Source organism: Gordionus sp. m RMFG-2023, chromosome 1 (assembly GCF_954871325.1).
Source record: "Gordionus sp. m RMFG-2023 chromosome 1, tfGorSpeb1-WG-v2, whole genome shotgun sequence".
Taxonomy (NCBI): Eukaryota; Metazoa; Nematomorpha; class Gordioida; order Chordodea; family Parachordodidae; genus Gordionus; species Gordionus sp. m RMFG-2023.
Window position 1 is genome coordinate 29,526,213 of NC_088775.1, and position 144,179 is coordinate 29,670,391.

Below are 144,179 nucleotides of genomic sequence, written 5' to 3' on the forward strand. Positions count from 1 at the left end.
ACCACGTCCACGACAATGATCAGGGTTTTAAGGAAATGGTTCGCACGGTTTGGAACACCTAGACAAATCGTATCAGATAATGGACCTCAATTTATTTCTGGAGAATTTCGAAAATTTTGTTTCGAGAAAAATATTAAATTGATACATACAACACCGTACCATCCAAAAACAAACGGTTTAGCGGAAAGAACGATACGAACCCTCAAGAGTCGATATTTTGCAACTAGGAAAGACATCAGGGAGCCCGAGGAAGCCATGGGAGAAGTTTTGCTAGCATATAGAATGGGTGAGCATCAATCAACTGGACGTTCACCGGCTAAGTTATTATTGGGGCGAAATTTAAAAACGGGATTGAATTGGTTACGTCCTAATGTTAGTTATGAAATGGAACGATCGAATATAAGTTAAAAGTAGCGCATGATGAACATAGTCATATGAGAGAATTTGAGATTGCACAACCGGTATGGGTGCATAATGAAATAAATTCAGGTTTGAGAGAAGGAATTATAAAATCCAGAACTGGCAGATATTCTTATTTGGCAGAAAGCAAGGATAGAATGGTACGAAAGCATGCGGATCAACTTCGAAAAAGGGAGGTAGCTAAAGAAATGGAGAAGTCTGGGCCAGGGAAAGATAATGGAGAAAATATGGAGTCAGAGAGAGAAGAGGAAAATATAAAAAATAAAGAGTCGGATATAGTTGAGATTTTAGAAAATGTGGAAGATAACGGAAAACTAGAAACGCGGAAATCACAAAGAGCCAGGAAACCTACAAATCGGCTTATTGAGGAATTGTAAGATCATATGTGTGGGGATATGTTATAAATGAGATTTATATTATATATTATCAATGTTATAAATGTCATATATATATATTATCAATGATATAAATGTCATAGATACAAATCAATCATATTAATATATTTCATGAAGTGATTGCCAGTCAAATAAACTTAATTAGTATATTAGCCATCATCGTTGTTCCTGCCACAACCTAAATTTAGTTGCGACAGTGGATGCTGAAGAAGCATTATTAAATGAGGATTTTAAAAGAGTATCAAGATCTACATTTTCTAAATGCCAAGCTCTTTGGAATAAGCAAAATAAGTCATCAAAGACGTCTGATATTTTCAAAAAAAATTAGGACGTTATTTATTGACACCAAACACTACAAGATGGAATAGTGTTTACAAATGCTATGAAACTTTTAGCATTGTTTCTAGATGAGAAAAAAATGGAAAATACAGTATTTTAATGTGGAGGAGCATACTTTTATTAAAGAATATACTGAAGTATTTTTAATTAACCTCTAGATGCTTTTTTTAAATCTAAAAATACTAATTTAAATATTTTTGATGATTTTTTTCATATAAAAAGTTTGTTTATTAAATTTAATACTGCGTTGCCCTCAAGTGCTAGTGCTGAACGATTATTTAGTATGGCAAAGCTTATGCTTTCTAATCGTCGCTCTAGACTTGGGGATGACAGTACCGAAATGTTATTATTATTAAAGTGCAATAATAAATAAATTATATATATATGTAATTAGTCATGTTTTTATATCAATATTTTATTTGTGGAAATAAAGTTACGTGAAAAAAATATTTTAAAAAAAAATCAAAGTAGCGTAAAAAGTAGCTTTAGCTACTTTTTAAAATAGCGCGCTACTCATTTGAAAACGATACCGGTAGCGATAGCGCGCTACTTTTATAAGTAGCGTTTAACAACACTGTACATAACCATACAAATAATAGATGCTTGTTAATTTGCAGTCATAGCCATGACACTCGTTATATTAACTCATATCAGAATTTATTATGATAGATAAAATGATAAAGCAAAAAAACTAAAAATCTTTAGAAGAAATTATATAAATGTATTGAATCCTTAAGTTATTTACAAGGCAGGGATGCCATATTAGAAATGAAATATTTTGTAACTATAAAATAGGAACCAGAGTAATATGATATGACAAAAGAAATGAATTAAGATTTTATATATTATTGTCGCACCACCTCTAGTTGGTAGATTATATCTTAAAATAATAATAGTTTGTAATATCAAAAATATACCAGTATTAAAAATTTAACTAAACTGTTTTTCAAATAAGAAAAAAAGAGCTTTCCAAAAAACACGTGAAAGAGAGAAGAAAGGTTATCTAATTTATTACAACCATTTTAAGATAAATAATAGGATGTTAAATATTTAAATAATATTTCTAAATAATAAATGGCGTTAAATATCTGAAAGAATTTTATTACTTATATTTATTATTAATAGCATTTGTTAGTAAAATTTATTAAAATATTAACTGTAATATATTATATAACTATCAAATACGTCTGTAAAAGTGGTATTTAACCTAATATTTTATAACTAATTATATCTAATAGAGGATTATAAACTATATGTTTACTTACTTTTTATAAATAAATCTCTTGTACTTATTTGGATTTTGACCTTGAAAATAATTTTAGAAAAAGGGATGGTATTTAAATTTAAATATCAGTAATGTAGTTGATTAGATTTTGAACTCGGATAATTACAATATTAAATTTAATTTTCAATTAATATTTATTTAATTAGAGTTATATAATAATTTAAATAATAAAAGTCAATAAATCCTGTTAATGCTAAATTAATATGTAGGGAGTGATATTAATATTCTTTTTTTAACACAGAATTTGATTGCAAGCTGACATAGTGAAAATATAATTTATATGTATTAATCTTATCTAATGATTAAAATAGTATTCATTTAAGAATAATTTAGAGAGACTTATTTATTTTTAAATTATAAAATTAAATCTATATATTACTCAATAGAATTATGTGAGCAACAATGATATATATTTATTATTTTAAGGTATAAATTACTTACCTAAAATTAAAAGTACCAGCAACTACAATAAATATCGGTGCATCATTTTTATTTATTAATAAGATATGAATCATAAAATATTATTATATTTAATAATAAGGATTCCATAAATGAACAATAAGTGGATAGTAAGATTTTTTTTGAAACATCAAGTGAATTTGATAAGCTATAAAAACTAATTTTATTAGAAAAATTAACAAATATATATAAAAAAATAAATGATTTTGATATTTGCAATTAATATGTATAAAATAAATTAGACTTTCTAATAAATGATTGGGGGTTAAATGGTTGAGGAATGTTTAAAAATAAATTTATTTTTATAATAATATTAATCAAGTAGATAAATTAACTTAAAACTATGATTGAAAGAAGTATTTTCTTGATTGAGTCAAAGGAATCTGTGTGATAAGTTTTTTTGGCAATTATATATAGGCAGTGGACCTTATTTGGTTGAATATTTGAGGGTGTATTAGATATAAGTATGGAATATTTTGTATGGGTATAATTTTGGTGATTTTTGCTTCAGTGATATTGTAGCAATCTATGTTTCTGAATAATTTCTGGGTGAAAGTAATTTAATGATATTATGTACTATTATTGTATTAAATGTTGAGTTTTTTTATTTTAGAGAATACCAATGTAATTTAATTAAAGATCAGTTGAGGTTAGGATTCATTTAATTATTTTACATTATTAACAAATTATTAGATATAAAATTGTTAAATTTTTAAATTTTTAAAATTTATTATTATTATTGAGGCATTTGATCAACGTACAAGCTACAAAATGGCGCTACAGCTGATTTCAATAGGTGGACGTTTTTTTATGCATGATCGTCAATCTATAGTTATATATATCATTGGTGAGCAATCAAAAAAATTTATTTTAGTTCAAGGGGATATTAAGGAGCCATATAAAAAAAATTTTTTGCTTCAGGGGGCTATTCAAATTTTCAGGGGGCTCGAGCCCCTATGCCCCCACCCTAGTGACGCCACTGATTCTATTTGAATTTGGCATCATGATAGTATTAATTCTTATATTTAGACATTGTCCATCAACGTCACGTTAATGTATGTAATGCAATTTTCTAACAAATAGGCTCGTCTATAATGAGTCAAGATCCATGGGAATTTTGGAAGTACAAACTTAAATCGCCAAAATATGTATCTGCCCCAATGGTCGATATGAGTGAATTGCCATTTAGGTTACTCATATTACGATAAGTTGTTATTAATTTATAAAATTAATTAATAATATTCAATTAAGTAAATATATAATTATCAAATTATATATTTTGTATTCAAGGGTATGTAATGATAAATTAATATAGTAATTTTTACTTTTAGAATAGTATTCTTGATTTTTATTATCTTAATATAGGCTTTGCACACTTTTGACCAAACAAATGTGCTCATTTGACTAAAAAAATATTTTAACAATCAAATACTTAAAAATCTTATTTGTGAAATAATATATTGATATAATTATCAGTTTTAAGTATTTATGGGCAACATGTTTAGATTTACCCATTCATTTAATACATTCTAATTCTAACCTCTGAAGGAAATTTAGAGGCAAATTGCTCTTACCCATCCAATTCATAATAACATTAATTAAAAAAATCATTTTTAAACTTAAATATTTTATGGGAAATCCTGTAAATTTTCCTATGTTAAGAAATTTTCTAAGACATTAATATCAATTTTTTAAATATGGTACATATAAAATTTTACTTGACATTGACATAAATTTATATAAAATTCAAAATAACATGATTAAAATGTATAAACAAATAAATATCTACTAATTAAATTAATAGTTAAAGTATGGTTGAGAAATTAAGAATATGAAATCAAAATTTTTCTATACAAACTAAGGTGATATATATTAGAGTTTTGCAAGACATAACCTAGTTTAAGGTGGGTTATCATAAATACTTTAATGGTTTATATTTTTTTGCTATTTTAAATTTAATCAATGATATCTATAAATCATGATTTGATTAGTTATGTTAAATTTTTAAAATATTATTTGGCATCTCTCTTTTCTAATGGCATTAAAAAATAATTTTTAATTTCATTAATTTTTACAAAAATCAAACTTTTAATTTAAAAATAGGATGTAAAATTAGTACCACCTTTTTTATAATACATTTTTTAAATTTAAAAAACTGGATCAATTTGTACTCGATTTGTAGCTTTTTAAACTCGATTTTCACCATTACCGTTTTCCAGATATTGCCCGATAAAAATATGATGTCAAAAATAAAAAAATCTAATTTTTTTTATTAGTAAGTGACCTTCTTTCCTACATAATTTTAAATTTATTTTTAATGTCAAAATTTAAATGGCAAATATCTGGAAAATGGTGATGTATAAATCAAACTGAAAAAGATACAAATCTGTCTAATTGATAAACTAGTATAGTTAAATGTCACAATTTGAAACAGATTTAAAAAACGAATGACTCAATTCAGGTCGGAAAAATGTTGCCTAAGCCTCGAGATTTTGTTTATTGATTTCCAAACCTTTCTCCTATCTATGAGCAAAATCATCATGCCTGTGTAATATTTTTCTGGAAAAAATATTGAGTAGCCGTTTTTATTGAGCCATTTAGCAGCACTAAGATAAACCATCAAAAATCTAAAATGGCTGTGCCAACTTCACAGGCAGGGTTGCCATGTCTCCCCCCATCAGTGGGAGTCTCCCACAATTTTTTAGTTTACCCACATACATCTCACTCCCACAAAACTCCCACAATTAGAAATCTCCCACAATTTTTTAATTTCTCCCACAATTTTTTTTTTAGCATTTTAATGTTTTTAAATATTTAACGACTCCAAAATAAGTGCTAACTTTACTTATGGTAGGACAAAAATGAGCAAGGCTATCACAAATGTGTTAGGACCTGAATCCAAGAGGTCAATTCTAGACGATTTGAAAGAAGGACATCCATATGTTATTTTAACAGATGCATCAAATAAGGGAAATATTAAAACATTTCCCGATCCTTCGCTATTTCAACAAGAATAAGGGCATTTCTATAAAACTATTGAAATTTTTTTCATCCGATAGTGAAAAATCCAACGATATAGCTAACCACATTATGGTAAATATAGCTGATTCAGGGTTATCAATGAGTTGCATGTCAGCTTTCTGCGCTGATAATGCCTCTGTTAATTTTGGCAAAAATCAAAGTGTATTTACCGAATTGAGGCAGCACAATAATGAATTAATACCAATTGGCTGTATATGCCATATACTGCATAATTCTTGCAAGAAGGCAATGAATGTACTATCTGTAGATGTCGAAGTAATTGTGATGAAATGTTTTAACGAATTTAGTTCATCAACTAAAAGAGTCACTGAATTAAAAGAATTGGTGGAGTGGTCTGATTTGGAATGGTGAGAGTTGTTGCGATATGTACCTATCAGGTGGTTATCATTAATACCTGCCATCGAGAGGATTTTAAAATTTTACGAACCCTTAAAGAAATACTTCTTAAATAAAGATTTTAAAAGCTGTCCTAGAAAAATTTTTTCGAGGATGAAATGTCAGAAGCATATTTGGGATTAGTTTCACATGTAGGAAATCTACTTCATGTAGTTAATATTCAGTTGCAATCAGAAGATTCTTTATTGATAAAGATTCACAAAATCATGCTACAGCTCTGTTCATTTAAAAATAGATAATAAATTTTATGGCGCTATTGCTAAAAATATCATATTAAAATGTTCAAATATTACTATAATTAACGTATTTTTAAATGAAGCAAATATTTTTATTAAGACAATTTTAGAATATTTACAATCAAGATTTGATTTTAATAACTCTATTTACAAGTGTATAAATATTATGACCTTGGAACAGAAACCATCAATGGTTTTTGTAATTTAATAAATATATTAAAATTACCGATAGACATTGAAGCCTTGTTTGAAGAGATTGTAATTTTTTCCATTTTTTATGATTCGCCAGAATACTTAAAGTTAGATGGTCTAAAAGCAGAGGAGAAATGGGTGGAATTTTTTCGTAATAACGATAAATCCCCATGCTTGGAAAAAATTTGCGAGTATGTTTTCTCATTACCTCATTCTAATGCCTCATCGGAGCGCATTTTTAGCCTGATGAGGACTGCCTGGAGAAAGGAGAGAAATCGAATAGCTTTAACAACATTAGAGGCCGAGTTAATGGTTAAACAAAATTATAAAATGTCATGCCAGGAATTTTATAAATATCTTAATAACGACGGTAAACGTTTAGTTCCATTATTTAAATCTCAAATAAAATATAATTAACTATAAATATTTGACTTTCTATATTTTATAAAATCTTATTTATACATTTGCATAAAATCAAATTTTATTTTTTACATTGTAAAATTAATATTTTGAATATTTTGGCAAATCATAAAAATAAAGAAGCATTACAATCTCCTCAAACATGACATCATATTAAATCTTATTAATAATTATCCGATAATAGTAATAATATTCTTACTTTGGTATTTCTGCAGCATAATTTAGTGAACCTTTATTAAATTATATTCTTCTGATTGCAACTGCATATTAACAGCATATAGTAGATTTCCTAGATGTAAAATTCCTAAATATACTTTTGCCATTTATTTTTGAAAATTTTTTTCAAAATATTAGGACTGCTTTTATAATCTATTTATTTTTTAAAGGTTTGTAAAATTTTAAAATTCTACGATGGCGCGTATTAGAAGGAACCTGCCAACCAACATTATGCTGACTCAATTCTGTAAATACACTCTGGATTTTGCCAAATTCACTGAGGAATTATCAGATCAGAAAGCTGCCATGCAATTCATTGGCAATGCCAAATCTGCCATATTTACCATTATATATGGTTAGCTATGTCTTTGGATATTTCATATCATGAGAAATTTTTTAAAATAGTTTTATTGAAATGACATTAATTTTGTTGAAATAGGGGAGGATCAAGGGAAATGTTTTGATATCTCCTTATTAGATGCATCTGTTAGAATTGCATATGTTTGCACATCTTTCAAATCGTCAAGAATTGACCTTCTGGATTTATATCCTAAAACATTGATGATAGCCTTGCTCATTTGTGTTCTACAAAGTATACTTTTCATTTATATTAGTCGTTAAATATTATGGGGAAAGATTCTACCAACATTGTGATGTTAAGTAGCTCTCTGAATGTTGTACTGCATGATAGGTATTTACCATTTCCGCAACTGTAGTTGCATCTGTATTATTTCTTATTTTTGAAGAATATTTTTGTTTTGCAATAGATGTTGATAGACTGCCCTGTACTGATTTATGCTTTGAAGATTTTTGATGCCTCAAAATATCATATTCCCTTCCCCCATTGGATTAACGAAATACTGTAGAACAACTTTCCCGCACTGATTATAATTATTTTTTACATTGTAAATTTAAAATTGTTTGTTTTTTTATAAAATTTTATCTTGTTTACATTCTTTTGTATTTAAAAAAGATCGTTGGTTATTATTTTTAAACAAAATTAATTTATTATTTTTAAACAAAATTAATTTATTATTTTTAACAAAATTAATTTATTATTTTTAACAAAATTAATTTATTATTTTTAAACAAAATTAATATATTATAATAAATCAATATGTTATTTTAATAATAAAGATAGTATTTAAGAAATTTTGTGTCGTACTATAATTACCTATTTTGAAAAATAGTTGCGTATTTTATTTTGGAAAATTGTTACCTATTTTATTTTGAAAAAGAGTTGGATATTTTATTTTGATCAAATTTTTTTTTTTTAGCAATTTTCATATTTCTCCCACAATTTATATATTACTCCCACAAAATACCGAATTTCTCCCACAATTTGAAAATTTTGACCTGGCAACCCTGTTCACAGGCCCATGTTGCTCCACCATTTTTTAATCACATTTTTTAAATTTAAAAAATGGGATCAATTTTTACCCGATTTCTATTGTTTTAAAATTGATTTGTATTGTTACCATTTTCCAGATATTGATCTTTAATTTTCAAAGCCAAAATTAAAAAAATTTTGAAATAGGTTTTTTAATAGAAAGAGCTAGATAACCTTTTTTAAGGTACAAATCCACACAATAGATAAACCAGCAAAAATCTACTCCTTCCTAATGATGATGTAAAATCATTTATATATTAATTTAAAAATAAGAATGTAGTACCATTTGCTTATTGGGTTAACTCATATCTTGTATGATATTCAGAAATCATATATTTTCATCAATATTTTGTTACTTTTGCCTTCACTTGTTTTCTTGCCAATTTAACCATAAAAATAAATCTTTGTAATTTTTTGACAATTATTTTTCTCATATTTCTTTTTTATCAAATATACTTGCACGTCCTAAAATATTCATATTCTAAATTTTTTTAAACATCACATACCTTTAAGACTTTTTTAAACCAAGTAATACTTTAAATTAGAGATATGCAAAAGTAGGACCAAGCCAGGTTTGGGCCTATTTTTTTAAAAAGAAATCGGGCTGGGCTGGGCTTAATATTTTTTTAAAAAATGTGGGTCGGGTCAGGCTTTGGAAATGTTTTTTAATGTATTTAAATTTATCAATTTTATGTTGAATTTTTAATGTAAAATAAAAATATTAGATTTTATTTATAGAAACTAGATGACAATAATTTATTTTGAGTAATTATAAAAATTAATTTCTATATTTAAATAAATTCGAGCTGGGCCGGTAAATTTTTTTAAAAATTTTTTGGGCCAGGCTTGAAAAATTAGGCCCGATGCAGATCACTACTTTATATATTGATTTTTTCCAACCAATCCTTTTAACAGAACTCTTCAGACTTTATAAAAAACAACCAAATAATATTTAAAATATTTATCTCCACTCACATTATATTTATTATTATAAAGATCATTTCAGCAAACTTTTATTGCTATAATTTCTCAATAATTTTTTATAAACATTTATTAATATTTTTCGTTTCCAATCACATTAAATATACCTTCTTGCTAGATTCTCAAGATATTGAATATTTTTTTCCCATATTCGATATTTAATCATTTATTCCTCATCCTCTTCGCGATCATATACTGGTAATTCCATGACAAATCGACCAACGATTCGGCCGACCATCTCAAAAATGAATGAAACTTGGTATGTTAGTTATTTATGTTGTAAATGTTAATAAAACCCAAATTTTAGAGTGCTAGCTCAACCAAGTCCAAAGATATACGCCTTCAAAGTCGAAAATCGCGAAGTGCGTGATTTCATTAAATCTTGTTATTTTAAATAATATTTAAGATAGAGTTACAAATTATATATCATTTTATAGCCCTTAAAATTTTACGTTGGAAAATATAAAGAAAAAATTAAAAAATTTAAAGTGTTTTCTTATATTCGGTAAAAATAAAAAAATTAACATTAGGAAGGGATTTTTTTGGGTGTTAATTCACTAAAAATGTTTATTACCTTTATATTAAACGGTTTATAAAAAAATCTCGATAGCCATTTTTGTTTTTTTAATTTTATTTGATTTTTATAAATAAAAAAAGGCAATATAGATGGCGTTATATTAATTTTTTTTTATAATATGTAATTTTTAATAAAAATATTAATAGTGTTGTGATTAAAATTAAAAAATCAATTCAGTATAACCAATAATGATGTCCTGGGGCGATATGTAAGCAGTCAGCCGATATAGATATGATTTTATTAGGACGCTATATTGTAAAATAAACATATTTTAAAATTTTATACACAAACAATATAAAAATAAATACCTCTTGTTTTAATCTAATCCCATTTTGTGCTTATTAATAGAATTTCTTGAGACGATAATTTGTAGGTTCGTCCTATCACTGTAATAGAATCTACTACTGTTATTATTTGATTAATGGGTAACCATATATTTTCCGCAATTGTGGAGTAAAAGAAGGATGGTGATGTTCCATGGGGATGTAAAAAGGAAATATATATATCCTCTCTTTTTTAGTATTGTGGCTAACCACCAAAAATCGTCATAAACACATGTTACGAATCCTTTAATATCGGCAAAAGACAAATTATCGGCATTTGAGATATTGTTAATTTGAAAGTTCTCTGCATATGAATATATTTTTGATTTAAGTTTACATAAACTCAAAGGAAATACAGCATGTATTTCCCGAGTTCCTGGAATGGGACGAGATAAATTGAATCTTTCTCATAGTTTAATCTCTTGTAAATTGTATTGTTCGTTGGTTATATATGTAATATTTACTGATGGCATGTTTTGTTTTGCAAATTGATATAAATCAACTGGCGTTAAAATGTGTCCAGAACTGATGTGCTGAAGGCTTGAACACGCTGCTAATCTTTTCATGTTCCGTCAAGGCCGTCACATGGACCTTTTCCATGGGATGTAGCTGAAAAATGTCATTCAGCTGCTACACCAAAATCTGATTCATGATAACACAGATTTATAAAAAAAATTCTGTTTTTATATTGCGCAGCTGATCTGTCAGAGCAGTAATATATTTTGTTTGGCTTTTTGCTGAATTGTTGGTCAAAAATTTTATCATTTTAGTCTGGTATAAATGTACTGCAATAACATTATGTTGAAGTGACTCTGATATTACCATATAATTAAGGTTTTCTATATTGCCCTTATTATTATAATATGCTATCATAGGATGGATAGTGGCTTGATTATTATTTAGTAGGAATCCTTTAACCTATCTTGGATTATAAATGCATAATTTTCAGAGAAATCACAAATTATCATAAATTCATTTGGTTGTAAAAAATGTTTAAGTTTTGAAATATGATGATTGATTGGTAGCGATGATAGGAATAAAAAAATAAAATAAGCTGATAAAATCGCTATTTTCAAATAATAACGATAGTAGATCCATACAATGAAAGGATATATCTACAAATTATGGCCTTAGGAATTTCTATTAATAAGCACAAAATTATAATAGTTTGAATATAAAATTTTAAAATATGTTTATTTTACAATATAGCGACAATAAAATAATATCTGTATGGGCTGCCTGCTTAAATATCGCCCCAGGACATCATTCTTGGTTATACTCAATTGAGTTTTTAATTTTAATCACAATACTATTGATATTTTTATTAAAAATTATATATTATAAAATAATTATTATAACGCCATCTATATTACATTTGTTTATTTATAAAAATAATAAAAATTCAAATAAAATTAAAAAAACAAAAATGGCTATCGAGATTTTTTATTAAATCGTTTAATATAAAGGTAATAAACATTTTTAGTGAATATTAACACCCCAAAAAAATCCCTTCCTAACAATGTTAATTCTTTATTTTTATTTTACCGGAAATAAGAAAACACTTGAAATTTTTTAATATTTTCCAACGTAAAATTTTAAGGGCTATAAAATGATATATAATTTGTAACTCTATCTTAAATATTTTTTAAAATAACAATATTTAATGAAATCACGCACTTCGCGATTTTCGACTTTGAAAGCGTATATCTTTGGATCTGGTTGAGCTAGCACTCTAAAATTTTGATTTTATTAATATTTACAACATAAATAACTAACATGCCAAGTTTCATTCATTTTTGATGGTCGGCCGAAAATCTCGTTTTTTTGGTCGATTTGACGTGGAATCACCCATACTTCAGCAACATCATTCTACCCTTGATAATCTTTGTTTATTTTATATAAACATTTATGTGTTAGCCTTAATTTTATTTTGTTTCTTAAATTTATAAAGTATTCTAAGTTCCACTATTTAGTAAACTGACTATTTGTCTAAAAGCGATATCTACTTCTTTTTCATTAATCTATTTTTAAATAAAAACAGGTCTTTAAAAATTATTTTCATAAATATTCCCAATCAAATTTAATCGACCTTCTTTTTTTAAAAAAATATTACTACATTTTATTAATTACCTTTATGTTCCTAATTAACATCTTTACTAGCCTAAAAAAAATATAAATAATATCCTACTCAATTTTAAAAATAATTTTTAAGAATTTTACACTGAATTTAACTGATTTTTATCAGTCTTGATTTGTCATCAATGTTGAGAAAATAGCACGGAAAGGAGACTAGTTAATACCTTTTTATCACATCAAAAACTAATTTAATTAATATTATATACTAATAAAAGGAAAATTGTAAGGTAAAGAAATCGATATAAAACATTTTCACGAAAAAATTATTACACTCATATTATATGAACTATATTACTATTACAATTTTAATCTCAAATTAATAGAATATATAATCCGCGTATGAATATTATAATAGATAATAAGTAAAAAATTGAGTATATATATCAGAGACTTGCAGAGGTACCATTTGCACGGTCTAGCCCGGATTTTTTTTTAGATTTTTTTTCAGCTTTATAGCTAATAATGAGAATTAAAACATTTGGTTTCAAAATATATGGCCCGGCTCGGGTATTTTTTAAAAAAAGATTTATGCTCGGCCCGGGTATTTTTAAAAAAGATCATTTTAGGCCTGGTCCGGCGGGTATATTTAAAAACATTATAATACGGGCCAGCCTTAGGACCCGGTCTGGAGGTCTCTGATATATATTATGTATGTCAAATTCAACAATAAAATAAATTGAAAATAAATAATAAAAATAAAAATGAATGGATAACAAATAGATATATATATATATAAGTGATCGAATTTTCTTTTGTATATTATAATTTTTTTTAACTTTTAAATTATTAAAAACTTCGATTTCGATAATTTCTATAAAAACTATGTCATAATTCTTGATTATATTTGTAAATAAGTCCTGTGTGGAAGCTCTATCGATCCCAATATAGATTGGTATTATTTTAGCGGTGGAAGTTGACTCCACCTATAATATCTCAAAACTGATGGTAGAAATCGAACTGAAACGGTACAAATCCGTCCAACGGATAAACCATCAAAAATCTAAAATGACGGGGCCAATTTATAATTTTGCATATTTTGATCCCTAATGTCTCCTAAAATATAAGATCCATGATGCTAAAATTTGATCAATGCTTTAGTTCCCTTGTACCTTAATTTTTATATAAAATTTTACCTAAATCTCAAGGAATGAATCCCATAAACGTAATTTTGTAATTACATTAACCTGGTGATAGAATATTTATTCCTCTTAATATTACACAACACATCTTTTATAAACATATTTGATGAAATTTCGTCAAATTAAATGGTGCATAAATAATTTTTACTTAACAATTGTTTAAGATAGTTTCTCCTCTATTAAGATAGATAAAAATATTTTGAAAACCTTTAGGCTTTTGACACGTAAGTACGATTCGGATTTATGTTACAGTCCCATGCTTCATTCATCTAAGTTTAGCAAAGAACCTAGGTATCGGAAAGACATGTTCTCAACTTGCGTAGAAGATAGCCCTTTAATCGTTCAGGTTACATTGATTTACTCATCTCGTTTCTATTTTTCCTCTTATCACCTCTTAATTGTAACATTTTATAAATCAAATTTTGCTATTAAGTTTTGCTCTAATGATGCCGCAGATTTTTTGGCAGCCAGCTTATTGGTTCAATATCAATGCACTGCTGTAGATCTAAACTTGGGTTGCCCGCAAAAGATAGCTAAGAGAGGTTTTTTAAAAATGATTTTTTACATACATTCTGGTAAAATATTCCCAAAATGTTCTTAATGAATTTGTCTCTGGGCAAAATAGTTATTTATTAGATCATTTTATAACAATTATGTTTTAATCATGTTTGAGCACGGTCCGGTATTTGATAGGATTTAACCACTGCCTTTGAATAAAAGACCGGTCCAGACCGTAGTCCCAAATAAAAAGACCTGTTCTTTTTGTGTTATTTTAGAAATATTTTCGTTTTTATTTATCTTATTTTATCATAAAATTAAAAAGAATCACAAATACTAAAGTAACTCCTCAAGAAAAGTAATATAAAATAAAAGCTACAGAAAAATTTATTAAACCCAACAATCGATTCCTTCTCAATCTAAGACCGATAGGACCGGACCGTTGACCTTCACTACCTAATAGTTACTTCTAATATATGATATGATATCTTACAAATAAATGTATGGATAATGGCTTTTTAGAGACTGTTCTATTTTGCTAATATCCAGTTGATAAACCGATGTTAGCTATCCGATTTTTAATAATATTATTATGGTGAATATCAATATGGAATAGAATGAACCGTATTACATAATTAAAAAATATGGTATATTTTAATAGAAGAAAAATTATATTGTTTTAAAAAAATTTCTATTATTAATTGTATCATAAATAGTGTTGTTAAAACGCCGCGACCCCGACCCAAAGTTCTGGTCGTTTTTTTCGACCTCGACCCGAGTTCAAGCCGAAAAAACGACCTCGACCCAAAATATGGGTCGTTTTTTTCGACCTCGGACTTGAAGTTTAGGTCGTTTTTTACGACTGAGACTTGAAGTTTGGTCGTTTTTTTCGACTAAGACTTGAAGTTTATTTTTTAAGGCAAATATGTTAAAATATATTTTGCAATCATGTTAAATTAAAATTTAATTGAAGATGTACCATAGGAAAGTGACAATTGTCATAATCGTCTTTTTTGAATTTTTTTAAGGCAAATGGGTAAAAATATATTTTGTAAACATGTTAAATAAAAATTTCATTGAAGATATACCTTAGGAAAGTGACAATTGTCATAATTGTCTTTTTTGAATTTTTTTTAGACAAATGGGTAAAAATATATTTTTTTAACATGTTAAATTTAAATTTCAGTGAAGATGTACCATAGGAAAATGACAATTGTCATAATCGTCATTTTTGAATTTTTTTTTCAATTTTTTTAAGGCAAATGGGTAAAAATATATTTTGTAAACATGTAAAATTTAAATTTCAGTGAAGATGTACCATAGAAAAATGACAATTGTCATAATCGTCATTTTTGAACTTTTTTCAATTTTTTTAAGGCAAATGGGTAAAAATATATTTTGTAAACATGTTAAATTAAAATTTCAGTGAAGATGTACCATAGGAAAGTGACAATTGTCATAATCGTCATTTTTGAACTTTTTTCAATTTAATTGAAGCAGATATTTAAGATGTTTACAGTATATATTTTTATCTATCTGCTTCAATTAAATTGAAAAAAGTTCAAAAATGACGATTATGACAATTGTCACTTTCTTATGGTACATCTTCACTGAAATTTAAACCTAACATGTTTACAAAATATATTTTTACCCATTTGTCTAAAAATAATTCAAAAATGACGATTATGGCAATTGTCACTTTCCTAAGGTACATCTTCAATGAAATTTTAATTTAACATGTTTATAAAATATATTTTTACCCATTTGTCTAAAAAAAATTCAAAAAAGTTCAAAAATGGCGATTATGACAATTGTCACTTTCCTAAGGTACATCTTCAATGAAATTTTAATTTAACATGTTTATAAAATATATTTTTACCCATTTGCCTTAAAAAAATTGAAAAAAGTTCAAAAATGACGATTATGACAATTGTCACTTTCCTATGGTACATCTTCACTGAAATTTAAATTTAACATGTTTACAAAATATATTTTTACCCATTTGCCTTAAAAAAATTGGAAAAAGTTCAAAAATGACGATTAGACAATTGTCACTTTCCTAAGGTACATCTTCAATGAAATTTTAATTTAACATGTTTACAACAAAATATATTTTTACCCATTTGCCTTAAAAAAATTCAAAAATGACGATTATGACAATTGTCACTTTCCTATGGTACATCTTCAATGAAATTTTATTTTAACATGTTTATAAAATATATTTTTACCCATTTGTCTAAAAAAAATTGAAAAATGTTCAAAAATGACGATTAAGACAATTGTCACTTTCCTATGTTACATCTTCACTGAAATTTTAATTTAACATGTTTGCAAAATAAATTTTTACACATTGCCTTTAAAAAAATAAACTTCAAGTCTGAGTCGAAAAAAACAACCAAGCTTCAAGTCTGAGTCGAAAAAACGACCTAAACTTTAAGTATGAGTCGAAAAATACGACCCATATTTTGGGTCGAGGTTGTTTTATTCGGCTTGGACTCGGGTCGAGGTCGAAAAAAACGACCCATATTTTGGGTCGAGGTCGTTTTTTTCAGCTTGGACTCGGATCGAGGTCGAAAAAAACCACCCATATTTTGGGTCGAGGTCGTTTTATTCGGCTTGGACTCGGGTCGAGGTCGAAAAAAACGACCCATATTTTGGGTCGAGGTCGTTTTTTTCGGCTTGAACTCGGGTCGAGGTCGAAAAAACGATTCAAAATTTGGGTTAGCTCTATTCGAGCCGACTCGGCTAAGCCGATTAACAACACTAATCATAAATAATTTTTATAGGATTTCAATTTTACGTGATCAACCGATAACCTATATTTAAAATATAAATGATCAGGCAGATAAAATTTCACTTAATATTTAATTTAATATAAATAAAACACTTATATTTTTTAACACAATATATTAGGCATGAGGTCACTTCAGATCAAATCAATCACTTTACAGTTTGACCATCTCAGATTTTGTTAAAATTTGGTATATAAATTAATGAAGTGTTGTAATTGACGAATCCAAAATATTAGCCATTTAACTTTACTAGAACCGGGGATATAGGCTCTCAATGCTCCGCTTGGTCATTTTTCGAAAAAAATTATTTTTAAAAATTGGGATGACTTTAATATTAGATGCACTATATATATCTATCATGGCTCATTTTATAGCCCTATGTAAACTTTTCCACATATTTTAAATAAAATTAATATTAATTTATAAATTTTTTTTAAAATTGCAGTCAAAAATTTGTAATTTTTAAAATGTTAGTATAAATTTTTTTTCCATTCAGATTTTGTAAAGAGTATCAAGAACTAGTGCTGTAAACATTTCTAAAAAATCGAACGCGTTCAACGTTTATTGACAAAAATCGAACGCGTTTACGTTCAAGTTCACTTTTTAAAAAAAGGAACGCGTTCACATTCATGAACCGTTCAAAATTTTATGATAAATTTTTTTAATTTAATATAAATAAACCTATATTTTTTAATACAATATATTAGCCATGTTAAAATATAATATAGTTTTATTTTGATAATATAATTATAAATATAATATAATATAGCGAATAAAAAGATATTTTTATTTATAAAAAATTTTTCTTATTAAATTTTAATAAGAATTGTTTTCAAAATATTTATCTGATAGATAGGAACACTTGGCAGTTAATACGGCATTATACTAAAAACGCGCTCTACAGGGGCAGATGAGGGGATTGCGGTATTATACTTAATAACAGCTCTTTTAACGCGGAGAATTAATTAAAAACATTTATTGTTTTGTTATTTGCTTCAAAAAATTGAGATAAGTTATCCTCCTCCAATCCATTCTCTACTTCCTCGACAAAAAAAGGATATCACGAAATTAACAGTTCTCTAGGGTTTTCAAAGCATTCTTTTCAATAACGCTATTAGTTTATTTTTAATAGCTCCGTTCTGTGGAAGTTTTATCCATGGCCATTGAAGTTTGAATGCTGGATGTATAATTGCAGAAAGAACATATTGATCTTTATATATTTTAAAATAACTATTTATTGTTGGGGTCAAATATCCCAAATGCATTATTTCTTCAAATTTAATGATTTTACTAAGTTATATTATATAAATAAAATATATTACAATCAAATGTCGTTTTAAATTAGAACCTGAATTTGACAATATTATACTTTTTGGCCACATTTTACACTTAGTGAGCATTGAATTAGTTCCTTCAATATAGGATGTTACTGTAAAACATTTATCATATTTGGTCATGGTAATGATAATTCATCTTATTTTGGATTCAGAATCAGATGATGAGGATTAAATAATAATATCCATGCTTATGCTAATTTATTAAATTAAAATATAAACAATAATATTCAAATTAATAAACTGTGTTAAAAAAATTGAAATGTGAAAAGGAAATACATAGCCGATTAAAAAATATAAATAATAATTTTTTTTAAAAAAAATCGGAAATATTAAATTTTTCAAATAAATAAAAATAAAAAGTATTTTTAAAATTGAACGAACGTTAAATTCGAACGCGTTCGTCATAAAAAAGGAACGCGTTCACGTTCAAAGTTCATCAAAAATAAAAGGAACGCCGTTCATCATTTTTTATAAAAAAACGAACGCGTTCAACAACACTACCAAGAACTGTTCATATAAAAATTTTCAGAGTAGTAAAAAGTTAAGTAGATAAAATGCTTAAAATGAAAATACCTCTAGATGGCGTTAATAGTTTTAAATAACTTAAAACTTTATTTCTGAAAATATAAGTCAATCTACCTTTTTAATATTCCATAATATAATGTTTGTAAATCGCATTTTGGCACAAAAATAAAACCGCTAGATGCCTCAAATTTAAAAAAATATCTAATTATGATTTAAATTTCATTGTTTGGTAATATGTGATTTTTCTGAAAATTATTTTCATACTTTAAGAGGAAGTACAATTGGGCCACTTACCAGGTCACCCTACATCCCTTTGTAATATATTATAAGGTTAATAATTAATAATCATATAAGTATGTTGCCATATCCGAGTCGCTTGAACATAATACCTTCTTATTTTATTTATTTCAAAAAAAATTAATAAACTTTTAAAAAATTACTTTTTATCAGAGCCTAAATACATTTATTATTATTCCGATGGGTCCGCGGCTCAATATAAAAGCGAAATATTTCATAAATTTGCTTTATCATCAGTTAGGCCTCGCTATCTCAACAGAATGGCATTTCTTTGCTACTGCGCATGGGAAAAGTGCTTGCGATGGAATAGGGGGAACTGTGAAACGCTAGGCTGTACGGGCCAGTTTATAACGACCTTATAAAAATCAAATAAAATCTCCTTGCGATTTCTTTAAATTCGCTTATACATCCCATGAAGAATACCTAGAGAAGAAGAATTTTTAAAGGATCGGTTTTGAAAAGCTCGTTCCTTTTCTGGAACTCAAAAAATTCATGCAGTTTATCCTGTTAGCTTATCACAAATAATTACGAAAAAATATTTCAGTGCTGTTCAAACCACACCATAAATATTCAGAATAGGCGAGATATCAACCAATGATATAAAAGGGTATGTAACATGTTTTTATGATAATGAATGGTGGGTGGCCTATATTATAGCAATTATTAGCGCTGATGTGGTAAAGGTAATATTTTTACACACTAATGGACCTTTTAATTCCTTTTATTATCCTTCAATGCCTGATATTCTTATTCTTACGAAAAATGATATTCTAAATGTCTTCAACCTTTTGACCACTAACAGGAAGAACTTATAATTTAAGTCGTAAAGAATCCGAAATGACCATATACATATTAAATTTAAGGAAATCAATATAACTAAGCTTCTATACTATAAGTAATTTTACTATGAATTCATTCAATAAATATTATCGAACAAATAAAAACATCTATTGACATATTTTACAAAAATGAGGTTCTTATCTAATTTAAATTACTTGCGTTATCTAGCGGAAATTTTATTTTTGTGCCAAGATGCGATTTTATTCAACAAATATTATATTATGGAATATTAAAAAAAGGTAGATTTACTTATATTTTCAAAAATAAAGTTTTAAGCTATTTAAAATTATTAACGCCATCTAGCGGTTTATTTATTTTAAGCATTTTCCTACTTAATTTTTATTTTACCACTCAAATTTTTATATGAACAGTTCTTGGTACCCTTTACAAAATATCTGAAATTTGGAGAAAAAAAATTAATGCTAACATTTAAAAAAATTAATTACAAATTTCTGACCGCAATTTTAAAAAATTTAAAAATTAATTTTATTTAAAATATTTGGAAGAGTTTACTTAGAGTTATAAGATGAGCCATGATAGATAGCTATAGTACATCTAATATTAAAGTTATCCCAATTTTAAAAAATCTATTTTTTCGAGAAATGACCAAGCAGAGCGACTTTGAGACCCTATATCTCCGGTTCTAGTAGAGTTAAGGGGCTAATATGTTTGATTTCCATTACAACACTTCATTAACTTATATACCAAATTTTAGCAAAATCTTAGATGGTCGGGTTGTAAACTGATTGATTTGATATGGAAGTACCACATGTTTAAAGCTTTATTTTGATTTGTGTTCAATAGTTAAAATATGAAATCCTTGACAAAAACTTAAAGATGATAGTATTAAATTATAATTTCAATCTCACTAAAAATAAATTTTAAAGATATTATTTATATCTATGTAAATGTGAACATTTAACGATTTTTACTTTATGTATAATTATAATAATCATAATTTAATAAGCCTATCTAGGATAAATTATTGACGCGCTACTTATAGTTATATTATTTGAAATAATATATATTACAATCAAGTGTCTCTTCAAATTAGAACTTGAAGATTTTGAAACTAATATTATACTTTTTAGCACATTTTAAATTTGGTTAGGAGAAATTGGTTCCTTGAATATAGAATTTTAATATGAAGTATTTATTATATATGGGCCTATGATGACGAAATAATAACATCGATGCTTATGCTAAACTATAAAATATAAATAATAATATTTAAATTTAAACTATACTATAAGACAAAAATCGTGGCGGGTCAAAATAAATTCAAATGGGATAAGGGAAACAGCTGATTAAAAAATAACTTTTTTTTCTTAAACACGCTGTTTTTAAAAATCGGACCGTTTAACAACACTTCACCTTAAAGAGGGTTTTGTTACGTTTATACTAGTTATTATCCTCTTAAGACTTTCCCTTCTTTTTTTGAATGTGCAATTATCACTTTCTTGTGAATTATATTTTATTTAATCTTTATAAATATTAATTTTTTTCTTTTGAGTTAATTTGTGACACTTGAACAATGTTTCTTAATTATTATTTCTTTATATTATATTTTTGTATTATTTGACATTTTTTATAACTCTTATTGTATCATCGTAATTTTTATAAAATCTTAAAATTTTTAAAAAAATCTTTCAATATATCAGGAAAAGCTTTAATTAAATATAATTTTTCTAATAATGGTGTTTCTCCGTTACCATGGCTTCTAGTACGTTTAATCTTGTCTTATTGTGTTTATTATCCCAACTTAATTAGTTAATTTTATATTTAGCTTTTTTATGCCTAGCGATTTGATCATTTATCACGAAATTAATGTGTATTTGCTACTTATGTCTATCGGCACTTCTATAGGAACTTTGTTTATCGTTATAAGCACCTTCTATGTAATTTGTCTGGGTCTATATATATTCTTTTTGTGTTGTATTTGAGATATCATCTTGTGCTATTCTTTAATTATCTTCCTATATATCATCTATATTGTTCAATATAAACTTACCTAATTTATTCATAATTGTTATATTTATTATCATATAATTTTGTAATGATTTATTATAATTATTAGTTATCATATTCCATGCTAATTGTTTTCACAACGCCTATTATGTTATTAGGCTGTTGGGGATATCTGTTGTAGTACATTGAAAATGTTGATTGTTGTTATCATATATGTTGTTATCATATATGTTGTTATAATAAGAAAATTCGAAATTCCCTTATATAATTATTATTTTGTTGATATTGTTGTATAATGTAATGATACGTTTTTGTTAGCTTTGTCATCGATATTTTGGTTAGTGATGTTGTTGATAATCATATTCTAGTCGGTATTGATATCTATACTCGTGATAAATATTGGTCATTGTAATTATCGCGAATTTAAAAAATGGCATTATTTTTTTTGTCTATTGGAAGTTTTAGCTTGTATGGTTTCTTCTTTTCTTCCAATTTTCATGACTTTTTCTAAAGTGAGGTCCTTTTCTCTTGCCAAGGCTCTCCCTATCTCCATAAAATAGGCGGAAGTGATGACTTTTTATATGACCCTTTGACAATCCTTGAATTTACATCTAGTTTAGTCAATTGTGTAAACGTTTTCTCTTTCGATTAAGAGGCATGTTAGAATATTTTAATATTGTTATAAATCTCTTCCTCTGGAAAAAGTAATTTTAATTTTGTCTTCAACCATTCATAAGTCTCTTCAAAAATTTTGTTGTTTGACATATCGTTAGCCTGGATAATGTTCTGTTGGGTAATGAATAATAATAAAATTTTGTATTTTTCATTTCCCAAATTAGGACTTTGTTTATTGTTAGTGCCATTATTAGTTATTAATATTTATGTTATATTTTTAATTTAAAATACGCTATATATTTTCACTAATGTAATAATCAGAATGTAAAATAATATGTAAGTTGTTTTAGTTTTGGAATATATTTTTAATTACCTTTTATAATTTTACTTTAATTTATTTTATACTCTTTGATTTCATTCAAATATTAATCAGATGAAATCGTTTGGTTTTCCCACATGTGAACAAAATTATTTATAAATGATTAAGAAAAATTGGATATTAATAAATTTTTACTCTCTTTAATAAACATACTGCACCATTATATTTTTTGGTATTGGTCGATATAATGTTTGTATCAGCTAAAATAATTGAAATATTAATGACAATTTTTTTTTTATGGGCGTTAAACTGCGATAATTTTAAACTGTACCTTCTTTTCATTAAGGTCACTATGGTGCCTATATCATGGACGAATGGGAACTAATTAGCGATATAATCAAAACAGCCACCAGAAATCTTGAAACTCCCGTCACTTGTAAAATCCGAATTTATCAAGACGATTGTCGCAAATCTATTCACTATGCCCAGATGCTAGAAAAAGCTGGCTGCAAGGTAAATATGTAATAACTAACTTGATTGACTTTATTGAAAAAATAACTTTTTGGGATTATCACCCAATATAGAATCCTGTTCTCTCAAGGATGGTCAAATTATTACACAAATTGATGCCTAATTTTTAACGTTTATTTAACTTCTCATTTTCTTCGCTCACTCACAGTAACTGATTATTTTGGAGGTTCTTGTCTAAATTTGATTATGCATCATCAAATAAAAAATTAAGCTCCGACAAAGTCGGCATATGTAAATATATTGCGAAAATTGTATCTAACGTTAAAAGCTTTTAGGTGTTCATGGGCGAAGTCTGCATCAAAAGGGGTCTTTGACTGGCCCCGCTGATTGGCCCCAAATTCGGCTCGTCAAATCTCACCTGTCCATCCCTGTGATAGCAAACGGAAATATTTTGGAATACTCTGATTTGGATGAATGCATTAAAAAGACTTCCGCTGACGCCGTTATGAGTGCAGGTTTAATTGAAATTTTGCACCTTATTTTAAATTATATTTATTCATTATATTATAATGTATATTAATTAATTTAGTATTTTTGTAAATGGGTAAAAAAAAGGCACCATGTGACTAATATCATTCTTTTCACAAGTAATATGGCCGCACGTATATTAATAATTTTAGCATCTCATAAGCTAAGCACATAAATTATAGGCAGTGTTCCTTTATTTTACCCAATTACTTTTATAATTTATAAAAATTTAATCAGTTATCCTGTTTTTTGTGATGATTATGTGTTTAGTTAGGAGCATGATATTATAAAAATATTTCACATTTATTTAAAATAATATTAAAAATTACATATAATAATACCCTTTAAATAATTAATATTCATTTCACATAGAAACCATCCTCCATAACCCCGCTCTTTTTTCAGACTCGCATCCTTTCGTATGGGACATAGCCCAAGAATTTCTGGAGCTTTGTTCACGCTATCCCATCAATTTCAACCATATTCGGGCCCATTTTTTCAAGATCTTTCATTTGTGGTTATATTATATTAATTTGTCCGCCAGCCATATAATAATGAATAGTGAGCTTATATGCGAAAAAATAGTGTAATGCAATTTGCACGATTGATTCATGGCTATTATTTTAGAATATTGAGATGTTGAGTTCGTTTAGCCGAAAACCATAACCTCAGTTTATGGGGTTTTGTTTTTGAAAATATACTCGAATTTGAAGAAAGCAAACACGTGTCACAATGCCTAGCGGATTTTCCTTGGCAGGCGCCTGTAGATTAAGTCAATTTAGCCATTGCCAAACTTATATCAAAAAGTAATCGATCATACCATGTTTTTTTTAGTTAGAATCGTCCTTTTAAAAATTTATTCATACTTTTTTTAGTGGTATTAAAAAAAATTCAAAATTTTTCAGGGGGCTCGAGCCCCTGCTTCCTCCTTTATTGAATCTACTGACTAAATCCATAGGCATATAATATTTATGAAAATAAATTTACAGCTTATACAAATTTTAGTACAAATTGAAAACTGGTCATAAATGTTAATTAAATCAAAATTTATTATTTTCTGGTTCTTATCTTATCAATGTTGCTTATTAAATACTGAACGCAGTGTATAAAATATATATAAAATGTTATAATTTTATTAGGTTGATTCCAATAAATTAATTCCAAAGAAAAGAAAAAACATATTAAAATTAAATAATAATGAAATTTTGAAATGAAACTAAACTTCGGAGGTGAGAAGTTGCAAATCGTCAAAAATTATATACCAGTGTGATATGGTAAATTTTATAAAAGGATACAAACAAGATTTCTTCCCACTACTGGATAAGGGGATCCACTCGATCCACCTTTATTTTGCTTATCTAACAACATCATCCAAAATATATAAACCGATTGTAATCTCGATCTCAATTTTTGCTATTTGGATGATGCCACATTATCAGGTCATATCAGTGAAATAAATAAAGCTCTAAATCTCATTATTTTAAATTTTCAACAACAAAATTTGACCTATTATAAAAAAATGTAATCGAATTTAATGCCATAATATTAATATTTCATTTTATATTATGTTTCAAAATAAACAACATTATAAACGCCTTAATGTTAATGTATTTTCTCCGACACGCTCCTATTGATTGAGCTGACATTTAGCTATCGCAACTATACTATTTATATCGTTTACATATTCTGCGAAAATAAAATAATCCTATATACGCATTTTTAGATTATTTAATTCATCGATGATAATATTTAAACAAACCCACCCAAATTATTATTTTTAAATAAAGCCTTCCATTGCTTCCCCGCCTACGTGATAAATTGTGCTCTGCTCAAACTGACTTAGACTTACATTCTTTCATAGAATCTGTCCGTTCCGCCTTGTTTTTCCCACATGATAATGACTTGCGGGCGCGTGTACTACTCCAACAAATCAAATTGGGAAACGGAACATCTCCTTACACCTTAGATGCTGACGCTATCACAGGCCTGAATTTACTCAAACAAGGTTTGGTATTGCATTTTAGATGTTTGGTCTTTGAAGTTTTTAATTAAATCTTGAGTGTGGTAAGGTGGAAAAGATAACGTGAGTGGGCATAGCTTACTTTCATTTTAAAACTGTTATATCACTCGAATTTTTATATTAAGCTAGAGGTCTGCGATAGACGGGAACCAAAACGCCCGCCCACCTATGTTTTTTTTAATTCATCCGCCTACCCATTTATCTAAAAATTTTGTTTAACCCAGTCGCTCAATGTTTAGAAATTATTTTATTAGTTGATTTGGCTTTTTATTTTAATGTATTTTTATTTAAACTTGTAAAATATGCAATATTATGAAATGAAAAAATGGTTTTTAGTAAGTAGAAGATGTTCTTTTTATTTTATAAATTCACTCTTCCAACCCCCTCCACCCACCCACTATTTTAAAAATATTTTTAATCCGCCCGATGTTTAAAAGCCCTTCAGCCAAACCCTTAGAATTGGCGGGTTAAAAACCATGCCATTGCAGACCTCTATATTAAGCTTTGATATATTTAACCTTTATTTAGTTATGTTATATATATATAAATTTTGAAGAAATAACATTTCATAAAAAATTTATGAGAATTTTTGTAATATTTGTCTAAAATAAAGTTAAATCGCCTTCATATTTTTAATAAAAAATTCTTTTTAAAATATGTCACAACATTCATTAAAATGCATTAAAAAGTGCTATACAGGTAAATCCACCATAGAAAGGCATTTAGACGAAATATTGAATATACTTAGAATATTTAGACGAAATGCCTATCAATGAAAAATATAAGATTCTCCATTATTTCCTCCAAACAATACATATGTTCAAATAAAATGCATGAAATTTTGCAGAAATAAAAGTATAAGTAGTTGATAGGAGTAGCATTGCCGATAATCTCGATTTAGGCGCTATAAAAAAGTGGCTAAATAAAAATTTTAGCCAATATCTAGCCTCGAGATTTGGTCATAGGAGGCCAAACCTTTCAGTTATTTTAGGCATAATTGATGTATTAATTAATTTAAAGACATTCTCCAAATATTATCATTTGAAATATATGCAATAGTGTTAAATATAAATTACAATGTTAAAAAAACAAAATTATCTATTATGCTAATTATATATTAATTTTAAAACAAAACAATAAAAGTTATTTTAAATTTAATTTGAAATTTGTTTTAATACTAAATAAAAGCTAATTATATATATACCTTTGACCATCATATATTAATTTCTAAAAAAACGACCGACTTTTATTAAATCATGCACTCGCTTTCGATCTGCTATTCATCATGACCATTATCATGGAAATACCTAGTTAGCTTCAGGAAAAATCGGTCCTTCTTGGATTCGAATTTAGATCGAAGTTTAAAGTGATTTCCATAATCTACGTCTATAGCGACTGAGCCACAGACGCTACTCGAAAACAACAATTTTCTGTAATTATGAATAATTTACTACGTTATATAATATTTTAATAAAACACAGGATATCAATCATGTTCGACTCTATACAATAATTACCCATAATAAATATTGTAATGTGAAAAAACGAAATTTTATATGCCCTTGTTATGACATTATAAAATTTAGCCAAGTACATTGGCCTTTATGGCTTTTGTACTTGTATAGACTTTATTATTGTGCCAAAAATTTTGAACGTGAATAATAATATGGTGAATATATGATACATATAAACAGAAAAGGAAACAGCAATAAAGAGTATGTTGTTATAATCGCGATATTTATTTATATTTTTATAATTATGTAATAAATTTATTTTTTCGCATTCATTTTCGAAACTGTTCTGGAAACATTATCCCCGGCCTAGTTTTAAAATTTCATATTCCGTTCCTTGTCTCTGTGAAAATTTATGTTTGAACTCGAATGTGTTTTATCATACCATTTTCATAATTAATACGTACTAGATGAGGATCAATCAAGTTCAATTCTACCTCCTTGGGTGTGCCAACCTTTTATACGTCCGAATTACTTTAGTTAACGGTTAATTTATTTTTTGGAATTATTAATTACCACTGATCATTTCTATTGTTTAAATGGATATTATTATATATAATTTATAAGAATTAATAAAAAATTTATCAATTTCCATCTTTTTTTTAGTGTCTCCCATCTATTTTTTTCATATAATATGGAAATTCATCAATTGATATATTTTTAAGATATTTCGATAACTTTTATTTTGTTATCTATGTCAATTAATTTATTACAAACTTTTTCGAAATATAATTGATGAATTTTCATATAATAAATGATGAATAAGTATAGCTTAACCAATATAAATAATTTAATTAAAAGTATATAACATATAAGCTTTTATTCACAAATAACATGAGTTTACATTAAACCTTTTTTATATTTCTCAGTTTGGCCTCTTAATTTTTAAAAGGTAAATTGTAATTAAAAAATTTTTGTTAAATCAATTTTTCGGATTTTGGATTATGCCAGAATTTATTATCGTTAAATTGAATGCTTTATTGTATCAACCGGTCAGTTATATTATTTTACTGTTTTACCTATCTTCATTTGTTTTTTTATATTCTTTTGGAATCGCATATAAATATATTACCTTACCCCAAGTTAATAAAATAAAATATTGCATTTTTTCATCTGAATTGGATATTCTTCTGCCGTTTTACCTTCAACAGAAGCATCGGGAATATTCATTCCTCCTTCTATCTATTCTTAGTATATTTTCATCAGGAACCTGAACCGTTATTTATAACGGTTCAGTATGTAAACAATTGTAATGGTTACGTTTTGGTTACGTTTCTTAAGAAAAAATTTACAAAGGTTCGGTTCGGTTCAGCTAATTATAAAGGTTCATAATGGTTCATTACGGTTAGAAAATTTTTTTTATTAAAGCAACACCATCATCTAATTTATTTTTATTATAAGCATCTATGAATTATATAAAATAATATGTAAGATTCAAAATAACTCATTTTTAAATATATTATAATATTTTCTAATATAAATGGATTCATATTTTTTGTTTGTTGTGACGATAACACAAATTTTAGCCCGAAATGGTCCTTTCTACAGAAACTTGTATTTCGGGACTATAAGAGCAAGTTTATAAATATTCAAATTTTTTATTCCTAAAATATAAAACTGAATTGGTTTAAACCGGTTTGACCTTTTTTATAAAGGTTCATTTTACTCATTCAAAAAATTATTATATCGGTTCGATTACGGTTACGGTTCTGATATTTATAATGGTTTAACGGTTCGTTACGGTTCACTCCGGGTCCCTGATTTTCATACCTTACCTTATCTGCCTGTTTTAAAGTGGTTCCTCATCTCATTTTTAGGTAATCCCATAGCTAGCGCCGAATATTCATTTTAAAGTTCTTGTACACATTTTCTTTTATCAACAAAAACATTACATTTTTCGATTTAAAATTGAAACTCCTTGCTATTTTTTATTATCCGAAATCATAATTTCTAAAATCAAAACGAATGAATATTTAAATATTATATTTTATGTCTATCTCCCTATTATTACATGTTAGAAATTCTCAAACCAATATTTTTTAGCAAAATAATAAACATTTTTTGAGTAGTCAGAATATTTTAAAATACAACTGATACAAAATATTTTTTTATGAAAACATAATTATGTATTTGTACATTTTTCAACAATACGATCCATCTAAGTTAGATTTTTAACAATTTTAGATAAGTTTTAAATTATAAAAATATTATAAGCACATAAACCTCTATAATATTGTGATTGTAATATTATAAACTTTAAGCAGATTATTTCAAGGTGTCAATTATTATTATTAAATGTGAATTTATATAATATCATTTTAAACCATATACACGCAACATTTAAAACGTTGAAATGGCACCTTATAAGTTAAAAGATTGTAATATTATGACACAGGTTCTTTTTAAAATAAAACTAAAAAATTTTTTTTATAAAAAAATCTTCATTTATATACACCAAAGATGTAAAATTTTATAATATACAGGTAAAAAAAATAATGCTACAATTTGACATTGAGCTCAATGCATATATAAAAAATATATATTTATTTATTATGAAATGTTTTAAAACAATTTTTATCCTGGTTAAATCATAAAATAAATTTCACATTTTTCACAAGTCCTTGAATATGCGCTAACACATAGTTCACACCTTTTTCGAGTGTTGGAAGCTTCTGGCCAATGCTCTATATCATCGTATCTAACGTCTGATATTATCGAGGTAACCCAGATCCTTTTTGTTTTTTAGGAGTTTCATTTGATAGTATCCCTATTTTTCTTTTACTAATTTTACCTGCCATTAATAAATCAGTAACTATTTGAGATTTAAATGTTATAAGTTTTATAAAAGATTTTTCATTCTTTTGTAGTATATTTCTTCGATACAATAACCATGCATTCACAAAACAGGTATCTATCAAATGAAATATCATTCGAAGATAAAACCTTCTATCTTTGATATCTACTCTGTAGCATTCCATTGGCATATCGTGTAAATCTACCTCTCCCATTCCTTCATTATATTTTTTTAAATACAAGGCCTAGGGATCTGAATAAATTTTTTTCGTCAAGAACTATCTCCTCACATCTTCTATTGGGTCGATACCATTGAAGGATGATATAACATGAACAGATTTGTTTTCAAACCATTTGACAATTATTATATTAGTGTCAGTTTTGTAGTCGAAACTACCTCTCCACTTTTTCTTGAGATCGCGATCGCTTTTCAAATTGCAACCCTTTAGGCGATTAGATCGTATGGTACCAATCATATATATACCTTTCTTTAAGTCTTATCGATAAAAGAGTAGGAGAGAAGATATCTGTGTAAATTTTATGGTTCTCAAAATTAGGCACGTTTTGAACTAGGAGAAGAACAATATCTCCACTTATTCCTAATTGTGTTCGTGTCTTTATAGTATTTCCTATATTCTTCAAATTCATAAATAATTCCTAAGACTCCTGCAAGAGCAAATATTTTTATACCCCATGTGACGTTTCGATTTTATATATTTTTTTAATGTATTTTTACCCTTGAATGGTAAAAAAAATTCGTCAACACAAATATATCTAGTTTCAAAATGGTATTAACTATAAAATGTTTAAAGCAATTTTTATCTTGTAAGATATATATTTTTTTTTATTTATAAATAATCAATTTTTTCGATTAAAATTTAGAGCTAACTCCAAAGACAAAGGCTTCATAACGCATATTTCTTTTTAAATGGAAATTTCAACAATTTTTTAAGATCAAAAACTAATCTTCCAGCATTTTCTAGCCCATACCTAATTTGGATGTAGGCCAAGATAGGAAAACATTTTTTTATTTAGAAGCTGTCCACTATAAAGAAATTTGGATTTTTCCTGTATTATCAATCCTGCTAATAAAATTCTATTATATCAGCTCAAAATTCGAGACATTATTAAATAAGGAATGCGAAAACATTATTTTATTAATGTTTCGGATTTGTTATGTTATTTGATAAAGACAGGTGGGGAAACTCAACCATAATGACAAGCGGGGAAGGTCTTGTCCTGATAATTGTTAAACGGGGAAATTAGCTTGTAGAATGAGTATTAGTTGTAGGGATCAATTCAAATATAAGGATTTAAATAAGAGTTAAACGGGGAAATTAGCATGTAGAATGAGTATTAGTTGTAGGGATTTATATCAATTTAAATATAAGGATTTAAATAAGAATTAAACATGCAAAAATGGAATATTTATTTAATAAAACAAGTATAGAACCAAAATCGATTAAATTTAAATTTTCTCATGAGCTTAATATATAATCAACACGCCTTCCGCTCTGCCCCACTTTTCTTATACCCGGAAATTCTCACCCAAATTGAATCAACAATCAAAGACTCTTTAGAAGGCATCCTTAATATAAAATTCAGCCCTAATTCTTGGATGCAGGCCTCCTTACCCTCGAAATTTGGGGGTCTTGGCTTAAGATCACCCGTGTCATTCAGCCTTGCTGCTTTTTTAGCCTCAGAATCAAGCTCCCGCTTAATTATGCTATCACTTAACAATAATCGCACAGACCCCTACTTTCTCCACGCCCTAGCAATCTGGAAAGAGAATTCCTTCTCCGCTCCAATCCCCACATCACGAAAGCAACATGACTGGGATCTTCCCTTAATACGCCACTCCGTTGAATATTTAATATCGAGTGCTGCTTCTAAGGGATCCCCATCAATCCTTTCACATTTATTATCTCCCATTACAGTTGATGAATCCTTAACAGTTGATCATCTCTCTCTCCCACAACTGCAAGTTCCACAACTTTTGCCTTCCTTATCGGGCTATGAATGGTTAGAAGCTTTGCCCAGCTCAAACTTAGGACTTCTCTTAACAAACGAAGAATTACGCATAGCAATAGGTCTCCGTCTTGGTTGTAATATACTGGCCAACTCCACATGTACATTATGTTCCCAACCCGTTAATTGTTTTGGACACCATCCTCTTCATTGTCGATTCTCTAAAGGTAGACATTCTCGACACAGTGCAGTTAATGGCACCATTCTCCGTGCTCTACGCTCAGCTCAAATTCCAGCAACCCTCGAACCCTGTGGCCTCTCAACCGAGAATAATATACGTCCAGATGGGCTGAAATTAATACCATGGAGTAATGGAATTCCATAAGCATGGGACTATACCTGCATCGACCGATTTGCTCCCTCCTTTAATAAGAACTCATTCATACGAGCTGAAAACTCGAAAATTAATAAATACACTTCCCTAACAAATTGCAATCTCATACCAATCGTATCCGACACAACCGGGTCTTTTGGCAATCATGCCCTAACCTTCTTCAAAACCCTCGGTAAAAAAATCCGCGCCATCACTGGTGATCCTCAGGAAGGCTTCTATTTCAGACAGCGCATATCTATTGATATATGCAGATCTAACTGCATTGCCATCCATGGCTCTCTTCCTTGACTTCCTCCCACCCAACATACAATTCACTATTTTTTTTTTTATTATACAGTTTTTTATATAGATTTTATAGTTTACGTGACATTTTTAATATATATATTTTTTTAAATTACGTATATATGTTTTACTTTTAACGTTCAATGTATTAAATATTTTTATTAATAAAGTATATATCAAAGTAAAAATAAATTTTTTTTATAAAATGTAAATCATTTATACGGTTATAAAACATAGCTGCAAACTCATATTAACAATTTAAAAATAATATAAATTGATTCTTTAAATACAAGTAATTATAAAAAGAAAAGTTAATATAATAATATAATACACAATTTGTTACTAATATGTAACATTTAATATTAATACGAGGCGTGATAATTTTTTTTTTGCAATAACCCTCCAAGGATTTTATGTTTGATTAATAAATATTTTTAAAGAATCTTTTGAAGCTGTATTTATAACTTTTGTTAAGGCTCTGCCCTAAATTAAAAAAAAACTACTCAATAGTTTTACGAATTGCACAATTTTCGTGAGTTTTGAGAGATACGAAACATGTCTGGAATCTTCCATAAAATTTTCAAAATGTTTGATATGATTTATTATTTTAAATTTTATCTTATGAACGTGTAAAAAGGCAGATTTTTGGAAGGCCTGTACGTATGATAATTAGAATATTATACATATTCATTCTAGAACAAGGACTTTTTGTAAGTCTTCAACCCAAGCATCTTTGTTTACCAACAGTTTAACAGATGCTTGAAATATCAGCAGAATACTTCAGGAAATCAGGTTTTCCTCATATAATAGGTGCTATTAATGGAAATGTAAGAATAAAACAACCCCTAGAACCAACGGAGAAGCGGAGCGATTAGTACAAACTTTTAAAAAATTTTTAAAAAACATAATGATTATAATAAAATACAAGATTTTTTGTTTAATTATCAAAATACGCCACAAATAACCACAAAACAATCACCAAGTTCAATTATGCTTAAATTTCAACCCATAGGACCTTTACAATTAATAAAACCAATTTATCCTCATCCATATATACCTCAGTTACCAGGTTTTTTTAATATAAATGAAAAAATATATGCAAAAGATTTTAAAAAAGATAATTGGATACCAGGTATCATCGTTAAAAGAACAGGGCCATTGACGTTTTTAGTTGAAACTAAATTAGGGGTATGGAGAAGACATATTAATCAGTTAAAACATAGGTTCGACAACTCCGATTTAAAAAATAGAGAGGAGGGAAGAGAAGAAAAAACGATGCAAACTACACCACAAATGAATGAAAATGATCATATACAAAATTCGATAGCAAAAGACATAGATCCTATACACGAATTGGTGACCAAAGACATGGACCCAATACAAGACTCAATAAACAAAGACACCATCATAAATGATAAGATGAAAATCGACAGTAATGAGCAAACGGTGGTAGAGAACGAAAGTACAAGCAGCCGTTATCCAAAACGGATAAGAAAACAATTTATACCGTTTCAAATCGAGAGCGGAGAGAATAGAGTGGATCCTGTAATTATATAAAATATAATTCCAGTGTTATTCAAGCTGTTTCAGATGACAGAGCAAGGTTATATATCTCTTTCTTTTCTAGATTCATGTTAATTGAGGTTGACTTTCTATCTCAGATAGACGCATCTTCACAAAGCGCCTATTTTATGAAGGAATGATCAATAAAATCATCAAGATACCCATACCTTCAACAGTCACATTATCTCCATTTTAGTTCATGATCTTCCATATAAGTTTCCCAAATTACAAGGGGATATAAAATTAGATCTTTATGCACAGATATTGATTTTTTGGATTTTAATTGTATTATTAAAAAGTTAAGGTACTTAGTACCAAACCAAAATATTAATGATTCTATCAAAAAAAATTTTAGCGCTACTCAGGGAATTAACGAGTCGTTTTTAAACTGGTATCTAAGGTTGTCTTAACTTAATAAACTATGTGGCTCTCCTAATTATGACCGTATAGAAGAAAAACTTAGGGTATCTAGCTTAAACGACAATATTAAACGTAAATTAAACAAAGATGTTAATTTAACTTTAGACAAAATGCTATAATTCGGTAATAGTAATATTAAACCAGCTAATGATATTATAAATATGTTGACAATGATAAAAAGTTTAATAATAATTCAAATACTAATAACACTGTTGATAATAAACATAAGAATTCAGATAGGTTTTCACGTATCCAAAATACTTTTAGCAACACTTTTCCTAGATATAATGTAGGAATGAGAATAATTATTATAATAGACCTAATCGATTTGACTCTATTGATAATTTTAGATAAAATTATTATAACAGATATAATAATTATTGTTGATGTGTCGTGGTCGTGTTTTTTTAATAACAACAAAAAAATAAATAATAATAAAAAAGAGAATCTATATTGTTTCTTTCATTATTGAAATATACATTAACTTTATGGTTTGATATATTTAATTAACACTTCGAGCGACGAACATTGAATTAATATAATCGAGATAATATATAAAGCGTGATAAAAAATAAGAGAAGACAGAAAATGTAATTCATATATTTTAATTCATACTGAATATTAAAGAATTATAAAATGTAATTCATATATTTATTAAATAAAAATACTTAATTCAAATATGCATATTTATATCGAGACGCACTATATGATTATTATATCAATAACCAAAGTATAAATTTAATAAAAGATTTATAAATAATCCTGATTATTTCAAAAATTTCGAAATATTATATACGAAATATAACAGTACAATGTCCGGGTCGTCAGTGTACGATTTCAATAACCTTGATAATGCCATGCCTTATTCTGTGCGTATACATAATAAACTAAGAAGGTAAATATGATTACATAGTTATATATTTGTCTTTATTATTTAGGGCAGATCATGTAGCAGATAAAATAAATATATATTTAAAAGAGGAAGTAGTTAGCTCGACAACCAATGTACTCGAATGGTGGCTTAAAATCAGCACAATATATCCAAATTTATTTTTAATGGCCAGAGACTTTTTGGCCCAGCAAACTACGAGTGTTGCAAGAGAAAGAATTTTTAGCAAGACTGTGGATAAAGAACGAAACCGTCTTTCATTCCTCATCTTGAAGCAATGTTTATCTATTGATTGCTGGGACATCGAAATTTTAAAATGATATTATGTTAACATTTTTTAAATCTATATATTTTTTTCTTTCTATATTTTTTATGGTAAACGCGCATTTTTAATAAAATATATTTCTATTTATGTTTATTATTAACTAATAAATTGAATTAATTTAAATGTGTTTTCCTCCGATTTTTTAAATATATTTATAGTTAATGTTATAATAGATATTCAATCATGAAGGAATGTGAAATGAAATTTTAAATAATTTTTATAGGCTTATCTGGCCCTAGCCCATATAAAAAAATTTAAACCACTCTCGCCCTTATTTAAAATTAAGATGCCCATTCTTTAAATTTTTAAGCATCTAATAAAAAAAAATGATTCAATTTCCAATGCTACTACACCCCTAGAAAAAGTTTCACAGTTTAATAAGCATAAAAAAATATTCGATTTACATTATGATGAAAATATTGATAATATAAAATTATTATTTATTGATATTATTTGTAATTATGCAAAAATAATGAATCCACATTTTCTGGGTTCAAACACTTTCCTATTTGTTTTTATACCTTCCTGTAAAGAATTGCCCATATTTTTCTAACTAATTTTGTTAGCATTGGCAAATCATATTATTTTTGTTTCCACAAAAGTAAGATATCGGTGAAGTATATTCTCTTCCTCAAATGAGATAATTATATAAATAAGTGTAACCAATAATATTAAATTTTTAAAAAGTAATGCAAAATTTAAATAAATATTTCATAAATTTTAAGATAAACTAAATAGTCTAAAATACAGGGATGTGAACCTGGACTCTCATCGGACCCTTTTTAAAAGTGGAGGGTCCAAGGGTTCTAGGTGTCATAAAAAATTTTAAAAATAAAAATATTTTTAAAAAAATTATATAAATTTTATTAACTTTTTTTGTTGAATCATTTATTTTATCTTAGCGTTTTTCTTTCAATTTTCTTCCTGGACTTCCATTTTATTTAGAGATTGATATCATAAATTATTTTCCAGTGTAATAATATTTTATTATGTAAATTTATTAATATGCTATGTTATAGAAATACGTTGATTATTTTGAATGAATTATTTAGTACAAGTAATATTTTGATTTAAATGATAAGGCACAACACGTTGGTCTTCAATTTGTATGAAGCTAGAAGAACGATTATTAAGTTTGAAAGATTTCTGTAATGATTTTATTATAGGAGCATGTAAGGTCATTTTGAGATGATTGGTGCCAAATAAAGGACCTTACTAGTGTATTAGTTCCTTTAAAAATAACAATATTAAGATTAAAATCAGAACAATTATGTTTATTTGATTTTAAGGCATATGGATTAGATGCCTATTAAATTTAGAAAAATTTACAGTCCTTTTTATACGAAATATTATAAAACATGAATTCGCAACAATATTTGCAAAATAGTGTTCTATATATTTAAACCTTCGATATCAAGTTTTATTGATTATTGAAAGGATTTATTGCATAAGCAAAACTCCATTATTTACAATATATTGGAGGCTACGACAATACCTATTGGTTGTAGTGATAATAATGAGATCTTGAAAACTTTTAGATCGAGAAAAAATAATCAAATTATCAGATAGAAAGGAGGATCAAAAAATGCCTATTGCGTCTTTAATAGTAAAGTTCTCAGAAGTTAAGAGAATAAATAAGGATATAAATATTTTAAAATTCTTCAATATATCCAGAATTATATATCTTATCTAGAATCTTCATGGCTGTACCGGCGACACAAGTACAATAATTTTATAAAGATAACTATCTATTATAGGTAAGGGTAGAACGTGAATTTTCATCTTTGAGATATATATTGTCTACTTTACGTGGAAATCTCAAGGATTATATTTTAGAAGATATTATGAAGAATAAAACATTTAAAATATAAATTATTTCATTTGTAAATTATAAATATGTATATATTGAAGTATAATTATAAATGAATAAAAAAAATATCTTATTTTGAGTCATTATTTTTATGTTCCCTGAACCCGGGTCTTTTCAAATTTTAATCCTGTACCCGGACTTGGACCCATTTTTTTTTTGTCGAAGGGTTCACATCCCGGCTAAAATTTTTCTAAATTACACAAATCAATCTCCTTACTTTAAGATGTAAATGTTTTGTTATGACATTAAATACAGTGTTCTCTCTCTAACAACCTCATCCACCCATCTGTTGTGATTTAGTTTTGACGTGGATGCCACCTATTTCAAACATTGCCTTTAAAATTTAATAATTGAATTTTCTTTGCTTTTGGGAAAACGGGTAAAATCATATTTTTATCCACGTCGATGTTATATTCTTCCATGCAAATATAATCCAACAAGTAATTTTTATCTCATTCATTTTTCCCGACGATAACATCCCCAACAGTTATCGATACTTTGGCATTAAAATTTTTTTTATGGAGCATATATTTTTTAATGTTTACTTAATAGATCTTAAATAACAAATAAAAGTTAAAAATATTTTAGCCCACCCATTGTTTAAATTTGTTAACCGGTCCGTTCGCACTTTTTAAAATTATTAAGCTAGCTCGCCCAATTAGATGGACGGACAGGGCAAAAACCAGCTCGTTTCAGAAAAAATTTCGAAAAAGCTGAAAAATAACGATTATGACAATTGTCATTTTTCTATGGTATATCCTCATTTAAATGTTAATTTAACATGTTTACAACTAATTATTTTACCCTGTTGCTTTAAAAAAATTGAAAAAAGAATAAAAATAACGATTATTACCATTGTCACTTTTCTATCCTACATCCTCATTTAAATTTTAATTTAACATGTTTACAATTTATAATTTTACCCTGTTGCTTCAAAAAAATTCAATAAAGATTAAAAATAACCATTATGAATATTGTCATTTTTCTATGTTATATCCTCATTTAATTTAACATGTTTATAATTTTACCATGTTGCTTCAAAAAAATTCAAAATAACGATTACTTTTCTACTGTACATCTCCTCATTTAAATTTTAATTTAAAATGTATATTTTTGCCCATTTGCTTCAAAAAAATTAGGAAAAACAAAAAGTGTAAAAATAAAGAATATGAGATTCGTGATTTTCTATGGTTCATCTTCTTTGATATCTCAAGTAGTCGGAAAAACTGGACTAATTAACAACACTAACCCCGACTACACAGTGATGCAGGTTGGGATCGGCTCAAATATTTGATTTAGTCGATTGGTCGAATAAGTTGACTAAATGGGTTAACTAAGCTAACTAAATGGGTCGACTAAACCAACTAAATGGATCGAAAATAAGCCGACTAAGATCAACTTAGTCGTCTAAATTAGTCACTTTAGTCGACTAATTTAGTCGCTAAAGTTTTTAGTTGATTTCCTCGACTATTTAACAACACTACCTATAACAATAATGCTGGTAGATAAAGTATCTAGAATTAATGAGAATTAGAGCTTGTTTGAAAGGAAATATGGAATGGAGAAGTGAAGACAAAGCATTTAAAAACGAAAGAGTGAATAAAGTATAGAAGACAATTGTTTTATGATAGGATATCGCTTAGTGATACCGGATATATTAAGAAAGGATATTTTAGCAAAGGTGCATTCCAGACTTTAAGGCATATAGAGTATGAAGAATAAAGCACGAGAGTATATATTATCGCCCAAAATGAATAGTGATTTAGAAGAAATAGCTAAGAGTTGTGATCAGGGTTTCGAACCGTTAAGTATTGCGGTTCGTTTCGGTTTTTTGTTTAAAATTTTATAAAGGTTTTTTTCCATTTCGGTTTTTTTTGAAAAAAATCATATCGGTTCGTTTCGGTTTATAATTTATAACGGTTCTTTTTGGTTTGTTCCGGTTTTTATAAATTTGATTTTAAAAAAAAATAAATCATAAACCATATATATTAATCTTAGAGAAAAATCTTTTTAATATATATTTTTATAATTTCTTATTTAATTTAACCATGATAATCTAATAGATATTTTTATTTAACTTAGTAAATATAAATTAAACAAATTAATTTTATTTATTAAATAAGATAAAAACAAATATGCGCAAATATAACGACGAATAAAATAACGTATAAATATAATGGAATTTATACTATTTAAGTTTAAAAAGAGAATTAGAACGGATAACTAAAATATTTTCTAATATTTCACGATTTAATTTAGTTCTCTGCCAAGAGAGTATAAACTTAAGGCTAGAAAATGCTCTTTCTACGGATACCTATGTAACTGGAACTCCTAAGTCCTAACGCAATTATAGCTAACTTATAAAGTTCTGGCATACTAGACTTTACATTTTCCCAATAATTTAAAAGATTAGTATCTTTTTCTAATCTCTATATTATCGTATATATTCTATTTCTATACATTTATTATAATTTTCTCCCTGATAATTATTCTTGTTAAAACTTTCAAGCGACTTTAATAAATTTTCAAAATCATGATTTTAATTATCTTTCGAATGTGAACACGTCAGCATAGTATCTAGAATTCCAATATTTATTTAAATTTTGTATCAAGTTCGTAGACCACTCTCAAAATTTATAGACTTTCATTATAACTGAAACTTATCAATCCCTTTGATAATTTTAGGGGTAGGAAGAATTATTATATTTAATCTTATTAACATCTTCTCTTCTTCTTGAGAAATATTTATATGAAATCCAATATCCAACTATTTTGTCATTTTTGCTCCTATGATTTCAGGATTTCTATCTGCAATATTTGTCCCCTCGACAAATATTGCAGATAGAAATCCTGAAATCCCTATTTCCCAACCTCATAGGATTTTCCATCCTATGTTTATCATTCTTTTCGTGGCCTAATGGGTAAGATGTAGGCTTGGAAACACGAGCATGAACAAGGACGCGGGTTCAATCCTGGTAAGAACCATAAAAACTTTCAAGTTTTTCTTCGATGACTGATGTGTAAAGACATATGGTATGATGAATTTCGGAGCTTAGAGATGACACCCCGGTCACCGACAGGCCTGGACAGCCGGGTGCTAAGGATACCTGTCCAATAAACAAAATGAAGGACACAAATGAAAATATGAATATGAAAGCTAGGGCGTTCCCTCCATGCGACGCGCAGGGTGTAGACCTCCATCCTGTGAAAAATAAAGTAAAGGTCAAAGCAAAGAAGACAAGACTGGCAAGTTTGAATATTGGGACGCTTAAGGGTAAGACGAGAGAATTGGCATCAATGTTGAACAGGAGAAAAGTTGATATAGCGTGTATACAAGAGACGAAATGGAAAGGACAGAAAACTTTGATGATTGGAGATGGGTATAAATTGTACTATAATGGACTTGTTAGCAATAGGAACGGTGTCGGCATCATCCTCAGCCAAGACCTAACCTCTTCAGTAGTAGAAGTCAACAGGATCTCTGATAGACTAATGAAGATAAAACTCTGCATTGGTCAATCAATACTACACATCCTATCAGTATATGCTCCTCAAACGGGTTGCAAGGAAGAAGAGAAAGATGACTTTAGAGCTATCCTTGATGAAGCTGTAATGGAAATCCCTAAGGATGACCTAGTCATAATTGGTGGTGACTTAAATGCGCATGTGGGGAAAGCAAGAGATAGCTACAAAAGGCATCATGGTGGTTTTGGATACGGAGAAAGAAATGATGAAGGAGAGCACGTACTGAAATTTGCGCAAGCCTTCGACCTTGCCTTAACCAACACCTACTATAGGAAAAAAGACAGTCATTTAATAACATATGAAAGTGGTACTAGGAAAACACAGATAGATTACATACTAATCTCTTGCAGAAGATTAAAAGATGTAATAGACTGCAAAGTCATCCCAGGAGAAGATATCGCCGCGCAACACAAGCTACTAATCATGGATTTACAAATCTCAAATAAATCCACTCAAAATAAGATAAAACTGGAACCATGCATCAAATGGGGCAAATTAAAAACAATGACAGATGCCTTTGCAATCAATGCAAACATTGAAACAATAAATTGCTGACAAGTCAGTGAAAAAATATGGACAGACCTTTCATCCAGATTAATAGACACTGCAAAATCGACGCTAGGCTTGACAAGAGGAGGCAACAAATCACACAAAGAACTATGGTGGTGCAATCAAGAGGTACAAACCACTATACAGGAGAAAAAAGCCCTTTATAAAATATGGTACAAATCCAAAAATGCAGATGACAAGTCAAGATACAAAGAATCCAAGAGATTAGCTACAAAGGCGGTGGCTAGGGCCAAATCTATGGCATACGATGACATGTACGAAGATCTACATACCAAAGAAGGGCAAAATAAAATATACAGATTAGCCAAACAGCGAGAAAAGAACTCTAGGGATATAAACGGAGCTCCGAAAGTAATCAAAAATAAAGATGGGAAATTGATAATAAAGGAAAAAGAAATAATGAATAGATGGAAAGAATATTTTCAGGAGCTTCTCAACTTTAATTCCCACATATTGCATCTCAACGAACACTCCCCTTGTCAAAACCTTGTACAACCTATAACAGAACAAGAAATAATCACATGCCTCAAGCATATGAAAAACAACAAAGCTAGGGGTCCAGACGATATTCCAATAGAAAGCCTTAAAGCACTAGGAGATGATGGAATACATCTCCTCACAAATCTGTTCAATAAAATACTTGGAAATGAAGAGGTCCCCCAAAAATGGAGGCAGAGCTATCTAGTTCCTATCTTCAAAAATAAAGGGGATCCACACAATTGTCAAAATTACAGGGGCATAAAACTAATGTCACACTGTCTAAAACTATACGAAAAAATAATAGAAAAAAGATTAAGAGATATAATCGAAATAGGAGAGACACAGTTTGGCTTTATGCCTGGAAGATCAACAACCGATGCTATCCATGCAATTAGGCAAATGAGTGAAAAATACAGGGAAAAGAACAAAAAGCTACACATGGTCTTTCTCGATCTAGAAAAGGCCTTCGATAGAATCCCAAGAAAACTTATCTGGTGGGCGCTACGCCACAAAAAAGTTCCCGAAAAATATATAAGAATAATAGAGGATATGTATATGGGACATACAACAATGGTCCGTAGCACAACAGGTACTTCAGCAGGCTTCACAATAGCCGAAGGAGTTCATCAAGGGTCGGCTCTCAGCCCACTTCTCTTCATTACAGTAATAGATGTATTAGCACAGTCTATACCCCAAACAGTCCCGTGGAATATGATATTTGCAGATGATATTGTGATACTTGCCGAATCCAAGGATGAAATGAAAGAAAGGTTAGTGAATTGGATAAATATCCTAGAAACGCACGGATTAAAAGTAAATAGAGAAAAGACGGAGTATATGGTGATAGGAGGAGATGAAACGGAGAGTATTGATGTAAATGATTGGCAGATATCCGCAATTGAAAGCTGCAAATATTTGGGCTCCACTATACAAACAAACGGCACAATAGAAAAAGAGATAAAGAATAAGATTAATCAAGGGTGGTTAAAGTGGAGATCTTTATCTGGAGTGCTATTTGACAAAAGAATCCCACACAAATTAAAGGGAAAAATTTACAGTTCCATAGTACAACCAACTATTCTATATAGTTCGGAAACATGGCCAACCAAAGAATCAGACGAGAGAAGTCTACAAACTATGGAGATGAGAATGCTGAGGATGATTGCTGGGGTAACAATAAAGGATAAGGTGCGCAGTACAAGAATACTAAATAGTTTAAAGGTAGTGCCCATTAAGACTAAGTTAATGGTAAACAGACTTAGGTGGTATGGGCACACAATGAGAAGGCCTATGAACTACATAGGAAATAAAGTTGAAAGATTGGAAGTGATGGGCAAACGTAAAAGAGGAAGGCCAAAACTTCAATGGGGCCATAAAGTTAGAGCCAATATAAAGAAGTATAAAATAGATAAAAGAGATTGTACGAATAACATAAAGTGGAGAGAGATGTTGAAGGAGCTTACCACCAGAAAAGGTGAAAGCTAAAGAGAAAAAAAAAAAAAATCAAGTTCCAAGTTTTAAAAAGAAGTTTTTAGCCATTGCTTTTCTTCAAATGTTAAAAATCGGTACTTGATTTTTATTAGATGTTAGTTATTAATGGTAGAATTATATGATTTTTCCTATATTATAAAAACTAATTAATAACTAATATATCATATAAGAATAAACTTGTTGATTAAAAGCTAATTAATAACTAATATATCATATAAGAATGTTGATTTAGCCTCTTATCTAATTAACTGGTAATTTGCCTAGTCTCTATTAAATTGAGTATAAGTAAAAAACAATAAACTTGGCATTGATTGATATGTAGATAATATAAAAAAAATTTAATTTTAAAAGAAATCATGAATTTAAAAATTGCTCCCAAGGAAAATTAAAATTTCAAATATAGGTTAACAGTTTAAAATTAATTATTTTCTAAAGCCGTTTTAACCGGTTTAAAATATTTATAAAGGTTCGGTTCGCTCTTTTTATATTTTCTTTATAAAGGTTCGGTTTCGGTTCAGAAAATTATAACGGTTCATTCGTTTGGCGGTTCGGTTTGAAACCATGGTTGTGACATATAACATGTGATTTAAAGTACCAACAAGAAACAAGGAAAATAAATGACTAGAGACGAAAATTCCATGTGAAAGAATACATTAGATTTTTGTAAAATATGAGAAAAAAATATTTTATGATGGTAGATGTTGGTTCAAAATGGATAGATTGTCAACAGGTTTATCAACAAAAGTAGCTATGGATAAGATAAAAGATTTTGTAGGTAAACATGTATTAATGAGAAAACGTTAGTATTATCGGATGGAGGTCCAGCTTTTAAAGGTAGATCATTTGGTAAATTTTGTGATAGATAGAAGATTGAGCATTTATTTTCGCCATCACATTGCCCAAGAAGTAATGGGCAGTCAGAACGAATGGTAGTTATAATTAAAGGTTGGTTAAAAAAAAAGAAAAATATGGAGAAAGTAGATGGTGGTTATCGTTGTCAGCATACAATTAAGACGTCTAAAGAATTCTCCATCAGATATATTTTTAGGTAGGAAGACAAGAACTGAATTGGATTTCTTGAAAGAAAAGGTAAAGCAGAAAGAGACTATAGGTTGTGAAAAATTTTAAATTGGAAGTCTAGTTTGGATACTACTGTTTGTGGAAAAATCTAGGAAGAAAAAAGTCGAAGTATAATTTTGAAGGACAGTCAGGAACCTGGTCTAGAAATATTAAACAGTTAAGACCAAGATTGGTAGAGAAAGAATAACAAGGTGTTATAAAATTGATGATAAACAAATTGATTGTTTAATAAGTTGTGCTAGAATTATGAGAATCATAATTTTGTTGAGTGTTTAAATTAATGATAAACATAATTGATTTTTTTTTAACAAGTTGTGAGAAAATTATGAGAATCATAATTTTGTTAAATCTGATAATAAACATAATTGATTTATTATTTTTAACAAGTTATGCTAGAATTATAATTTTGTTAAAATTGATGATTGATATAATTAATTTGTTGTATAACAAGTTGTGCGAGAATTATGAGTCATAATTTTGTTGTTTTTGTAAAAGTGTAACAGAGATATGGTGAGATGATCCAAGATGCTCCAATAAGGCGTCATGCAAACAGAGAAATAGGGCAAGATTGGTACAAACGGAGAAAGATAGCTTGCTGGGCCTGTGGAGGGAAACATGTAATGAAGGTTTGTCCTCAGCAATATTGACGACGAACAATAATTCATTGTTAGCAGTACATGATGGAAGAAGGACAAGCCAAGGTGAATACTAGGTTAAATAACCCGGTAAGGAGAAAAGTTCAACTTAAACAAGGGGGTGTCGTGATTAACGATTGTTAGGTATTTTTATCTAATATGATATTTGTTAAGTTATAAAAAAAGAAACGTTTTGATGACTATGCAAAATTTTTATAAAATATTATAATATTTAATATTCTTTTTCCTCTCTTCATCATCATTATACATTTTTTATATATATCAATAAAGTTTTGTTTTATGGTTTTAAAGTAATTGTTTTATAACTTAATTAATTCTTCAAATTAGTTTTATTAATTGGATTACCTGTCTCAACTAATACAAATGTGACTTAATTTATTGTTTTTTATAAATGTTTTATTATTTATGTTAAATTTGTCGAAATTATTGCTTTGTGGAAAAAACTTACATTTTATTATAGTTTCCTAAATTTTTTATTTTCATTTTCATATATTTTACATTATTTATTATTAAATATTAAATAAAAAGTGTTCTTTTGTTTATAGATTAATTTGTATTAAATTTAAGGAAGAAGACTGCTAAAATGATTTAATTCACGCTATTCTTATAAATTCTATATAATACAATGACCATATATTAGCTTATATTTGTAAAATAAAAAATAGTATCTTTGATTTCTCTTATAATGGATGATTATTTATTGAAATCAAAGTAGATGATGAGTAAAATGTTTTTAGTACTTTTCATATTTGTTAAAATATTTTTTTCAAATATTATGTATAAAAAGATTAAGATTTCCTCTGAAATTAAGAAAATTAACTTGGAAAATTTAATATGTTAAAAAACCCAAAATAGATATTTATGTATAGTAATTAAATTAATAATATTGTTTATCATAAGAAGATACAAAATATATGAAAATAAGTAAAAAATATATTTATTGTGCTAAAATTTCAGCAATTTTGAATTCAAAAATTTATTTGTTTGTCCTCCTATTAAATTGATCCATGTTTGATGTGTACCATTATCATGAGATATATCAGTTTTAATTTTAGATACTAAATCTATTTTAAAAATAAATAATCATTTGATATAATAGATATATAGAATAAATACTCAATCTTGTCTAATTCATAATCTTTAGATTTAATTTGTTCATAATTAATATTATACATCTTCCTTTCTTTATTTTTTCCCACTTGATTTTGCTTGCTGTCATATCTCTAAACTTTTAATCACTATATACCATATAAAACTATATTTTCTAATGTTTTCCATAAAATCATATTCATTTGCCATTTTTCTCGTAAAAATTACAAAATTTTAAAGATAGAATGATTAAAGTCTTACAAATCTTGAAATTTTTAAGAATCACGAACAGGTTGCCATGTCTCCCCCCATCAGTGGGAGTCTCCCACAATTTTTTAGTTTGCCCACATACATCTCACTCCCACAAAACTCCCACAATTAGAAATCTCCCACAATTTTTTAATTTCTCCCACAATTTTTTTTTAGCATTTTAATGTTTTTTATATATAAACAATAATTTTGAGAGACAGTATTTGATTATTTTTATATTTTTAAAATAAATTTTAAATATTTATTCGAAAAATATGTCTAGTTCTTTTATTTTATTTTTCCGCTCTAAAATATATTTTTTATAAAATTCTCCAATTCTCCACTCGACATGTTCAAAATTTTTGTGTTAGAAAGAATAGAAGTTAGAACAGTATGTATAATTATTATAAATATATTTTAAATTACTTAATATATTTTATAACGTTATCTAGAATTGCAGTGCTCCACTCGACATTTTTCTATAAAACTATTGAAATTTTTTTCATCCGATAGTGAAAAATCTAACGACATAGCTAGCTGATTTAGGGTTATCAATAAGTTGCATGTCAGCTTTCTGCGCTGATAATGCCTCTGTTAATTTTGGCAAAAATCAAAGTGTATTTACCGAATTGAGGAAGCACAATAATGAATTAATACCAATTGGCTGTATATGCCATATACTGCATAATTCTTGCAAGAAGGCAATGAATGTACTATCTGTAGATGTCGAAGTAATTGTGATGAAATGTTTTAACGAATTTAGTTGATCAACTAAAAGAGTCACTGAATTAAAAGAATTGGTGGAGTGGTCTGATTTGGAATGGTGTGAGTTGTTGCGATATGTACCTATCAGGTGGTTATCATTAATACCTGCCATCGAGAAAATTTTAAAATTTTACCAACCCTTAAAGAAATACTTCTTAAATAAAGATTTTAAAAGCGGTCCTAAAATTTTGAAAAATTTTTTCGAGGATGAAATGTCAGAAGCATATTTAGGATTAGTTTCACATGTAGGAAATCTACTTCATGTAGTTAATATTCTGCTGCAATCAAAAGATTCTTTATTGATAAAGATTCACAAAATCATGCTACAGCTCTATTCATCTCTACGGTTAAAAATAGATAATAAATTTTATGGCGCTATTGCTAAAAATATTATATTAAAATGTTCAAATAATACTCTAATTAATACATTTTTAAATGAAGCAGATATTTTTATTGACAATTTTAGAATATTTACAATCAAAATTTGATTTTAATAACTCTATTTACAAATGTTTAAATATTATGACCTTGGAACAAAAACCATCATTTGATGGTTTATGTAATTTAATAAATATATTAAAATTACCGATAGACATTGAAGCCTTGTTTGAAGAGATTGTAATTTTTTCCATTTTTTATGATTCGCCAGAATACTTAAAGTTAGATGGTCTAAAAGCAGAGGAGAAATGGGTGGAATTTTTTCGTAATAACAATAAATCCCCATGCTTGGAAAAAATTTGCGAGTATGTTTTCTCCTTACCTCATTCTAATGTCTCATCGGAGCGCATTTTTAGCCTGATGAGGACTGCCTGGAGAAAGGAGAGAAATCAAATTGCTTTAACAACATTAGAGGCCGAGTTAATGGAAACAAAATTATAAAATGTCATGCCAGGAAAATAACGACGGTAAACGTTTAGTTCCATTATTTAAATCTCAAATAAAATATAATTAACTATAACTATTTGACTTTCTATATTTTATAAAATCTTATTTATACATTTGCATAAAATCAAATAAATTTATTTTTTACATTGTAAAATTAATATTTTGGCAAATCATAAAAATAAAGTAGCATTACAATCTCCTCAAACATGACATCATATTAAATCTTATTAATAATTATCCGATAATAGTAATAATATTCTTACTTTGGTATTTCTGCAGCATAATTTAGTGAACCTTTTAAATTATATTCTTCTGATTGCAACTGCATATTAACAGCATATAGTAGATTTCCTATATGTAAAATTCCTAAATATACTTCTGCCATTTATTTTTGAAAATTATTTTCAAAATATTAGGACTGCTTTTATAATCTATTTATTTTTTAAAGGTTTGTAAAATTTTAAAATTCTACGATGGCGCGTATTAGGAGGAACCTGTCAACCAACATTAAGCTGACTCAATTCTGTAAATACACTATGGTTTTTGCCAAATTCACTGAGGAATTATCAGATCAGAAAGCTGCCATGCTATTCATTGGTAATGCCAAATCTGCCATATTTACCATTATATATAGTTAGCTATGTCTTTGGATATTTCATATCTGGAGAAAATTTTTTTAATAGTTTTATTGAAATGATATTCATTTTTTGAAATAGGGGAGGATCAAGGGAAATGTTATGATATCTCCTTATTAGATGCATCTGTTAGAATTGCATATGTTTTCACATCTTTCAAATCGTCAAGAATTGACCTTCTGGATTTATATCCTAAAACAATGATGATAGCCTTGCTCATTTGTGTTCTACAAAGTATACTTTTCATTTATATTATTCGTTAAATATTATGGGGAAATATTCTACCAACATTGTGATGTTAGCTCTCTGAATGTTGTACCGAATGATAGGTATTTACCAGTTCCGCAACTGTAGTTGCATCTGTATTATTTCTTATTTTTGAAGAATATTTTTGTTTTGCAATAGATGTTGATAGACTGCCCTGTACTGATTTATGCTTTGAAGATTTTTGATGCCTCAAAATATCATATTCCATTCCCCCATTGTATTAACTAAATACTGTAGAACAACTTCCCCGCACTGATTATAATTATTTTTTACATTGTAAATTTAAAATTGTTTGTTTTTTTATAAAATCTTATTTATACATTAGCATAAAATATATTTTTTACATTGTAAAATTACAATTTTTTATAAAATTTTATCTTGTTTACATTCTTTTGTATTTAAAAAAGATCGTTGGTTATTATTTTTAAACAAAATTAATATATTATAATAAATCAATGTTATTTTAATAATAACGATAGTATTTAAGAAATTTTGTGTCATACTATAATTACCTATTTTGAAAAATAGTTGCGTATTTTATTTTGGAAAATAGTTACCTATTTTATTTTGAAAAAGAGTTGGATATTTTATTTTGAAAAATAGTTGGCTATTTTATATTGAAAAATAGTTGGCTATTTTATTTTGAAAAATTGTTGGCTATTTTATTTTGAAAAATAGTTGGCTATTTTATTTTGAAAAATAGTTGGCTATTTTATTTTGAAAAATAATTACCTATTTTATTTTGAAAAATAATTACCTATTTTATTTTGGAAAATAGATTCGATTTTATATTTATAAAAAATAATAAGCGGATAACTAAGTCAATTCTAAATCCCGGCCGGCCCGCAAAAATTTTTTTTTATCAATTTTCATATTTCTCCCACAATTTTTATATTACTCCCACAAAATACCGGATTTCTCCCACAATTTGAAAATTTTGACCTGGCAACCCTGATCACGAAACCTATTATAAAAAATAATTTAGACCAATATTTTAATTCTACATTAAAAATAGCTTACATTTTTTTCCCGCTAAATTCGCGCTAATTGCGCAATTCATTTTTTTATATTGAGAACATAGCTAAAATTATTTTGTAAATATTTCGGGATTTTCTTCACAAATTTAACATAGTATTGGTCATTAGCTTAATTATGATTGGATAATATCTGTTAATGTATCTCTCTACCCTCACTAGGATTTTTAGAACGCAAAATGATTATTTCTATGATATTTAATATTTATTCATTTACACTTTAATATATCTTCAAGGTTAAATAATATATAAATATTCCAAAATTTATAATATATTTTTTTAAAGATTTTTAATATAAAAATGTATATAATTTAGAAAAATATATATAATATATAATTTAGCAATCAATAGTAAAGGGGGAAAAATAATAATAATATATAAAAAAAGAATGCCATGTGTGTTGAACTAAAAGGGAAAAGTCATTTTTTCGTGTTAGTCGCCAAGGTTATAGTAAATAGGATCCGGTCTAAGGCCAGTTCTCTCCTATTTCCCTAACAATTAACTTTTGGAGTTAGAGGTGGGTGCTAAGTGACCTCATATGTATCGCGTATTTTTATAAACACTGATGTGAATATGGTTTTCTGCAAGTTTGACTTCAGAAATGCCTTCAACAGCATTCATAAGAGCTCATTTTTATCTTCTTAAAACATTTCCCCAAATATTGGAATTTCCTTAATTCCTTCTATGGATTTTCTTCTTTACTCAAATTAGGGGAATTTTCAATATCCTCTGAAGAAGGGATTCAGCAAGGTGATCCACTAGGTCCCTTGCTCTTTACTATAAGTATTCAGATTTGATCAAAAATTTAAAGCTTGATTTCAAATTAGACCTTAATCTGTGGTATCGCGTTGATGGCTCTTTTGACGGATCTTTATCCAATGTTACGTCAGCCATCGATTACGTTGAAATAGAAGCTTCGAAAATTGGTTTTTCCTTAAATATAAAAAAAATGTGAAATATCTTCCCTCAACAACAAGGATTTTATCCCTCCCCCAGATTTTAAAATCATTCCGCACGAGGAACTTTGTCTTTTAGGTTCTCCAATCGGCTTTTCAACTTCCTTTTGTCAAAGTTTTTTTGACAATTTGATTCAATCTCTTTTTAATTCGCTAAAGAATCTTCCTCATCTTTCCAAGCATCAGTTTTTTTTTTCATCAAAAAATGTTTTTTCTTACTTAAATTCTTGCATATCTTTAAATCTTTCCCGGCTTTCCAATATAATTCCCTCCTTAAGTCCTTCGAATTAAAATTTAACATTTTATCAAATCCCTTTTAGTCCTAAAATTTTCTGACTTAATTGGTTATTTGCCTTTTTGCCTGCTTACCAGGGAGGACTTGGATTTTCACCCCCCCCCCCCCAATTTAGTGGCAATTGCTTGTTTTCTTTCTTCACGGATATCGTTTAACGACTATATTTCCTCGCTTGTCGAGTGGAACGATCCACTTTTCTTCGACCAAACAATCTTGCCTTACTCTAGTTCTCCAAGGATCCGAGCACCCCATTTCCAGCCATTTAAGAAGCTTTCTAGTTCCCATGCTTCAATGTGCAATGTAAAAACTTTGTTTGTGTCCCGATCTAACTAACCTTCAACTACTCAGAAAAGCAAAAAAAAAATCCTAACGGCCATGAATGGCCCAAATTGCCATTGGCCTTAGGCTAAATTGTCTTATTGCAGGCAGCACAGATGTCAACAGACGGGATAAGACAATTTAGCCTAAGGCCAATGGCAATTTGGGCCATTCATGACCGTTAGGATTTTTTTTTTGCTTTTCTGAGTAGTTGAAGGTTAGTTAAATCGGGACACAAACAAAGTTTTTACAATGCACATTGTAGCATGGGAACTAGAAATAGGGTTAGGGTTATTAAATGGCTGGATTGGGGGGCTCGGATCTTTGGAGAACTAGAGTAAGGCAAGATTGTTTGGCCGAAGAAAAGTGGATCGTTCCACTCGATAGGAAATAAAGTCGTTAAACGATATCCGTGAAGAAAGAAAACAAACAATTGCCACTAAATTGGGGGGTGAAAATTATTTAGTGTTTTGGGAAATCTTGGTCCCCAATCCCTAAAATTTTTAAATCAATTGGGTAAAAAAATTCAATATGGACGGGAGTTAGAAACGAGTCTCTTTCCCTCAAACAAAAAATTCAATTTGAAATCCTAAAAGAGAATTACGAGGGTTTCTTCGAAACACTCTCTTTTCTCACTTAGTTTAACACACATGAGATTCTTTTTTTATATATTATTTTTCCTCTTTACTACTGATTGATAAATTATATATTATTTTTTTTCCCCTTTATTATTGATTGCTAAATTATATATTATATTTATTTATTTTTAAATTTTACACTTTTATCTTTAAATCATTACGAGTATATTAAATATATGAAAAACACAGCTATGAGTTTAACTCTTTCCAAATTAACCCAAAATAAAATTATTTATAATAATAAAATTTAGAACATGCAAAATATAGTTAAATGTAGTATAATATAAAACAAATTATTTGAACAAAAATGCTATTTATAATTTAAAATAAGAAAATTAATTTGAATCGTGATTTTTATTAAAAAAATATCATTAATTGTGATTTAAAACTCAATTTTAATTAATTCAATTTATTCATTCTAACTCTATTTTCTAACATCACTCGAAAATTATGCAAATAAGTGTTCAATGAATTTGTAACTCACAAAAGTAGTTTTTTAAGAAAATTTATATTTATATTCTTTTATTAAAAATATCGGCAAAATTTCATTTATATATCATAATAAAGCTTATTAAAGCCATCAACAATTATTTTTGAATAACAATAAAGCTTAATATGAAGAATCTAAAATTATAAAAAAAATATATAGGTAGGAATAATATTTACAAAATTTTAGAATATTGCAAACAGAATAAAATCAACTCGGGTTATATTATTTTAATTATATTTACTGGGGGAGCTACCTTTAAGAAATTAATTTTCAGCAGACGATTTTTATTAACAACTTCTGTTGTGTAAATAAATCCATACTTTTGTTGGATTTAATAAATTTATATTTAACGATATAATACTTTGGAATTATTTTTGTTAAAAAATACTGAATCGAATAATAAATATATTAAAATAACAGGTAACAAAATTTTTATAAAATAATTATGATAAAAAAATTATAATCGATAAAATTTACGATTTCCTATTTATAAATTATAAAAAAAAATTATGTATATTGAGACTGATCAAATGTAAAACAAATAAAATTCATTGTTTTTAAAATTACTGTCAATTATTCTTTTAACCCTTTTCCAAACAATTAATATCTAAATTTATAAAAGTAATCACTGGTATAAAACTTATTATTTGACCCGGGGGAAATTTTTTATAAAAAAAATAAACTAATTCGAATAGTTAGTTATATGATATATCTTTCAGGTGCATTTAATTTCTACTATGTCCTGAGGCACCTTAACGAATTGGTAAACTAATCGTTGACCATCCACTTTGGATAAAATACCGCGTTGGTAGTAGTATCTAAATATAACATATAAATAATATTTTTTAAACAAATTTAATCGATTTTTGAATACTAAATTGAAAAGTATTATCAATAGGAAATTATGACAAAATTTATAATTATTGCATCTTGTGTGTATCTATATACAGAAAATTTTTTAGATGTTCTTTGACAGAGGAAAGTCTAATCAAAAACCAAAACTCAGATGAAATAAATGTATTTTATTGATGATGTTTACCTTAGCGCCCTACCCATCGTTTCGTAATTCATATCTGGTTTGTTCTTGTGTCCACCCCATAATTTCGAAACCGCTTTAGAATCGACCAACTTAAAGATTCCCTTCCCTCTATCAGTCCATTTGATAAACCTAGGGCATGAATTTTCGTCTTGAAGCAATTTTAACAAAAATTCCCAGAGATATGTCGTTGTTCCTAAAAAAAAATGATATAATATAAATAAAATTTTCTCTCAGACTATCATTTCAATAAAATAAGAATAATTAAATTTTAATAGAACCTTTACGTTTAGATATAGCGTGTTCGGGTGATTTGTGCTGACAAAAATTTTTAGGTTTGCGGCCTTATATAAAAAATTAGAAATAATATTAAACATTAATAAAAATAAGAATTGATATGGTTAAAGAAGGTTATAAATTTAAAAGGATGATCCAAATATTTTGAGTATATTCAAAAAATATTAGAATTTTGCGATATTATTTTTTAACAATTAAATCCTCGAAATAATAATACCTCTTTTTTTGATGAACGCAAAATTTGGATCGCTACTTTTAAAATCGTAATCGAGCGCGTAGTTTTGGGATTCGCAGTAACCATTGCCGCTGCCGCTGCTAGAACCATTATAACGGGGATAGTGATGATTGTAACGATATCGGTCCCGAATAGTTGTTTCATAAACAGAACGGATACCGGTTTCATAAACTGACTCTACCCTTTGGTAAAACGCGCTAGTATTTTCCAGGTGATGATGGGGAAATGACGTATTATTATTAATCTGTGATTGCGAGGGTTCAAGCCGGCTCCTTAGCCCATCCATCATTTCCTCTACCCCCAGTTCATTTCTGCCACTACCCTGAGCTGTTAAATCGAGATGATGAGTAATATGAGGAATGGGATCAGCGAAGGGGTTGGTCGAAACAGTGGGAACTCTGAAAAATGACTCATTCGCGACTTTAGATATAGGGATAGAAATGAAATAAATATTATTTGATGAGTTAAATTGTAGATATTTGAAAAAAAGGAAAGATGGTGATGCAAATTATAACAATGAGTATAAAAAAAAGAGGAAATTGTTTAGTTCAATTAAAGGGATTGTTTACGTTTAATTTAATTTTACCACATAAATAACTTACATGATATTTTACTCATTTCAATTGTAGTGATCCCCCCCCCCATCCAACCTTTCTGTTATCTAAATTATGCTAACCAATCTTCCCTGCGATTTGTAATATTTTTCCCCATATGGCCATTAGTTATGATATAATTGTTTCTCTAAATTCTCACTACATTTTTTTTGTCCCCAAAGAGCACTTATAAGAGACCGTACATGATCTCAGGAGAATTTTAGATAGCGGCCTTTAATATTTATAAGGCAAGAGATTTTACTAAAATATATGATATATCAAAATAGCATCACATAATTATATTACATAAAAAATGAAATTTTTTTAAAATAAAATGATCCTCTACACTATGCCCAAAGCATTTGTATAGCAATAATACAATAAGATTTTTAAAAAAGACAACTTACTTGTCCATTTAAGCATTAAATATGATAGTTTAAAGAAAAATCAACAATTAATAGTTTGATATTCAGCGAAAACTGCTGTTATATAGCATGTGAAATGAAGAGAAAATTTTATTTTGTCAAATGTACACTTATGTCCATTTTAAAAATTGAAATAAGATAGAAAAAAAACCTTGAATTCCTATTTTTTTATTTGTGTTGATAAAGTAACTAGTTAAACTTAATATTACTTTTTATCTGTTAAATATTTATATATATATCGCATTCATTTTTTTTATATAATGTGGAAATCTTCTACATATTAAAAAGTATCTGACAAGTCACAGATCTACCAATCAAGGAAACGTGAAGTTAATATAATTAAAAGTATTGATAAAGATTCGCTATGGCGAATATTATAGTTTATTTTCACCTTTTATGATCTATACCGATTTATGTATTTTGTTATAATACTAGCTGATAGCCCGTCAAGAATGACGGGGAATCAGAATTTATTTATTTATTTAATGATGGATGAATAATAAATTTTCCTTTTTTTACACAAAACTCATCTAGCAAGAATATATTTTTTATATTATAAATTACAAATACAAATGAATAAAAATTTAGTTTAAAAGATTTTTATTGTGCACATAAATAAAAATACTAACCTTATACTTCATAAACATAATTTATAAAAAATAATGGAAACTTTTAGAATAACTCCTCATCTAAATAAATATAAATTTCTGAATCACATCTCATAAGATAGGAAAATTTCTGATTCATTCATCATCAAATAAAGGTAAAATTTATTATTCATTTATCATTGAATAAGGAAGAAAATCTGATTCCCTGTCATTCTTGACAGGTTATCAGCTATTAACTTATATTTTTGATAGCGGGTTCTAAAAAAATCCCTAAAATATATGTAAAAGGAAAGGTCACCACACGCATTATGTTATTTATGCTAAAATAAAAATGGATTAATATTTCCTCCATATATACATTTCACAATGGCTTTCTTTATTTCCTTGTGTACACAATTTCTTGAATCCAGCAATTATCAGAAATTTTTTGCAAATGATTTAATAAGGCATATCTGTGGTTTGATTATTCCTTTAAGTTCAAATAAAGTAAGATGGAAAATGAAATAATTTAGTTATTGAAATTAGAGACCTTCACGGGCCTTGATTTTCATCAGCCTCCAGCCCAGGTCAGCAGTAAAAATAATTTATAGGCCAAGTCCATATTTAACAAAATATTCAAACCCCTCATCATAAGTTTCAAAAATTTTGCCCAAGGCTATATCCAAAAATATAATTTATTGTTTTAAATGAATAAATAAACAATATTTAAGTGCGTTTAGGCAATCACTTTGTTTGCAATACTGACATTTATTATTATTAGAAGAAAAAAATGCAATATATTTTTGTTAATAGGTTGGGCACGTTAGTAGATATATTATACCTGGCATCCCTCATTAAAATATTTTGTCACCTGAGTTAGAGATTATTTTATCCCCATTTTTGCCAAAATAATTTTTTTTGATTGATTGATTATTTAAGAATATATTAATCTATTTACATAAAAATATCTAAGAATTTTAACTTATAAATAAATTATAGCTAGTATTAGATTATTCTACATCCCTATTTTTTCTTACTGATAAAAAAATATTTTTCTGATTTTTTAAAACATTTTCAAGTATTGAATTAAGAGTTTTTTAACTGATGTATGGTTTCATATAATGATCCTGATATTACTGGTTCAAAATACAAAAAATTAAAAAGAATATATTTTGATATTATTTAAAGAAATATAATATTAACATAATTTTTATTCATTCCATTAAAATATATTTAAATTTTTAAAATAAATAGTAATTAATATTTTATACAATTTTTAGATTAAAGAGGAGTTGTTTGGAGAATAGAATAATATTTCTTAAAATAAAAAATAAAATTTGGTATTCTATCTCCAGTTTTAAAATAATAATAAAGATGATTTTTTAAGAAATATATCATGGTATTTTATATAATTAAGTGATGAGGAACTATTAAATATACTCATGAATTTCATATAAAAAATTATCCTATCTCAAAAAATCATTTAAATGCTTTTAAGACCTTCATAAATACTCTTTTAAACAAAGACCTCCTAACATAGATTTGAATCAAATATGGGGTCAACTTGATTGTGTCACAAAAACTATATGATGGTATTCATCCCATGCAATTGGCTATTTAGAAGATTATTAACAAAAAAAATTGTTATGGGTCAAAATCCAGAGTCTTAATTTATTAAGTATACTTAGCAATTAGGATTGAGTGTTAAAGGAGAAGTCAAAATAACATGCCATTCGTATTATATTCAGAATCCTCTTCCTAACATGGATATTATCAAAATATACTTTAAAAATGTTTTACAAATTTCGAGAACATTTTATTAATTGTTTTACTCCTAAATTCCTAGAGACATACATGGTAAAATGTGTTAGAACTGGTAGATTATCTTGTCCTTCATTGTGGAAACACACAATTAAGTGGCTTCCACCACACAAAAGGGGACATATCCAGTGCAGTGAATTTGCATCCACTGTTTGGCAGTAAAATTTACCTACTCTCAGGGCCCATTTAATTAAAGAAATATGATGGTACCTGATCCACTAATTGACAGTAATTTACCCTACTGTCAGGGTTCGACAGTAATTTACATAGGTAAGAATAGAAAAATAAGAATATATATAATTAATAGTGTGCTTATTTTTTTAGAGTATTTGTCTCAATAGATTAGTGAATTTTTGTATTTAATCTTTCTCTATTCTTATCAATAATCTATGTAAATCTCTGTCGGGCCCTGACAGTAGGATAAATTACTGTCAATTAGTGGATCAGGTACCATCATCCTTCTTTAATTAAATGGGCCCTGACAGTAGGGTAAATATTACTGCCAAACAGTTGATGCAAATTCATTGCACTGGATATGCTCCCTTTTGGGTGGTGGAAGCCACTTAATTGTATTTTTAATATGATAAACTATTAATGATTAGATGCGATGATATACCTAATTAAATTTTTATATAATCATTCATTAATGTTATTTCTAGATTTACCATCAAATATTTTGTTACAATTATGGATTCATATAATCATTCAAAAATTCACTAATCTATATTAAAACAAATACTCTAAAAAGATAAGCACACTATTTATTAATTATAAATTTTCTTATTTTTCTATTCTTACCAATGTAAATTACTGTCGAGCCCTGACAGTAGGGTAAATTACTGTCAAAGTGGATCAGGTACCATCATCCTTCTTTAATTAAATGGGCCCTGACAGTAGGGTAAATATTACTGCCAAACAGTTGATGCAAATTCATTGCACTGGATATGCTCCCTTTTGGGTGGTGGAAGCCACTTAATTGTGTGTTTTTAATATGATAAACTAATAATGATTAGATGCGATGATATACCACATTAATTTCAACAGAATAATGTCATAATTGGGAGACTTTGATTTGTTAAATTTGATTTTTGGTAAAGTCAGTATGTATTGCGTTTGATGAGTCATTTTTATTTTTATAATTTTATGTTTTAGTTAAATTGGTGAGTCATTGTTATTTTTATAATTTTATGTTTTAGTTTAATCGTGTTAACATTTTATTTTTAGATTTATAAAAGTTAATTATTGTAAAGTCATTATGATGATGGGATAATTTATAATTTCTAAAAATGTATTTCTATCTTATAATTTTAATTTGAGGCATGATTAGGTACTTTATAATTGTAAAAGAAGAAATTTTTAGATTGTTAAATTTTAATTATTTATTTGTGATGATTATTGCTTCCCTATAAAAGGGTAAGCGAAAATTGTAAATTATCAATTCATTTTTTTTTAATTAATTTTTTTTTTAATTAATTTTTTTTTTTTAACAATTAATTTTTTTTCGTTTTAAAAATTATAATATTTTTTATTGGTTAAATAAAATAAAATTATCAAGGAGAATTTGTAGTAAATTAGTCAAATTTTATTTAGGAGGAGATCCGTAAAATAAATAAGAGTAAATTAGGTAAGCAGCGGTCATAACGGCAATAGTTGGTGCCGTGACCAAACAACAAAGGTAAAAACAATTGTTTTTTATAAATTATTTTTGGGGAAATATTTTTGTGGAGCGCTGTGGTTGATAAGACCGTCAATTTGTGAAAACAAGAACCGTCAAGAGCAAGTACCGTCAAAAAAACAAAGAACCATCAAGAGCAAGTACCGTCAAGAACAAATACCGTCAAAAACAAGTACCGTCAAGGATAAGTACCGTGTGTAATAAAGGACCGTTTGAGGCAAGAGACCGTCAAGAACATGTACCGTCAAGACCGTCAAGTGAAAATTTTCAAAAGACGTCAATACACGGAAGTGCTGTCCATTTTTTTCCAGAAAACGTAGATACACGGAAGTGCTGCCGATTTTTTTTTCAAAAGACGTCAATACATGGAAGTGCTGCCGATTTTTTTTAAAAGACGTCAATACATGGAAGTGCTGCCGATTTTTTTTAAAAGACGTCAATACAAGGAAGTGCTGCCGATTTTTTTGCAAAAAACGTGGATACACGGAAGAGTTTAAAAATTCGCGGAAAGTATTGATTTTTTTTTTGAAATTGATAAATGTATATGTGTATTATTGGAGTTTTTACCTTATTGATTTTTTGTCTGACGTTACAAGTTTAAGATATTTTTGGTGAAATTAATTATTAATTTTTTGTGAGTATTTTATAAAATATAATGTTGCTAGATTGAGTTACTTGGGAAATAGTTTAGGAAAAATTATAATACGTAAATATTTTAATGAAGAGTTTTAAAATTACGAAGTATGTAGAGTTGCAATATAATGTACTGGGAGCGGTAGTAGTTTTGATGATATGGTTGTGTAGTTTATATTTTGGAAGGAGAATGCGAAGAGAGAGGAGTATTAGGATTCGTGGGCAATCGTTGTTGGTAGAAGGGCATAATGGAGAGGATGATAGATTGGGGAGAGTGACGTGGTTACCGGTTCAAGAAATAATGAAGGGTTGGGTCAATAATGAAGAAATTGACCGGTTAAAGAACGAGAGGATAGATGACAGACATTTGGACGTATACCGTGGACGTCAGGACATGCCGAGGCCGTTCAGCAGTGGGGGACAGAGAGGTCGGAATGGTAGACGTTATAAATGTGGGGAGATGGGTCATATTGCGGTGAATTGTAGAGATGTCAAAAGTTTTGCGTGTGGGGAGATGGGACATATTTCGACATATTGTCCGGGCAGAGCAGAGAGAATACGTTGTGAGGGTTGTGGAAGTATTGGACATGTGTTAAAGGATTGCCGAGTGGGAAAGGTAGAAACAGGGGCAGGTTTTCCACAGAGAGGAGAGACTTCGGGAGCCGTGAATATGAGGAGTATGAAGGAGATAGCTGGAAAAGGAGGAAAGGATATTGAAGAGGAGATGACGTGTTTCAAGTGACGAGAAAGGGGACATTGGGCCAGAGATTGTGATAGAGATTGACTATATGATGGGAAGGAGAGTAAAATGATGACCATGGCGTTAGGAGGAGGCAAGAAAGAGTTGAGAGTTAAAATGTTGCAGCAGGAGGTTTAAAAGAAGTTAACGTATCTGCCGAATCCGAGGGTATGGTTCGATATCAACGGGAAGATGGTATCTATGTTATTTGATACCGGAGCCGCTATTTCGGTGATAGGATATGAGGATTTTAGAAGACTTTGGCCGGGTAGTAAAATAATTAGAGACGTTATGGAAGTGAGGCAGTTTGATGGATTGGAGATGGAGATGATGGGAAGAGTGCATATTGGGGATGTAGGGAGAGAAGGATGTAAAATGTTGGACTTATGGATAATTAACCGGGACGTTGAGCCGGTGATGGGATTAAATATGGTCCGAGAGGATGAGGAGGAGAGAATGTCCGGAGGAAATTTGGAATGGATGGAGGGCTGAGATAATATTGAAGTAGACGAGGGATGATCCGTGTTTTGGGGGGAAAGCGAAGGAAATGCGAGGGAAGATATGTTGGGGAGAGGTCAGATTTATGTAGATGGAGAAATAGGAAATATCCGACACAGTAGATATGGAGCCGTTGGTTAGTGAGAGGAGTGAGAATTTTGTAGAACAGGGAGTTGTGGAAAATTTGTGGGAGTGTGGAGAGGGAATAAAGGATGTCTAAAAGGAGGTGAAGTTAGTGGAGAGGTATGGAGAAATATTTGGGGAAGAGTTGGGTTGTCTAAAGGGTTATGAAGTGGAGATTCGGATGAAGGATGGATGCGTACCAAAATTTTGTGCTGTTCGTAGAGTACCTTTTGAATGTAGGCAGGAGGTAGAGAAGGAGTTGGATCGTTGGGTAAAGGAGGGTATCGTGAGTCCGGTTGAATACAGCGAATGGGCGACGCCTTTGGTACCCGTAAAGAAGGCCAATGTGAGTTTGAGGTTGTATGCGGATTTCCGGGTAACGTTGAATCCATGTGTGGTGGAGGTGAAGTATCCGTTACCCAGGATAGAGGAGATATTGGCCAGTTTAAAGGGGAGCAGATATTTTTCGAAAGTGGATTTTTCGAACGCGTATTTGCAATTATGGGTAAAAAAGGAGAGGCAGAGGTTGTTGACTATAACAACGCCGAAGGGCTTATTTGCTTTTAGAAGGTTGCCGTTTGGGTTGAGCGTATCGGCACCTATGTTTCAACGGACAATGGCGGTAGTTTTTCAGGGATTGGAGGGAGTGTTTTATTATACCATGATGTAAAAATAACAGGAGTTACTCTAGAGCAGAACAATCAAAGGTTAGAGGTGGATGAGTATTTGCAGCGTATTGGAGTGGTGGAGTCTTTTCAGCGTGTATGCAAAAGTGGGAGTCCGAAATTTTTTTTTTAGTGATGAAATAAATTAAAAGGATTTTAGGTTGTAGTTACTCTTAGAAGAAGACGATGGAGGAATAATAATTATGGAAATATGTTCGAATAATCGATGGTCAAAGGTGTCCACTTACGACAATAACACAAGAATTCCTAGGGGTGATCAAAGGTATTGGGGTCTCAAGGATTGGTTAAAGGGGGGAGGTGTCATAATTGGGAGACTTTGATTTGTAAAATTTGATTTTTGGTAAAGTCAGTATGTATCGCGTTTGATGAGTCATTTTTATTTTTATAATTTTATGTTTTAGTTAAATTGGTGAGTCATTGTTATTTTTATAATTTTATGCTTTAGTTTAATCGCGTTAACATTTTATTTTTAGATTTATAAAAGTTAATTATTGTAAAGTCATTATGATAATGGGATAATTTATAATTTAAAAATGTATTTTTATCTTATAATTTTAATTTGAGGCATGATTAGGTACTTTATAATTGTAAAAGAAGATATTTTTAAATTGTTAAATTTTAATTATTTATTTGTGATGATTATTGCTTCCCTATAAAAAGGAAGCGAAAATTGTAAATTATCAATTCGTTTTTTTTGAATTCATTTTTTTTTTGAATTAATTTTTTTTTTTTAACAATTAATTTTTTTTCGTTTTAAAAATTATAATATTTTTTATTGGTTAAATAAAGAAAAATTATCAAGGAGAATTTGTAGTAAATTAGTCAAATTTTGTTTCGGGAGGAGATCCGTAAAATAAAAGTAAATTAGGTAAGCTGCGGTCATAACGGCAATAAATAACTAATTAAATTTTTTATAATCATTCATTAATGTTATTTATAGATTTACCATCAAATATTTTGTTACAATTATGAATTCATATAATCATTCAAAAATTCACTAATCTATTGAAACAAATACTCTAAAAAGATAAGCACACAGCACACTATTTATTAATTATATATTTTCTTATTTTTCTATTCTTACCAATGTAATTACTGTCGGGCCCTAACAGTAAGGTAAATTACTGTCAATTAGTGGATCAGGTATGATCATTTTAATTAAATGGGCCCTGACAGTAGAGTAAATTTTACTGCCAAACAGTGGATGCAAATTCATTACTCTGGATACGCCCCCTTTTGGGTGGTGGAAGCCACTTAATTGTGTGTTTTTAATATGATAAACTATTAATGATTAGATGCAATGATATACCTAATTAAATTTTTATATAATCATTCATTAATGTTATTTCTAGATTTACCATCAAATATTTTGTTACAATTATGGATTCATATAATCATTCAAAAATTCACTAATCTATATTAAAACAAATACTCTAAAAAGATAAGCACATTATTTATTAATTATAAATTTTCTTATTTTTCTATTCTTACCAATGTAAATTACTGTCGAGCCCTGACAGTAGGGTAAATTACTGTCAAAGTGGATCAGGTACCATATCTTTCTTTAAGTAAATGGGCCCAGACAGTAGGGTAAATTTTACTGCCAAACAGTGGATGCAAATTCACTGCACTGGAAATGCCCTGTTTTGGGTGATGGAAGCTACTTAATATGATAAACTATTAATGATTAATGCAATTATATACCCTAAATTTTTATATTAAATATTAACAGTTGAGTTTTTAAATCTTCCATCAAGTTTATTCTGAAATCTAGATATTTGCGTACCATCTTTAAATCTTCCATCAAGTTTATTCTGAAATCTGGATATATATTTGCGTATCATAATAATATTTTCATAGAGTTTTCCATATGATTTATAAATAGAACTGGTAGCTAAACTGACTGAATGTTTAGTTTGTTAGGTTATTACTATGGACCGATTACGCTACAATTTTTATTGGACAAATATATTTTAAAAGAATACTATTGGCTAATTGATTGACGTTTTGAGGATTATTACAATATAGAATATTATTTTTATATAATTATGAAATGCCTTCTAAAAAATGAAAAAATTAACTCATTTTTTATGCAGTATATTTCAATTTTTATATAACTTTTTAAATAGCTAACAAATATTTCCACTATTTTTTGTTTTACTTTGCCCCCTACTATTTTTTTCAGAGTAATGATGTGTCACCTCCGCAAACTTTAGGACTTCAGCACTGTTTATACATCTCCCCATTTTTACTTTTATTGTTCAGCCAACAATTTCTTGATAACAGCCAGGTGTGGATGATATCAATTTTTTGTGAACCAAGAGATTATCTACTAGAGATCTGCAAAAGTAGGCCCGGCTTCCGGGCCTAATATTTTTTTAAAAAATCCGGGTCGGGCCAGGCTTTGGAAATGTTTTTTAATATATCTAAATTTATCAATTTTATGAATTTTTTATGTAAAATAAAAATATTTGATTTTATTTATAGAATAGATGCCATATAACATATGTCTTTTATTTGAGTAATTATAAAAATTATTTTCTATATTTAAATAAATTCGGGCCGGTAATTTTTTAAAAAAATTTTGAGCTCGAGCCGGGTCGGCAAAACTTTTTTTAAAAAAATTTCGGGCAGGGTTTGAAAAATTAAGCCCGATGCAGATTACTATTACATCTCCTCCTCAAGTATAGCTGATGGCATACGGAATATGCAAACCTTTTCATAAAAAGTACCTTATATATAAGATACTCTTATTAGCAAAAGAAACCGATATCTTATATATCTTTAATAAGATGCTTATATCTGTTATTTTTTTATAGAGAATCTGTACCTAGATTATTTTTTTAAAGACCCTGCATAATTTTGATTTGAAACTATAATAAAATGAGCTTTTACATAAATTTAAATATTATATGAATATAAAATAATGGCTACCTAACATTTTATTTACATTTCTTGCAAATAATGGAGAATTTTCCCCATATTTAAAAATAGGATTCTATTTTATGTTTATTTCAGTTTTTTATATTATCAGTAATTTCGGAGTTATGGAGTCAACTGTGTTCCATTGCTATTTGAAATTTATTTAACATTTTCAACTCCATTATCAAGACTATCGTGGTATCTCGTTTATAGTTTTTATATGTGTGTGCTTGCCCTGTCTACATGACAATCATGTCATTCCGTATCTTTAACTAGTAGTTGATCTTGAGAGTGTGTCGGAATTCTAATGAGAAAAACTTTTATCCCTTTCGATGCACACTTAGGATTCTATTGCCACATGTTAGGAAAATAACTAATATAGTAAATAAATTAATGAAAATAGAAAGGGTAGGATTACAAATTTTATTTTGGAATATAGGTTAAGTCAGAACCTCTATGAAAGATTGTTTATAAATTAACTTGTCTACATACTTGTCTCCTTTTTTGGGATCCCCAGCGAATTATTATTTGGATGGTAGGGATGTTTGTTGAAGTAAAACTGTTTGTGAAAATTGTTATAGTAAGCATTTTTGGGGATGTTTTTGTAATCTTCAAAGGCGGGAAAGCTAGAATGACTACCGTTTTCAACGTCGGAAACACCGCTGTCAGCCGGGCTTGGTGGTAGGGACGCTTTATATTATTTTTTAAAGGGGTTAAAAACAATTAAATAATAATTTTACACTGAAGCCCATTAAATGGATCATCTAAGTTTGAATCAATTTTGAAAGCAATAAGGATTGCCAATTATATATCATTTTTAAAATTTCTTAATGAATATCGAAGGTTATTTTTAATCCAAACTGATAGTTTTAGAAAAATCTCAATAACCCCTGGTGAGTCTATGAGCACATCAAGGAATTCAAAAATGTGATTACTTAATTTTTTTAGATATTTTCGTTGTATGCTCTACAATAGCATCATTTTTGGTAAAATTCATGTGGAAAATTATTTTTAATTTTAATCAGTAGTTTGTGAGTTATTATAACTAGTCCTGTAAACGTTACTTCAAAAAATAAAGAACCTCGTTACGTTTGGAAAAAGGAATGATAATGTTACTTTGAGAAAAAATTAGCGCATTACTCTCTAATAAAGTAACGAGTGACTTTAAAAATACTAAATTTTATATTAAAAAAATTCAAAATTGTATCTTTATTTTTATTTGTATAAGAATTTTCACAGCATTAAAAAATATACATATATAAAAGTACAAATTATAAACTTAAGAAAAATATATATTATATGAAAAAAATCATTTTGGGAAAAAATATAATACTTAAAAATTATCTAATGCACCCATGTATTGCGGTTATATTTGACCGGCATATTTCTAATCCAATTTTTTGTCGGATATAGGCTTTCCGCATCTATCCCAGTATAGTGGGAAATTTTCCTGCCAAATAATTTTAAAAATTTTAGGAATGTGTCCTCAATTTAACAAGAGTGATACTAATTAACGGGATAAAATTATGGTTTGATAAAAAATTTTATTATTTTATTAGATTTCGCTGTCTCTGTAGGATGATTGTTCTTATTAGATATAGCGAGTCATGAATAGTCTCAAGGAGGGGCCGAGCAAGTTGCCAAGGAATGAGGGATATTCTATTTATTTTTTTCCCCCATAGATAATAAAAATAAAATTGTACAAAGCTTATATAATATAGGATTTTTTTAAATAAATAATATATATATATATTATAAAATTATATAAACCACGATATTAAAAACGGGTGAGGGGTGGGGGTGGATAAAAAAAATATATTTTAAAATTGTCTGGAGGACTTGTGAATAATTTTTATTAATTTTCAAAATTTTGACCAGATAAAGAAGAGCGCTAATGTTCAACACAAGTATAACTGGTACAGAGGATGGGAGGGCATTTATTAAGAATATTTAAAGAAAATTCATTTTCAAAAAAACTTATTATATCTTCACAAGAATCTTCATTTAGATCCTCGTCAATTTTTAAAAATCTTTTTCAGAGTTTAATCTGAATTCATATTTTTGATGTTTTTTAGATTTGAGCTGCTCTGATGGACATTCAAGTTGAAATATTTGAATTAGCAGAGTTGGAAAAATTTTGAAAAATGTGTATATGATAATAAATACAAATACTTTTTGAATAAATATATTTAAATATAAATATTAAATATCTAAAAAAAATTCGAAAAAAGTATTAAAATACAAATGCTTTAGCCAGTATACTTTTTGCAAGTCGACTTCTATAGTATCATTTATTATTAACCATTTTATAAAATTCTAATAATTATGTAAATTATATAATCGTCAGGCTAATCAGAACTAAGAATAGAAATTAAGACAAGTATTGACACAGCCTACTTTTGTTTTATTTTTATACTCTAATTAGCTTTATAAATCATCAAAATATTTAGTTATATGGAAAATGTTCAGAGGTCAGCAATTCAAAATCAAATTTCATCAAAAAAACTTACAGGTAAAATGGAATATTTATTATATTTACACAATATATTTTCTTTTATTAGTTTATTATATATAAAATTCACATTGAGAGATATATGTATTTACTAAAATAATTATGCATTAAAAATTTATATATCCATGTTCATATCTACTACCTCCATGAGAATAAGTTGTTTAATGATATATATATATGTATGTCGTAATTTTTAAAGGAATCAGAACTATCCGGAATCATCACCGATTTTAATGGGATCCCTTTAAGAATTCAATTTTTTAAAGGATAAAGAACTATACTGTATTATCCGTTTGAACCATGATATAGAAGAATCTTAATTTATAACGCGTTTTACACTCGTTTTGCTTTTTAAAATAAATTATTTATTTATTTTCAATGTTGTTTTTTTTGGCCTTATGAAATAAGATATGTCTAATATTGGGTATCAATCGATAGCTAATCAAAAAATCTATCTGGAGGTCAATCTCTCCCCCTTAATGGGCAAGTCTAGGTCTGGGGTTCAGGAATATTTTTATCAATATAAAATATCGATATGGGTATCAAATAATAGCTAATTTTTATATCCTTTAGTCTTCATTCTTGGTCTTGATGTGTATGACTTAGTCTGGGGGGGGGGGGTGGAGGGGAGGGGTGTAAAAAATATTTTTTTAATATGGGTATAATCGCCTAATCAGGGGAAGAGATTGTACTCCAGTTGTATAGATCTTTTGATTAGCTATCGATTGATACCTTATATTAGACATATATTATTTCATAAGACCAAAAAAAACAACATTGAAAATTAATAAATAACAATAAAATTAATAAGAAATAATACGAAACGAAACGCGCATAAAACGCTTTTTAAAATAAGATTCCTTTTTATCACGATTAAAACGATAATACTGTATTATCATTCCTTAACTTAAAACCCTAATTTTTTTAGTCATCCCTTTAAAACCCGTGATGATTCCGGATAGTTCTGATCCCTTTAAAAATTACGACATATATATTTAAAAATCGATTTCATTTATATTTATTTATTATGCCAGTCTTCTTTATATATAACTTCAACTTGATTAATAAAATAAATGGGCAAGTAATTAGAAGGATTTAGGAAATATATAATAATTATTTTAATACTTTGCGAACTAAATATTTTATCCAGAAATGTATAAAGCAAGCCTGAAAATTTTGCTCATATTCTACAAGTTTTTAATGATTAGAAAATTAAAATTCATTTTATATATAGAAAATAGAACAATATTTGTATCTGTATTCCTATGAAATTAAAAAGTTATAAATGCTAAATATTATTTTATTTTAAAGTATTTAAAAAATATATATATTTTCTAAAATATTCAAATATATAAATACAAAACAGTACTTGTATGTAGTGTTTTAAATTCAACTATTTGCGGTACTGCCCCTGTTCTTAACTTCTTTTATAAGTCATTTTATTGTTAAAAATCATTATGAATGTTTGAAGTTTGGACCTTACACAAACATTCTATATAAAATTTTCAATTTCATTTATTGTATTTTTTTAAAAATATCATAATATGCCATATTAATATCATTTGTCAATTTTACGATATTGAACATTTTTGAAAAAACTGTCATAAAATTTTAAAATAAAATAAGTCACCAATAGTTTATTAGGTAGAGAATTGAACGAAATAAGTGGCTATCGTAATGAAATTGCCAGGCCATTCAACAAAGCAATGCATTGCTATTCATGGTTCCATATAGCAATGTATGTAAAACCATTTCACTTAATTAATCGTCCAATTTAATTGTTATTTAATTTTCTTTTAATATTTTTTCCCGTGCAAATTTCTTTCAAGTAAGTAATCTTTTTTGGAAAAGTTGTATTGTTAAATAAAATATATTAACATAAGGGTTCGGGTTCACATCCCTGGTTTAAACTTAGTAATACTTACAAATACAATCACAAAAATAGTTTATCTAATATTTGACTTTAGAATATAAGTTATAAATTAGAGACCTGCAGGCCCGGCCCGAGCCGTATTTTAACTATTTCAAATATACCCGAGCCGGGCCTAAGAAAATTTTATTGTTAGCTATAAAAATTAAAAATACCATTTATTTAAAATAAATCCAGCCCGAGCGGTAAAATTTTTTTTTAAAAAAAACCTGACCAGGCAAATGGTTCCTCTGCCATTAATAGATTTAACTCTGAAATATAGCATACTTCATTTGAAGGTTACATTATGAACCCCACCTTGTCTCCCATTTTATTTTTCCACATGGAATATGATAAGAGTTAAATTTCTATTCATTACAAGATCAAATTTTGTAAATTTTACATTGTTACAAAATGGTCACGAACTGCAATTTGGGAGATATTTTAAATATTATGATGGCACACAGATAATGACGTAATATTTTATTATGCCCTTCTCTCTCCACTAAAATAAAATAATAAACACAATTGATAGATAATAAATATCTCCAGAAAGAATGTATTTAACAATATCTAATCTATCCTTTTATTTAACACATTTTCGCCTTTTTCAGGAAAAACCACGAAAATAAATACTGAAAATTTTATTTATTAGTGTCTAAATAAAAATATATTATTAAGAGTTCAAAAATATAATATAACATGATGATTTATTAATGTATTTTTTCTTCGCTTTGGGAAAACGAATAATTTTAAAGAATTATATAAAAAATCTCATATATATTTTATTTGTTTTATTTTTAAGAAAATTTAATAATTTTAAAAATAAATTATTTCAAGTTCGTTCAAAAAGAATTTACAAATAATAAAAATTAAAAACACCTAAATTAAATTTCTGTTTAAAGCGGTGATTCTTTTTGAAAATAAAAATGTAATAAAAAATTAGTTTAATGGGCAGCTGGTCAATCGATGACCTCTGAATTTGTTTTAAAAATTCCAAATTTATATAGTAAGGATGATTTATATATGCAGAGTAGATAGTATTATATTATATTGAAGATAAATGCTAATCAGAGTCCGAATTTATTTTATTAAAACAAATATATTGCCCTTTGTCTGGCTCCCATACCGAAAGGTAAAATGGAGGGGCCAATCCTTTCATGCTCAATTTTTGAGATGAAGGAATGCAATTTAAATTGTAATTAAAGAATAAATATTACACAATAGATTAGTCATTTGCTAAAATTTATTTGTCTATCTTTCCTACGCTTGCATATTCTTTAATTTTTAAATTCAAATCCTAAAATTTGATATATATTTATTACCAATGCATGTATGGAATTAATTTTAAATTAAAAGTAGATTAAATATAGTCCGGTCCCTATTTTTACTCGGGCCGATTTTAAATATCCATGCTGGGCCTGCTAATATTTTTATAAAATACTCTTACCGAGCCGAATATTTTAAATCACCATTATTATCTATAAAAATTACAAATAAATAAAATATATTCAGAAATTGTGCATCATAGAGCAATATAAAAGAATACATTCATTCCCTTATCATATTTTCTTCTATTTTTTCGATCCTTAGAATTTCTAGTAAAATATTTACCTAATCATTATTTTAGGTGATATTCAATCAAATTAAAAGCAACAAAGTTACACTCAATATTTAATTTATAATTAGTAACATAGAAGAAATTTTGAAATTGCCCCTATAGTTTCCAATTTTTATTTTAAGTTTTTTGATCAAATAATCATAATTTTTATCATATTTTAGAAAAATATTTTCTTCTTGGTTCATATATCATAATTATGTTTTGTTTTTGAATGTAGGTTCATTATGGATAATATAATAATAGCTCTCTCTAGTAATGTTCAACGGAAGGAAATTTTTTTATTGACTTAAATTTAATTTAATAATAGCTGAAAGGATAAGGAGTAGGATTAATGGTTATAGAGATATAGGATAGGGTAGGCCAACTTCCTCTTCTAATTTAAAAAACATTTTAAAATGCTCTCAAAATATTTACTCAGTAAAAATTGTTAAACAGTGAATATGAAAGGATTAAAAATATACTTATTAATGATGGGTAGACAAATATAAGAATAGAATATATTATAATATTTATTATAACAACCCCAAGTCCTATTTTCTATAAATTAATTTGAAACAGGAACCAATATACATACGGGAAGATATATATATCTAGTGAATTTATTAAAGTGAAGATATAGGAAACACAAAAATTAACATCATAATAAAGGATAATGCAAGTAATAAAGAAAGCCTGGACACTTATGAGAAATAAATATCCAATTATCGAATGCATTGGGTCGTATCTCTTGGACCTAATTTGCTTTTAAAGAATCTAGCAAATATTGTCAATTTAAATTTTAGTAGCAAAAGCTCAAAGTATTATAAAATAAGTAAAATTACATTCTTTTACACATTTAAAGATAAAAATAGGATTGTTTCCTTAAATTTGCCTAGCCCAACATTGGAAAGTATAGTTTTGATAATTAAGGGTCTGTTAAAAAATAAAAATATTTTAAGGATACTCCATTTGAGATAAGAGAATTAATCCTCTTGATAATGAAGTTTTTAAATGATCTTACACAGCTATACAATTTTATAAAGTCATTTCTACACAAACAGAGGTAATGGATTTAATTTCAAAGATAATGAATTAGATTTTATTAAACCGATTAATTGCTCTATTTTAGAGATCTGGAATCGTTTTTATCTTCAAACGAAGATAACAAATTAAATGATTGAGATTATATCTTACTTGTATAAATAATATATTAATAGTCTATATATTTTTAATAAAATATGAAGAAAAAAAATCAATATTGACCTATAAAATAATTTTTTAATGTAAATTTCCTGTTATTTCCCCCAAATTTCCAGATAAATTTCCTTTCAAGGTAAAAATTTAATTTAAATAAGGATCATTTTATATCTTCTTTTCTATGGAGTCGAATTGAAAGTGTGGTGTTTCAAACTCACTCTGAAGATAAGATAATTTGAAAAATTATTATATATGGATTACATATTCGTTGAAAACGATTCGTAAAATACCGAATAGTTTATATTTCAATATTTTATTAAAACCAAGGCCGTAAAAATTTACACAGCCTGACCGAATTTTTTTTTTCAAGAAATTCGTGCAGGGTTGTGCAAATGGTATCCTGCATGATATTTATTAAAAATTAAAAAAAGTTATATTTTATTATTTGAAAGAAAATTTTTAACATTTTTTATATTTCAAAGATGAAAATTCACGTTCTACCTTTACCTAAAATAGATAGTTATCTTTATAAAATTATTGTACTTGTGTCGCCGGTACAGCCATGAAGATTCTAGATAAGATATCTAATTCTGAATATATTGAAGAATTTTCTTTCCAGAATTTTAAAATATTTATATCCTTATTTATTCTCTTAACTTCTAAGAACTTTACTATTAAAGATGAAATAGGCATTTTTTGATCCTCCTTTCTATCTGATGATAATTTGATTGTTTTTTTCTCGATCTAAAAGTAAAATTGCCTCCAATATATTGTAAATAATGGAGTTTTGCTTATGCAATAAATCATTAAGATGGTCTTTAGCCATTTGTTTTTGCTCAATACTCAATAAAACTTGATATCGAGGGTCTAAATATATAGAAGCGTATACAACACTATTTTGAAAATATTGTTGCTCTCGAATTTTCATGTTTTCTAATATTTCGTATAAAAAAACTATAAATTTTTCTAAATCTAATCGGCATCTAATTTATAAGCCTTAAAATCAAATAAACATAATTGTTCTGATTGTAATCTTAATATTGTTATTTTTAAAGGAACTACCAATCATCTTCCACTTGTACTACAAAATAATTCACTTTTAAAATAATCAACGTATTTCTATAACATAGCATATTAATAAATTTACATAATAAAATATTATTACACTGGAAAATAATTTATGATAATCTCTAAATAAAATGGTAGTCCAGGAAGACAATTGGAAAAAAATAACGGCACTAACTTTTACGATTGACTTCTTAGAAAATAAATGATTCCACAAAAAAGTTAATAAAATTTATATTATTTTTTAAAAAAATATTTTTATTTTAAAAAATTTTATGACACCTAGAACCCTTGGACCCTCCACTTTTAAAAAGGGTCCAGGTTCGGGTTCAGCCAAAATACGAGGGTTCAGGAACCGGGTTCACATTCCTGGGCATTATACATTTTCTTTATAACAAATTATTATGATGACAATTTTTACTTAAGAAAGAATTGCACTTATAACAAAAAATAATAATATAAATTGTTTGAAATATGATAACAATTATGTTGCCTTGCGTCAGAGTTGTTAAAGGAACCTGCCTTACGTAGCGCGCTACTTTTTTTAAATAGAAGTAGCTATTAGCTCGCTACTATAAGATAACGATAGCTATAATGCGCCCCTTTTTAGAAGTATAAAAAATACTAAAATTTATTAATTTTCATATTTATAATCTTAAATTTAATTTAGAAGTTTATATTTCAAAATATGATTTATAAATTATAAATCTAATTTATCAAGTAATTTAAAATAAATTCAGCCAATAGAGATAGACATGAAAAATAAATTGAGATAGATGATAAAACCACGTAATTTCATTAAAAAATGATATACCTTTTCCCTCAAATTTATATGCATGAAATAGCGATGGACAATATTGTTCAATAAATGAAGAGCTTAAACTAAAAAATAAGTATCTAAATATATTTTTCATAACTTTAATAAAAATTATTTTTACTTTAGGATGTTTCGGAAATTTCTCGATAATTTTGGTGTAATAAAAGAAGCTATGCCAAAATAAATCAAATTTAAATTTGATTAATCCTACATCAGAACCAGATATTTCTCAAAAATAATTCATAAAGTGATAATCAATTTTATAATTTCGATAATCCTTATTCAACAATCTGAATACATTATCTACTTGGTACCAAGATATCCTGCTGGCAGAAGTGATGACAAGAATTTTGGATAATATTAAAGAATGAAACAGACTTTTTATTAGATATATAAGATGTCTCATACATCTGCACAACAACAGATAGTTGGGGCTCATGAAGGTAAAATAAAGTATTTATGTTCTGATCTTATACCAATTGAATTAGATCCAAAGTAAATCTAAATAGGCTATAGGTAAACGTTGACTAATTTATACCCAACAAAGATACATTCGCTAATAATCCATTTGACGCGTTTTTAACTAAAAATACTCACTCAAATGATTTTTGACAATTTTTCTTAATAGTTTAGAAAATTAAATACCGCATTGCCTTCAAGTTCTACTATTGAACGGTTATTCAGTAAGGTAAGATTAATACTTTCTTATCCTCACTCTGGAATAATATAGAAATTATTTTATTATTAAAATGCATTAAAATTTTAATGCATATATTTTACATTTTTAATCATAAATTTTTTTATTAATATTTTCATATGTTTGAATTTGAAATGTTATAGATTAAATATCTAAAAAAATATATTGAAATTTTTTGTTAAAAAAGTAATGTAAAAAAAAGCGAAAGCTATTTATTTTAAAAGGTAGCTAATAGCACGCAACATTTTTCCCAAATATCATTAGCGGCAGCACACTTAAAAGTAGCGTTTAACATCACTGGCTTTGATTATATGCCACGTTCATTCATGAATAAAAAAAATATTAAAAATAGACATCATTTTAACGAATTTTAATTATTACAAGTACCAATTAGTCTTGTCTAATTGTATTTACCTTCAAAATATACTTGACTTCGAACCATTATCCATTTATTTATGATAAACTTTGATTTAATACTATATTTAATATAAAATAATGTTGTTCTCTATAGTGCTCGAAAAATTATTGCGCCTATTAATCGTCAAAAAAAATTACCTAAGAAAGCGAGTGTAGAATAATCTGAAACCGATGGGAAAAGCCTCTGAGCTCCAGCGAGAAAAGAATCCCCTCCACTTCCATTTACGCCCGGCCCTCCAGCGTTGTTACTCAAGCCGCTTTTATCCGTCCTTAATAAGGATACAAGGTAAGAATGGGCATCGCGTGAATCGTCCGAAGAGATGCGTGGAGCTGGGGCGGAAGAGTTGTGATGGAAAATAGAATTGATGGGTTCGAGGATAGGTAATTTATGGCTGGGATCTTCTTCTTCTTGTTCCACTAAAAATTTTTAAAATAAATATATGATTATATATTTTATTTATTTGATCGAGATGCAAGCTAAGGTCGATGTCCAATTTTTTAAAGATATCTCTAGAAAGAGGTAGGCCTATTCAAAAACGAATTCGAATCGAATAGTGCAACGAATCGAATAATTTACTATTCGTATTCATACGAATAATAAAATATACTTGTATTTGATTCGAATAATTGAGATTAATTACTTAATAAAATATATCATACTCAAATATATTGAGAAATTTTTTTATTGCAAATTTGATTTTAAACAGAAAAATTATTATAATAATTAATAAAAATATGTAATCAATAATCTGATAATAAAAAAATATGTAATCAAGTTATAAACAAAATTTAAATGTATATTATGAATTTAATTCATAATTCTAAGCCAATTTTTAAGGCAGAGTTTTTCTTATATTTTCTTCCTTAGATGACATGCGATTTTTTGACAACAAATTAGTTCCAAAAGTCGTTCACAAGTTGATGTTCCTTATATAGATAGGTATTCCCTAGGTGTGAATGAAACCTATTATAATGATTAATAAGAGGGGGTGTTGTTTTGCCTTTACATTTTATAAAGCTCTTGAAATGATTGAAGCAGCTTTTTCACCGTCATTATTGATTTGATATTGATTCCATATAATCGCTCTTTTTGTGGGGAAATTTTGTCAACTTAGCATAACTATTTCATCAAGCATTCTTTTCTAACATAATTAGGCTACTAGCAATAATTTATTATATATTTTTATATATCTTTGGTTTGTGTAATTTTTTAATATAATTTATTATGAGATTCAAAAAATAAACTTTTTGTGAGATTAGAAAAATACAGCAAATAAAAATTTAAATATTGCTTTAATTTTCACTTCAAAGATTTTAAATTTGTGCTAGTCTTTTTATAAACACATTACCTGTCAGATTGGAAGGTCATCAAATAGAAATGACAAATGTTAGACTTATTAAAAGCAATTTATTAAATATTCCGAATAATTCGTTTTATTCGAACCGATTCGAATATTCGAATTTTTTTGAACAGGCCTAGAAAGAGGTTATAATTTTTTAAGAGAAGGGGGGAACACAAATTTTATACCATTAAATTTTGTTGTATAAAAATAATTCATTGTTATAAAGTAACGTCGACTAAAATAACATCATCTTTGGAGTAATTTTAATGGGATCTAAAATTGTTATAAGATATCGATTATAAATATAATTATAAACAACATTTCCCAAATCATAGTTATGGTAATTATGAAATTTTTTTATTTAAATTAAAAAATAAATTAACATTTTAAATAGTATATTTTATATTATTGGATGGGAAGGTAGAAATAGAAAATGGCATAATTTGTTATTTCAAAAAAATTTGAATTATATTTATAGAATATAACATGCAATGGTAATGAAGTCTAAGGCCACTTCCTAATCATAGTATCTTGGGCAACAAGACTGGATGAAAATATCCATGGATAAAAAGACATAAGACAAAATACCATAATTTAACCTCAAATGGAAACAATATTAAAATTACCTCATTTTTAAGCATTTAATCAAATCTAAAATTATGGTCTTTTTGTTCTGGTTTCCTTTAGTCCGATATCATTCCAGGGCAGTTCTATCTTGGATTTCTCCCAAAGAGGAAGAGGGCATTTTTTTAAAACAATCAAAAATAAATGCAGCTTGAGGTATATGCTTCCAACCAAGCATCAATATTATTACTTTATGGTGACTTGTTGCAGGCTATTTTATTAAGGTGTAGGTCAATTACAAGCAAATGATTTTTAGAGGTGAACGATTTAGTTCAATATTATTATGGAAATTACCTCGTGATATATTTATCGTGTTGTATTCAAAAATGGAATCCAGAATTATGAAAATATGAACTAGCGGGGGTGATTAAACATTTATAGATTGTCACTTTCAAAAGTATCCTTGGAGTCAATAACTGCACCAGGAAATTTGTAAAAATGTGTTCAGCAGAACACCTAAAATTTATTATTGATTTTTTTATAGTATACTTAAATGAGAGATATGAGAGACTTGCCCGGTTCAGAACTATAGTTAAATTTACTATAACGGACCTAAAAATGGCATAAATTTTTTAAAGGGTCGGACAAATAACGGCTACAAATGATTGCCTCGAGCAGATATTAGCCCCCAGAACATATCTAGAAACCAAAACCTACAGGAATCGGACGAAGAACCCTTCTTAAAATTTTTAGGAATAAAAACCAAGCCCATTTTTGGTCTAAGTTTTAAACTTTGATGGGTAGATCCGTCCCGCTCAATTCTTTCAAAGATTAATAATGTTTCACCCCGTTACTTTCACATTCAAAGCGTTTCGATAAAGCTAGAATGTTCCATGAGAATCTGGAAAATTCTGGAAATCTCCGGAACGAATTTCAACTATTTTTTTTAAAACAAATTTTATCCCTATCTATCCCATTCCCTTATTTTCTCAAAAAAAAACGTTTTGCCAAAATTGATTCATTTTTTTTTGCGCGTATAATAATTTATCAAACGTTAATTTATTTATGAAATGATATTGAAATTCAAATTCATCTCATTGTTTTTTTTGTAGACGACTTTGTTGGAAAATTGTGTTCTTTTTAAAAAAAAAAATTCCACATTTTGAAATTATGATAATGTAATGAATGTTTAATTTTTTGTTTAAATTTTTTTAAAAAAGTCCCTTCCCCTTCTATTGTCTTAAAAGGTGTAAAATTTCCGTGCAATTGGTCTGTTTTTTATAGTTATATTTTTGAAAAATCTTTAATAATAACTCAATTAAAATCGTCAAACTATTTTAGCTATCGTGTTTTTTTTAAGGTTTTCATTAAACAAATAATCAAAAAAACATACATGTTTAGTTTTCTTCCTTTTCATTTACTTTGATAATGGGAATATATTATACATTATGAGGAAGTTTCCTATCGCAATTAGATTAGACATAACAGGAGCATACAGACTTGTTTTTTTTAATAATAAGAGAGGTTAGAACTTTAGGCTAATATGCTTTTTACTAGGAATCTATTTTAGGAGTTACTTTGCAATTGCATCATTAACTTGGTATGTACTCGCTTCACCTTATATTTGATTCATCGTAGGAGGGGGGAATCAACTTCATTGGCTTAGTGAATGAGAGAGGGGTGGGGGTCTAGACTGGATGGGTACGCATAAAAATTAATTCTTTTATTGTAGTTTCAATAGTTACAACAAAAAAACATACAATTTAATAAAACGAAAAATCAATTACCAATTTTGGGTTTTGTTTTAAAAAATAGATTACCATTTTCAAAAAAATTCTGAATTTTAAAAAATTTAGGCACTAATTTTGTAAATGATTTAGGAAAGTGAAAAGAGAAGCAAATGAATGTTTAAATGATCCATCATGATCATTTTCAATTGGTTTGTTGAATGATAATTTAAAAAATAAATATACATCAGCTCGACCCGGTTCGGGTTTGTAATTTATTTATTTTTAGGCCGGGATCGATCTGGTACTTTTTAAAATATACCGTTTATGGCTTATCCCAGGTTCACTATAAATAATATTAAATAACATAGAATTGACCCATGTACCATATAGCATTATAATATGGTTAAATAAAGAGTTTGAAAAATATGATACTACCTATCATAGTTGAATAATGGCTAAATTTCAGCTAATTCCGCTCAATGTATGTTATAGAAAATCCGTTAACATTAAGGCGTTTTAATTTATATTGATTTCTTTCAAATGTAAGCTGTTATATTTTAAAAAAAACTCTGAGCCAAGGTGATAGTTTTCGGCTAAATACTCTGTTTAGCCGGGTAAAAACTCGGTAAAAATATAGTAATTACCCAACAATAGATGCGATCAATTTTTTATATTATAGATATTGAAATTCTGGCAATCAAGTTGTAAATAATCTAACCCATCAAATTTTAAAATATTTTTAAAAAAATTCGTTTCTAAAATTCTAAATCTACTATTAAATTATATAATTTCTTTTTACGAAATAATAAATACAAATTTATAATTAGGCTAATACTTACTTGAAATGTATGCTCAAAATTTTTTTAAATTGTTTACCCGACTAGACTACGAATTGATAATTTAATAGTCATTTAAAAAGTCCTACTCCTACCTATAGTTTGGGTAATTACTATATATTTAGCCGTTTACCCCTTTAGTCGGCTAAAAAAATCGGCTAACCCGGGTTTTTACCCGCTGAAAACTATCGCCTTTGTTTTCGGTTTTTTTTTAAAAATATAGCAGCCTAAATTTTAAAGAAACTAATATAAATTAAAAGGCCTTATAATATTAATGGATTAGCTCCGGCACACGCCTATAGATTGAGACGAATTAGAAGACTAAGCCATTGCCCAACTATACTTTTACCATGCCATGCATGATATATTTTAAGTCTTTAAAGGGTTGTGAAAAGGAGGGGATGGGTGTATGATGCAAAATTTTTATTAAAATTTAAGGAGATATTTCAATTTTATATGAATTTTTGATTCAATAGCTGTTTATAATAACGGGATTACATCTCCCCTCCCCCTCCCCTCTCTAAAATTTATTTTTAAAAATGTCATATTTTTATTTCCCTTCATTCTTCGTTATATCCCTAGAGTTTATATAAATTTTCATTGATCCTTTTTTATCCAGCTGTTAAATCATAAAAGGAGATTAAATATTCAAAAACTAACCATTTTTTTAAAGGAAACCCACGTGGCTGGATTGAATAAATTGGCTCAAAGATAAAAAGTACTAAAAACAGCGCAAGTAATGAAAGGTAAAAATATAATTGGCCAGAAGAAAAATTGCAAAACCTGATCGTAGACAATATTAAACATTGATCCAGGAGGATCTTCACTAATCTCAACCCCAACTAAGTTGGCTATAAGATTACAGGAAACAGAAAATAATAAGCGAGTTTTGAGCCAGAGAAACCATAAAGGGCTAGAAAGGATAAGATAAAAAAATAGAATTGGAAACAGAACTTAAATTTTAAAAATTATATTCTAAATTCATTTGCAAATAATTAATCAAATTTAAAAATCATTCATTCATAATTGAAATATTTAATAATCTCTCGTCATTTATTATATATGTTTGGGCCTGAATTCTTAAATAAAAATCTGAGAGACAAACAAATATTTTAGTTCCAAAGATATCGATGTTTGGATAAATAGAAACGTTGTCATCCTCATGGATATCGTTTAAAATTGTTTCTCAAAACAAAATACCTGTCAATAGGGTATATAGTTAAAAATAATATAATCAACTTGTATGCCTAACATTATATTACATCACCAAAAGGTCTTAAATTTTTTTAAACTTTTTAAATAAAGTCCTGCAAAAAGTTGTCATAAAAGCTCTGAAATAAAATTAAATGGAGGAAGCACCTAAAAATTCTCCCCTAGGAAAAGTGTAGCTTGCCCTACTTACTACCTACCAACTAGTACCCGTGTATAATCTTTTTTAAAATTCTTCGCAGGTCAGTTCGGATCAGAGCTCTGATACCAACCCCAACCACTAGTTTACAACATTAGAAATGAGTATGGAAATATGAAAACATTTATTTTCGAGATAGTAAATAAAATTTAGATAAATAACAATGAATAACTTATATAAAATTATTCATTCATTCTTTTTTTTAAAATATACAATTTAAATTAATTATTATATATAATTGCTTATAAAATGGATCTAATTTATATGCGACAGTTAAAAGTTCCAATTTATATATAATAACAGGAGTTAATTCATTTTCAAAAAGTGAAAAAAATTCCCCTGGAAGATAATTCCCAGGAAAAAAATATCAGGAAAATAATTCTCAGAAAATATTCCCCAAAAAAAATTTCCACGGAAATAAATACTTTATTTTTTAGATTTAAAAAAAAAATAAAGTGGAAATGATTTCCTGGAAAAAAAATCAAAAAATAATTCTTAATAATTTTTTTTCAAATATCAAAAATAACCCCGCCGCCAAGAAAATTAAAATATTTTTTAAAAATTATTATCCCAGTTAAAGTGTACTATTTAAGTTTCAATTTCTTTTTTCGAATTTAGCAAATTGGTAAAAATAAATATGTTATATTATGATTTCAGTGAAGATGAAATAATAAAAAAAATGACAATTGTCATAGTGATTTTTAAACTTTATTTTGAAGAAAATAATTAAATATATGAAATAGTTCTGGTATATGATTTCAATCAAACCAAGGAAGAGGGGAATACTTGTAAAGTTTTTGACAGAAGTTCTCCTTATTTTTTAAAATATTGTAAACGTGTAATGTTGGTAGGGTTGTTAAAAAGACCATTCGAGTCGGTTTACATAAATGACCCGATTTAAAATTATGTAAGCCTCGAGATTTGGCAAATAGAGGTCCAAATCTATAAGGCAAATCTCCAGGCGTAAGGGACCCGGAGTGAACCGGAATAAACCGATAAACCTAATGAGTTAACCCGGTTAATTTAAATAGTGGCTTACTTAATATAATTTTGGCTAAAATCTTAATTGGGTCATTTTTAAAAATCGATCCGGGGTTTTTTAACTATTGTTGGTGGAAAAATATTTTATTACCTATTTATAAAAATTTGTATTTGTTTTTAATTTAAAAAAAAAATTGAACAAAAATCGTTTTTTTAAAGAGGATTAGATTTTTGATCAAATTTTACCTAAAAATTCAAATAACAGCGAAACTTTTATCGTGAATTTATAATAGCGCAGGCGAATTGCGAAGACAATGGAGGTGAATCAGCTAATTTATTAACGCAATGTCAATATGGGAAAAAGAGTACGATAGCAATAACGCGATAATTGTTAATAGTGACTCTTTTCTTAAAATCAATAGTAATAAGAAAAAAATATTTCTCACTTCATATATTTTTCTGACCGTTTTATAGTTCAAACTGAATCCGCTATTTGAGCAATTCAGTCTTATATCTGATCATTAAGAAATAATTCCGGACAATCTATATTTTTTTCTAAACTTTGAGTATTTATTCTCAATGTTTTAAGATTTTTTTAGCATCTCAGTTTTAATTCTGAGCGATTAAATAAGTGAACTTTACAATATGAGATTTGATAAATCTGGTGACAACTTTGATACTTATATAATGTAGTAGCGATAGCATAAAAAGTAATTGAATAGATTTTTAACATTTTGGAAAGAAAATGTGACACCAAATTAAGATGAGGCATGTTGTTAAAGGGCTCTATCTGAGATGCCTCAATCTGAGAAGATTTTAAAAAGCGGCCAACTCAATATTTTAGCCAGAAAAATATTTTCTAAACCTCGAGATTTCGCGAATAGATATTCAAACCCTTGTGCCAACTATGAGCAAAATCTTTAGGCTTGAGTAATATTTTTCTGGATAAAACATTAAGTTGGCCGTTTTTAAGATCGGCTAAAATCGAGCAGTTACAACACTATACTGAGGAGTTATGATGAAATGAAACAATTACAATAGATTATTATTACAATGCTCAGATCAAAGATTATAAAGATAACTATTTTTTTTAAATGGAAATTGTTAAGAATATTAGGAGTAAATTCATGTAAACGCTCATTTTTTTCCAGCTAATTGAAAAAAGGTTCATATGGCAAACCATCTTTGAGGGCAATTGTGAAAATTCTCAATTAAAATTTCCCAATTTGATATTGCATTTTCTAATATATTTTTTCTAAAGACTTATTGAAAATTATTAATATTTTATAATTTTTTAGGTTCTAAAAATTTGTAAAATTGTAAAAAAAAAAATTTTAAATGAAAAGAAAGCTGATTAATTTTTTTTTAATTACTTGAAACCTCAAAACTTCGAGGGGTGAATTTAAAAAACATAGTTTATTTAAACAGTGACCTGCTGATTAGGGCTAATAAATGATGTTTTAAAAATCGAATAATCCTTTATATTTTTTAAAAAATGAAAACCCAGGGCCTGGCCAGGCCATCACAATTTAATGTTAACTTATGATATGATTAAATACAGAAACAAGGCATCTATAAGGTAATTTAGATTAAGGGTATGAAAAAGTATTAGCTTATTTTATAATAATTGTTTTGCTTAATTTTTACCAAAACTGGGTTCGGGATAAAGCCATAAACACACATTATATGGTTTGATAATATTTTAAAAATTAAGTTAAGTTTAACATTGACTACATTTTATCGTTTGTAATTTTAGTTAACAATTTTAGGAATTTTTTTTCCGGGAAATTAATTTCTGTGGGAATTATTTTCCTAGATTCCTATAATTCAGACGCTAACTAACAATTTTTTTTACTTATTGTTTAATTTTTAGGATTGGGAGATGTATAAAGGTTTTTAAATATATTTACTTTTCGTGAATATTATAAAGAATATATATATATAGATATATTTGAATTTTCAATTGCTAATCTTGAACCCACTCGGAAGCAGCTTAGCCATTATGTTAAATTAAGCCAATATTTTACATAAATCTAGAGGAAACTAAAAAAATTGGTTCAAACCTAGAGGTTTAATAGAGTTAACCAACTTATTTTCCATCACTACACATGAGTCATAGAGCCACCCCAAACGTGGTAGACCCAAACTAGTTTTTTCAAGCTAAATCGGTGAGCTATAGCCCTGCAAGTTTAAATTTTTGAAGGCCATAGCTCGACCTAATAATATTTTAATTTCAAAAAAATTTAGGCCCTAGTGGAATGTTCAAAAAAAAATGTCTTGTATGCTATTTAAAAAAAATGGACTTAAGTTATAACGTTATTAAAAAGCCTGATTTAGGTCAGATTTTAATCAAAATAATATAATGTAAGCCTGGAGATTTTGCACGAGAAAAGTTTGGACCTCGATTTGCCAAATCTCGAGGTTTACATGATATTATTTTGGCTAAAAATCTTAATTGGGCCATTTTAAAAAAATGACCCAAATCTGGCTTTTTGGCAACTTTTATCGGCATTTACATGATACAGAAACAATTGGAGGCGACATACTTGAGATTTACCGCCCGTTTGTCAAAGACTTGAACTTGCCTGAATCCTATAAAAAATCGAAAGAGACCTGCAATGGTCTTCCCGCACGGTCCATATTTATTTTTTTAAAGAATTTTATTCTCAAATCCGGCCTGGATTTTTCAATTCTAAATTTTCTTCATTTTAAATAATTTGGGCTGCAATTTGTGAATATTTTCAATGGGAAATTAGCAATATGATAAATGAATGAATGCTAAAATATATGTATCGTAATACCCAGAAAGCCATTTTGGTTAATATCTCTTTCCGGCAGGGTCTGCAGGTCCCAGACAAAGATTTGGCAAAACCGCGATAATCAAATTTTTAAAATATATAATATTTATTTATTTTTTTGCTATACCCAATATACCAAAAATTTTTTTTATTATCTTTTTCATTAAAAAAAACACACACATATAACATAGTTCAACGGACCCTCAAAAATGTTTATCTTCTAAAAATTTGGTATCTCTTTTTAAATATTTTTGTTTAAATTTATTATTATTATTATTAATATATTTATATTTTATAATAAGTAAAAATATATTTCCTTCTTCTATCTATACCTAGCAAACCCCCTTCTCCCTTAATCTTTATCATTTTCTTATATATTTTTAACCACATCTATTTTCGATAATGAATGTATTCTTTGAGTATGAAGTTAAATTGATATCGTTATATTTTTTAGATATTATTTATATAAGACGGTTAGACCTCAAAATCTAATAATGTAAATCAATTATCTTTATTATTTTAAGATAGCGCTGCGGATATTTATCCTGTACTATAATAAAGATAGACTAAATAACCCTAGTCTAAATAAAGACTTTTACCTATTTCATGCTCGTGAATATACGAGACATTTAAATGCGCCCTCAATACCGCTATTCGACCCCCCCCCCACCACCAACCCCGGGCCTATTGTCTTGAAATTATTTTCTCATGAAGAGTATGGATATTTGTAAAATGACTACAACTAGTTCCTAGAAGATATTTTAACTGTAACTTTCAAAAATAAATATTACATTACTTACTTACTTACTATACTACCTGCATTTTTTAAAGATACCTTGTAACTTGTAAATTACAGAAGCCACTGGGAAATCTTGCTCGAACAAAATCAGATAAGGACACGACTAGAGCTCAAATCTATAAAAAAATTAATCACAAGATTGATCCAAATTTCTATCGTGTAATTTTAAAAATGTAGTGTTCAAATTAGGCAAGTTGTGCATATACGTATTAATTTTAAAAATAAATTTTTGCTAAAATCAACAAAACCACAAATTACTCCATTAAGCCCTCCATCTCCCCCATAGCCAAATTTCTTTTGTATAAATTATATTATATATTTATTTGAGATTACTACCACAAAAACACTATTTATTACTATAAAATAAAATAAATTGAATAGTATAAAATAAAAAACACATTAAACATTTTATTTTATATTTTTTTAAATTAAAATATTATTTCCTTGTATTTATGTTTTTTTTCTAGTAAAACCAAAAAATAATTTTATAATTTTACATCCTCATATTAATAGGGGAGAAGGGAGGGGGGGGGGGGTACTTTATTTTAAATAAAATTTGATCAATTTAGGCAATCGTTCGGATTTAGTAAAATGTTCAAATTAGGCAGGTTTTACATAATTCCTTATAAACGTTCGGGTCGTAAACAAGGAACAAATCAAGTGATGGGTTAAATTTTTTAAATCTAAATAAATTTGAAATGATAAAAAAATAAAAGTAAAACAAAAATTTATAGTATCGAATTAGAAATAAAACTTGTTTAAGTTAATCGGTGCTGTCAAAACTAACATTTATCATAATTTTCAGCACTTTCTTGAAAAAAAGGTTAATATTTTATGCAGGATTTCTTTGAACCCGACAACATATATGGCAGTGATCTATATGGGACCATGTTCGGAAATTTTTTAAAAACTGGGATTGGGCTAGCCAAGCCGAGCTCTAATCCCGGGTTCCATATAGGTTGGGCTATTTCTTTTATGCAAATGTGTAATTAAATTTTATTAATACATTACAGGAAATAAATAATTTCGCAATTTCATTGTTATATTTATTTATACTAAACCTAATACCATATGGCCTGCATATTATATCCTAATTCTTTGAAAATATTAATCTAGCCTCGTAAAGGCCCTTGACATAGGTGGTGGGGGGAGGAGTCCTATCTATGTACATCGTCAGCATTGTAATAATCAAAGGGGTCTTATTGTAATAGGCTTAGGTAGAGGATATAAGGCTCTGACCCCCAAGCTTTCGCCCACTATACCTTGTTCTAACCCATTTATTCAATTAATTACATTAAATGTGATTTCTTATAAAATAAATCAGTTCTAAAAGATGACCAAATTAGAGGACTGTATGGGTGAGTGTGTACTGGCTCGTTAAAGGTATTTTTTAAACAATGGTCGAAAGACCGAGTTAAACCAATCTCCCCCCCCCATTGCAAACCTCTAAACCAAAGCAAATCAAAACGAAATTTGAATACCTTAATCCGCCAATGATTAAAAAATAGAAGCTTTAGTTTCACTCACTTGAGCGTTTGATTACGCAAAACGCAAAAAATACATCTCAAATGGTATCGCGCAAATTGATAACCAATTTATAAACATTTTTTTGGCTCAATTAGGTAGCACTATTATTATCTAAAAAATAAACTTAAATTGGAGAAAAAAGTAAACCTGATTAATTTTGGCAGACAAGTATATAATTTAAATAATGTTTTATATTTTTAGTGGGCTGTCTGTGTCTGTAATCTCCATAGTATTACAAAAAAATTATTGTATATAAATAACAATAAATCTCTTATAATAATAATAAAAAACAATATTTATTTTTAAAAACCACAAAATTGATATGTACTGCATTTTATTTCAAATTTTTATTATAATTTATATTTATTATAAAAATGGTATTGACTGGGAGAAATAGGGAGAGACAGGTCACGAAAATTTCTATTTTTTTTATAGGGGAGGGGAAAAATTTAAGAATTGGGAATTTATTAATTTTTTCAAAAAAAGATAAAATTATATTAAATATAAATTAACCGTTTAATTTGGGCACCTGGGGTTCCTGGAGAAAAAATAAAATTGTTAAGAGTGGTTTGGTTTTTGCTTACATCAAAAAGGGACGTTGCGCAAAAAATCTTTTAGGATTGTGGTATTCCTACGCCTACTTAGACTTAAATAAAACCATAGTTTTCTTTTATCTCTTTTTCTCTGGGGAAAAATGGACTAATAAACCTTTTTTTTAGAACTGAACATGTCTAACTTGTGTATCATCTGTTCACTTTGAAAAATTTGTCAATTCGGGATCATTTCTCGTGGTGAAAAAAAAACTTAATCAGAAATCTAGCTACCTTTACCCCCATGAGCGCTCATATTTAAACAAGTTTTAGTAGACGATATTAAATTTATCGATTTTTAGTTTTTAAATCCACGGAATTAATTTTTCTATTTTTTCGGAAAATGACATTTAAAAAAATATATATTGGGGAAATAATTGGGAAACTAGTTAGGTGAATCAGAATATTATTGGTTATTTATGAGTAGTGTGGGAGGGGGGGGGGGGGCTTTTAAGAGATTTTAATTTCCGGTGATCATTTTAATATCGAATTGAAATGGAATTTTTTAGATATTATCATTTACAACTGGGTAGTACCAGTTAAAAATTCCAAAATCTGACTAATCAATTTTTATGGTTCATTTTAGAAGGGTAAAGTCGGGAAAAGGTTTAATACATTCTGAAGGTCCAAAAGCCCTAAACGTGCCCATAAAATGGTATGATTTTAAAAAATTCGGGCTGGTTTAGCGTGGCGCAAGTAATACTGTTATAACTGCAAATACCTTACTAATCAAATTGCATATAAGATTAAAAATAATTGGTATTGAGTATAACTTATACGGGTTTCTGGAGCTAAGTACTCTCTTAGTTTAATAAAGAGGAGCTGGACGTCATAACTCCATTAAAATCTATTGCGATCGAATCATTTTAATTATTTCTTCAATAATCAGACCTGGGCAGGGCAGTCCACAACTAAATAAAAGTTTATTTTAAAAACGGATCTGTTACATTTAGATAGACTTAAGGCAGGGGCCCAACAACAATGATCAACATTGAGATATAAAAAAAAATTAATAAATCGGGGTGTTTATGTCCCTCCCCTCCGCCTTTTTGTTTAAGAAAATTTTTGCCCGTGAAGGGTTGTCAGTCTCCCTATGCGCGAAACTTTCTTCCATCATTTTTTTTTACGCGCATGAATAATTTCGCAATTTCATAAAATTAATCAAATTTCCCGCAAAAATTTCACGACTATCAAAAATTTATCCCATATTGAAATTTTTATTTTTAGCATTTCGATCAAATCTATAGTGTAAGTGAGAATTGATAAGGCTTTCACTACAAGTTTTTGGCTAATAAAGAAAAAATTTACATTATAAAACATATATATTTAAAATAAAGCATAAGAATAAACTGATATCTAATTTTGCAAAATTAAATAAAATGAGAACATGTATTTTTAAAAAAGGGGGTCAAATAAGTCTCAACTGACCGATTTTGGCATGGCGATGATAAGGGGATCATAGAGTGGATCTGTAATGCCCGGTCTGTCTGAAAAAGATTTACATGGGCCGAACAAAAAAAATTAACGAGCTGCGTCAGCAAAGATGACTGACCGGCTTAATAGATAATAGAAAAAAAAATTATTCTAAAGCCTTAATTTTGTTAAAATAATATATTTTATTTTGATATAATTTTAATGATTGAATTATGGCTATTATGATTATTCATAAATTAAATACCATTTGTGTTAATTGCGTTAATAAGAGAATAATATAACCTAAATCATCATTATTGGTTATTTGATATTTACAGTCTTAATTATTATTATTAGATCTTTTTTTGCTCAAATTTTTAATCATAATCTTGAATTTTATCAAAATATGGTCAAAATCATCATTAACAGAAAAAGGGTATAATTAGGTTTATTGATGAATTCTGATATTTGATAAAAGAAATAATCTCCATAAAGTATAGTGTTTTTATTTTAACCTCTCTCCGAATTTATAAATATTTATTTATTTTCGTCTTCACCTATATATATCCGGGTCAGGACGGGCAACTTTAGTAAAAAATTGAAACCGGGCTAATCGTGAAAATTGCCATTTGCAGGCATCTATTATAGGGTCATTATAAAGCAAATCTAACTCGGACTTTTAAAACTATTATCTTGATTATCATTTTATGATTTTTTCTGTATTGCTTCCTCACAAAAAAAAGGGATAATAGAGTAAGCATATAGAGCAGAGCAAATCAAACCTATTAACTCCACACTACTGATAGTAGAGTGAGCATATAGAGCAGAGCAAATCAAACCTATTAACTCCACACTACTTTTCTATATTATTTTATAATTATGCTTCTTCTATCTCTTTAAAAAAATTTATTATAATAAGAATAAGAAAGAAAGAAAAAATTATATTATATTTTTATTAAAATGACATTACAGAAAAACTTTTTATTAAAATATATTATAAATATAATATATATTTTTTTATTTTCAAAAATAAAAGAAGGAGGTGACGAGGTTAGAGAGATATCAGTAGATCTCTAAATTGTAATTTTGTAAAGTAAAAGGTCGCGACAGAAAAAAAAATAATTATAAAATATAATCATTATTTTTATTTTTGTTGCTCAATTTTAGCAAGTTATAAAGTTATAAATAAATAATATATTATATATTTTTATTAAAGTTTAGGTTTTTTTTAAATTTTATATAGCTAATAGCAATTAGTAAGGAAGGAAAAAGTATAAAAAAATAAATAACAGATTTATTATAATCATTTTCATCATTATTTAATAATATATTATTTATTTATTAATTATAATAATTTTTTTTAAAAAAGGAAGAAAGAAAAGATGAATCGTGCAATGCAATACAACTCTTAATCACGATTCACGTTCACTAGAATGCACATTTATTACCGGAATAACATTACCATGTCACAATGTCATCCTGAACAAACGACATGCCCTACTCTCTTTAATACGTTGAATTATAACATTATTTACTATAGGGAGAGGGGATGAGGGAGGAGTATTTATTCATTTATTAGTTTTCTTTTTTTAGTGATACAGTGTAATATAGATTTTCTTAGGTAAGGAACCATCCAAACCATATCGAAGATCGATTACGATTTACGATAAAAAAAGTTGATAACATCGATTCGGCTTAAAAGTTTAAAATCCGGTTAATATATATTCATGATTTTCCCCTGACTAATTAGAATAGATTTGGGAGATACACTTTTATATAAGCTAACTTAGGTAGCCTGGCACCATCAAATCAAAAATATGTAAAAATAAATGGCTTAGGTTCGATATAGGTTCTATAAATAATACCGATTTAACTGTTTTGCTTGGATTATTTAACAAAATATTTATCTTTAAAATATAAAAATTAAGCACATTCCATTAAAATAAAAAGATTCTATCTTATTTTCGCTGACAAATTGGTATAACCATTTAAGTATAATTATATCATCATTTTTCATTTATATAAAAAAATTCACGCGGTTTATTTTATTGTAATAGCTAATCACTGGTTTGAAAAAATAAATAATCCCATATTATAATTTATGATAACTAGTTAGGTGCAGTTTTTTTATATTATAACATACGTTTTTCTATTATAACGACTTATCCCGAATACTCACAAGAAGATTCGCTATTTTTCAATTTTAAATCATCTAACGAGAACGATTTTTAAATTTGTTCTAAAAAATAATATTACTCGAAATGTATTCGAATTTATGTACAGAGCATACAATACCTATTCAGCCATTTCCCGACAATTTCGCCATAAACCTTTGTACATTTAAAGGCTCGCGGCAAAATTGTCTCATTTAATTGGACGGGTAACAACTCATGCTGGAATAAATTTCCGTTAAAATCAGATTGTTATCATTATTTTTTGTTTAAAGATCATACTCGTAAAAATAATTTAAAATTAAGAAATTCAAAATCTTCAAGATTTCCAGCTGAAACCCCCCACCCTCCTAAAAATCTCAAGCAGCTGTTTCATGACATGGCATTTTGCGAGTCCAGATTGAATCCCATTTAACTTACAAAAAAATATATTTTTTATCCCTTTTAGTGCTCATATTAGAAAGGTCACCTTATTTACACTTGTTATTATCATCTTATTTAAATTAATTGATTATTATAATAATTTCTTAAAAAATGTAACAAAAAGTTTTTTGAATCGATTCAAAGTTTTGAAAAAGAAAGAAAGATGAAGAAGAAAAGTTAGCTCGTTATTTTGATTAATCGCCAATTTTTCGTTTCGTTCTTTTTCTCAGAATTGTTTTTTTTTGTTGGACATCGGTTGTACAAGGAAGAAACAATTGAACATATCATATAATAATAGATTTAATCGATCGATCGGTCGAATATAGTCTGAAATTTTTTCGATGAAAAATTAATTTCAATCATATTGGAGGGTGGTTTATAATTCAGGGGGCTATTAAAATTAGCTTTAGAAATTGAGTATTAGTCAACAGGTATAAAAAAGCAACTTAAAATCAGAAAATTATTAAAAAATTAAAAGACAGATAATAAAGCGATTTTATAGAGTAAGTATAGATGAAATTGTGGGGTTTGCCTTTCATTACCCAGGTGGAGAAGATGAAAAGTGTGAATGCTCAGGTGGGTGTAGTGGCAAGAATCAAATTTTTAACTATATCTCCATTTTTATTTATTATTATTATATTTCAACCAAATTTTAAAAAAATACAATAAGAACCTACATATTGGAATCACGTGGCCCATCTTACAATCTTTATTTCATCTCTCGTAGCACGGAATCATTTTTAATTGGCTTCAGGAAAAAAAAAATTATCCTTCCTAGATTCGAACTCAGAACTAGCAGATTAAACGCCCTCACAGACTAGGCCACAGACCCTACTCAAAAGAAACAAATTTTTTTTTCCTACATAACGATAAAATTACTACAAGAGAGATAATAATACGCTATACAACATTTTGCCCTATTATTTTAATATTAAGATATAAAACCTTAAACTTTATAAAATATTAATTTAAATGCTTAGATAAGTATGTTGAGGATTAAATTTTAAACGTTTGAGTCGATTTTTTCAAAACGGCCCGGTTAGCTAAAATTATATTATGTAAATATCGAGATTTGACAAGTCAGCTATGTGCAAAATATTTAGGTTTACGTAATATTATTTTGGTTATAATCTTAATCGAGCCATTTTTTAAAATCGACCCGAATCGGGCTTTTTAACAACACTACCAAATTTTTATATATAAATAAAAATCTTTCATATTTTTTTTTAAATAAACTCTAAAAAAAAATATTTGAGTACAAAAAAAAATTTGAAGTTAGATAATAAAACCAAGACATTTTTAATAGAGTTTAATATTTATTTTCTTCAATATTTTTAAACGTATTTTCACCCTTTTGGAGTTTGAAGATAAAATACTTTCCTCATAGAAAGCTTATATTTAAAAATTTCAATTTAGGATAAAATTTGGAATTAATGAAGAAACGAAAAGGATTTCAAATTATGAATTTTAGCATGTTTGGGGTTTTGAGTACACTGAAGGATTGGAAAAAAAGTTTCCATATGCACGCACCCAGAAACTATTCATGAGCGTATTTTAATTTTATCATAATTATTCAAAATTTTAAAAATTCCGGGCCGGGCTGAAAATTTAAAATAAAAATTTTTACTGGATTTTAATTTTTTTCCAAATCCAATAAAATTTTGACCTCAGCGGGTAACTGATAAAAATTAAGTATATAATGAAATGGTTAAGAGATTATATAATTTTAATTATAGAATATAACTCCCCCCCCTCCCCACCTCTTTATGGGCTTATGTACTGAGCAATTTATAAATAAATATGAAAAAAATTTGACATTAGCTAATTCTACCACCCCCCCCCCCTACGGTTGTTAAACTGCTCGATTTAAGCCGATTTTTAAAAACGGATAACTAGATATCTTAGCTAGAAAAATATTGCCTAAGCTTAGAGATTTCGTTAACAGATGTTCAAATCTTTGTGCCATCTACGAGAAAAATCTTCAGGCTTGTGTAATATTTTTCTAGATAAAATTTTGAGTTAGCCATTTTTAAAACCGGCTTAAAAGGAGCCGTTTAAAAACACTATCCCTCACCCCAATTTTTATGCTTTAATTTTATATTTTTGTAATCTCATATTTAGCAATTTACACTACTCGAATCTTCATCTATTAATAAAAATTCGTTCCTATTGTAAACTTATATCAAGCAAATTGATTAAAATTCCTTTCACTCATAATTCAAAACGTTAAAATAAGAAATATTGAGAAATACGAAAGATCTCGTTCTAAATCGCTAAAACAAAAATGGCCAAAATTGGGAATTTCTTTACATATCATATACCTAATAGAAAATTTCAAAAGCAATATTATAATTAAATAGATAGTAGGAGAGCAGACACCTATATATAAATCAAAGACCTGCAGGTCCGGCAAGGGTTTAGGCCGGGCCGTATTTTAATTTTTTTAAATATACTCGGGCAGGGTCTAGATTTTTTTAAAAAAAAGCCGGGCCGGGACGAAAATATTTTTAAAAAAAATCCGGACCAAGCCATGCAAATGGTACTTCTGCAATTCTCTGACATAAATTGAGTTTTTTTAAAAAAAATCGCTATTTAATGGGGAAAATCAACAAGATTCCCAAATTTAAAATCTTTAAGATATTTACCCCATTTAGTATTTTTAAAAAAAATTCATTTAAACACACTTGCTTACTTCCCTATCATCAATGCAAAGATCAGTTTTTATTCAGAGTTTACTAGAGAATATGTACAATATAATAACTAGAGATCTGCAAAGTTAGGCCCGGCCCCGGCTTGAACGTGCTTCGGGCCGGGCTCGGGCCTAATTTTATTTAAAATAATCGGGTTCGGGCCGAGTCGGGCCAAATATTTTTTTTAAAAAACCGGCCCGGGTCGGGTCGGACCTTGGAATTTTTAAATATATCTAAATTTATCAATTTTATATTGAATTTTTTATGTAAAATAAAAATATTTGATTTTATTTGTTGAAACTAAACAACATATAACATATGTCTTTTATTTTGAGTAATTATAAAAATTAATTTCTAAATTTAAATAAATTCGGGTCGGACCGGGCCGATAAATTTTTTTAAAAAAAATTTCGGGTTCGGGCCGGGCCGGAAAAACTTTTATAAAAAATTTCGGGCCGGGTCGGGCTTGAAAAATTAGGCCCGATGCAGATCACTAATAATAACCATAAATTCCGGGGAAAAAAACCTTCAAAACTTTTACATTAGAGAAGACTCGTGTGTTATAGAGGAACAATAAACTACATGTCACTCTCACTATGGGCGAGTGTTGGTTGTAGGATTAAAAAATTTCAACATTGGGACAGCGGATAAAATAAATTTTAAAACAATGGGCGGCTCCCTAATTATAGGTGAAAATATGAATATGGGGTTCATCGGTTAATTTAAATTTTTTTTAACTTATATAGAAACATTTAATTTATCTTAAATTCTTCCAAATATACCTATTACAAATTTTTTTTTAAACAATAGAGATTATAATTATAAAAGCAAAGAATGAAAAAATTGAATTGAAATTTCAAAAAAAAATTATATAATTTTTAAATTAGATCCACTTACTATAACGCTTCAGTAATTTTTTCTTATGATATAATATCATTTTCGCCATTAAAGAATTTAATCCAGAATTTTTTGGCGTTATTTTCTTTCTAAATTTAGCAAAATATTCTTCCAATGGCGCTTCTTTTTAAAATGATATATTTTATTTTTAAATAAAGCATGATTTATTTATTTATTTAAAAAAATAACCCCCAAAAAGTTTTTAATTCTTTATTTTACAAAAATTTGAAAATATTTTGTATTAATATGAGGGATTTTGTCTGCCAAAATAAAGTTTATTAATGTATTTTGATAATATTCATTTTTACTTCATAAAATAACATCATTTAAAGATATTTAATATTTCTATCAAAATTTTTGATTTTTTTTTGTGACAATGATAATATATATTTTTTTTTTAAAAACCCGGTGACATTTATTTTATTATTTTTTTTAGCTCAAGTTTAAAGGGTTGTGCCTTAATTATTTTTTAATTTTTATTATTATTTTTTTAAATATTTTTTTTTAAATTGTGACAAATTTTGGTTCATCTTCATTTTTAAAAAAAATTAATAATTTTATCCTTTTTTTAAGAAAATTTGCAATTTAATTTAATTTATAATATAATTATCAAATACTTGAAAAAGATAAAATAAAATGTGATATTTTATTATAAAAATATTTATAATAAAATAATAAATTCTAAAATAGAACGTTTCTATTATGTTATTTATTTATCAATAATAATTTTTTTTATTGCGTGGAATTTTTTATTTATTTTATGATTACTAAAAAGTAATAATATTAAACCCTAAAATATTATTTTCAATGTCCGGTGTATTTATGGTTAAATTTATAATTTCAAAAAAGTAAATTTATGTAATTTAAATTACAATTTCAAAAATGAATATAAATTTAAAATAATAAAATTGAAACTTATTTTTCAAAAAATGAGAACAATAAAAAAAAGAATGGATCAAATCCAGGATTTTAGTTCCTTTCAGAAAAATTATTCTTTTTTTGCCACTGTTGGCAGAATCGTCTTTACCTCTATTGACCTTTCTCTTAATAAATTATTCTTTTCTGTGCATTACTTAATGGCGGCAGATTGATAATTTAAAATTAAATTAAATCAACATATGAAATGGAGACTAGAATAACATATTCTAATCCCTAAAACGCATTCTTTATTGTGTTTTTTTAACTAATTTAAATTTCTGCCTAATAGAGAGGGGGGGGGATATTTTATGGACGATACAGGATCGTTCTGGATATGCATCATGAATTTTTTTAACACCCTTATAATTATTAGGACTTTCTACTCCCACAGCTTTTTTATTTTGCTTCTGTGAGTATCAATGTTTAAAACTTCTGCTTTTTGTTTCTCCCTCATAATATTTTCACACTATTGCGTAGAATATTTAAGTGTGTGGCCATAATCCTCAGCGATTCGTGGGGTACTGGTCGATTTTCTTGAAATATAACGTATGTTCTTTTACGTAAGCAAAATTTTCTACTGCTCCTGACCTTCCTATACTTATGTTTTGGGATGTCCAACTATAAACTCATAATATTTTGGCTCCTTTAACTTATCCAAATATTCTAATTTTTACTTGAAAATTTACCAACTAACATTACACCATTCTACTTTTTTTCCGTAACAAGTACTATTACCATAAGATCATCTTTTCATAATAACATTGCTACAATCACAATACTTTTATTATACATAATGGCCTATTTTCTACCAAAATTATAAAGTTTAAGATACTATACTTTTTACCATATTTTTTATCCATAGGCAATCAACCGAAATAATAAAATAAATACATGATGAAATCCTTCACTGTTTAACTATTCATGTTTACGATTTTAATTTACATAGGAATTTTAGGGAGCCTTATTGATAGAAAGATATTTTTAAAGGTAATTTTTTCAGATTAAACTGTCAATAAAAGTTATAAAAATAAAAAGATTAATTATCAACTTGAGGAGTATTCCACTTTTTTTCAAAGTAAAGCAGATAGAATTTTGCAGCCCTAGAGGCGTAAACGAATATTCATAATAGCGTAAGAGATACTTGTAATAAATCTCAGAAACATCTTCATTTTCTATCAATGAATTTAAGTGTAAAATATATTTAAATAGATCTCAATTAAAGTTGATTAGATAAAAATATCAACAGTGTAGTATCCTATTCTTTCAAATGCAGAGGATATTTGGTAGTCCTAGAAGTGTGGAAGCTTTCGCTCAAGAGTAACTTGTAATAAATCTTGCAAAAACATCTTCATATTCTATGGATAAGTTCAAGCTTGCTAGAATATTTTAACGGTTCCACGTCAATTCGGCGCTGAAAATTCGGCACAGCGTCAATTCAGCCCCGCGTCAATTCGGCGAGTATCTAATACAGTTGAAATTTATTATAAATTTAAGTATAAAACAAAAGGATGATTAAATAGAAGTCATTTTAAATGTTGGTCCTATTAATTATTTCTTCATATTTTTTTTACAACTTAATTTTATTTACTAAATGTGTAATATCAATAAAAAATTTAATAATATCAAAAAAAAATTAACAAACCAATATTTATACCGATTTCTTTGGTGGGCCAATTTGCCATGTTATAAATTATGTTGATCCATAAAAAAATCAAATTATTTAAACCAGAGTTTCGAACCGTTAAATATAGCGATTCGGTTCGTCTCGTTTTTTAAAAATTTTATAAAGATTTTGTTCCATTTCTGTTTTTTTTAAGAATATCATTTGTTCGGTTCGGTTTTGAATTTATAACGGTTCTTTTCGGTTCGTTCCGATTTTTATTAACTTGATTTTTTTTTTAAAATTAATCATACACCATATTATATATATTACTCTTAGAGAGAAATCTTTTTGATACCATGAAGATTATATCTTATTTAATTAACTAGTAATTTGCCTAATCTCTATTAGATTGAGTATATAAAGTAAAAACAATAAACTTGCTATTTATTGATATGAAGATAATATATAAGTATAAAAAATTTTAATTTGATAAGAAATCACGAATTTAGATTGTCCCCAAGGAAAATTAAAATTTCAAATTTAGGTTAATAATTTTAAATTAATTATTTTAAAAAACCGTTGTGAACCGATTTAAATTGGTTCAAGAATATTTATAGCAGTTCGGTTCGCTCTTTTTATATATTTTTATAAAAGTTTAGTTACTGTTTAGAAAATCATAACGGTTCGTTCCTGTTTCGCAGTTCGGTTCGAAACCCTGATTTAAAAATGATATTTATTTTTATGATTTATAGAATTATTTCAAGGATTTTTAATAAATCTATAAAATGAGTCAGTCTTAAAGGAAAATCTATTTTTAAGTCAATAATTATTATCTAAATTAACATAATCGCTGAATATGATTGGAAAATTCAATCTATAGCATGAGACTTCCCTTTCCTTACTTCTAAAAATTAATTTGAATTTTTTTGGTATAACATGGAATTGGTTCACCAAAGAAATCAGAGTATCAATATTTGTTATTAAATTAATTTTTTTTTCTCCAACCTTCAACATGACTTCTATTTAATGATACATTTGTTTTATGTAAATAAATTGCAACTGTATTAGATATTCGCCGAATTGAAGCTGCGCCAAATTTTCCACGCTGAATTGGCGAGATACTTATTTTAACAGATAACTAAAGGCGTATAGGGTAAAATTTGACTGTTCAGAAGGCAAAATTCTTATATCGAATACCGTTATTATTGGATGTGGTAAAAGTATAATGCTAAATAAAAATAAAAAAATTATTAATTTGATTATCACATTTAGTTTTTTTTAAATACGTTGAAAGAAGTGGTCATCAAGCAATTAAAAGAGAGGAAATCGGATTCGGCTTTAACTTGTTGAGTGGATTATTTTTTTAATAGGTGGATCAGGAATTTTTAAAGTTTTCGAATAAATATGATAAAAAAAAATATCAGGTTAATAATTGATAGAGAGAAGTTTGATTAGGTCTGTCTAGTAAGTTTAAAAATGGTTTCTAAACAATCATGAGAGGAAAAGCTCTGAGAATTATGATAGTGCAGTAAGAGGATAGTGTGAAATAATCTTGAAGTTTGAGGTATTGTATTGAGAAATATAGGAATGGTGAAACTTATGGGCAGAGGTATGGGGTAGCAGTAATTTGCTTCTATATATTTTTGAGGGGGGAGTAGGGGGACTTTTAAGAGGGCGGAGAATAAAAACAATTGTAGGGGATGGGGAGAAAAAATTAGAGAATTTTGCCTCCAAGTTATTGCTCTCACTAGTGTTGTTAAACGGCTCGATTTGAGCCTATTTTTAAAAACGGCAAACTCAGTATTTTAGCCAGAAAAATATTAGGCAAGCCTGAAAATTTTGGTCATAGATGGCACAAAGGTTTCGACATCTATTAACAAAATCTCGAAGCTTGTGTAATATTTTTCTGGTTAAATATTGAGTTAGCCGTTTCTAAAAATCGATTCAAATCGAGTCGTTTCAATACTAGCTAGCACAAGCAAGTTGCTTTTAGGGGGTTACTAGATTTATAAAATTTATTTAAATAGACAGTATATTCCTGTATAAAATAGGAATATCTATCAACTTATTCTTTCTTCCTTTTTTATAGTTATGAAAAATTTTAAAAAGTGCCTTTTTTAACAATGTGTTAACATTTATTGCTTTTTACTGAAGGAAAAAATACTATATATTATTTCAGATAAAACATTTGTATTTTATCATCAATCGCTTTCGGGGTTGCCAGATCGACTATATTGACTAGTAGACTACCACAATTTTTTTAAATAGTCGCAACTCAACTGCCACAATTCTGCAATTTTCAAAATTTCCTAAATATAGGAAAAAAATTCCCATATTTGGAAATTTTTATATAAAAATTTCATGTAATGCCCAAAAAAAAATTTCAAAATCAAGAAATCCATTTCACTCCTTCTATTAATTGCATCCCTTGTTTTTATCTGATAACCAGTCATAAGGGATTTCATATAATTATGGGTTATTCCATATTAGATACAAATTTTAAAATGAAAACATTTATTCCCCCATATATATTTGCAAAATAAATTGGGAATTAGTGTATTTTTAGCCTTGAGAATTTGTTTCCTTAAAAGGGGATTTAAAAAACGTCAAAAAAGTAACGTCTTTACTAACTTTGTTACCTTTTTTGAAGAAAAGAAACGCCATTCGTTACCTTCTTCTAGCGGTAACGAGTAATGGTAACGCGTTTATTTTTTTTGAGTAAGAGTAACGCACGTCGTTAGTTACTTAAAATTTTTTCTTAAAAAATATTAAAAAAAGATAAACATATTTTATTGCATATACCTCTATTTTTTAATATAAATAATTTAAGCCAAGCTTTAAATTCATATCAACCACCATTCCTTCATTTTTATTTTAAATTTTCGTTATATTTTCAGTCGAATTAATAGTCAATCAAAATTTAAAGTAAATGTTAATAATAATATTATTATTCTATTTTATAATTTATTTTAATAATATTATGTCATTAGTACTTATTTCTTCAGATGATGATATTTAACCCTTCCCTGGCCCCAATTTGAAACATATTTTACATCAATAAAGAAAGTTATGGGTACAAATTGTACACTTTGTTATGTAAATTATGTCCCAAGGCAAATCAACCTCATGTCCAGCAATTCAAACTTATAAAAGCTTATGAAGTTTAAAAGATGAATATATAAAATCATGGGTATTATAAAATAACCATTAAAATTATTCTTTCACAAAATTTTGAATTAATCATGAAATTAAAATATAAGCAATTATATTATAGTATAAGGCGGGAAACCAATATTAAAAGCCCAAGATTAACAAAATATTGGTATTGGTTCAAAATATTATATTGGGTTTAAACATTATCTTTTACTTCTTGTTTTAGTATTGCTATTGGTTTAACTCAAATTGTTAATTAATATAAAGAATAAAATAGTGATTTTAAAAAACTTTGTTTAAATAAATATGTATTTTTAAATTAATATATATATGGAATAAAATTATGAAACAATATTGTTTTAGAGAACTGAACCTATATATTTTACCAGATTCCTTTTTAAATGACAATTCTAGATAAGAAATTATCTTTGGCAATGATAATTTCAATTTTTAATATTTTCTTTGACAATAAGCTTAGTGAGGGATAAAAAATGCAATTAAATTTTTAAAAGATTTATCTTCAATTATTGTGAAAGCTAAGTTATTTTTAATAAAAAAAATCAGGAATTAATTATATATTAATTAAAAAATTATGAAATATAAAAAGTGCTAAAAAATTAGTACATTCCTCAAAAATGAGAGAGATGAATAAACATTTGAATAATAAAAAAAAATTGAAGCCAATCAACTCACACTCATTGAGATGCAGAATCCACATAAAATAGCACAATCATCTATTGATGAATTAGTTTTTTAATTTTGTAATTGAAGAATTACAAACATTTTCATTCTAGAAGGCACTGCATTAATTAATATTATCATAAAATTGCAGTCAACTAAAAATGTGACGTGTATCTCTCATTAATAATTAACAAAGCATATGACACCAAACATAGGCGTAGCCAGGGGTGGGGACAAGGGGAAATTCCCCCCCCCTTCAGAAATTTATCACTTTTTGTGAATATCATTTTAAGCTAATAAAAAATACCCTCCTTAGTCCTCCCCTTACTCCCTGACCTCCAAAAATGTATGTATATATCTTAAACAATAATTTGAAAGAAAGAATGTAAAAGTGATATTTTTGAAAATTATTCATCATAATTTATACATTTTTGGAAAAAGCATTTATATATAAAAAAAGTGAACCAAAATTGTTTGTTAAGAAATGGAATATAAGCCAAAGATAAGTCTTAAGACAAAGGGAAATGTATTATAATTATTAATGATAGATCCATAAAATTACTAAATAATATAATATATTAAATATAATTTTTTATAAAGTGAGTAATCTTAATTATTTATCTTAATAAAAGTAAAATATAATTATAAAACTATTGATAAAATTAAATAAAAAAATTAAAGCACAATACAAACAGTGGAATATTATATGTAGTCGATTTACAGTATATGTAATTTTATCAATTATCATATCATAATCAAGTAATTTTTACCAATATAGCGAATTTTATATTTACAGAAAACTATAAAATATTGATAAGAATATCAGAAAATATCTTTTAAAGACATTGTGGGATGAATAATATGAAGATTAATTTTTAATATCATTTTTTATTTTAAAATAAATAGATGGCGTTAAATAATTGAATGCAAATTGTTACTATATTTATTATCAAGAGCATTGATTAGTAAAATTTGTTAACATATTAACTGTAATATATTGTCTAATTGTCAAATATGTCTGTAAAAGTGAAATTTTAGCTAGTATTTTGTAACTAATTCTATATAATATAAGAATATCAACTATATGTCCACTTACTTGTTATAAATAAATTTCTTATACTTGTTTGGAATAAATTATTACCATGCTTTTATATGAATGTATATACAAGTTATTTATTATATTTTATATAAACTAATAAAAATATATTTCATATTTATATCCTTTTTATTAAAATTAACCTCCTATATTGTAAATTTTTTTAGACTCTTTATAATCTAGGGTAACCCGGCCGAAGGCCCGCCCAAAGCCCCACCCCATTTGGGGGCGAAGCCCTCAATAATTTTGAATTCCCCCCCCTTAAGAAAATCCTTGCCTATGACTCCATGGCAAGGAAATTAGTGGATTTATTGTGTATCATTGTCTGTACAACTGTGGATTCTTGGTCAGCTTATCATCGGTACATAAAAAATATATTTTATAGATTGAAATATTGTCTTTAAAAAAATCTTATTTAGAGATGATGGTACACTTGCTACACCCAGGCCCTCTTGAGTGACATTCAGCCTGCTTAGCTTGTAAAATGTTAAACCAAAAACACACATTTGATTATCTAGCAAAAATAATATTTGAAATTTTTACCATATATAAAAGTGACCAAATGCATTACCTACAATGCTTGAAATAATATAAACGCTTTCAAGTAAATAAATTATAATATATTTATATAAAATTTATTAGAGTATATGATCAAGGAGAGGAATAAGATGATGGAATAGTTCCTCTGCCATTATTTGATTTATTTGAAAATTAAAATACTAATGATAGTATTGTATACTAAGTTTACTAAATTAGACTACATATGACTTTATTGTTGCATTCATTAGAAAATATATAATGTCAATCATAATGATGATAAAACCAAATAGAATGTAATATATGAGCTATAATAATATCTTATATAGCATTTATCATATTTCCCCACACTTAAGATTTTAAAACTCCTCAATCAGACGATAGGCTTCCTCGGTAGTTGTGATTTCTGCTTCATTGTTGTTTCTAGTTCTGGAGGTTAACATATTCTCTGGACCCGAATTTACATCAGTCTTTTCAAGTATATCGTTATCTCTCTATAGGTGATCCTTCTACATTTTCCAAATTCTCAACTATTTCCGACTCCATATTTTCTTCCTATCTCCCTTACTTCTCCATTTCTTTCGCTACATCCCGTTTTCTCAGTTGATCCGCATGCTTTCGTATCGTTGTATCCTTACTTTCTACCAAATAGAAATATCTACCATTTCTTTCCTAGTGGCAAAATATCGACTCTTAGGTGTTTTTATTGTTCTTTCATCTAAACTATTCCTTTTGGAATGGTAAGGTTTTGAATGTATTAATTTAATATATTTCTCTAAAAAAAATTTTTGAAATTCTCTAGAAATAAACTGAGGACCATTATCTGATTGTCTTGGCGTTCCCAAACGTGCGAACCATTTTCTTAGCGCTCTGATCATTGTTGTAGACGTGTTCAACCCATTTAGAATGTGCATCAACTCTAACTAACTATGAATACTAATCGATAGGTGCCGCGAAATCCAAATAAACGCATTTCCATGGCATACTAGAGATGTTCCACGAATATAAAGGGACCTCCATTATATTCGACCGGTTACTTTGACAAAGCATACATTGACGAACATGTTTTTCAGTCCTTATAGCAATTAGGCTACCAACAATACACATAAAAATTGATTTAAAAATTGATTTAAAAATTGATTTCATGGCATTTATTCCTGGATGCCCTCTGTGTATAATAGTTAATATTAATTTACTCAACTCGGTTGGAATTACCAACATTACATTCAATTGCATCACGATCTACTGACAATTCCTCCCAATGATTATTAAAACAAACTAATTCTGCATCATTATTTGCATCAAACCCCATCCATCTTTTCTCAATGTTTTTAATTACTTTATTTAGCAATCTATCATTCCTTGTTTCATTCTGGAGTTCAACTTGACCAAGATTTATTATAGCCCAATTTTTAATGCATGTTTATGATCGTTATTTGACTCCATACTTACTACTGGCAGTTTGGATAATGTATCAGCCACTATGTTTTCTTTTCTTGGACGATATTCAATTTCAAAATCATATGCGGACATTTTCCATGCCCAGCGCGTTAATCGACTATTGAATATTTTTGGTAGTTCACGTTTATCACTAATAATTTTTACAAAGGTTTGTGATCTGTTCGCGATCGCAATATAAATTTTCGTCCAAAAATAGTATGAAATTTTTCCATTCCAAACACAAGTGCTCGTGCCTCTTATTCTATTGGTGCATAATTTTTCTCTGACTCCAATAATGTTCGCGAAGTAAATGAGATAGGTCTGTTAATACCCTTTTTAACTACGTGAAGTAGCACAGCTCCTAAACCATTGTTAGAGGCGTCACTTTCCAATATAATTAGCAAGTTTGGCGAATATGGAATTAAAGTTTTATTTGTTGACAAAGACTTTATTTTATCAAATACATCTTGTTACCTGTCAGAACAACCTCCAGGAACTTTTAATGCTTGTTAATTTATGCAGTGGAGTGGCGATACCAAGCAACTATAGTAAAAATCTTTCGTGATAATTCACAAGTTCTTAAAAAGATCGCAATTGGTTTAAATATTATTGCAAGTGTTGAAAAGACAAGTAACATTTTTCATTTTAAAACCATTTCGAAAAATACATGTAAGCTATTATGATATAAACATGGGCAATCTTCAAACTGTGCAACCATTTTAAGGAAAGCATGGGAAGATATCTCATTAAATGGGTTCATGAAATTAATAGATAGTCTTATAAGGAGAATTGCCAAAGATTTGACGAATCTTGTGATAAATATGAATTACAGAGATTTTCAGATAACGACAAGTCGTTTATGTATGGTTAGTGTTAATTAAGAAATATGATATGTATTTATATGTATATATAGATTTTATAGGTTATGGAATCTATTGCTACGGCTCTTTCAATTTTAGAGAGAGAAGAAAAAATGCATTAGGGAATAGGGATATCTCACTCTCATGATAACTATTAAAATCAGGAATGTGGACCCAAACCCGGACCCTTACCCCTCCTGAATCCTCGTATTTTGGCTGTACTCGAACCCTGACCCTTTTTAGAAGTGGAGGGTCTAAGGGTTCTAGGTGTAATAAAAAATTTTAAATATAAAAATATTTTAAAAAATAATTTAAATTTTATTAACTTTTTTTTGTGGAATTATTTATTTTATCTTCGCGTTTTTCTTTCAATTTTCTTCCTGTACTTCCATTTTATTTAGAGATTGATATCATAAATTATTTTATAGTGTAGGTAATAATATTTTATTATGTAAATTTATTAATATGCTATGTTATAGAAATACGTTGATTATTTTGAAAGTGAATTATTTTGTAGTGCAAATATTAATATTTTAAATTTAAATGATAATGCACAACACGTTGGTCCTCAATTTGTATGATGCTAGAACGATTATTAAGTTTGAAAGATTTCTATAATTATTTTATTATAGGAGCATGTGAAGTCATTTTGTCGGAAGATGATTGGTGCCAAATAAAGGACCTTACTGTATTAGTACCTAAAATAAAAATATTAAGATTAAAATTGGAACAACTATGTTTATTTGATTTTTATGGCATATGGATTAGATTCCGATTAGATTTAGAAAAATTTACAGTCCTTCTTATATGAAATATTGGAAAACATAAAAATTCGAGAAACAATATTTGCAAAATAGTATTGTATACGCTTCTATATATTTAAACCCTCGATATCAAGTTATATTGAGTATTGAGCAAAAACAAATGGCTAAAGACCATCTTAAGGATTTATGGCATACTCAAAGCTCCATTATTTACAATACATTGGAGGCTACTACTGGTTGTAGTGATAATAATAATGATAGCAACATTGATGATCTTGAAATTTTACTTTTAGATAGAGAAAAAAACAATCAAATTATCATCAGATAGAAAGGAGGTCAAAAAATGCCTATTGCATCTTTAATAGAAAAGTTCTCAGAAGTTAAGAGAATAAATAAGGTTACCAATATTTTAAAAATCTGGAAAGATTTATATCTTATCTAGAATCGTCATGACTGTACCGGCCACACAAGAACAATAATTTATTATTATATAGATAACTATCTATTTTAGGTAAGGGTAGAACGTGAATTTTCATCTTTGACATGTATGTATTGTCTAATTTACTTGAAATCTTAAGGATGATATTTTAGAAGATGTATGATTGAATAAAACATTTAAAATATAAATTATTTCATTTTAAAATTTTTCATTTGTAAATTATGAATGTGTTTATATTGAAGTATAATAATAAATGAATGAAAAAAAAATCTTATTTTGAGTCATTATTTTTATATTCCCTGAACCACTGGACCCTTTTTTTTTGTCGAAGGGTTCGCATCTCTGATTATAATATTAAAACTTAAGAAAAGGTTTTTAAATAATTTCAAGTTTTGTAAGTCACTTATTAATTGAATTAAGGCATAGATAAAGGTATATAGTGAAAATGCTTACAATTTATATTTTGATTATCTTTTATTTTCAATAAATTCAAACATATAAAGGTGAATATATACCATCCGCAATAATTCACCCGCTATTTAAATTTGATTGGCCCTGGATAAAATTAGAGGTCAAGTAAGGAAGAATGCTGGAACTTATTTAAGTTTGAGAAAAGACCTTGATAAAGAAAGTGCAGACTTAATTTCTTTATTCAACACACATGCCAGAATATTTTCTGATAAAATAAATTATTTTTAATGAGGAAATGGACGAAGATCCTTGTGAAGATGATCTATTAGGTTTTTTTAAAAAATAAAGATAATTCTTTAAATATTTTTAATAAATTCCCCGAATTAAAATTTTTTTATTAAATTCTCCCATTCTTTGCCCCAATTGAACGTGTTTAGCACGGCGTAAGCTGTGTTGACACTAAGCGCTCTTGTTTGATCAAAATTTTAAAAATCAATTGTTGCTAAAATAAATAAAAAATTTATATTATTTTTGTATAATTTGATTTATATTATAATTATATATATGAAAATTTTTTTTATAAAAAGTTCTTATCTTATTATATATTGTTTTTTTTTATAGTTTTGTTTATATTATATATTGTAGGAAAAAAATTAATATTTTTTTTGAGTATAATATTTAATTATTGTAACGAGTAACCCGTTACTTTTTTGGATAGTCAGTAATGACATTCCTTTTTTCAAACGTAACGAGTAATTGTAACGCGTTTCTTTTTTGTACTAACGTTTACAGCATTAGGATAAACTGATCCATTTTTTCTGGTGAATGGTGTAAGAAAATGACTATAACAGATTGGATTGAAAAATTTTCATTTATTAATTTGTTTATACTAGTACTGTAGACGTTACTACAAAAAACGCATTACCGTTACTCGTTACGTCTAAAAAAAGCAACGAGTTACCTATATTCGTTACCTTTTTAAAAAGGGAACGCGCGTGACTGACTATTCAAAAAAGTAACGGGTTACTCGTTACTTAAAAAATTAAATATTATATACAAAAAAATATTTAATTTTTCTTACAATATATAATATAAATAAAACTATACAAAAAGAATATAAGATAAGATCTTTTTATAAAATAAATTTTCATAAAATAATATAAATTTTTTATTTATTTTTAGCAACAATTGATTTTCAAAACTTTGATCAGACAAAAGCGCTTAGTGCTCATCACAGATATTGCAGTGCTAAACACACGTTCAATTGACGCAGATGATGGTAGAGTTGTATTATATTTAATAAATAAAAATTTTAATTCGTGGAATTTAGTAAAAATATTTAAAGAATTATCGTTATTTTGAAAAAAGCTTAATAAATCATCTTCACAAGGATCTTCATTCATTTCAAAAATTTATCTTTATTAGAAAATATTCTGGTATGTGTGTTGAATAAAGGAATTAAGTCAAATTTTCTTTATCAAGGTCTTTTCTCAAACTGGAAATAAGTTCTAGCATTCTTCCTTTGTTGACCTCTAATTTTACCCAGGGCCAATCCAATTTAAATAGCGGGTGAATTATTGAGGATGGTATATATTCATCTTTATAAATGTATTTGAATTTATTGAAAATAAAAGATAATCAAAATATAAATTTTAAGCAATATTTAAACTGTACACCTTTCATCCATTTCTTCAGGATTTAATTAATAAGCGGCTTACAAAATTTGTAATTATTTAATGCCATTTTTTAAAGTTTGAATATTATAGTAGTGATCGTAGGAGTGAGATATCCCCAATTCATTTTCTCTTCAATCTCTAAAATTGAAAGAGTCATAGCAATCGGTTTCATAACCTATATTTCTTAATTAATAAAAACCATACAATATTCATCCCTGAATGACTTGTCGTTATCTGAAAATCTCTGTTTCAGATTTATCTCAAGATTCGTCAAATTTTTGACAATTCTCCTTAATAAGACTATCTATTAATTTCACGGAGTTATAAAAAAAGTTTTATCTTGTTATAACCGGTTTAATCAGATATCTTCCCATGTTTTCATTAAAATGGCTGCATAGTTTGAAGATTGCCCATGTTTACACAATAGCTTACACTTAGAAAATGTAATTTTTGAAATGGTTTTAAATTGAACATCGACCAGCCTTTTCAACACTTGCAATGAGATTTAAAGTTTATGTTGAACAGGAATGTGTTGTAATATTCAGTTACAAAAAAAATGCATTATTCAAATTATGATAATATTCAAACAAAAATAATGTTTTATTAAGATTATTAATTTATTATTTAAGGCTTAGACTATGCAAATGAGATGAAAGCACGTGATAATTGTAGATTTTTCATACTTTAAGCGGTTAACAATTGGAGTTATTCACTTTTTTATTTTTCGCATATAATTTTCTTAATTTTTAATCTTTCTCTATTTTATTTTTATTTTTTGTTACTTTTTCCTTTTATGTTAATTTTTAATTGTTTAATTTATATTAATAGAGTTTAATAAAGGAATTTAAATTTATATTATGGTTTAATTTTATTTCTATTTTATTTCTAGCATTAATATTTAACTTATTACAATGGTGCCGATTCAACATTCAGTCTAATTCCAGGCAATGGTTACATGGGAACAAGAAGTGTTGTCAAATTGCTTTCTAAGGCAAAATTAGAAAAAATAAAGAAGTAAGAAAAATAGTTTGTAATAAAAACATTTCGAGAATTATAATTAAAATTTAAAGTATTGGGAAAAACAAAAGAAGAAAATTTATCGTTTAAAATTAAATTTGGATAAGAAAGAGATTTAGAGTTATTTTTAAAGATGTAGGTTGAAAAAGAAAAATTATTTTACGGTAGCTCATTTAAATTTCGTTTTTGTAAATATTGATAAGATTATAATATAAAATTGTGTAGGAATATAGTGATCTAAAATGAAAAAGAAAGAATTATAAAGGTAGCATTCATAGTAGATAAGATATAAAGAAGTTTGTGTTATAGTTAAAGGTGATAATTTATGAATTTTATATTTAGAAGTTACTGGTAAACTAGAAACCAATTGACTTTAACTGAATATAATTGATAAGATGTTTTAGATTTTATATTATAAGTTATTAATTAATTGATCACTAGAGATAACTAAGACAAAGAAAAAGGAACATAAATTGTGGAGATTAAATAAATTTATTTGCAAAAATATTTTATAATTGAAAATATTGCGAAGACTAAAATTAAACAAATAGTTTGCTTAAAGATATGATAATTTAAAAAATTCGGTGAATAAGATTTGAGACTAAGACGAATATACATTTATTGTTAGAATATAGTTGATGTTGTAATTAAATTCTTATTGAAGATTTACGTTTAACTTTTATTTTAAGGGCTGAGAGATTTAAAACATCTTCAAGGATCTGATATGTGAATAAGATCATAAGTTGATAATATTTAGTAAAATATTAGGTTGTTGATTAACCAAAAATCTTCATATAATCATTAAAAAATTTATGCCGCAATCGAGCTCAATTAGAGATCGAATTTTTATTTTGAATCATTAATAAGATTTGAGGGCAACATTATTCTAATAATAGTAAAAAGAAAAACAAGAGGAAAATAGGGAAATGCTAAAGAAGAATTGATAAAGTCTATTTTAAATTGTGTTAATGGGGTTTTAAATATAAGAAAATATCGTGCAGAATGAAGAAATAATTTTTTGTTGAATAATGATGATATGGATACGAAATATTCGGAAGAGAAAAATAATTTTTTTTTAATATTTAATAAGAATAAGACTATTTACAAGAGTGTAAAATGAAAAAAAAAAGTAGGAGAATTTAAGAAGTTTTAAAAGAGAAAAATTGAGTGTAAAATAGTGATATATAATTGTGAAATAAAAAGTACGTTAGAAATATAATTGATAGGTTATTTTAACAAGTTGTGCTAGAGTTATGAGAATCTTAAATTTATGTGTTTTAAAATTGATGATAAACATAATCGATTTATTGAGGAACAAGTGACAATTATGAGAATAATAATTTTAAGTGTTGATGATAGACATAATTGATTTGTTTTTTAACTAGTCTAAGCATTGGCGTACGCAGCGGGGGGGGGGGCGGGGGGACAAATCCCCCCCCCCCCCCAAGCCAAAAAATGCAGATGCCGGATTATATTTTTCAAAAATATTATTGTTAATATTAATTTATATTTGTTAATATTTATTTCTATCTCATATATATATATATATTTAATTACATTTATTTATCACATTCATCTACTAAGTTATTTTATCAATCAATTTCGATTTCAAGTTTTCCTTGGCGTAATTTACCTATTATTTTCAAATTTTAGTGGCGTAATATTCATCTAAATTTCAGTCAAATAATAATTATCTATGAAACTCCTTGTCCAACAGGGAGAAAGAAATTGCAAATTTGTCCAACGAGATCGAGTCTCAGGCAAACAGCTATTATGGAGTTAGAAGAGCCGATTATTATTGCTATTACTGAAATATCACAATGGCTTGAAAGAAATATTTTCTCAGAAGCAAGAAAATTATTGGATTCAATACTTATTCCAAATTTTTTTTCTCATTAGAATGTATTATTTAATTATACAACTAATTTATGTAATACTTTTCAAAAACATAACATTGACTTGATTAAGAAGATGAGAATAGCGGAGAGCATTTTATTAGAACTTAAGGAAATTAGAGCTAATGTTGTTGAAGATTTCATATTTTATATGTTATTGTTGAGTCAAAAGCAGAGCTATACGTGTTTAATACTTGTCCCCCTCGACTTGCAGCAAGCAAGCTCATCGTCAAAACATTAATATAGGATCAGCAGAAGAGTATTATAAAACAAATGTCCCCTCTCCCAACCTTTTTCATATGGTGATAGAAAAAATATATAAATATTTGTTAGATTTTTATCATGAAGATGTTAAAATATCTTATGAAGCCTTATTAGCTGAATAACTATGATTAAAAGATTAACTATGGTTCCCAAAAAATGCTATGGATGCTTTTTATTTCAAACACATTTTAGATTATACTCCCAATGTATTAAAATGGTTATATATATTAGCAGCTCTTTAGTAAACTTATGAGAGAACATTCTCTTTTTTAAGAAGAATAACAGAGCCTTGCAGAGGTACCATTTGCAGGACACGGCCCAGATTTTTTTTTTAAATTTTTTCCGGCCCGGGTTTTTTTAAAAAAATTATATTTATTTTTGATTTTTATAGCTAATAATGGCAATTTCAAATATTTGGTTTTAAAATATACAGCTCGGCCCGGATAATATTTCTAAAAAAATTTTCAGGCCCAGCCCAAGTGTTTTTTAAAAAAAAATTACGGCCCCGGCCCGGGTATATTTAAAAAAATTAAAATACGGTCCGGCTCGGGGGCCGGGCCTGCAAGTCTATGAAAAACATACCTATGAAATACAACATCTGAAAGTAGATTGAATGATTTGGATCTTTTTAATATTCATAGGCATTTTACGCCAAGCAAGGATTGATAATTGAAATTTTAGCTCAAAACATACAAAATACAATTATTCCTAAGAAACTTTTTGTGTAATTTATATTTCCAACATTTAAATTTTTTATACTTTATATATTTTAAAAGCTCAAAAAATTCAAATTTCAATTTTGGGTCATTTAAGTGATTCATATCGTGGGTTATATTCACTTTATATTTTATAATTCACATTTATTTTAAAGTTTTTCAATGCCGGTTTATATATATAATTTTTTTAATTCACATTAGTTTAAAATTGTGTATTAGTAAAGTTATTAATCCTAATAAATTTATGCATAGTATTTTTAATTAACAATAATATTTCTTAAAAAAATTTATTATCTCCCCCCCCCCCCAGACCAAATTCCTGCGTACGCGCCTGAGTCTAAGAGATTTATGAGAATCATAATTTTGGATATGATAGACATAATTGATTTGTTTTTTAACAAGTCTGAGATAGTTAAGAGAATCATAATGGGCATTGAGAATTGATGATAAACGTGATTGAGTTGTTTTTAACAACGGGTGCGAGACTTATGAGATGATAAAAATTGGTTTTCAACGAGAGTGAGTGAAAAAGAATAATAAAAAAGATATTTATTCCAGTTGTTTTTGAACAATGGGCGTGAACCGCATAAAGGAGAAGAAAAGAAATAGATATTTTATATTTCTTTAAAGAACAGGGGTGTACAAGGATTTATTAAGTAAATAGAAATAAATGCGTACTACCTCAAGAAGACAAAATCTTTTGGGTAAAAATTTAGAACTAAGATTCTTTTAGTTTCAAGATATTTAAGAGAATTTTAGAATTAAATTCAGCTTTAAACATGGTTGAGAAAGGATTAGGATTGATAGCTAAAGGACAACTACCTGCATATGGCTCAATTAAAATATGGATCTGATCTTCATTGAGGGTAAAGGGGTGGTAGAATTTGATATAATTATATAAATTATTTAGATTATTTTTATTATGTGTTATAAAGATTTAATTTAGAGAAAAAGTGAGTAAATATTCCAGGAATTGATAAAGAAGTTAGGCTATTTAATAGATTATGTAAGGAAGAATTAGATTAGAGGCGATTACCTTATAAATGTGGACATATTTTATATTTTATTGGTATATTGGACTGTGTATTATAAATTTGATAGTAAATGTAAAAAAAAGTGATAAAATATTTCGAAGTTATAAAGGGTTAAATAGATTATTTTAGGTAGAAGTAGATTAAATGCATTTACCTGAGACCTTAAGACAAAGATCAAGTGAGAATAAAGAGACCTTAAAACAAAGTCGATATATGCAGATGCAAACTGTCGTAGAAGATCCGGAAGTCTAAAATATCTTTCTAGTGCGCACAAATTGGGCGTTTCAAACGCTGCGTTTCAAGCGTAAATAATGCATTTCAAATGACCTCGTGCAAATTGGTAAAATTACAATTTGGCCTTAGCAACCATTTTAAAAAATGCACATAGGTTTGCTTTTTCATTACTTTTTATTATTATTCGCTGTGTAATATTATATAAAATGTAATATAAATATCTTACTTATATCCTAAAAAGGAATATTTAGAAATTAAAGAAATAAGAACGCAGACGATAATATAATTTTCTAAAGACACTTTTTTAAAGAACTTATTTAAAATGTTGCGTTTGCAACGCAGCGTTTGAAACGCTCAATTTGTGCGCACTATTATACGGTTACAAGAATTAGATGAAAAGAACTAATACAAAATACTAGATAGAACAAATGTTCGAGACGTTCATGCTGCAATCGTTAATCGCTTACCAAAATCGCTAATTGTTTACTGAAACTTTCATTATCGGGACAAGAATTTGTGGAAACAATCTTATCGCAGATAAATTATCGTCGATCGTTTACCAGATAATGTGCTAATCATTAGTTACCAGAATCATTTAGAAACAAACAAAGACTAGGATAATTTATCAAAAGAATTTAAGACGGACTATAATTTAAAAAGAGACTAGAATTGATCGATAATCGTACAAGCAATCGTAATCAATTACCCGTTATAGTCAATTACCGCGATAAAGAGTTATTAGTCACAAGAGAACGTTAGAAACAAGCAAAGACTAGAATAAGTTATAAAGAGGATTTAAAACGGTCTTTAGAAGAGACGAAGATTGTAAAGAAAGAATAGTATCAATAAATAATTGGTAATTAGCCATCGTGAATTGTTGAAAAGCATGCGTTAATTGAATTCATCAGTCGCCTAGAGATAATCGTTTACTAGGGGTTGACAAGCAACAGAAGAGAGAATTCAAGAATTTCAAGCTGTAATCGTACAAACGGTCGTTAGAAACTAAGAATACTAGACAAGGAACAGCCATAGTTAGAAATTAGAAGACATTAAAAATTAAGAAGAATAGATTTGGAAGATACAAGATCAGTAAAGTCGAAATCGAAAGAATATTTGCATAATGGTGGGTCTAACTTAAGTGGAAGGGTGTTGTAATATTCAGTTACAAAAAAAATGCATTATTCAAATTATGATAATATTCAAACAAAAATAATGTTTTCTTAAAATTATGAATTTATTATTTAAGTCTTAAACTATGCAAATAAGATGAAAACGCGTGATAATTATAGATTTTTCATACTTTAAAAGTTTAACAATTGGAGTTATTCACTTTTTTATTTTTCGCATGTAATTTTCGTAATTTTTAATCTTTTCCTATTTTATTTTACTTTTTCCTTTTATGTTAATTTATAATTAATAGAGTTTAATAAAGGAATTAGAATTTATAATATGGTTTAATTTTATTTCTAGACACTAATACTCAACTTATTACAGAATGATGCTTAGGTAAGTATACAATGCTATCATTAGTATTTTGATTTTCAAATAGATCAAATAATGGCAGAGGAACTATTTCTTCATTCGATTCCTCTCCTTGTTCATATATTCTAATAAATTTTTAATAAATATATTATAATTTTTTTTTTGAAAGCTTTATATAATTTTTAGCATTGTTAGTAATGCATTTGGTCACTTTATTTTGTATCTTATATATGGAAAAAATTCCAAAGATTATAATCAAATGTGTGTTTTTGGTATAGCCTTTTACAAGCTAAGTAGGCTGAATCCCTCTCAAGAGACCCTGTGTGAAGCCAGTGTACCATCATCTCTAAATAAGAACTTTTTTATAAGACAATATTATCAAATTATCTATCTATAAAATATATATTTTATGAACCGATGATAAGCTGACCAAGAATCCACAGTTGTACAGACAATTTTTGGGATACACAATAAATCCACTAATTTCTTTGCCATGGAATCATATGCTTTGTTAATTTTTAATGCGAGAATAGGCCTACACGTCACTTTTTTAGTTGATTGCAATTTTTTAATATTAATAAATGCAGTGTTATCTAGAATTGAAAATGATAGTAATTCCTCAATTACAAAATTAAAAACTAATTCATCAACAGATCATTGTGCTATTAATATCTTCGATGTAGATGGATTCTTCATCTCAATGAGAGTGAGTTGATTGGCTTCAATTTTTTTTAATTATTATTCAAATGTTCATTAATATCTTTCATTTTTAGGAATGTACTGTCTATAATTTTTTATTTAAAATATTATTAATTCCTGAATTTTTTATTTAAAATAACTTAGCTTTTCAATAATTGAAGATAAATCTTTTCAAAATTTAATTGTATTTTTTAATCCCTCACTAAGCTTATTGTCAAAGAAAATATTAAAAATTGAAATTATGATTGCTAAAGATAATTTCTTATCTTTTTCAGAATTATCATTTAAAAAGGAATCAAATAAAATATATAGGTTCAGTTCTCTAAAACAATATTGCTTCATAATTTTATTCCATATATATATTAATTTTAAAATACATATTTATTTAAACAAAGTTTTTTCAAATCATGATTTTATTCTTTATATTTATTAACAATTTAAAGTTAAACCAATTGCTAAAACAAGAAATAGTAGATATTGTTTAACCTAACCCAATATAATATTTTGAACCAATACCAATATTTTGTTAATCTTAGACTTTTAATGTTGGTTCCCATACCTATACTATAGTATAATTTGCTAATATTTTAATTTCATAATTAAGTTTGATAATATTATGAAAGAATACTTCATTTAATGTTTATTAATACCCATGATTTCGTATTCTATTATTAAAGCATTGTTTAAAATAATAATATATTGATTCATCTTTATATCTTCATATACTTTTTTAAGTGTCAATTGCTGGACATTGAGGTTAAAATATATGCGTTGGTGCATAATTTTACAAAGTGTAAACTTTGTACCCTTAATTTTCTTTATTGGTGTAAAATATATCAAATTGGGGACAGGAAAGGGCTAAATCATCTTCATCTGAAGAAGTAAATACTATGGAGAGGTATCGCGTCATTACAGAGAAACCATTACAGAGAAATCAATTATAGAGAAACTTTTACAGAGAAAACAATTATGTCAATTATAGAAAATTATTTTATAGAGAATGTATTTTACAGAGAATTTTTTATAGAGATATACAATTATAGAGAATGTCATTTATAGAGAATGTCGTGTATAGAGAATGATTTTACAGATAATTATTTTATAGAGAATGATTTTATAGAGAATGATTTTATAGAGAATGATTTTATAGAGAATGATTTTATAGAGAATGATTTTATAGAGAATGATTTTATAGAGAATGATTTTATAGAGAATGATTTTATAGAGAATGATTTTATAGAGAATGATTTTATAGAGAATGATTTTATAGAGAATGATTTTATAGAGAATGATTTTATAAAAAATGATTTTATAGAGAATGATTTTATAGAGAATGATTTTATAGAGAATGATTTTATAGAGAATGATTTTATAGAGAATGATTTTATAGAGAATGATTTTATAGAGAATGATTTTATAGAGAATGATTTTATAGAGAATGATTTTATAGAGAATGATTTTATAGAGAATGATTTTATAGAGAATGATTTTATAGAGAATGATTTTATAGAGAATGATTTTATAGAGAATGATTTTACAGAGAATGATTTAATAGAGAATTATTTTATAGAGAATAATTTTATAGAGAATGATTTTATAGAGAATTATTTTATAAAGAATGTCTTTTATAGAGAATTATTTTATAAAGAATGTATTTTATAGAGAATTATTTTATAAATTTTACTTAAAGATATGATTATTTTATAAAAAGATGTTATATATAGTAATAGGAAAAAAAGTTATACTATTTTACATAATTTTAAATATTAGAATTACCTTATATAAGCGAGGTTTTTAGATTAATAGATGGATTAATGGTAGAATAAAATTTTGACATGATTTGTAAGGAATTAGCCGGATCAATTAAATTAGGTTAAATCGAATATATTTATATGAATATATATTCAGTGGCTAAGCTTTAAATCATATAGTAAAAGAATGTTAAAAAAATTTTAATTTATTATTTAATTATATTTATTGAAATATATATAAATTAAGCAACCAGTTACTTTTGCGCGGATACCTCTTTCATATGTCTCAATGCATATGGTGCACGGTTCAAAAAAATCAGCTAATTTGCAATGCATACAAAACCGAAACAAATTTTGCTATGTGCATAAAAATGTTAATGTCACTGGCATATGTACCAATTGAGGATGTAATTCATGGATTCGAGGAATTATGTGCCTCTAAATTTTATCAAGAAAATAGGGATATTCTCTCCCCCTTGATAGAATACTTTGAAGAGAGTGGATTGGAAAAATGATAGCGATGGAGAGCGCCAATATTTAGCATTTCTCTATGGAATTGCTACAAATCGACACTATCTCGTGAACCGAATACAAATAATTCAGTAGAGGACTGGCATCGAAGATTTTAGTCTCATATAAGTTCCCATCATCCAACGTGAAAATTTATAAAGAGTTAGTAATTATATTATATTATAAATTTTAGCATTTTAATTTTTAGCTCTCAAAGACGAAGATAGCCTGAATTGTTACAAATTGGAACAATATTCTTTAGGACTATTGGCTCCGCTGTCAAAGAAAGAATATCGCGAAGGATCAAAAAGGATTTTTCTAATTATTGAAGATTTTTATTCAAGAACCATGCTGGATTTTAAGGGCTTTATCCCATAATTTAAATTTAAATGTTTAATTTAATCATATAATTGTATTTTTTATATTGGTATATTATTTATGCTATGTTTATTTGGATTTTTTATGAATAAAAATTTATTTGATATTTCGAAATGAATATTGCTAAGCTCAGTATATTATCAAGGTTTATCTTATAAAAACTTCATATACAAATAGTATTAAACATATTCTTTAAGTCACATTGCAAAAGTAACTTTTAACAACACTATATATTTTATTTTGTATTCTTATCTTTAAAAATAAATTTCGTAAAATTCCTTACAAATCATGTCAAAATTTGTTTATCTCTTAGTGACAAATACCTTTTAACTTAAGAATGGATTATCGGTGTCCCATCTATAATTGAAATTTTTTAGGAAGAATAATAATATAAGTAAGAACTAAATAAATTTTGCTGAAGATAAAAAAAGCTTATAAATGAAAATCTCTACATTAGTTTTGTCAAATTAAGTGGTTACTATTAACTAGCTACATAGCTAAAAAATATTTATAACTAGTTACATTTACAAAATCGTAACTGTAGCTGGCTACATTTTTTAGAAAGTAACTGCCAAAAGTAACTAGTTACTTAATTTAAATAAATATAATTAAATAATAAATTTAAATTTGTAAAAAATTTTTATATTCTTTTACTATATGATTTTCCATACAAATCATGTCAAAATTTTGTTCTACCATTAATTCATCTAATAATCGAAAAACCTTGTGCAAAGATAAACAAATAATTTTCTGTACCGATTGTAATAATTCAAAAACTACCCAATTATTCTCTTATATAAGGTAATTCTAATATATAATATTATGTCAAATACTGTAAATTTTTTTCCTATGACTATATATAACATTTTTTATAAAATAATCATATTCTTAAATAAAATTCTTTATAAAATAATTCTCTATAAAATAATATTCTTTATAAAATAATTCTATAAAATACATTCATTATTAAACAATTCTCTATAAAATAATTCCCTATAAAATATATTCTTTATAAAATAATTCTATAAAATACATTCATTATAAAATAATTTTCTATAAAATACATTCTCTATAAAACCATTCTCTGTAGAATCATTCTCTGTAAAATCATTCTCTATAAAATCATTCTCTGTAAAATCATTCTCTGTAAAATCATTCTCTGTAAAATTATTCTCTATAAACGACATTTTCTATAATTTTTTTCTCTATAAGTGCATTCTCTATAAACGTCATTCTCTATATAAAACTTTCTCTATAAAATTTTCTATATAAACGACATTCTCTATAATTGTTTTCTCTATAAGTGCATTCTCTATTTTTGTTTTCTCTATAAAGGTTTCTCTGTAAAATACATTCTCTGTAATGGTTTCTCTGTAATGACGTGGACCCTATGGAGATTTCTCGAAATAAATTATAAAATAAAAGAATAATATTATTATCAACATTTACATTGAATTTTGATTGAATATTAATTAGATTAACATTCGACTGAAAATTTAACGAGAATTTTAAATAAAAATGAAGCAATGGTGGTGAATTTAAAACTCTGCTTAAATTATTTATATTAAAAAATAAATAGAGGTAATTTTATAGTACAATAAAATATGTTTTTCTTTTTTTAATATTTTTTAAGAAAAATAAAGTAACGAGTAACGTTTTGCGTTATTGTTACTCAAAAAAAAGAAACACGTTTCCGTTACTAGAAGAGTTAATGAATGGCGATTCTTTTCTTAAAAAAATATAACAAAGTTAGTAACAACGTAACTTTTTTGACTTTACTTTACAGCACTAGTTTATCCTATCTTAGCGTTTTCTATGAATTTACTTTTTTAACAAATGAATGCTTAGCACCGCTTTTCCTTTTTATTTGTTCATTAGGCTTGAATTGGGGAATTTTTTATTTCCAATATTCAATTGAGATCCCTTATTAATACAAAATAATTCATAAGAATTCTTATTTTACCAGAGATTATAATTTTTATATAGTCTGGCCAAATGAAGAAATTTCTTTATGTAACACAACTGAATTGAGAAACCTTGTCCAATGCTTTCAAATACCTTGGTTAATTATTTCATTAAAATTATAAGCATAGATATGTTACATATTCATTATAAGATCTTTATTTTTTGAAAATCGCTCTGTAAAACTATCATAACTTATTCATTTGATTTAATATATAATACAGAGTTCTTTTTCAACCCAGATAAACTATGCACTTGCAAATCAAAATTTTACCTTTAAATTTATTTATAAAGTTGAAATTTATAAATGACAAAAGGGATTTGGCATCTTTCACCATTTTTAAGCAGTTAGAATATCTAAATTCTTGATATGAATGTATTGATAGAATGGCTCCATCATTTTAAAATATTTCTACTGTAATTAGAGTTTTATTTAGATAAATTTTTAATAAACAATGGATGTAACCCATAATCTGATTGGTAGTAAACTTTATTTTGCATACATCCATACTCTTTCTTGCTTTTTTTTTTAGTTAGCAGAGTTATTTTGAACCCATTAGAAATACACTATTTTTTCTTAACTAACCATAGGCGTAGCTAAGATTTTCCTCTTGGGAAAATTATTGTGAGATATGTCCCATATCCCATTTTGATAGGGTATCAGTCAGCCCCCTTTATCTTTAAAATATTATCTACTTTATATTTATAAAATATGATTAGTCCGTAATGAGCCAATTATTTACATCTTCATTTTATTTTATCAAACAAAATTGAAGCCTAATATTGAATTCCTTTTAGCGAAAAATTGGGCGGATATAAATATGAGTCTGAAAAAATAGTCATAACTAATATACCTCACATGATATTAAATTGGTACAATTCAAGGTTACATTTCTTATAAATGATCATCAATTAATCATCGAAAAAGCACGTAAACACCTTAGCATGTATCCCCCAGCTCATTTTGAAGCATAAAAATAAAATAGGCGATATTTTTTTAAAATATATTATACAAATTATGAGATATATATGTATCCATGTGTTTTTCCGGGAAGGCAATTTTCCACATTAAATCATTTTTTGAGTGCTATCTTTTAAAATTAAAATCATGATTTTACAGGAAATCTGTTCCATCATGTTTAGAATACCTACCCTGTGAATTTCATACAATTTTGCCATAAACTTTTAAACTTAATATAATTTATATTAATTTTTCAATATATTTTTTATATAAATTATAAATGGCTCAAAGATTAATGACAAAATTGTCTACAATTGATAAAATAGGTATTCTAAATATACCGGAATACATTTCTGGTTAAATCAGATTTTAAATTTTAAAAGCGCTAAAAAAATATTTAAAGTTGAAAAAATAACACATTTCCCGAAAAAACATATTGCTGCTAACATATATAAGCAAATGAGAATTATAGTGGTAAAACATGAGCAGATTAGATAACAGTCACCTTGAGAATTTCAGAAGCCTCTGCTTTAAATTAAATTTCAGGGGATTTCCCGTTACATATACTTTCTTTCCGATGGCATAGGTCAGAGCTTTTGAGAATCATATGCTTGAACTTCTACTACGGGGAGGTAGTGTTGTTAAAACGCCACGAGTCGCAACCCCGACCCAAAGCTCGGGTCGTTTTATTCGACTCCGACTCAATGTTTGGGTCGTTTTTTTCGACTTCGACCCAAGTTCAAGCCGAAAAAAACGACTTCGACCCAAGTTCAAGTCGAAAAAAACGACTTCGACCCAAAATATGGGTCGTTTTTTTCGACTTCGACCCAAGTCCAAGCCGAAAAAAACGACCTCGACCCAAAATATGGGTCGTTTTTTACGACTCCGACTCAAAATTTGGGTTGTATTTTTCGACTCAAACTTGAAATTTGGGTCGTATTTTTCGACTCAAACTTGAAGTTAGGGTCGTATTTTTCGACTCCAACTTGAAGTTAGGGTCGTATTTTTCGACTCCAACTTGAATTTTGGGTCGTATTTTTCCACTCAAACTTGAAGTTTGGGTCGTATTTTTCGACTCAAACTAGAAGTTTGGGTCGTATTTTTCGACTCCAACTTGAAGTTTAGATCGTATTTTTCAACTCCAACTCAAAGTTTGGGTCGTTTTTCTGACTTAGACTCAAACATCGGGTCGTTTTATTCAATCCGACCCAAAATATGGATCGTTTTTTTTAAAGACGCATTAAAGTTAGGGTTGCTTTTTTTCACCTAACCAATGATCTAGATCATTTTTTTCGACCAAAAGTCAAATAACATTTAGTAGATATTAATATTATAGGCGGGAAAGTTTCTTAAAGCTTCTTTAAATTATAACGCTCTGGATTAACTATTCCATCATAGTTATTTTTTTAAATTTTTAAGTAAAGATGTACCATAGAAAAGAGCCATTTGTTATGATGGTTATTTATGAACTTTTTTAAATGAAATAGATAAAAATATATATTGTAGACATGTTAAATCAAAATTTCAGTGAAGATGTACCATAGATAAGTGACAATTATCATAATCGCCATTTTTGAACTTTTTTGAGTTTTTTTAAAGCAAATTGCTAAAAATATATATTCTGAACATGTTAAATTAAAAATTCAGTGAGGATGTATCATAGATAGGTGACAATTGTCATAATCGTTATTTTTGAACTTTTTTCAATTTTTTTAAAGGAAATAGCTAAAAATATATATTCTAAACATGTTAAATTTAAAATTCAGTGAGGATGTATCATAGATAGGTGACAATTGTCATAATCGCTATTTTTGAACTTTTTCAAATTTTTTTAAAGGAAATAGCTAAAAATATATATTCTACATGTTAAATTTAAAATTCAGTGAGGATGTATCATAGATAGGTGACAATTGTCATAATCATTATTTTTGAACTTTTTCCAATTTTTTTAAAGGAAATAGCTAAAAATATATATTCTAAATATGTTAAATTTAAAATTCAGTGAGAATGTATCATAGAGGTGACAATTGTCATAATTGTTATTTTTGAACTTTTTTTAATTTTTTTAAAGGAAATAGCTAAAAATATATATTCTAAACATGTTAAATTTAAAATTCAGTGAGGATGTATCATAGATAGGTGACAATTGTCATAATCGCTATTTTTGAACTTTTTCAAATTTTTTTAAAGGAAATAGCTAAAAATATATATTCTAAACATTTTAAATTAAAAATTCAGTGAGGATGTATCATAGATAGGTGACAATTGTCATATTCGTTATTTTTGAACCTTTTTTAATTTTTTTAAAGGAAATAGCTAAAAATATATATTCTAAAAATGTTAAATTAAAAATTCAGTGAGGATGTATCATAGATAGGTGACAATTGTCATAATCTTTATTTTTGAACTTTTTTCAATCTTTTTAAAGGAAATAGCTAAAAATATATATTCTAAACATGTTAAATTTAAAATTCAGTGAGGATGTATCATAGATAGGTGACAATTGTCATAATCGCTATTTTTGAACTTTTTTCAATTTTTTTAAAGCAAATAGCTAAAAAAATATATCCTAAACATGTTAAATTAAAATATCAGTGAGGATGTATCATAAATAAGGGACAAAAAATGGTTATTATATACGAGTAGTTAGGTACATAATAATTTTTAAGTGATAAAATGAGATGCTAATATATTTCTTGTAATTTTAATTTATAATAAAATTCTTAAATATGTTATTGTCATAGACTGGGTTAGAAAATCAACTATCACATAAACTCCTATGTTTTATTCATATTATATTTTTAAGTTTGAGGATATTAAAATATTTCCTCTTTGAAGTTACTAGTTAGGATAAAATTTACTTGGCACATCTTACAATGATATTTATACCTTGTTTTTTTTTTCGAGAATAAATTTTATGCGATATCTAATGAAGGAAATTACATATCATTGTACAGAGAATTAACTTTGTATATATTATCTGCACCCATATCTTTTATATCAATCTCTATCGATGACATTTTAAATTGTATTGGAAACTAGATTGTGTAGATTTCTAAATATTAATTTAAAATAAGATGCTAGAATTAATTATAGATATATCTTAATAATTTGTATATGCATTTATTATTTAAAATCTCTCGTTTTAACCCTATTTAGCAAGAAAAATATTGACTAATCCTGAAAATTGGACAACTTTTATTAATAAAATTTATGTTACTCTAATTTAATTTGGCTACCCTCAAAAATAATAAAAAAAATTTGGAAAGTTAAAAAAAATGATTATTAATCATATCCCTATCCCTAACAATGAAGAAAAAAAAATCTCAACAAATTTGCCGTCTAGCTGGCACCACGCCAAGTAAAATAAAATATCTTTTTTAATTTTAGAATTTAAATAGTCACTTCACTTCCATATGGAATTTTTAAACTAATAAAACAATAAATTTTTTTTATAAGTATTTGCGATTCCGGATGCATTTTTTAATATATTTTTAAATATAATTTAGTAATTTAGGCGAGCCATATTTTTCAAATATGTAGTGTTAAGTCGAGTTTTTTTAAGTCGTACTGTAATTCTGAGCGTTTTCCGTACTTTTGCATGATGGCTAAAGATTTTTTGTCGCAGCAAAGTACATACGTTGAGAGCGAGCGTGTCTTCTCAAGAGGGGTGAACACCGTAACAAAGAAAAGAAATCGCATGGCCTCCGAAACACTTAAACAGTGTTTATGTTTAAATTCATGGGATATCAATATCATGAATAATAAATTTTATATATAATTTTTATATCTATATATATTGTTAAATTAAATTTTTTGTACATTAATAAATATATATAATTTAAATAAAAATATTTAAACTATAAATGTATCAAATATTTAAGATGTTTTGAGCTTAGTATTCTTGTTTCAGGCTGTTGTTTTTTATGAATACTGGAGAATATTAGTGTTTTAATATTATTTGACTTTAAATTGATAACTAAAATAGTTTTTGATATTAAGATATAGAATTTTGAACACTTGAGAAAAATTACACATTAAAATTGATACTGGGATTAACTTTGAACCATGTTATAAAGCGCTTACTTTTTTTCAGGCGTTAATTATTCACTATTTTATTATGAAGAATATTATGAGAGCAATTTTTCTCATAGATTATATAAAGGTATAGATATCTATTATCAATTTCAGGATTAGTCAATATTTTTCTTGCTAAATAGGCTTAAAACGAGAGATTTTAAATAATAAATGCATATACAAATTATTAAGATATATCTATAATTAATTCTAGCATCTTAATCTTTTAAATTAATATTTAGAAATCTACACAATCTAGTTTCCAATATAATTTAAAATGTCATCGATAGAGATTGATAAAAAAGATATGGGTGCAGATAATATATACAAAGTTATTTTTCTGTACAATGATATGTAATTTCCTTCATGAGATATCGCATAAAATTTATTCTCGAAAAAAAATAAGTATAAATATCATTGTAAGATGTGCCAAGTAAATTTTATCCTAACTAGTAACTTCAAAGAGAAAATATTTTTATATCCTAAAACTTAAAAATATAATATGAATAAAACATAGATGAGTTTATGTGATAGTTGATTTTCTAACCCAGTCTATGACAATAACATATTTAAGAATTTTATTATAAATTAAAATAACAAGAAATATATTAGCATCTCATTTTATCACTTAAAGATTATTATGTACCTAACTACTCGTATATATAATAACCATTTTTTGTCCCTTATCTGTGATACATCCTCACTGATATTTTAATTTAACATGTTTACAATATATATTTTTAGCTATTTCCTTTAAAAAAATTTGAAAAAGTTCAAAAATAGCGATTATGACAATTGTCACCTATCTATGATACATCCTCACTGATTTTTTAATTTAACATGTTTAGAATATATATTTTTAACTATTTCCTTTAAAAAAATTGAAAAAAGTTCAAAAATAGCGATTATGACAATTGTCACCTATCTATGATACATCATCACTGAATTTTTAATTTAACATGTTTAGAATATATATTTTTAGCTATTTCCTTTAAAAAAATTGAAAAAAGTTCAAAAATAAAGATTATGACAATTGTCACCTATCTATGATACATCCTCACTGAATTTTTAATTTAACATGTTTAGAATATATATTTTTAGCTGTTTCCTTTAAAAAAATTAAAAAAGGTTCAAAAATAACGAATATGACAATTGTCACCTATCTATGATACATCCTCACTGAATTTTTAATTTAATATGTTTAGAATATATATTTTTAGCTATTTCCTTTAAAAAAATTGAAAAAAGTTCAAAAATAAAGATTATGACAATTGTCACCTATCTATGATACATCCTCACTGAATTTTTAATTTAACATGTTTAGAATATATATTTTTAGCTATTTCCTTTAAAAAAATTAAAAAAGGTTCAAAAATAACGAATATGACAATTGTCACCTATATATGATATATCCTCACTGAATTTTAAATTTAACATGTTTAGAATATATATTTTTAGCTATTTCCTTTAAAAAAATTGAAAAAAGTTCAAAAATAACGATTATGACAATTGTCACCTATCTATGATACATCCTCACTGAATTTTTAATTTAACATGTTCAGAATATATATTTTTAGCAATTTGCTATAAAAAACTCAAAAAAGTTCAAAAATGTCGATTATGACAATTGTCACTTATCTATGGTACATCTTCACTGAAATTTTGATTTAACATGTCTACAATATATTTTTTATCTATTTCATTTAAAAAAGTTCAAAAATAACCATCATAACAAATGGCTCTTTTCTATGGTACATCTTTACTTAAAAATTTTAAAAAATAACTATGATGGAATAGTTAAATCAGAGCGTTATATTTTAAAGAAGCTTTAAGAAACTTTCCCGCCTATAATATTAATATCTATGTTATTTGATTTTTGGTCGAAAGATATTTGCTTAGGTGAAAAAAAGCAACCCTAACTTTAAGGCGTCTTTAAAAAAACGATCCATATTTTGGGTCGGATTGAATAAAACGACCCGATGTTTGAGTCTGAGTCAGAAAAACGACCCAAACTTTGAGTTGGAGTCGAAAAATACGATCTAAACTTCAAGTTGGAGTCGAAAAATACGACCCAAACTTCAAGTTGGAGTCGAAAAATACGACCCTAACTTCAAGTTTGAGTCGAAAAATACGACCCAAACTTCAAGTTGGAGTCGAAAAATACGACCCTAACTTCAAGTTTGAGTCGAAAAATACGACGCAAACTTCAAGTTTGAGTCGAAAAATACGACCCAAATTTCAAGTTTGAGTCGAAAAATACAACCCAAATTTTGAGTTGGAGTTGTAAAAAACGACCCATATTTTGGGTCGAGGTCGTTTTTTTCGGCTTGGACTTGGGTCGGAGTCGAAAAAAACGACCCATATTTTGGGTCGAAGTCGTTTTTTTCGGCTTGAACTCGGGTTGAAGTCGTAAAAAACGACCAAAACTTTGAGTTGGAGTCGAAAAAAACGACCCAAAATTTGGGTGAGCTCTGTTCGAGCCGACTCGGCTAAGCCGATTAACAACACTACGGGGAGGGGGAAAGGGGGGGGGGGGTAGGAAGCAAGATCATCATTGAAATTGAAGGGGATGGTTTTGATATCTTTTTTGTTAATTTTAATCTGGCACGATGAGGCAGAGAAGGGGGGGGGTTAAATTTTTTAAAAATTGGGGGGGGGGGAGTATTGTTATCGCCTTAGGGGTGCAGAAATTCTTGGCCATATGTTCTAGAAATCTAACTATAATTTAGATGAAAAGATAATCAGCATGTAGTTTGGAGTATTTGTTTATTTTAATGATCCCCTCTTGTAAAACAGAGTCTGAATTAAGGTTGGAAGAAAGGTATCAAATCAGGATACTTAAATAATAGCTTAATTTATAGATTACGCTAAGTTGATTTTTCAAATTTTGCTTTCTGCGGGCAATAATTTATTACGAAGCAATTTTGTCTTAAGTTTTAAGTTTTGCTTACGAAAATCTGATATAGGATTAAATAGTTTATCTAATTCTAATTAATTTATTTGAAATTCGATAATTTGTTGGCTTAGTTATTGTGATCGTTTTTTGATACAGTACAGAATTATTAATAGTTTAGAATATCATTTACAATAGAAAACACGGTGAACATATATCAAAGTAAAGTCTGCATTCTCTTCAAGAAGAATAGATGGATTCATTTCTTTCCCAATTAGGTTTATTCTCTTAACAAAATTTCTCTCATTCTCAATAATAGCCTAGGTGCTAGACGAGGTTTAATTAGTGTTATATCATAAAATCTAGCCTTCGATTCAATGTCTATTCATTCTTATTGTATCTACCTGTTCATATATATTTTTCCGCCAAATCAATAACCTAAACCAAATCTAAATTTGGTTTAATAAAAAATATTTAAAAAATTATAGATATTTATTAATAATTAAAATATTATTAAAAATACTTATTAATTCTAACTCACTAATAATTTTAATTTAATAAAATAATTATATATAATAATAAAATAAATTATCGTTTGATTTCAATCTCTTTGACTAAATATTTTTCCATTTTATTAATATTTTTGAATAATATGTTGGAAAATTGATTAAATATTTGTAAAATTTTGATTGGAGGGGGGGGGCAGTAGGGGGGGGGGTAAAAATTTTATTAGCTTAAAATGATATTTATGAAAACAGTCAAATTTGCGATGTTAATATAAATATTCTCATTCCATAAAAAATATTGTTATAAAAAAAATTAAGATTGAATTTAACAGGTATTTTTCAATTATAGTTGATGGTATACATATGATGTTTCGAAATCAGCTGAAATAGCTTTGTTAGTAAGTTATATTGGTTCCTCATTTAAAAAAATGAGTTTAAAAAATTACGGCCTATAAAAACAAAAAAAACAATCAAATCATTCAATCATCGATTAGTAAATTTATTTAGATTGCCTTGGATACTGTTTAGCATTTAAGTTTTACAGGAATTTAGAATCATCTTTTAAAAGTAACCTTTATTTCGAGTCATTCATTTTGAAATGATTCCTGAGAACAAATTTAAAAGATATTTTAGCAATTATGAAAAAGAAGGGTGAGGAATGCATCCCGCTTCAGTTGGGAAAAATTTTTTTCCCATGTACCGCGATTCAAGATATATTAAATCTAGACTTTGACAACAAATTATTTTAAAGTCGATGGAACCTGCAGGCCTGACTGTATTTTTTTTTAATATATGCGGTCCGGGTCTAAAAAAAAATTTTAAATACCCGAGGGCCGCTAGAAAATTTTGAAAAAAATACCAAGACCAGGTCGAATATTTTAAAACCAAATATTTTTAATCACCATTATTAACCAAAAAAATTAAAAATAAATATAAATATATTTTTAAATATCCGGGTCTGGCCTGAGAATATAAAACCCGGGCCGGGCCTGATAGGAAAATTTAAAATAAGGGACGGGCTATGGGAATGTTTAAATAATCATAATACTCATCACAGACAAATGCGTTGGAAAAACTATTCACACGAATGTGATAATAAACAAATTCAAAGATTTTGTTTATAAAAATATGATAAATATTTTTCAATAAAATGAATTGAAATTTACAAAAAAAATCTTTATATATGGTTCAAATCTACGGGAAAAAATTTAAACCATAAAGTAAATTAAAATTTTGGGTATTTTTTTTTAGCAAGCCCTTTGTTAAATATTTGGTAGCATTGCGCTTTTTATATTAAGTTATTGATGTATTGCAATAAATAGAGTAATTTAGAACAGTTAACATAACATAAAAAACTATATAAATTATTAGCAAAATTTTAAGCTATATTTTATAGTATGATCATATATTATACTTTTAAATCAGATTAACTATGATTTAAGTTTATGCATATTACGATTATAAATATTGTTTTTGAATATTAGTCATTTTGAATTGGGGGATTTATAATTTTTTTAAGTTTTGCTTGAAATAAATACTTTAATTTTCATGGTTAAATAATTTTACTATTAGATAAAAGTAATTAATGACATTTATTTTATAATAATTTTAGTTCTTGGATAAATGGAATGAGCAGGAGATCATTTTAATCAAGTACCAATTATTTGCCGATTTATTCTACATCTGATCATAACTCATGAAATTTTCTCATTTAAATTAATTTGCATTGGGTTTTATTTTATACTGTTTATCTTAATCTTACTTGATTTCTTAAAATTATCAAAAATAAAATATTAATATTCAAAATACATTTAATGTGTTTCTTTTTTTTCATAGTCAAAAAGGTGTACCAAGTTTTTTTAAATATATTTATTTACTTTTTTGGCAATATGCTCCATTTCCTTCAGCTACTTGACATTTAGCTGATCTACCTGAGTTAAGATAGGACGAAGATTTAGAATAACTTGGCATTTGTTGAGCTGTTGAGGTGCCGTTATCGATGTTGTAACCGTTCAAGTATACTTCGTTGTTGTAATCGAAATCGTTATCGTTGCTCAAAACGGTGTCGGATATGCAATAGGATTGGGTCTTTACTAGCGGTAAATTAAACACAGTTTCAATCAGCTCGGCTTCATTGTATTCACCTTGGGAGGTGTGTTGTAGCTTCGCGGAAGATTTTATCAAGTTTTGTAGCATTGCGAAGAAATCTGCCTGCTTGAAAACTGCGGGGAATAATTTTTTTAAAATAAGTTTTTTATTACGTTTCTTGAATATTAGAAATAATTCTAAGATTTAAGTTTAAAATTATTCACTTAATTTGTAATATATTAAAGTGAAATTTATAGATCGGATAGGGAGGGGGGGGGGGGTAAAAGGTAAATTAAAAATCTCTGGCCGGGTTTAAAAACTTGAAAAAAAATACGAAATCCAAACCGAAGTGATTTTTTATAAATTAAATAGAAAAAGAAGGGATTGGGCTTTTGATTAGCAGAGAGCCGAACCTTTATTTATAACGGTTCAGCTTGGTTACGGTTCAGTATGTAAAAAACTATAATGATTAACGGTTCTTAAGAACAATTTTATAAAGTGGTTCGGTTCATCTAATTGTAAAGGTTCATAAAGGTTCATTACGATAAGAAATTTTTTTTTAAATTATATTTATTGAAGCAACACCATCGTAAGGATTTTAATTATAAATATTATTTATTAAAATTTTTGCCATCACTTAAGTTAATAATATTATTTATTTATAAAATAGATGAAATTAGTTTATTTTTATCATAAGTATCTATGAATAATATATAAAATAATATATAAGAATCAAAAACTCATTTCTAAATATATTATTTGAAATAATATAAGTAAGATATTTTCTGATATAAGTGGATTCATATTTGTTCGTTGTGGCGATAACACAAATTTTATTTATATAAAATATGATGAAGTGTCTCGAAAATCTCTAATTTTTGTAAAATTTTAATATACCAGCTCTTAGGTGCGTAATCAAATCCCATCGTAAACTTGCCTGTTTTCGTAAAAATCATTTTACGCTAATAAAAAAAATTTCCATACATATGACCCTCCCTCCACCCCCCCCCCCTTACCTAAATATTTATACAATATATCACTATAAAAAGAACTTGGAAGGGAAATTAGTAAAAGTTAATAAGTTTTTTAAATAACGACTATAATTAAAAAAGTGAAAAACACCAAAATTATTTTTATTAAAATCTAATATAACCAAAGGTCTACAATAAGTGGGCCTAAAGACCCCCAATAGAATTTATGGCAGAAAACCCACCTAATAGAGAGTTCACCCCCCCCCCCCCTCCCCCACCCCCTCTTCTTGCAAATTCTTGGATAGGCCTATGCTAGCCCGCGCAAACACAATTGATTTATAAATATGTTGTTAATAGCCGTAAGGGAGAGATATAAAAGCCTTAATTGTCATTGGGAAATAATTAGATATAGGTATTAAAAATGTGATGGCCAAAAATTTATCAGGCTGGAATAGAATTACTCTAAAGGGCGGGACTGGTCCTGACTTTTCGTAGAGAAGGAGCATATTTTTAAAAAAATTATAACTCAGGTCGGGCCAGATTTTTAAAAAAAATATATAACAATCTTAACGAGCCGAAGCGGACCGGACTTGCAGACCTGTATTTGAGTTAAAACAGAAAGGGAAATTATAATTAGACTCATATATATTTTTAAAAAATTAATTGGCCATAATATATATACAACGGATCTATATAATTTATATAACTATAATAAAATTTAAATATATAAATAAAACAAATTTGTAATAAGTCAAATATTAATGCATAAATCAACAAAATTATAAATTGGTCCCTTTAATGACTATACTAAATTTTATAACGTTTCATTTAAACTTTTATTATTTAATTTAGTATTTTAATCAAAACCCGTAAAAGAAAACCCATTTCAGCAGATACTGTTAACACCACTATAGTATTAAACAGGAAAAATTTTTTCCATAATTGTTAGATATTTATACAATTTAAGATCCCTTAAATATTGTATCACTTCTAATACTATTCTCTTTTCTTTTCTTTTCTTTTATTAAAATTCTATTGCAAAATAGTTGAATCTGTAAAAGAGAAATATGCCATCATTTGATTGGACTATTCTTATTTTAGAGTTGGAGTATGTTTTCCTCAGTGTTACTGCTTCATTAACAAAAATATTTTGTCAACTTTTCCACCATGCTAATATTCAATATAGGTGGGCAGGCCTTAAATTGGATGTTTGTGATTTGTTAAATTGTTGCCTAATTACAAAGAGGATAGGAAAATCATTTAACCATAATAACAAAGTGATCGATATATGATATTAAATTTTTATATATTCGTCTAAAAATTACAATTCAACCTCTTTCAGGGATTTATATTTTTCGAAAATCTCTTCCAATTTTGATCTATATATGCTATTTTTACTAAAGGTATTTCGTTAATGTCTAAGTATCCATGAGAGAATGGGGGGGGGGTCTATAATACCTCTGGTTGTTAGTAGATAAAATTGAGTGAAGCATGTTGAAAGAGATGCAACCAGAATCAAACTCAATCTAACACATGAATTTCTCAATTTTCAAATCAAATATTTAATTTATTTTATTCCTTTAAAAGACAAATATATACTAGCACTTATTAACCGAAAATGAGTTTTTATATGAGAAATTCAAATGATATTTTCATAAATTTCTCCAATCCCCTAATACTTTTACTATTTCACCCTGCAGATATATAATATTTGTGAAATGCAAGCAATATTAACATATGCATTTATAGGAGAATCAACACTTTAGTCAACATACTGGAAAATAACCACCCTCCTACCCAATAATTTTTTTTTACTTGCTACAATAACCCCCACCCCCTCGGTAAAGCTTCAGCCTTCCAACCCGTTTATGTAGATTTTATATAGACAAAAATTGAATCGTTTTCTTAAATATTCATCAATATCGGTCATGTAGTTCAGGAAAAAATAGGAGTAATATTATTTTTTAAATGCCGTCTATATTTTAATTTTAAAAAAAGCATTAGCATAATATGACATAAATTTATGAAGAAATAATCTTTAAGTTTTACCAAACATAAAATTGAAATCTAGACATTTTCAATTAATCCTGAAGTATAATAATGTGTACTTTTTTTAAAAAAAAATCAAAATTTGAGGTTAAATTTCTTATTTCTTATTAAAAAGAATGATTCTTCTATCATGATATAAACTTGAATAAATCTGATGACGCCTTTAATGAACTTTATTTTTTTATGTCATTAAAAATCATATAGGTATTTATCACAAAGGTTATCGCCATTGTAAAAAGAAAATGATCAAATAATTTATATTTTAAATATATGCTTCTTACTAAAGTTATTGATTAATACAAAGACAAAATGTTATATGCAGTGCGGAGTATAATTATTATAACATAATATTTTTTTTCTTCAAGGATCCAAATATGGAGAAATATTTTTTAATAACCTCATATTATACTTTTATAGATATATTACTAATTTCCTGACGAGGTATATTTAGTGAAATCAAAAGATTTGAAAAATCTGAACACTTATAAATTCGTATTGATTGTATGGCCAGGATCCTTCGTGTGCGCTGGAATGTACTATGAGGGTTGGGGGTAATCAAAAAAAATTTCTAGGAGTTATTCAAGAATATTTTAAGCGGGGTTATGAACCCAAATTAGTGTTCAGAAATTTAAGATTGATTGGTTGGACATTTTGTTACCACAGACTAAACAGGGACCGATATATGGGCAACTCATCGAACCCTGGTCGGGTTCAGGCCTCTTTCAAAAAATCGGTTTATTATCAAAAAAAATTTTAAATAGAGTTTCCTGAATCCTACTTCGGGTTCACAGCCCTGTTTTTAAGCCGTAATAGGATAATTAAAGATTGAAATATTCATCCTCATATATTTATAGAATTGTATGTCATTTAATAATTCATTAAATGAATTTGGAAATCATCCGTTATCATGGCGTGGCGATTAATATGTTTAATTTATTTGAGATCTTTCTTGTGAAGCATAGATTAGTGGTAAGAGTTCCATTAAAACTATTTTCTCTATTTTGTTATAAAAAATGCGTCACTGGAAGAGAAATAAGATTATTAATTATTATAAAAAAAATAAAATAATTTAAATATAAAGCAGACGATAAAATTATAAATAGTAATGAGACGATAACATTTATAATGTAAACTTAAAATGTACAATTTTTTTAATATTTGGAAAGGTTCTATTTTTGCTTCATATCTTTTAACCGTATGTGTTAAACCGATCTGGTATGGCCATTAAATTGATGTTATGTTTTAAAGTCTATCTTTTTTAATATAAATAATTAGTGTTGTTAAATTGCTTGGTTGGGTCGAATTAGCATGATTTTTGGTTGGGTTTTTGGTCGAAAAAATGAACCAAAGCCAAAGCAACCAAATTGGTCGACCAGGTCGACCAAATTTATAGACCCGAGCACATACCAGAGCACAGACCCGAGCATCGACCCGAGCACCGACCTGAGCACAGACCCGAGCATCGACCCAAGCACAGACCCGAGCACAGACCAGAGCATCGACCCGATTATCGACCCTAGCACAGACCCGAGCACCGACCCGAGCACCTACCCGAGCACAGAACCAAGCATCGACCCGAGCACAGACCCGAGCATCGACCCAAGCACAGACCCGAGCACAGACCCGAGCATTGACCCGAGCATCGACCAGAGCACAGATCCGAGCACCAAACCAAATCAACTTATAATAATTTATTGTTAGTGTTTTGCTCAATTTTATGCATAGAGGACGAATATTTCATTAATAGTCTTTTTAAAAAAATTGTATATTTATATTCTGAAAATTAAAAATTAGAGGACGAGTAATTCAATTTCATATTAATTAAATAATTGATATGGAATTTAAAATAATTACCTTCTAAGACCGTGAAAAATTTATTATAGGAATTTACCGATTTTTAGATATTTATAATTCATATATCATCGAAAAATGAGGATAATTTATGTTGATTTAATTCTTACCCTAAAGTTGTAAAAAATGGCTAAGCCTCTAACAGATTAGATATGCTGGCTCAGGAGTTGACATAAGTCGCCTCAGGAGTTGACATTAGTCACCTCAGGAGTTGACTCTACTTTAATTTTAAGCTGAAATGCATTTATTTGTTGTTTAACTCTAATTCGATAATGGATATTACAAATTAATGTATTGTATAGCCTAAAATTGCCTTCCCATCAAAATATTTTTACATTTATCCAAAATATCCCTCTAGCGAGTAGTTCTAGCTGATTTTTGCTCACATATATCGATAGAAAGATCCTTCAGTGCACTAAGAAGTAACCACATTACGAAATAAATTTGACAAATATACTTTAAACGATATTTTAATCATCAAACTTAATATAAATTTGTTAAACACGTTATCTTTTTTGATATTCATTTTATTAATATTTTTGAATAATTTTAATTTCAATGAAATTGTTATGACTTTTGATAGTTTTGAGGGAATAAATATTTTAAGTGATAAAATGAATTTCAAAAGTATAAACGTCATGTTTAATAGTTAATTAAGGCAGTAATTTTTATAAGAAACAATCAATTCCCACCTAAAGTTAGTGGAATAAACTATGCCCACCATGCCCATTAAGGGACTAATAATTCCTAGTTATAGTTTAAAGAAAGGTCGATTTGGGATATTCTTACGAAAACAGAAATCGATTGAAGATTTCGACATCAGGAAAGATGGAGAGGATTTGATACCTTTGTCTAGATATTTTTTTGGAAAAATGTTTACCCCCAACCTGTCATGATTTAAACCACCAGAAGACATAGATTAATGATTAATTTTAAAACTCAAATAATCATGCTTCACTTAAAAATAAAAATATATAGTAAAAATTGCTGAGCTATATATTATATTTTCTAAGAAATTCAATTTTGAGAAAATTAAAATTTTTACTTGGCAACTTTTGAGAATTCAGTAAAAATTACTTTAAGTAGTAATTCTGAGTAATTAAGGGGAAAATAATATATGTTAAAGCTTTAACCTGTATGTATTACAACAACTATGCAATATATATTGGCTTACGCTTCATAATTACTGCTTGTCCTTGTGGCTAACTTCGTTTAAGGCTACTTTTTAATATTAGATTCATACAAAATTTTTCAAAATATAACTAATATTTTATTTCTAAATTAAATAGACAGAAAAGATAAAAAAAATATATCTATAAGGATCGCAAAATCATATGATTCAAAAATATTCTGGAATTGGGGAAATCCCTTTTAATTTAGATGTAATTGATTTTGAATCGCCATCAAAATCCGATAAAGACAGTTTAATGAGTAATGTTATAGTTTATATTTTTATAATTGTTTTTGGTTAGTGATTGGCAAATGATAAATTTATAAATATTAAATACTCATCAATTAATCTTTTTAAAATGTTTAAGAGTGAGAGAGTAGAGATTAAAACGGCCTTTTTTTAGTCACACTTTAGAGTTAACATTGTAAAGCGAAAATAATCAGTAATACGTAGAGTTGTTAACATTTTTCTAAAAAGAATATTAATTTAATAAATATTTATTTCAAATTGCATAATATATTTGTTTATTAAGATTAATTTTTATATAAATTAACCATTTATCAATAAAATATTTTAGTAAGATTTTCTGAAATTTTATTTAATTCTTCTTAATTTATAATTATTTAGCAATATAAATTATATATATTCAATTTTTCACCATAACAAATATAGTAATAGTGTATAGTCTTATAAAATCGAGATATCTTATCTAATAAAATTCTGTATTTTTATATTAATATGCCAAGGTTCAAAATAGACCGGGGATAGTGTTATCACATTTAATTTTCCTTCATTTTTAACTATTGTAAAGAAAAAAACTATTTAGTTATTCCACACCTAACCCCCATAAAAATAGATCTTATGCACACCATAAACTTGAATATACAATATTTATTAAATATTATGATGACAATATATATATATAATCTTAAATAAAGTAAGTATATGTATTATAATTTTGATCTTAAAAATACCCCTTCCCCTCCTTCCTTGATTTAATATTTTAAAAAAAAAAAAATTATCTCTTTCAATGAAAAAATTAACAATTCTATTTCTATTCATTCTACTTAGTGTTGTTAATTTGCTTGGTCGTAAAATATACGACCCAAATTTGTGCTAATACTTGCTATGAGCACGAACCCCGAGCACAGACGGGTTTGTGCTCGGGGTTCAGACCCGGGGATTTTTTAATTATTATATAGTCCTGTTCCTGCAAAAGCTAGTTAGCTTCGGGATAAAAAAATTTATCTCGGGTCGTTTAATTATAATTCCATATATTTTATAATTCCCCATTATTGGTCTTAATAAATTAGTCAGAGACCTGCTGGTCCGGCTCACCCCGACCTGAGTACACTGGCCCCTATTTTAATTTTTTTAAATTAACCCAAGCCGGGCCTGAAAATTTATTTTAAAAATATTCCGAGGCCCGTATATTTTAAATCGCCATTAGTAGCTATATAAATCTAATATTTTTAAAAAAATCTGGGCCTGGTCTGAAAATATATTTTTTAAAATAGAGTCAGGCCTGAAAATTTATTTTAAAAAAGCTGAGACGGGACGGGCCTTTTCGAAAAAAAATTTGAGAAAAAATCCAGGCCGGGCCGTGCAAATGGCACCTCTGCAGGTCTATGAAATTAGTGCCGGAAGTTTTTAAAAGTAATGTTTCTGGCCAGCGGCCCAGAGGGCCTAATATCATATTATCTAGCTGTCATAAGTTTTTAAAACGTTTTTAATAAGCTTTGGCTTACAATTATTAAATTTAGAATATTTAAAACAAAAAAATATTGCCTTTTTTCCTAATAATAAATTTCAATATTGTAAACAAAACGATTGCCTAAATAATTTAAATATTGTTTATTTTCATTAAATAAAATCGCAAAAAAAAATTTTTTTGATAAAGTAAAAAAATGAAGGATAAATAAAAAATTTAAAGAATAAAATTTTTTGCTAAGTATTATTTTAAATTTTCCAACCCTCCTCCCCCCACCCCACCCTAATTTCTCTTGTTTTCTTGTTCTTTAATATTATTATTTTTTTAAATTTACCAACCCCCCTAATTTCGATCTTCATAATTATACTTCTCTTTTTTTTAAATTTTGAACTTTTTTCCCCCCATTTTTCTTGTTATAATTTTATCTAACTTTTTATGAGCCATATTAAGCGAAAATAATGGGGGGGGGGGGGGGATTTGTTTATAAAAGAAAATATTTCTTTACATAATTACTAAAAATAAATACTTCCGATTTTTTATAAAATTATTATATGAATATTTCTAAATATAATATTTATGTAATGTGTTATTTGAATAAATATAAATATAATTATTTAAATGAAATTCGTTAAATCGATCACGATTTGGCCAACCCCTTTTCAACAGGGTTTCGAACCATTAAGTATAGAGGTTCGGTTCGTTACGGTTTTTAGTTTAAAATTTTATAAAGGTTTTGTTCCATTTCGGTTTTTTTGAAAAAATTTAAATCGGTTCGGTTTATAATTAATTTATAACGGTTCTTTTCGGTTTGTTCCGGTTCTTATAAATTTGATTTAAAAAAAATTTAATAATAAACCATATATATTAATATTAGAGAAAAATCTTTTTATAATTTCTTATTTAATTTAACCATAATAATCTAATAGATATTTTTATTAAACTTAGTAAATATAAATTATACAAATCAATTTTTTTTATTTTATATATAAAACACAAACAAGCGCAAATACAATGAGGAATAAAATAACACATAAATATAATGAAATTTATATTATTTATTTTTAAAAAGAGAATTAGAACGGATAACTAAAATATTTTCTAATATTTCAGGATTTAATTTAGTTCTCTGCGCAGAGAGTATAAACTTAAGGCAAGAAAATGCTCTTTCTACGGATACCTGCGTAGCTGGAACTGTTAGCACAGTTATAGCTAACTTATAAAGTTCTGGCATACTATTCTTTACATTTTCCCAATAATTCAAAAGATTTGTATCTTTTTCTAATCTCTCTATATTATCAAATGACCGAATTATATATTCTCTTTCTATACATTTATTATAATTTTCTATGCTCTGCTGAGAACCGAAGCTAACTAGCTTTTGCAGAAGCAGGACTATATAATAATCAAAAAATCCTAAGGTCTGAACCCCGAGCACAGACCCCGGGTCTGTGCTCGGGGTTCGTGATCAGAGCTGGTTTAGTCGATATTTTAGACCCAAACCCCGGGTCTGAGCACTACACAACCAACCAATTAACAACACTAATTCTACTTTTGAATTCTTTTGCAGAAAAAAATTTAAGTTTATTTTATTTAATATTAATAACTTCCGTTTTTTTACTTATTTTTTGTTTTTTCAGTAATAGCATAACTACCAATTCTATTCCCTCCCTTTTTATATAATAGCTCAGCAATTTTACTATATATTTTTATTTTTAAGTGAAGCATGATTATTTGAATTTTCAAATTAATCATTAATCTATGTCTTCTGGTGGTTTAAATCATGACAGGTTGGGGGTAAACATTTTTCCAAAAAAATATCTAGACAAAGGTATCAAATCCTCTCCATCTTTCCTGATGTCGAAATCTTCAATCGATTTCTGTTTTCGTAAGAATATCCCAAATCGACATTTCTTTAAACTATAACTAGGAATTATTAGTCCCTTAATGGGCATGGTGGGCATAGTTTATTCCACTAACTTTAGGTGGGAATTGATTGTTTCTTATAAAAATTACTGCCTTAATTAACTATTAAACATGACGTTTATACTTTTGAAATTCATTTTATCACTTAAAATATTTATTCCCTCAAAACTATCAAAAGTCATAACAATTTCATTGAAATTATTTTATTCATTCTATGACAAATATAAAATTATTCACAAATATTAATAAAATGAATATCAAAAAAGATAACGTGTTTAACAAATTTATATTAAGTTTGATGATTAAAATATCGTTTAAAGTATATTTGTCAAATTTATTCGTAATGTGGTTACTTCTTAGTGCACTGAAGGATCTTTCTATCGATATATGTGAGCAAAGATCAGCTAGAACTACTCGCTAGAGGGATATTTTAAATAAATGTAAAAATATTTTGATGGGAAGGCAATTTTAGGCTATACAATACATTAATTTGTAATATCCATTATCGAATTAGAGTTAAACAACAAATAAATGCATTTCAGCTTAAAATTAAAGTAGAGTCAACTCCTGAGGTGACTAATGTCAACTCCTGAGGCGACTTATGTCAACTCCTGAGCCAGCATATCTAATCTGTTAGAGGCTTAGCCATTTTTTACAACTTTAGGGTAAGAATTAAATCAACATAAATTATCCTCATTTTTCGATGATATATGAATTATAAATATCTAAAAATCGGTAAATTCCTATAATAAATTTTTCACGGTCTTAGAAGGTAATTATTTTAAATTCCATATCAATTATTTAATTAATATGAAATTGAATTACTCGTCCTCTAATTTTTAATTTTCAGAATATAAATATACAATTTTTTTAAAAAGACTATTAATAAAATATTCGTCCTCTATGCATAAAATTGAGCAAAACACTAACAATAAATTATTATAAGTTGATTTGGTTTGGTGCTCGGATCTGTGCTCTGGTCGATGCTTGGGTCGGTGCTCGGGTCTGTGCTCGGGTCTGTGCTCGGGTCGATGCTCGGGTCTGTGCTCGGGTCTGTGCTTGGGTCGATGCTCGGGTCTGTGCTCGGGTCGATGCTTGGTTCTGTGCTCGGGTAGGTGCTCGGGTCGGTGCTCGGGTCTGTGCTCGGGTCGGTGCTCGGGTCTGTGCTAGGGTCGATAATCGGGTCGATGCTCTGGTCTGTGCTCGGGTCTGTGCTTGGGTCGATGCTTGGGTCGATGCTCGGGTCTGTGCTCGGGTCTGTGCTCGGGTCGATGCTCGGGTCGGTGCTCGGGTCTGTGCTCGGATCGATGCTCGGGTCTATGCTCGGGTCGGTGCTCTGTTCGGTGCTCGGGTCTGTGCTCGGGTCTGTGCTCAGGTCGATGCTCGGGTCTGTGCTCGGGTCTGTGCTTGGGTCGATGCTCGGGTCTGTGCTTGGGTCGATGCTCGGGTCTGTGCTCGGGTCGGTGCTCGAGTCTGTGCACGGGTCGGTGCTCGGATCGATGCTCGGGTCGGTGCTCGGATCAATGCTCGGGTCGGTGCTCGGGTCGATGCTCGGGTCTGTGCTCGGGTCGATGCTCGGGTCTGTGCTCGGATCGATGCTCGGGTCGATGCTCGGGTCTGTGCTTGGATCGGTGCTCGGGTCGATGCTCGGGTCGATGATCGGGTCAGTGCTTGGGTCGGTGCTCGGGTCGATGCTTGGGTCTGTGCTCGGGTCGGTGCTCGGGTCGATGCTCGGGTCTATGCTCGGGTCGGTGCTCTGTTCGGTGCTCGGGTCTGTGCTCAGGTCGATGCTCGGGTCTGTGCTTGGGTCGATGCTCGGGTCTGTGCTTGGGTCGATGCTCGGGTCGGTGCTCGAGTCTGTGCACGGGTCGGTGCTCGGATCGATGCTCTGGTCGGTGCTCGGGTCGATGCTCGGGTCTGTGCTTGGATCGGTGCTCGGGTCTGTGCTCGGGTCGGTGCTCGGGTCGATGATCGGGTCTGTGCTTGGGTCGGTGCTCTGTTCTTTGCTCGGGTCTGTGCTCAGGTCGATGCTCGGTTCTGTGCTTGGGTCGATGCTCGGGTCTGTGCTTGGGTCGATGCTCGGGTCTGTGCTCGGGTCGGTGCTCGGGTCTGTGCTCGGGTCGGTGCTCGAGTCTGTGCACGGGTCGGTGCTCGGGTCGATGCTTGGGTCGGTGCTCGGGTCTATAGATTTGGTCGACCAGGTCGACCAAT

General features: G+C 27.7%; 4 protein-coding genes across 5 annotated transcripts in view; 2 read left to right on the forward strand and 2 right to left on the reverse strand.

Moving 5' to 3' along the window:
- Positions 1–3,956: 3,956 nt before the first annotated feature.
- On the forward strand, positions 3,957–28,212 carry LOC135931523 (tRNA-dihydrouridine(16/17) synthase [NAD(P)(+)]-like). The gene is made up of 8 exons (XM_065468697.1): positions 3,957–4,087; positions 14,160–14,292; positions 14,380–14,488; positions 23,484–23,650; positions 23,937–24,123; positions 24,509–24,653; positions 25,924–26,141; positions 28,077–28,212. Exons 1-8 carry the CDS (start codon positions 3,993–3,995, stop codon positions 28,148–28,150), a joined length of 1,128 nt encoding a protein of 375 aa, XP_065324769.1. The 5' UTR covers positions 3,957–3,992; the 3' UTR covers positions 28,151–28,212.
- Positions 28,213–34,093: 5,881 nt separating this feature from the next.
- On the forward strand, positions 34,094–34,660 carry LOC135923993 (uncharacterized). Its single transcript, XM_065459039.1, has one exon. It carries the CDS (start codon positions 34,094–34,096, stop codon positions 34,658–34,660), a length of 567 nt encoding a protein of 188 aa, XP_065315111.1.
- Positions 34,661–54,188: 19,528 nt separating this feature from the next.
- On the reverse strand, positions 54,189–96,327 carry LOC135931956 (uncharacterized). Of its 2 annotated transcripts, none has more exons than XM_065469276.1 (7): positions 96,248–96,327; positions 76,216–76,494; positions 66,356–66,553; positions 55,144–55,581; positions 54,911–54,973; positions 54,633–54,825; positions 54,189–54,411 (listed from the first exon to the last, which is right to left on the reverse strand). In XM_065469276.1, the coding sequence occupies exons 1-7, from the start codon at positions 96,294–96,296 to the stop codon at positions 54,309–54,311; spliced, it is 1,323 nt and encodes a 440-aa protein (XP_065325348.1). In that variant the 5' UTR covers positions 96,297–96,327; the 3' UTR covers positions 54,189–54,308. The 2 variants fall into 2 exon arrangements, with proteins under 2 accessions (XP_065325348.1, XP_065325349.1); XM_065469277.1 differs by lacking the exon at positions 96,248–96,327 and adding an exon at positions 76,686–76,755.
- Positions 96,328–143,632: 47,305 nt separating this feature from the next.
- Positions 143,633–144,179, reverse strand: part of LOC135924000 (protein TsetseEP-like) — a 616-nt gene continuing 69 nt past the window's right edge. Inside the window, exon 2 of the mRNA XM_065459047.1 lies at positions 143,633–144,179. This exon is cut by the window's right edge and continues 8 nt beyond it. Within this exon, the coding sequence (XP_065315119.1) occupies positions 143,633–144,179 (547 nt within the window).

What these genes read in the sequence shown, in the direction of transcription:
- LOC135931956 (XM_065469276.1), bottom strand. Translation starts at nt 96,296, where the DNA reads ATGGCGAAAATGATATTATATCATAAGAAAAAATTACTGAAGCGTTAT. An exon ending in GATCCCAAAAAAGGAGACAA is followed by an intron (nt 55,582 to 66,355) that starts GTATGTAGACAA and finishes CTATATCTAAAG; the next exon opens with TCGCGAATGAGTCATTTTTC. An exon ending in CGCTATATCTAAACGTAAAG is followed by an intron (nt 54,826 to 54,910) that starts GTTCTATTAAAA and finishes ATTTTTTTTTAG; the next exon opens with GAACAACGACATATCTCTGG.
- LOC135923993 (XM_065459039.1), top strand. Translation starts at nt 34,094, where the DNA reads ATGCTTAAATTTCAACCCATAGGACCTTTACAATTAATAAAACCAATT.
- LOC135931523 (XM_065468697.1), top strand. Translation starts at nt 3,993, where the DNA reads ATGAGTCAAGATCCATGGGAATTTTGGAAGTACAAACTTAAATCGCCA. An exon ending in ATGAGTGAATTGCCATTTAG is followed by an intron (nt 4,088 to 14,159) that starts GTTACTCATATT and finishes GAAAACCTTTAG; the next exon opens with GCTTTTGACACGTAAGTACG. An exon ending in TGACGCCGTTATGAGTGCAG is followed by an intron (nt 24,124 to 24,508) that starts GTTTAATTGAAA and finishes CATTTCACATAG; the next exon opens with AAACCATCCTCCATAACCCC.